Source organism: Oncorhynchus tshawytscha, linkage group LG09 (genome assembly GCF_018296145.1).
Source record: "Oncorhynchus tshawytscha isolate Ot180627B linkage group LG09, Otsh_v2.0, whole genome shotgun sequence".
Classification (NCBI taxonomy): Eukaryota; Metazoa; Chordata; class Actinopteri; order Salmoniformes; family Salmonidae; genus Oncorhynchus; species Oncorhynchus tshawytscha.
This window is the reverse complement of record NC_056437.1, coordinates 29,216,277-29,336,406: the sequence shown is the minus strand read 5'-3', so window position 1 is coordinate 29,336,406 and position 120,130 is coordinate 29,216,277. Positions and strand designations below refer to the sequence as shown.

Below are 120,130 nucleotides of genomic sequence, written 5' to 3'. Positions count from 1 at the left end.
AAAACCAGTCAAAATACAAGCATACACTTAAAATATATAGATTCTAGAGGACAAATCTATACCGCTTTGAAAAACCCATGTAGTTTGATAAGGCCTAGCTATATCTCTTACTTCCAAGTACTGTAATGGCATGTTGGAAATGTTTATGTCTTTATGCACTGACCTTGTATCAGGGATTTTATCTCTATAGAGATAGCCATGTGCATGTAACAGGATTGTGTACATCAGCTGGGAACATGCTGGTATGTGTGTCCTCACATACAGTGTACTCACAAGTTGCAGAGAGGGGCATCATAGCCCATTTTGATCTGTTCCAGTTTGTAGTTGTAGCCCAGTTTAAACAGAGTCCTCTGCACATAGCTCATCTCCTGCACCTTGTTCATCACATTCTTGTAGATGCGGTCCATTATTTCCTGACAGATAAGTTACAATAAACAGAAAAGATAAACGTCACGCATCAGTTTGTGGCGGTTTTTCCTTTGTACCTTATCCATACATGTCTGCCTCCACTTTCTCTACAGAGGAAATCAAAGCTGCAGGATACTTATCAAAGAACCTCAAAGAATCAACATCACCTGTTCGAGTATTTCGTCTAAACCTGACCTCTAATAATCTGGAAAGAAACCAGCCTTATAGTACGGATGTGGGTTTGAAATAATGTCACTATTCAAATAGCATCATACATTTTTGTCGGATATGCGGGTATTTGAAATACAGCCATTGAGGTTATATGGGGCGGTGTGTGTAGTGACCAGACAGAGAGATGCCAAGGCAACTCGGCGACAGTCAAGACTAGCTAACGTTTATTTGGAGCAGCCACAATGTTATTTACCATCCCATATAACAAGACAGTCCGTCTTGACTGGAGGTGCCTAGCACATCAAAAGGTGTGTATCAATTTCAACTGTCTGTTTCTTGAAAATGATTTCTTGCGGATATGAAATAAAGGTCCTTATGCTTCCAAAACCGTACCTCAAGCGATGTGTGTTAATGTTCAGAACGAACGTCAGGGCTCTTAACAAAACTCCCCCGTACAGAAGACGCCTTCGTCCAATGACTTATGTGTAATGTAATGGAGCAGAGTCATGATCAAGGGCTGGGAGAAGCTTAGAGAATGTAGCTAATCTAATGGAGTCCACATGCTGCACAACCCCATTCAGATAAAACAGCCTACCTGTTGGTTGCTCATTGTAGCCTACACCTTCTCATTTCACTAACTTGTAATTCATTCCATCTTGCATTGCATTATTGAACTTTCACAACACATTGAACCTCTTTGCCGCTTTGATTGGCCAACAAGCTACGTGAAGGCAATGGATGGTCTACAGGTCTTTTTATGGTGTGCACATCATAATAACTACACTGAAAGGTTTGTTTTATTAAATGAATAACTTGAAATAACAAAGTAACAAAGTCACATGGATATTTACATTTAATTTAGAAAAACCAGTGTTAGAGTCAGGTTAAAATTGGCCTATAACATTACACTCACACAAGTATTAGAATACTACGTCCGTTCAGATAACCATGCACATCCCTATTTTATAAAACACTATTTTATAAAACACTATTTTATAAAACACTAACAAATCAGTGATAAGCAAAAACATTAAAGGAAGGATGTTCGTTCTTACCGGAACAGCTGCCATCAGAGTAGGCCCCAACACAGAGCAGTCTCCCTTACTGCCTTTCTTGATTTTTGTTGACTGCAAAAGAGAAGCAATAAAACTAACATTAGATTGTTGCCCACTTTGCAGTATAATAAAACAAATCCATAAGAAAAGATATCGCTTTATATCAAACTGCTGAGTCTATTACCTGGTCAGAGAGTGTTTGTGGGGAAGAGTAGCCAATCCTGCAGCCATACGTCATACATGAGATCTCAGCAGTCATCTCCAGCACATGAGCTAGAGGCAGGTAGCCAATGTAGGTATCCTTCGGCCTGCACATGGGCACAAACACATCACACTACTGTAAGCAATATGAAGATGAGAGAACATCTTCAATGTCTGTAACCATGCACAACATTATACAAAAATAAGGAAGTGGTTAATCACTTTGACAATACTGTCCAATTATCAAATTAAGGAGGAATCGCATGATTAAATAAGTTTAGGCACGGTTATCAAGCATTACACGGTTTGTCTGCTGTCTTTAAAACATTGCGTCAAATCCCCATGTCAGATGCAGAGACCTGACCAGTCTAGTTAAATGGTGGTTAGATACTAGAAGCCCTGTGGTAGAGTGCTCTGCTCACCCCAGGCCTGGGATCCTCTCACACTGGCCCGTCATGCCAGCAATAAGATTGCTGTGGATGATCATGACTCCTTTGGGTTGTCCTGTGGAGCCGCTGGTGTACATGACCACAGCCAGGTCTGTGGGCTGGGGCCGCTGCACAGCTATACTCACTGCCAGCAGCACAGGGGGACACGTCACTTAATAATGCTTAGAAAATAAATGGTACAGTTCAGGACAGTACAAACATTCTTTACTACATTGTGGGACTAAACTAAACTGCCAGCATATGTGCATATTATACTTCACTAGCTGCTTAGACATTTTACCATCTCTACAATGCCATCTGAGCCATATGTAAACTCAAGTTCAGCGCAAACACTGTTTAACATAACAGGGTGACCTGTGTGTTTTGTACATGCATAGTTTTGTTGATGTTTCCACGTACAGTTGTCAGGTTTGGCTCCCAGCTCTTGTACTGCCTGCATGCTGTGGATCTGAATGCCCTCTGGGTAACCCGTCCTTCTGATGCTCTTGTTGTCCACATAGATAATGTGCTTCAGGTTATGCATTTCTGGCAAAATACTCTGTCAAAGACACAGGAAGACATCTTTGTCTAGACATGAATAATCTCAGCTCTCGTGTCCTAAATGCCTTTAGGGTTCATTCAAGTTTCAATGACATTAGTGTTTGTTTTTCCAATCAAACTTTATTTGTCACATGCACTGAATACAACAAATGTAGGTGCACTATAGGTTAAGGGCTTGTAAAGTAAGCATTTCACGGTAAGTGACATGCTTACATAGAAGCCCTTAAATCAATAGTGCGGTTCAAGAAGAGTTAATCAAATATTTACCAAATAAAATAAAGTTAAAAATAAAATAACGAGGCAATATACAGGGGGTAACGGTACCGAGTCAGTGTGCAGGGTTACAGGTCAGTCGAGGTCATTTGTACATGTGGGTAGGGGTACAGTCACTATATATAGATGTGAATGTTTTTTAGTTTTTTTAAATGTTACCTTTATTTAACTAGGCATGTCAGTTAAGAACAAATTCTTATTTACAATGACGGCCTACCCCGGCCAAACCCGGACGACGCTGGGCCAATTGTGCATCGCCCTATGGGACTCCCAATCACTGCCGGTTGTGATGCAGTCTGGATTCAAACCAGGGTGTCTGTAGTGATGCCGCTAACACTGAGATGCAGTGCCTTAGACCACTGCGCCACTCTGGAGCCCAAATAATAAGCCGCCGGTATTTATGCTGCAGTAGTTTCAGGGGGCTAGGGTCAGTCTTATTATCTGGAGTTTTTTTTCTCTCTCTCTCTCTCTGCCTCAAGACCATGCCTCAGGACCATGCCTCAGGACCATGCCTCAGGACCATGCCTCAGGACCATGCCTCAGGACCATGCCTCAGGACCATGCCGTTTTCAACTCTCTAGAGACAGCAGGAGCGGTAGAGATACTCTTAATGATCGGCTATGAAAAGCCAACTGACATTTACTCCTGAGGTGCTGACTTGTTGCACCCTCGACAACTACTGTGATCATTATTATTTGACCATGCTGGTCATTTATGAACATTTGAACATCTTGGCCATGTTCTGTTATAATCTCCACCCGGCACAGCCAGAAGAGGACTGGCCACCCCACATAGCCTGGTTCCTCTCTAGGTTTCTTCCTAGGTTTTGGCCTTTCTAGGGAGTTTTTCCTAGCCACCGTGCTTCTACACCTGCATTGCTTGCTGTTTGGGGTTTTAGACTGGGTTTCTGTACAGCACTTTGAGATATCAGCTAATGTACGAAGGGCTACATAAATAAATGTGATTTGAACTCTTGGTAGATAGTGTGGTCTACAGCTTATCATAAGGTACAAAACCTTGAGACTTCTTTAATATTAGACATCTTCTCCGGCACCATTTTCACCACTGACACACAAACACCCCATGGCTAATTTTAAAATCCTCCTTGATCTACAGAGGTGATTGCACACATCCTGTCTAAAAACATAGCTCTCTTTTCCACAGATAGAGGAGCTGAGAACAGCAGTGTGTAGTTAGGCTAGAATCTGAACCATGCATTTCCCCTAATGACTCCTACCTTGAGTTTAGTCTCCAGTAGCTCTGTGCTGGTGATCAGGTGAGTGGCCCCACACTCATTCAGGCCATAGGCCACTGCCTCCTCCCCCAGGGTGGCATACAGAGTGACCACTGCAACACAACCAAACATGTTGTTCACATGCACAAAAACACAATGTTTTCACAAATATTGCTGTCCTAACAGGAAATATCTTTATAATGTAAACTAGTGGAACTTTATGTGCCATTCTCAAACAGGGAATGTGTTGGGTCAATGCCTACATGGAAAGTTGCGTCTGAAGCAGGCCTGTGCAGTGATCATCCACTCTGCTCGTGTCTCACAGAAGATGGCGATGGTACTCTTGGGCTTCTGGCCCAGGGCTGCCAGTCCACTACCTAGATGACTGATGATCTGGTCCACCTCGTCATAGGACAGCCACCTGTACTCCCCCAGGATCAGCTGCAGCAGAGGAGAGAGCACAGAAACAGGCCAGGGTTGGTTCTACTAAGGGCCTTCAGTTCACAGGGGTAAATATCACACTGGAGAGTTAAGTCATATATTTATGACATTTGATTTAATAACTCTACAAGGGACTTAATCTAGGATTGTTATATGAAGTTACACCGACTTGCTTCAGGTTGCATAACTTTTAACTTATTTGGCAGAACCTTGACTGCAATAATTGGTTCCTGGTGAGATGTGTGTGTGATCACTCTACCTTCTTAAAGATTTTGCCGCTGGGTTGCGTCTCGTTCTCCTCATTTAGGAGCTCCCTGGTGCCCAGGCAGTCTGTGTTGCCGAAGCGCTGCACTGCATGCTCAAACAGCTTGTCTAGAGTGTCCTTTCCCTCAAAGTCCTCCCGGGCCAGGTTGTCAAAGTTCTCCACACAACGATAGGGGCCCTCTGCTTTGCCTGTGGTGGACTTGGCTTTCTCTCTTTTGCCATGGTTTTCTTCTTCCCAGCATCAGTGAGGAAATACCATGGGATAAACGTGATGAGCGTGTACAGCCACATCAACAGGTACACAGGCGAGAACACTATGTAATGCATGTCTACTTTGAACCTCATGGTTGAAGGTGAGGCAGAAGTGGAGAGAAAAAGAGACTTGAGGGAGAAGCGTCTGCTTCAGGGAGAGTTCAGACGGCTCAGCTCTCAGGTCATGGAAAGGTTGCCAAAGCAGGTGGCGGTAATTACAGATTGGACAGGTAGCAGCACATGCACCCAGACGGTTCAATGGAAAGGCTTGACACAAGAGGTCTGTGATGCTAGCTCTATAGCAGGGTGATTGGTCCAGAATTGTTGAGCACAGGGGAAGAAAATACATGGAGAAAGAGAAGTATGTTAGTCATATTGTAATCTCTTGTGGACAGAATCTGTCGTGGCGGGATGGAATGCGTAGGATAACGAGCAACAGTAGTTCCAGTGTTCGGGTTTTCTTCACTGACTATTTGGACATATCAGGATTGGGAGAAGCTGAACACAGGTGAACTACTCACTTCTAACACGTATAGACCCAGAACTTAACCAAGAGTAGTCATATTGAAGCAATAGCTAGGAGCTAGCCAGTAGCCACAAGCATAATACAACATCTAATTTATAGACTAGCCAAAAGTACTTTATTTATTTTCAAAAAGCCTTCTTGTATGCATTTCATGCCAATTCATACATTGCAACACACCAAACCCAGAAGTTTTATTATTGGGGGATGGGGGCGTCAAAGAAGAAGCAGCTATGGTATTTAACACATACCTTACCGCCGGTAAATATTGCTGCACAAAATAGCTGAGTTTCACTGGAGCACTGCACTGACCACTGTATCTGTACTCAAACATCTAGGCCCATGTCTGGTCAACATCACTTCAGATTTCACTACCTTTTATCTTATCTATAATTGATGCTTGCAGTGTGCAATCATTTCCCAGAACTGGAAGAATGTTAGGTCTGTGTTTTTAAAAATCTGAAAGAGTATCTGTATGTATTTATGCCAATTGATGGTGCCTTGGTTAAGACAGAAACTTTTATAAAGTAGAATAATCCGAATGAGCAACACAAGTTGTTAATAAATAGCTCAGTCGGTCTACCCTAGGAATGTTGTAAATGAAGAGACTGAAATACAAAGACGCAGAGCAGAGTTCAGCAGAGTGGTTAAGAAACCAAAGAGGTGAGGTTAGATGACAGAGACAGCATACATGAAATCTTACTTAACATTTTAAAACATTTAAGTTGTCATTTTCTGTCTTATTTTGATTCTTGGCTTTTACTTTCTTACTACTGCCACATTTCTGGTGCCACTTGGCAACTCTTTTGACATACGTCTACATTCTAACCTCGATCACTGTATGTGCATCACCCAGTCTTTTCCCATGAAAATGGGGCAAACCCAAATGACTTCCCCCGAAAACGACTTCCTTGTGCAAACCAGAGACATTTCCATGTAAGCCAAAGAACACTTTTCTTTGTGCAAGATTCTCCAAGGTGGCAACTGGCAAGAGGGCAATTCCACTGTAACAGAGTGATACAGACTGGGGTTTTCACACTTTAAAATGCATGTCAAACAAAAACCAATGATTAAAGTTCAACAAACCATTCAACTGGCTGCTCTCAGGCTTTTGGAGCTTCCGGCGCCGACAGAGATGGCCGCCTCGCTTCGCGTTCCTAGGAAACTATGCAGTTTTTAGTTTTTTACGTGTTATTTCTTACATTAGTACCCCAGGTCATCTTAGGTTTCATTACATACAGTCGAGAAGAACTACTGAATATAAGATCAGCGTCAACTCACCATCAGTACGATCAAGAATATGTTTTTCGCGACGCGGATCCTGTGTTCTGCCTTACAAACAGGACAACGGAGTGGATTCCATGCAGCGACCCAAAAAAACGACTCCGAAAAAGAAGGAAACGAGGCGGTCTTCTGGTCAGACTCCGGAGACGGGCACACCGTGCACCACTCCCTAGCATTCTTCTTGCCAATGTCCAGTCTCTTGACAACAAGGTTGATGAAATCCGAGCAAGCATAGCATTCCAGAGGGACATCAGAGACTGTAACGTTCTATGCTTCATGGAAACATGGCTCACTGGAGTGACGCTATCCGAGGCGGTGCAGCCAACGGGTTTCTCCAAACAGTGCAGCTATTCCCTCCGCAAGGCTATTAAACAAGCTAAGCGTCAGTACAGAGACAAAGTAGAATCTCAATTCAACGGCTCAGACACAAGAGGCATGTGGCAGGGTCTACAGTCAATCACGGACTACAGGAAGAAATCCAGCCCAGTCACGGACCAGGATGTCTTGCTCCCAGGCAGACTAAATAACTTTTTTGCCCGCTTTGAGGACAATACAGTGCCACTGACACGGCCTGCAATGAAAACATGCGGTCTCTCCTTCACTGCAGCCGAGGTGAGTAAGACATTTAAACGTGTTAACCCTCGCAAGGCTGCAGGCCCAGACGGCATCCCCAGCCGCGCCCTCAGAGCATGCGCAGACCAGCTGGCCGGTGTGTTTACGGACATATTCAATCAATCCCTATACCAGTCTGCTGTTCCCACATGCTTCAAGAGGGCCACCATTGTTCCTGTTCCCAAGAAAGCTAAGGTAACTGAGCTAAACGACTACCGCCCGTAGCACTCACATCCGTCATCATGAAGTGCTTTGAGAGACTAGTCAAGGACCATATCACCTCCACCCTACCTGACACCCTAGACCCACTCCAATTTGCTTACCGCCCAAATAGGTCCACAGACGATGCAATCTCAACCACACTGCACACTGCCCTAACCCATCTGGACAAGAGGAATACCTATGTGAGAATGCTGTTCATCGACTACAGCTCGGCATTCAACACCATAGTACCCTCCAAGCTCGTCATCAAGCTCGAGACCCTGGGTCTCGACCCCGCCCTGTGCAACTGGGTACTGGACTTCCTGACGGGCCGCCCCCAGGTGGTGAGGGTAGGCAACAACATCTCCTCCCCGCTGATCCTCAACACTGGGGCCCCACAAGGGTGCGTTCTGAGCCCTCTCCTGTACTCCCTGTTCACCCACGACTGCGTGGCCACGCACGCACGCCTCCAACTCAATCATCAAGTTTGCGGACGACACAACAGTGGTAGGCTTGATTACCAACAACGACGAGACGGCCTACAGGGAGGAGGTGAGGGCCCTCGGAGTGTGGTGTCAGGAAAACAACCTCACACTCAACGTCAACAAAACTAAGGAGATGATTGTGGACTTCAGGAAACAGCAGAGGGAACACCCCCTATCCACATCGATGGAACAGTAGTGGAGAGGGTAGCAAGTTAAGTTCCTCGGCATACACATCACAGACAAACTGAATTGGTCCACACAGACAGCATCGTGAAGAAGGCGCAGCAGCGCCTCTTCAACCTCAGGAGGCTGAAGAAATTCGGCTTGTCACCAAAAGCACTCACAAACTTCTACAGATGCACAATCGAGAGCATCCTGGCGGGCTGTATCACCGCCTGGTACGGCAACTGTTCCGCCCTCAACCGTAAGGCTCTCCAGAGGGTAGTGAGGTCTGCACAACGCATCACCGGGGGCAAACTACCTGCCCTCCAGGACACCTACACCACCCGATGTTACAGGAAGGCCATAAAGATCATCAAGGACATCAACCACCCGAGCCACTGCCTGTTCACCCCGCTATCATCCAGAAGGCGAGGTCAGTACAGATGCATCAAAGCTGGGACCGAGAGACTGAAAAACAGCTTCTATCTCAAGGCCATCAGACTGTTAAACAGCCACCACTAACATTGAGTGGCTGCTGCCAACACACTGACACTGACTCAACTCCAGCCACTTTAATAATGGGAATTGATGGGAAATGTAAATATATCACTAGCCACTTTAAACAATGCTACCTAATATAATGTTTACATACCCTACATTATTCATCTCATATGCATACGTATATACTGTACTCTATATCATCTACTGCATCCTTATGTAATACATGTATCACTAGCCACTTTAACTATGCCACTTTGTTTACATACTCATCTCATATGTATATACTGTACTCGATACCATCTACTGTATCTTGCCTAAGCTGCTCTGTACCATCACTCATTCATATATCTTTATGTACATATTCTTTATCCCCTTACACTGCGTATAAGACAGTAGTTTTTTTTTTGGAATTGTTAGTTAGATTACTTGTTGGATTATTACTGCATTGTCGGAACTAGAAGCACAAGCATTTCGCTACACTCGCATTAACATCTGCTAACCATGTGTATGTGACAAATAAAATTTGATTTGATTTGAAATCTATGACAAGACATGAAAATGTCTGTCTAGCAATGATCAACAACCAACTTGACAGAGCTTGACGAGTTTAAAAAGGAATAATGGCATTTATTATCAAAAACTCCAGTCAGCCAAATCATAGACAGTTCTATCTGGGTGTCGATCTCATGCTGCACCAGATGAGTCTGACCCACCTCTTCCTCACTCAGTGCAAAGCTGTCTCTGAATTCAAACAGCAACTGCCACAACTGTTCCTGTTGCTCGGGGTCAAGACTAACACAGTTCCTCCCCCATATCTCCCTCACTGCAGACAGTGTCCTCTTCTCCCATCTAGGGTAGCTGAGCTGGGGGGGGGCGCAGCCCAGGCTCACAGAGGGATGTGTCATGGAGGTAGCTGGGGGAATGTAACAAGGGGGTCTTGACAGATACGGACACAATCGGGAACTGGGCGCCGCCATGTTTGTTTACATCCTAAGCCCCAGATTCCATGTCCCGCAGCGTTGATGTGACCCCTTTGGATTGCAAGTATCCGTGCGAAGCACAGTCGACGAAGCACTCATGCCCGCTTCAGCCGCCAACATTCTTGCGGTCTCCCTCAAGCGGCATCTGTGCTCCGATGCCCTGGCCATCTCCTCAGCCAGATCCTCCGACGTCCATGCACACGCTCCTCCTTGGCCATAATCGTCCCCTACCTCCACCTTCACTTTCGGATTCCCTCGAAGCCTTTTCAACCCCCGTACTCAGGTACATTAGCTAGCCACTTCGTCAGCTACCTAACTGGCTAACTTGTACCTACGTTTTTACTTCTGACACCAATGTAAGGACCTGGCTAGGTCATAAATAAACAATTGTCCAGACAGAGGATAGAGTTTACGAATTTATGGTTTATTAACCCAACTCCACAAAGGCTACTGTTTGGCCGTAGCCCACTCCAAATAAATGAGATACCCTATAAAACAACCGTGACATTCTCTTGTGAAGACCAGACATAAGAGAGAGAACCATGGCTAATCATGGTCTTAACTTGCAATCAAATCAAAGTGTACTTGTCACGTGCGCCGAATACAACTGGTTTAAACCTTACAGTGAAATGTTACTTACAGGCTCTAACCAATGGTGCGGGGGAAAAAGGTGTGTGTGTGTAGGTATGTAAAGAAATTAAACAACAGTAAAAAGACGTTTGAAAAAATAGTAGCAAGGCTATATACAGACACCTGCTAGTCAGGCCTTATTGAGGTAGTAGGTACATGTAAGTATCGTTAAAGTGACTATGTATATGTGATAAACAGAGAGTAGCAGCAGTGTAAAAAGAGGGGTTGGAGGGTGGTGGGACACAATGCAGATAGCCCGGGTAGCCAATGTGCGGGAGAACTGGTTGATCGGCCCAATTGAGGTAATATGTACATGAATGTATAGTTAAAGTGACTATGCATATAAGATAAACAGAGAGTAGCAGCAGCGTAAAAGGGGGGGTGGGGGTACACAATGCAAATAGTCCAGGTAACCATCTGTTCAGGAGTCTTATGGCTTGGGGGTAAAAACTGTTGAGAAGCCTTTTTGTCCTAGACTTGGCACTCCGGTACCGCTTTCCATGCGGTAGTAGAGAGAACAGTCTATGACTGGGGTGAATGGGGTCTTTGACAATTTTTAGGGCCTTCCTCTGACACCGCCTGGTGTAGAGGTCCTGTATGGCAGGCAGCTTTGCCCCAGTGATGTACTAGGCCGTATGCACTACTCTCTGAAGTGCCTTGCGGTCGGAGGCCAAGCAATTGCCGGATGCTCTCGATGTTGCAGCTGTAGAACCTTGAGGATCTCAGGACCCATGCCAAATCTTTTTAGTTTCCTGAGGGGGAATAGGCTTTGTCGTCCCTCTTCACGACTGTCTTGGTGTGTTTGGGCCAATCTAGTTGGTTGTTGATGTGGACAACAAGAAATTTGAAGCTCTCAACCTGCACCACTACAGCCCCGTCGATGAGAATGGGGACGTGCTTGGTCCTCCTTTTCCTGTAGTCCACAATCATCCCCTTAGTCTTGGTTACGTTGAGGGATAGGTTGTTATTCTGGCACCACCCGGGCCAGGTCTCTGACCTCCTCCCTATAGGCTGTCTCGTCATTGTCGGTGATCAGGCCTACCACTGTTGTGTCGTCAGAAAACTTAATGATGGTGTTGGAGTCGTGCCTGGCCATGCAGTCGTGGGTGAACAGGGAGTACAGGAGGGGACTGAGCACGCACCCCTGGGGAGCTCCAGTGTTGAGGATCAGCGTGGCAGATGTGTTGCTACCTACCCTCACCACCTGGGGGCGGCCTGTCAGGAAGTCCAGGATCCAGTTGCAGAGGTAGTTGTTTAGTCCCAGGATCCTTAGCTTGGTGATGAGCTTTGAGGGTACTATGCTGTTGAACGCTGAGCTGCTTTCCCACCTGGACAAAAGGTGTTCCCTTTGTCCAGGTGGGAAAGGGCAGTGTGGAGTGCAATAGAGATTGCATCATCTGTGGATCTGTTTGGGCGGTATGCAAATTGGAGTGGGTCTAAGGTGTTGATGCGAGCCATTACTAGCCTTTCAAAGCACTTCATGGCTACGGACGTGAGTGCTACGGGTCTGTATTCATTTAGGCAGGTTGCCTTTGTGTTCTTGGGCACAGGGACTATGGTGGTCTGCTTGAAGCATGTTGGTATTACAGACTCAATCAGGGACATGTTGAAAATGTCAGTGAAGACACCTGCCCGTTGGTCAGCACATGCCCGGAGCACACGTCCTGGTAATCTGTCTGGCCCCGCAGCCTTGTGTATGTTGACCTGTTTAAAGGTCATACTCACGTCGGCTATGGAGAGCGTGATCACGCAGTTGTCCGGAACAGCTGATGCTCTCATGCATGCCTCAGTGTTGCTTGCCTCGAAGCGAGCATAGAAGTGATTTAGCTCGTCTTGTAGGCTCGTGTCACTGGGCAGCTCGCGGCTGTGCTTCCCATTGTAGTCTGTAATAGTTTGCAAGCCCTGCCACATCCGATGAGCGTCGGAACCGGTGTCGTATGATTCAATCTTAGCCCTGTATTGACGCTTTGCCTGTTTGATGGTTCGTCGCAGGGCATAGCGGGATTTCTTGTAAGCTTCCAGGTTAGAGTCCCGCACCTTGAAAGCGGCAGCTCTACCCTTTAGCTCAGTGCGAATGTTGCCTGTAATCCATGGCTTCTGGTTGGGGTATGTACGTATAGTCACTGTGGGGACGACGTCCTCAATGCACTTATTGATAAAGCCAGTGACTGATGTGGTGTATTCCTCAATGTCATCGGAAGAATTCCGGAACATGTTCCAGTCTGTGATAGCAAAGCAGTCCTGTAGTTTAGCATCTGCTTCATCTGACCTTTTTTATAGACCGAGTCACTGGTGCTTCCTGCTTTAATTTTTGCTTGTAAGCAGAAAGTTGTGGTCGGATTTACCAAATGGAGGGCGAGGGAGAGCTTTGTACGCGTCTCTGTGTGTGGAGTACAGGTGATCTAGAATTGTTTTCCCTCTGGTTGCACATTTAACATGTTGATAGAGATTTGGTAGAACTGAATTCAGTTTCCCTGCATTAAAGTCTCCGGCCACTTGGAGCGCCACCTCTGGGTGAGTGGTTTCCTGTTTGCTTATTTCCTTATACAGCTGACTGAGTGCTCTCTTAGTGCCAGCATCTGTCTGTGGTGGTAAATAAACAGCCACGAAAAGTATAGCTGAGAACTCTCTAGGCAAGTAGTGTGGCCTGCAGTTTATCACAATATTCTCTAGAGACTTCCTTAGATTTCGTGCACCAGCTGTTGTTTACAAATATGCACAGACCGCCCCCCCCTCCTCGTCTTACCGGAGTGTGCTGTTCTATCCTGCCGGTGCTGCGTGTATCCCGCTAGCTGAATATCCATGTCGTCATTCAGCCACGATTCCGTGAAGCATAGGATATTACAGTTTTTGATGTTCCGTTGGTAGGATATTCGTGATCTTACCACGTCTAGTTTATTGCCCAATGACTGCACATTGGCGAGTAATATTGACGGTAACGGCAGCTTTCCTAGTTGTCTTCTGCGGGTCTGGACGAGAAATCCGGCTTTTTGTCCTCTGCGTCGCTTCCTTTTGTGAATAATTGGGATGTCTGCCCTGTGGGGTGTTTGGAGAATATCGTGTGAGTCCTGCTTGCTGCTGTTGTTGTTGTTGAAGAAATCTTTGTCTAATCCGAGGTGAGTGATCGCTGCCCTTATATCCAGAAGCTCTTTTCTTATGTAAGATATGGTTGCAGAAACATTATGTACAAAATAATTTACAAATTTTGCACAAAAAAAACACATAATAGCACAATTGGTTAGGAGACCGTAAAATGGCAGCCATCTCCTCTGGCGCCATTTCGCAATGCTCCATCCCCCATGCCACTCCACCAACCACCAAGATGCCAGGCATCAGAACATTCCAGGAATTCCCATGATTGGCAGATAGCAGGTTGATTGGCATGCCGGACCCCACGAACACTGGGTACTGGTAAGTACAACACAACCAACTAATAACATAGCACACAGCTGTCTGTGCGGGTCGCTACAATACATTACAATACGTTACAATTGGTATGATTACATAAGACAGAAGGTTACTTATAGGGTGGTTGGTCGGGAACGTCTAGCAACCCGAAGGTTGCGTGTTCGAATCTCATCACAGAGGAGTATAGAGTGCAGGAATGTGTCCTGTAAGAATCATTAGTGGCAAATCTGATGGCTGAATGGTAAAGAACATCTAACTGCACGAGAGCACCCTTACCTGCCGATCTATAAATGATGTCTCCGTAATCTAGCATAGGTAGGATGGTCATCTGAATCAGGGTTAGTTTGGCAGCTGGGGTGAAAGAGGAGCGATTACGATAGAGGAAACCAAGTCTAGATTGAACTTTAGCCTGTAGCTTTGATATGTGCTGAGAGAAGGACAGTGCACTGTCTAGCCATACTCCCAAGTACTTGTATGAGGTGACTACCTCAAGTTGTAAACCCTCAGAGGTAGTAATAACACCTGTGGGAAGAAGGGCATTCTTACCAAACCACATTACCTTTGTTTTGGAGGTGTTCAGAACAAGGTTAAGGGTAGAGAAAGCTTGTTGGACACTAAGAAAGCTTTGTTGTAGAGCATTTACCACAAAATCCAGGGAGGGGCCAGCTGAGTATAAGACTGTATCATCTGCTTATAAATGGATGAGAGCGCTTCCTACTGCCTGAGCTATATTGTTGATGTCAATTGAGAAGAGTGTGGGGCCTAGGATTGAGCCTTGGGGTACTCCCTTGGTGACAGGCAGTGGCTGAGACAGCAGATTTTCTGACTTTATACACTGCACTCTTTGAGAGGTAGTTAGCAAACCAGGCCAAAGATCCCTCAGAGACACCAATACACAAGAATGGAATGGTCTACCGTATCAAAAGTTTTGGCCAAGTCAATAAAAATAGCAACACAATATTGCTTAGAATCAAGGGCAATGGTGACATTATTGAGGACCCTTGAGGTTGCAGTGACACATCCATAACCTGAGCGGAAACCAGATTGCATTCCCGAGAGAATACTATAGACATCAAGAAAGCTAGTCAGTTGATTATTGACCTGTTTTTCCAACACTTTTGATAAACAGGGCAAAATAGAAATAGGCCTATAACAGCTAGGATCAGCTTGATCTCCATGTCCCTCTGACATGTGAGAGAATCTGCAGTTGTTGCCAAACACACACTGGCCTGATGCAAAGGACAAAAATATAAGCATTACACAGATAAATCGTAAGGGTCTTTAATTCACACAACATGTTCCTTGTATCTTTAATTGTAGTCTTTCGAAACCTCCTGCGTGATTTCTTAGTCCGTTCATCATACAGGATAGTTGCTGTATCTGTGATGAGAGAAGTGGTGTCAATGTATACATTAAAATCTACAGCCTATTACCACAAGTATGTCAGATGATAAAAACAACTGCAGAGATAGGGTCACGGTCAATTCTTTTTAGAAAAGGACTTGAACTGAATTGCATTTGATAACATCCATCTGAATTTAACCCCTTTTGATAAACAGGGCAAAATAGAAATAGGCCTGTAACAGTTAGGATCAGCTTGATCTCCCCCTTTAAATGAAGGATGAACCGTGGCTGCATTCCAACCAATGGGAACCTCCCCAGAAAGGAGAGACCGGTTAAAAAGGTTGGAGATAGGCTTGGCGATGATAGGGGCAGCAACCTTAAAAGAAAGGGTCTACACCATCTGACCCACATGTTTTTGGGGGTCAAGTTTCAGGAGCTCCTCTAGCACCTCAGTCTCAGTGACTGCCTGCAAGGAGAAACTTTGTAGCGTGGCAGTGGAAAAAGAGGGAGAAGCATCGGGGATAGTCGCATTAGAAGGGGTGGGAGATGAGGAAATGTTGGACGGGCAGAGAGGCATGGCTGAGTCAAATAGGAATCCTGACTTAATGGAGTGGTGATTGAAGAGCTCAGCCATGTGCTTCTTGTCAGTAACAACCACATCATCAACTTTAAGCTACATGAGTGGGACAACATTCCACAGGCCACAATCAACAGCCTGATGATCAACTCTGTGAAGGAGGTGTCGAACTGCATGAGGCAAATGGTCACACCAGATACTGACTTAGCTTAAAAAAAAGGTATCTGTGACCAACAGATGCATATCTGTATTCCCAGTTATGAGGAATCCATAGATTAGGCCCTAATGAATTTATTTCTCATGCCGTCCCTGGAGGGGGTGCGTCACCTGAGTGGGTTGATTCACTGTTGTGGTCATCCTGTCTGGGTTGGCGCCCCCTTGGGTTGTGCCGTGGCGGAGATCTTTGTGGGCTATACTCAGCCTTGTCTCAGGATGGTAAGTTGGTGGTTGAAGATATCCCTCTAGTGGTGTGGGGGCTGTGCTTTGGCAAAGTGGGTGGGGTTATATCCTTCCTGTTTGGCCCTGTCCGGGGTGACCTCGGATGGGGCCACAGTGTCTCCTGACCCCTCCTGTCTCAGCCTCCAGTATTTATGCTGCAGTAGTTTATGTGTCGGGGGCTGGGGTCAGTTTGTTATATCTGGAGTACTTCTCCTGTCCTATTCGGTGTCCTGTGTGAATCTAAGTGTGCGTTCTCTAATTCTCTCCTTCTCTCTTTCTTTCTCTCTCTCGGAGGACCCGAGCCCTAGGACCTGAGCTCCAGGACTACCTGACATGATGACTCCTTGCTGTCCCCAGTCCACCTGGCCATGCTGCTGTTCCAGTTTCAACTGACCTGAGCCCTAGGACCATGCCCCAGGACTACCTGACATGATGACTCCTTGCTGTCCCCAGTCCACCTGGCCATGCTGCTGCTCCAGTTTCAACTTCCACCTGACTGTGCTGCTGCTCCAGTTTCAACTGTTCTGCCTTATTATTCGACCATGCTGGTCATTTATGAACATTTGAACATCTTGGCCATGTTCTGTTATAATCTCCACCCGGCACAGCCAGAAGAGGACTGGCCACCCCACATTGCCTGGTTCCTCTCTAGGTTTCTTCCTAGGTTTTGGCCTTTCTAGGGAGTTTTTCCTAGCCACTGTGCTTCTACACCTGCATTGCTTGCTGTTTGGGGTTTTAGGCTGGGTTTCTGTACAGCACTTTGAGATATCAGCTGATGTACGAAGGGCTATATAAATACATTTGATTTGATTTGATTTCAATTGACTGTTTTCCTCATATGAACTGTAACTCAGTAAAGTCTTTGAAATGGTTGCATGTTGTGTTTATTTTTGTTCAGTATAAATCTAAAAGGGATTCAATTGGATCTTTTTTTTTTTTTTTACCAATCTACTCTGCATTTTTGAAGTGCAAGATTATTTTTAAATTTTCAAAATCAATAAAAAATAAGGATGTATTGATTGCGTATTTCTTCACACCCCATGCCACCACCAAAATAGTGGAAAATACAAAGGGATCAACAACCATTGCATTCACTTCACATTACTGGCCTATTTGACAAAGTGAAAAGGAAGCCTGTGTTAAAAAAATCCACTCCAAATCATAAATTCTGTTTGCAACAAGACCATTAAAAAGATTGACTCTGCCATTTCCTGCTTGCTAAAATTCTAATAGTTCAACTATTTAAGTTCATGACAAAACAAGCAAGTATAGTGTAGAGAAATATTGTACCATCTAAACTGCTGTGAAATATATTTTCCATAACCAAAAAAAGATTGTGCTTGAAGCTGGTGTGCAAAAGAAAGCAGACGCAAAAACTAAACTTAAGAACGGGAAGCATAGAAATAGTGCACATAGAACAGATCTACCACTTCTTAGACTTGCTTTCAATTAAATATGTAACTTTTTGGGCGACCCAACCAAATTCCCATAAAAATATGAGTTATAGATATGGCAAAAGGTTCTACAACTTTCACTTTGTAAATGTGGAGTAGGTTGTAGGAAAAAAAAAAAAAATTAAATACATTTTTAGATTTCATTTGAAGGCAGAAAATGTTGAAGACTGTTCAAGCTGTGTAGACCTTCACTAGGCACCTGCCACGATGCACTTTAATAAACAGCCGTGTCTGAGTGGAGCAATGCCACATTTGAGTTTGCGTTTAGCCGTACTGAATTTATGAGAGGCATTAGAATCACCTCATACCTTGGGCTTGTTTGAAATTCTGTCATTCTCCTTGCTTGAAAGATTTGTAAAGCTTGCCCCAAGGATAGTTAGAATGCATCTTTCTTGACAGTGCTGTGAAAGAATGGGGTAGATTTAAACTAGTGAACCTAATTATAAATCATTGAATAATACTTTATATTGATATTTATGGCTGACAATTATTCAAGTAATAAACATTGTACAGTGGGCAGAAAGCTTTAATATGTTCATATAAAAAGAATGTACTTTCAAATAACATAACCAGAAGGTACACACTGCCCATCCCTATCACACATTGTTTCATTCACATATTAACAGATTTGAATAAATACAAATTAACAAAACATCACATCAATATAAATGGAGAGAGAAGGCTGCATTTACACAGGCAGCCCAATTCTGAACTTGTTTGAACTAATTGGTATTTTGATTAATCCAATCAGCTCTGAAAAAGCTCTGATGTGATTGGTCAAAATACCAATTAGTGGAAAAAATATCAGAATTGGGCTGCCATTGTAAACACAACCTAAGTGCTTCACAATTAACATAAGATTAAAGGTTGGTCTCAAAATAAATACTACCGCAGTTGCATTCTTGGTGGATGTAACCCTGAGTACAAGAATAATAAAACAGTCACAAAAAAAATGGTTTGACCTTTCTTACTCCTATTGGAACATATCCGTGATAGGACTCGATGGATTAGAGTGGTATCATGGCTAAGTTGAACAGTATGTCTCACCCCAATGTGTTGGCCATTGGGGATATTTGCAAAATCGTTAAATGGTATTATATATGTTATGAATGCAATGCATCCTGGAATATTATTTTTGGCATTGATTTGCACGTTTCAGTTGTCACAACCCCATCAATTCTCTTCTACTGCATTATATGCCACATTAAACAGCTTCCGAATGATAACGCAAACTTGCTGATACACAGCATTTTCATTAAGGTTCCACACAAAGTTTCAAGAAGCACAATTGTGACCTTTAAACAGTTCAACAGTACAAATTCATCCAAAAAATGTAAAATGGTTCAACGTTTAACTTGACCTTCATATACATACAAAATATTTTAAATAGAAGTTCTTTACACATGCAACTCAATTGGATTTTCAACATCATATAATTAAAATTGCATTGAATTATATTGAGTATTTCATATCTCGATAAACTTTGTCACAAAATGTCAAATTATTTAAGAGTATAGGCTATTAAGTTGGCATATCCATAGGTCAGAAATGTAGAACTATTACAGTACATTATAAAGATGACTTGAAACATTATCTAAGACTATAAATATTGTACAGTATACAGAGTTATAGGAAGAGATCAGCATGAAAAAGAAGGCTAAAGGACTATCTTCATTTTTGCTCAAATAAAAATGATAATCCATGCTGGAACATAGCAAGTATGACATTAACCATTTACCTAGTATCTGAAAAATCTAAAACATAACGTGACATACTTGGGTTGGGTCACTATAACAATGTCATGAGCAGGTTCAAAACATGAAAACATAAATTACACAAGCACAGGTGACAGAAATGGCCAAAGTTACACTCAGGTTTGATCTATGTGCAATAGCCTAAAGGATTGTGGGGGCTCGGCAGTTGCGTGGCAATAATGTGATCCTATGTACAGAACAAGCAAACAATTCATACAGCAGCACTGTGGGGGCTTGCTCACTAGGGGGCAGCAAAAATGTTTTCATCAATTATGTTGACCTTTCTCAAAAGGAGGCCAGCTGGGACAGAGAAGAGAGGACTCCAGAGTTGAGCAAATCTCATTGAGAAAGGCCATTATGACTCCTACCTCAATTAGACACAAAAATAGTAGTATTTACAGACAAGTCATAATAAATCCCAAAGGCAAATTACAATATGCAAATACAAGACTTGCATTCGAATGGCGTTTTACACAACGCTGTGCGATCTCCAACACAAATAGCCGTAACTAACCAGCTGATCCCTCTGTGCTGAACTTTATGGACTGACATTCATAATGTGACAAAAGAGACAACGTGGAAAGACAATTCTACAGTTCACAGACATAATGCTGTGAAGCAGGGTGTCAAACTCATTCCATAGAGGGCAAAGTGTCTGCAGGTTTTTGATTTTTCCATCCAATTAAGACAGACAGCCAGGTGAGGTGCGTTCCTTACTAATTAGTGACCTTATTTCATCAATCAAGTACAAGGGATGAGCGAAATCCCGCAGACACTCAGCCCGCCGTGGAGTTTCACACGTGCGTTGAAGCATATGCACACGCACGCAATCATACACACACATTCCACTGGTGAAAGTTGTCAGGAAACCGTTCTTAGGTTAGATCAGATAGTGGCTCTACTTCCCTCCGTACATTCTCTCGATATCAGTCTGGAAGTGGTTCTTCAGCTCCTTCCTTTTCAGTTTGAATGCGTCCGTCACCAGGCCAGTCTCAGGGGTCCAGGGCTCTGGGCTCAGACGCACTTTCACTGGGATCTCAAAACGCTGCAGTTTGACTGATGGGGGGAAAACACAATGGTTAATATAAAAGGGATAAACATAGCCTGAACAAAGCCCTCTATTGTCACACACTAAAATGATGTGTCTTATTATTCTAGGTTATTATCCATCTGGTTAATCAAGTTAACAGGATGTGTCATAGAGTAAGTGTCAGCCTTACTTGAGGTAGCCACCTCTTTGATGGCCTTCAAGACCTCTTTCTCCATGGCCGGATGGTTACAGATCTCCTCCCAGGCGACACTGATGCCGTTCTTATTGGCCAGAATTGTCAGCTGCTTCTGGTTCGGTACCACAAAGCTTATCACATAGTTCTGGTCACTAAAAGCAAGAGAACATTTTTAAAATGATACAGACTAGACCTGAGCATGCACATTAAATATGTTTTCAGGGTGATACATATAGAATAACCACAAATGCATGTGGTGTCAATGTAACAGTGTTCTGTCCTATGTAAAGAAGTGTATGGTATATAGTAAAGCAGACAGAAGAGATATACCTGTTTGCATATGCACAAATGTTTTCAATAAGGGGGCAGTTTTTCAGAGCAGACTCCACTTTCCCCAAGGACACGTATTCTCCAGCCTGCAGTTTGACCAGGTCCTTCTTACGGTCTACATGGAACAAACAGAGCAGAGAGGGTCAGTGAGAACACTAAAGTATGTCAGCATAGCGCTGTCTACATCTTCTCCTGAGAGGTTATGGCAGGTAGCACTGTTTACATCCATTTGAATTGTTTATGACAGTATTGCCTCATGGTCATAAAGTGTTGAAGAGGCAGCTGATCAGTGCTCAGTGCACATTGGTGTTATTATTCAGGCGTTCTCCAACTCTCAGCCACCTACCCACTATCTGCAGACAGCCATCAGGGTGAATCTCCCCCACGTCCCCGGTACAGAACCACCTCTGGCCCTGCTCATCCACCCAGAAGTCATTGTTCAGGTGCTCACTCTTATAGTAACCCATGGTAACGTTGGGCCCACCAATCATGATCTCTCCACGCGGGTGGGGCTGGTCCTGACTGGTATATCCACCTTGGGAACACAGTGGGAATATAAGAGTGAGGCATGGTGGGACTTAATAGCTGTATAGAGCATTGTTTGGACAAGAGAAAAACAAACCACATGGAAACTAAATTGGCCCATGAGAGCCACATGAAAATACAGCAACAACATGCAGAGGAGGCAAATTGGGCAGCTACAAAACGAGGATGTCCAAGCCATCTGTGATACACATACTATAGGTGTGTCATAATCCAAATGTATTTGTCATGTGCACAGGATACATGGTGTAACTGATACAGTGAAATGCTTACTTGCAAGCTCTTTCTCAACAGCGCAGTACACTTTATCACAAATAAGTTTGTATGTGTGTGTCCATAGGTTTTATTACATACCCTCAACCCAGTCTCGTAGTTTGACCTCACAGCAGATGAGGGGGGCTCCTACTCTCCCAGTGCTGTAGTCTGCCACTGGAGAGAGGAAACACACAATCACAAAATAGTCCCATGTAGAGTTTAATACCTGATGCCAGTAGTAGGCTGCAACCCGGCCTACCAAAAACCAGTCTGGGTTTTCTTATTAAAGAATAAGCGTCAGTGCTTACGCTCATGCACTTCTAAGGCATAGAGCAAGATACACACATTAGTGATGTGCGGGTTGACTCAAATATACAATTGTGTAATTCTACATATCTACAGAATAGGCTACATTAAGGTTTTTCTTTGGTTAGTTTTTTATCTGGCTTTAGACAAGGGTACAAAAAAGCCTAAGCTTTAGGGTCTAACATTAGCCTACGCACGCCAATAACTCTATATGCTTCAGGGAAAAATGTACGTCCATCCACGGAGGCAAAAGGACAATGTCAGAGTTTAATTAAAAACATTGAGGGCCAGAACTGTAATGTTTGGGAAAGATTTGGTGAAGTGGTAGAAGAGGTTGACAATAGCAGCTATGTTGTGGGATTGTGAAGCGCTATACAAATTAGACAGTCACAAGATGGGAACTGTAGTGTTCAGATGGGTTAAATGGAATAGTAACTGAAATCTCAACACTGACTGTAGGCTGAGTCTACAACCTCTCACATAGCTTAACATAATGCAGCGCAATTTCTATATTTACGGGATCGGGTCGGTCGGGAGCGGGCCACAGATTGTCACTTTATCACATAGAGTTGGGCGGTTGCGAATGTGTTATTAGCAACTGCAGGCAGGTGAACAAACAGCTGACCCACGCATCATGAACACACTTGTCCTTCAGATTGACCGGAGACAAAAACCAGTGTGGTGGGAGAATCACAATTATAACACTGTCATATTTAGTTCATTCACTGCTTTGAGCTATGAGGGAAATCAAATGTTTACCAACATTGATTTATTATAAAATAATGTTATTTGTTTTTAAACTAAGAACTTGTACATTGTCCTCTGCCTTGCCAGAGTGTTAAACGAAACTGAGAACCCTATCCTGAGGTCCTCTTAAATAATATGGCCTTATAAAATCTTCCCCGGTGGTTATTTGGCATCATTCGGCCAACTATTTCACACTCATATACTGCTGCGTAGCGTCACACAAGCATATCCTTCCACATTTACAATGCACTGAAAGGTGACTGATATCTGCGTGACCTATACAGCAAAGCCGATGGACACAAAACAGTTAAATTTAGTATAACTGTCATTCCTTTGTCATCCACGATCCCAGTACCACAGAACGTTTCACAGGTTGGGGCTTGAACAAAGGCATCTATCTCTGAGAGCATGTGTGTTTAAAGACATGAAACCCTCAGGGCACTTTAACATATATAAAAGCCCGAGCAGTAGCATTTTCTCAAAGACCTTGTCTTGGCTAAAGCCTAAATTTACCATGGCATGCATAGGTATAATTTCCCCAAAAAAACACAATGGTGAAAATTCTAAAATGATAGAGCTCCCACCATTCCCCTACACACTACTACTACTCTGCTAGTGAAGGAACCAAGGGTGCACTTGGTAATGATACCACTTCCAGGGTGAGTGTCATTAGCAAATGACCCCAGCAGTAGTAGTCCGTGGCTGTGCCTGCCATGACTCACCCTCTGTGATGGTACCTGCTCCGCAGGTCTCTGTGAGGCCGTAGCCCTGTCCCACAGGGCAGCAGAAGCAGATGTTCATGAATCGCTGTGTGGCGGAGGACAAGGGCGCCCCTCCTGACAGCATCATCCTGATGTTCCCTCCCAGCTGAGCCTTCACCTTCTTAAACAGCAGCCTGACAGAGCAGAGGAGAGAAATGTACTATTACTACTTACTAGTATCAAGATACCCATTGGTCCATGCTTACTGATACAGTTTCACTGTCTGATCCCTGATAAGCAGCTTGCTAGGTAGGGCACATTAGACTTGCAGTGGAAGTGACACATTTTTAGCCTATTTCTTAGAATCCGCAACAAAAACAAAAAAAAGTTGAGAGGGTGATCAGAGGCAAATGTCTCGGTCATGCTGATACCAAGAAATGGAGAAAGGAAACTTGTCTGGAAGACAAGAAAATATTGTTGCCACTGAGTAGGAACCAAAACCAGTCAAAATACAAGCATACACTTAAAATATATAGATTCTAGAGGACAAATCTATACCGCTTTGAAAAACCCATGTAGTTTGATAAGGCCTAGCTATATCTCTTACTTCCAAGTACTGTAATGGCATGTTGGAAATGTTTATGTCTTTATGCACTGACCTTGTATCAGGGATTTTATCTCTATAGAGATAGCCATGTGCATGTAACAGGATTGTGTACATCAGCTGGGAACATGCTGGTATGTGTGTGTCCTCACATACAGTGTACTCACAAGTTGCAGAGAGGGGCATCATAGCCCATTTTGATCTGTTCCAGTTTGTAGTTGTAGCCCAGTTTAAACAGAGTCCTCTGCACATAGCTCATCTCCTGCACCTTGTTCATCACATTCTTGTAGATGCGGTCCATTATTTCCTGACAGATAAGTTACAATAAACAGAAAAGATAAACGTCACGCATCAGTTTGTGGCGGTTTTTCCTTTGTACCTTATCCATACATGTCTGCCTCCACTTTCTCTACAGAGGAAATCAAAGCTGCAGGATACTTATCAAAGAACCTCAAAGAATCAACATCACCTGTTCGAGTATTTCGTCTAAACCTGACCTCTAATAATCTGGAAAGAAACCAGCCTTATAGTACGGATGTGGGTTTGAAATAATGTCACTATTCAAATAGCATCATACATTTTTGTCGGATATGCGGGTATTTGAAATACAGCCATTGAGGTTATATGGGGCGGTGTGTGTAGCGACCAGACAGAGAGATGCCAAGGCAACTCGGCGACAGTCAAGACTAGCTAACGTTTATTTGGAGCAGCCACAATGTTATTTACCATCCCATATAACAAGACAGTCCGTCTTGACTGGAGGTGCCTAGCACATCAAAAGGTGTGTATCAATTTCAACTGTCTGTTTCTTGAAAATGATTTCTTGCGGATATGAAATAAAGGTCCTTATGCTTCCAAAACCGTACCTCAAGCGATGTGTGTTAATGTTCAGAACGAACGTCAGGGCTCTTAACAAAACTCCCCCGTACAGAAGACGCCTTCGTCCAATGACTTATGTGTAATGTAATGGAGCAGAGTCATGATCAAGGGCTGGGAGAAGCTTAGAGAATGTAGCTAATCTAATGGAGTCCACATGCTGCACAACCCCATTCAGATAAAACAGCCTACCTGTTGGTTGCTCATTGTAGCCTACACCTTCTCATTTCACTAACTTGTAATTCATTCCATCTTGCATTGCATTATTGAACTTTCACAACACATTGAACCTCTTTGCCGCTTTGATTGGCCAACAAGCTACGTGAAGGCAATGGATGGTCTACAGGTCTTTTTATGGTGTGCACATCATAATAACTACACTGAAAGGTTTGTTTTATTAAATGAATAACTTGAAATAACAAAGTAACAAAGTCACATGGATATTTACATTTAATTTAGAAAAACCAGTGTTAGAGTCAGGTTAAAATTGGCCTATAACATTACACTCACACAAGTATTAGAATACTACGTCCGTTCAGATAACCATGCACATCCCTATTTTATAAAACACTATTTTATAAAACACTATTTTATAAAACACTAACAAATCAGTGATAAGCAAAAACATTAAAGGAAGGATGTTCGTTCTTACCGGAACAGCTGCCATCAGAGTAGGCCCCAACACAGAGCAGTCTCCCTTACTGCCTTTCTTGATTTTTGTTGACTGCAAAAGAGAAGCAATAAAACTAACATTAGATTGTTGCCCACTTTGCAGTATAATAAAACAAATCCATAAGAAAAGATATCGCTTTATATCAAACTGCTGAGTCTATTACCTGGTCAGAGAGTGTTTGTGGGGAAGAGTAGCCAATCCTGCAGCCATACGTCATACATGAGATCTCAGCAGTCATCTCCAGCACATGAGCTAGAGGCAGGTAGCCAATGTAGGTATCCTTCGGCCTGCACATGGGCACAAACACATCACACTACTGTAAGCAATATGAAGATGAGAGAACATCTTCAATGTCTGTAACCATGCACAACATTATACAAAAATAAGGAAGTGGTTAATCACTTTGACAATACTGTCCAATTATCAAATTAAGGAGGAATCGCATGATTAAATAAGTTTAGGCACGGTTATCAAGCATTACATGGTTTGTCTGCTGTCTTTAAAACATTGCGTCAAATCCCCATGTCAGATGCAGAGACCTGACCAGCCTAGTTAAATGGTGGTTAGATACTAGAAGCCCTGTGGTAGAGTGCTCTGCTCACCCCAGGCCTGGGATCCTCTCACACTGGCCCGTCATGCCAGCAATAAGATTGCTGTGGATGATCATGACTCCTTTGGGTTGTCCTGTGGAGCCGCTGGTGTACATGACCACAGCCAGGTCTGTGGGCTGGGGCCGCTGCACAGCTATACTCACTGCCAGCAGCACAGGGGGACACGTCACTTAATAATGCTTAGAAAATAAATGGTACAGTTCAGGACAGTACAAACATTCTTTACTACATTGTGGGACTAAACTAAACTGCCAGCATATGTGCATATTATACTTCACTAGCTGCTTAGACATTTTACCATCTCTACAATGCCATCTGAGCCATATGTAAACTCAAGTTCAGCGCAAACACTGTTTAACATAACAGGGTGACCTGTGTGTTTTGTACATGCATAGTTTTGTTGATGTTTCCACGTACAGTTGTCAGGTTTGGCTCCCAGCTCTTGTACTGCCTGCATGCTGTGGATCTGAATGCCCTCTGGGTAACCCGTCCTTCTGATGCTCTTGTTGTCCACATAGATAATGTGCTTCAGGTTATGCATTTCTGGCAAAATACTCTGTCAAAGACACAGGAAGACATCTTTGTCTAGACATGAATAATCTCAGCTCTCGTGTCCTAAATGCCTTTAGGGTTCATTCAAGTTTCAATGACATTAGTGTTTGTTTTTCCAATCAAACTTTATTTGTCACATGCACTGAATACAACAAATGTAGGTGCACTATAGGTTAAGGGCTTGTAAAGTAAGCATTTCACGGTAAGTGACATGCTTACATAGAAGCCCTTAAATCAATAGTGCGGTTCAAGAAGAGTTAATCAAATATTTACCAAATAAAATAAAGTTAAAAATAAAATAACGAGGCAATATACAGGGGTAACGGTACCGAGTCAGTGTGCAGGGTTACAGGTCAGTCGAGGTCATTTGTACATGTGGGTAGGGGTACAGTCACTATATATAGATGTGAATGTTTTTTAGTTTTTTTAAATGTTACCTTTATTTAACTAGGCATGTCAGTTAAGAACAAATTCTTATTTACAATGACGGCCTACCCCGGCCAAACCCGGACGACGCTGGGCCAATTGTGCATCGCCCTATGGGACTCCCAATCACTGCCGGTTGTGATGCAGTCTGGATTCAAACCAGGGTGTCTGTAGTGATGCCGCTAACACTGAGATGCAGTGCCTTAGACCACTGCGCCACTCTGGAGCCCAAATAATAAGCCGCCGGTATTTATGCTGCAGTAGTTTATGTTTCAGGGGGCTAGGGTCAGTCTTATTATCTGGAGTTTTTTTTTCTCTCTCTCTCTCTGCCTCAGGACCATGCCTCAGGACCATGCCTCAGGACCATGCCTCAGGACCATGCCTCAGGACCATGCCTCAGGACCATGCCTCAGGACCATGCCGTTTTCAACTCTCTAGAGACAGCAGGAGCGGTAGAGATACTCTTAATGATCGGCTATGAAAAGCCAACTGACATTTACTCCTGAGGTGCTGACTTGTTGCACCCTCGACAACTACTGTGATCATTATTATTTGACCATGCTGGTCATTTATGAACATTTGAACATCTTGGCCATGTTCTGTTATAATCTCCACCCGGCACAGCCAGAAGAGGACTGGCCACCCCACATAGCCTGGTTCCTCTCTAGGTTTCTTCCTAGGTTTTGGCCTTTCTAGGGAGTTTTTCCTAGCCACCGTGCTTCTACACCTGCATTGCTTGCTGTTTGGGGTTTTAGACTGGGTTTCTGTACAGCACTTTGAGATATCAGCTAATGTACGAAGGGCTACATAAATAAATGTGATTTGAACTCTTGGTAGATAGTGTGGTCTACAGCTTATCATAAGGTACAAAACCTTGAGACTTCTTTAATATTAGACATCTTCTCCGGCACCATTTTCACCACTGACACACAAACACCCCATGGCTAATTTTAAAATCCTCCTTGATCTACAGAGGTGATTGCACACATCCTGTCTAAAAACATAGCTCTCTTTTCCACAGATAGAGGAGCTGAGAACAGCAGTGTGTAGTTAGGCTAGAATCTGAACCATGCATTTCCCCTAATGACTCCTACCTTGAGTTTAGTCTCCAGTAGCTCTGTGCTGGTGATCAGGTGAGTGGCCCCACACTCATTCAGGCCATAGGCCACTGCCTCCTCCCCCAGGGTGGCATACAGAGTGACCACTGCAACACAACCAAACATGTTGTTCACATGCACAAAAACACAATGTTTTCACAAATATTGCTGTCCTAACAGGAAATATCTTTATAATGTAAACTAGTGGAACTTTATGTGCCATTCTCAAACAGGGAATGTGTTGGGTCAATGCCTACATGGAAAGTTGCGTCTGAAGCAGGCCTGTGCAGTGATCATCCACTCTGCTCGTGTCTCACAGAAGATGGCGATGGTACTCTTGGGCTTCTGGCCCAGGGCTGCCAGTCCACTACCTAGATGACTGATGATCTGGTCCACCTCGTCATAGGACAGCCACCTGTACTCCCCCAGGATCAGCTGCAGCAGAGGAGAGAGCACAGAAACAGGCCAGGGTTGGTTCTACTAAGGGCCTTCAGTTCACAGGGGTAAATATCACACTGGAGAGTTAAGTCATATATTTATGACATTTGATTTAATAACTCTACAAGGGACTTAATCTAGGATTGTTATATGAAGTTACACCGACTTGCTTCAGGTTGCATAACTTTTAACTTATTTGGCAGAACCTTGACTGCAATAATTGGTTCCTGGTGAGATGTGTGTGTGATCACTCTACCTTCTTAAAGATTTTGCCGCTGGGTTGCGTCTCGTTCTCCTCATTTAGGAGCTCCCTGGTGCCCAGGCAGTCTGTGTTGCCGAAGCGCTGCACTGCATGCTCAAACAGCTTGTCTAGAGTGTCCTTTCCCTCAAAGTCCTCCCGGGCCAGGTTGTCAAAGTTCTCCACACAACGATAGGGGCCCTCTGCTTTGCCTGTGGTGGACTTGGCTTTCTCTCTCTTTGCCATGGTTTTCTTCTTCCCAGCATCAGTGAGGAAATACCATGGGATAAACGTGATGAGCGTGTACAGCCACATCAACAGGTACACAGGCGAGAACACTATGTAATGCATGTCTACTTTGAACCTCATGGTTGAAGGTGAGGCAGAAGTGGAGAGAAAAAGAGACTTGAGGGAGAAGCGTCTGCTTCAGGGAGAGTTCAGACGGCTCAGCTCTCAGGTCATGGAAAGGTTGCCAAAGCAGGTGGCGGTAATTACAGATTGGACAGGTAGCAGCACATGCACCCAGACGGTTCAATGGAAAGGCTTGACACAAGAGGTCTGTGATGCTAGCTCTATAGCAGGGTGATTGGTCCAGAATTGTTGAGCACAGGGGAAGAAAATACATGGAGAAAGAGAAGTATGTTAGTCATATTGTAATCTCTTGTGGACAGAATCTGTCGTGGCGGGATGGAATGCGTAGGATAACGAGCAACAGTAGTTCCAGTGTTCGGGTTTTCTTCACTGACTATTTGGACATATCAGGATTGGGAGAAGCTGAACACAGGTGAACTACTCACTTCTAACACGTATAGACCCAGAACTTAACCAAGAGTAGTCATATTGAAGCAATAGCTAGGAGCTAGCCAGTAGCCACAAGCATAATACAACATCTAATTTATAGACTAGCCAAAAGTACTTTATTTATTTTCAAAAGCCTTCTTGTATGCATTTCATGCCAATTCATACATTGCAACACACCAAACCCAGAAGTTTTATTATTGGGGGATGGGGGCGTCAAAGAAGAAGCAGCTATGGTATTTAACACATACCTTACCGCCGGTAAATATTGCTGCACAAAATAGCTGAGTTTCACTGGAGCACTGCACTGACCACTGTATCTGTACTCAAACATCTAGGCCCATGTCTGGTCAACATCACTTCAGATTTCACTACCTTTTATCTTATCTATAATTGATGCTTGCAGTGTGCAATCATTTCCCAGAACTGGAAGAATGTTAGGTCTGTGTTTTTAAAAATCTGAAAGAGTATCTGTATGTATTTATGCCAATTGATGGTGCCTTGGTTAAGACAGAAACTTTTATAAAGTAGAATAATCCGAATGAGCAACACAAGTTGTTAATAAATAGCTCAGTCGGTCTACCCTAGGAATGTTGTAAATGAAGAGACTGAAATACAAAGACGCAGAGCAGAGTTCAGCAGAGTGGTTAAGAAACCAAAGAGGTGAGGTTAGATGACAGAGACAGCATACATGAAATCTTACTTAACATTTTAAAACATTTAAGTTGTCATTTTCTGTCTTATTTTGATTCTTGGCTTTTACTTTCTTACTACTGCCACATTTCTGGTGCCACTTGGCAACTCTTTTGACATACGTCTACATTCTAACCTCGATCACTGTATGTGCATCACCCAGTCTTTTCCCATGAAAATGGGGCAAACCCAAATGACTTCCCCCGAAAACGACTTCCTTGTGCAAACCAGAGACATTTCCATGTAAGCCAAAGAACACTTTTCTTTGTGCAAGATTCTCCAAGGTGGCAACTGGCAAGAGGGCAATTCCACTGTAACAGAGTGATACAGACTGGGGTTTTCACACTTTAAAATGCATGTCAAACAAAAACCAATGATTAAAGTTCAACAAACCATTCAACTGGCTGCTCTCAGGCTTTTGGAGCTTCCGGCGCCGACAGAGATGGCCGCCTCGCTTCGCGTTCCTAGGAAACTATGCAGTTTTTAGTTTTTTTACGTGTTATTTCTTACATTAGTACCCCAGGTCATCTTAGGTTTCATTACATACAGTCGAGAAGAACTACTGAATATAAGATCAGCGTCAACTCACCATCAGTACGATCAAGAATATGTTTTTCGCGACGCGGATCCTGTGTTCTGCCTTACAAACAGGACAACGGAGTGGATTCCATGCAGCGACCCAAAAAAACGACTCCGAAAAAGAAGGAAACGAGGCGGTCTTCTGGTCAGACTCCGGAGACGGGCACACCGTGCACCACTCCCTAGCATTCTTCTTGCCAATGTCCAGTCTCTTGACAACAAGGTTGATGAAATCCGAGCAAGCATAGCATTCCAGAGGGACATCAGAGACTGTAACGTTCTATGCTTCATGGAAACATGGCTCACTGGAGTGACGCTATCCGAGGCGGTGCAGCCAACGGGTTTCTCCAAACAGTGCAGCTATTCCCTCCGCAAGGCTATTAAACAAGCTAAGCGTCAGTACAGAGACAAAGTAGAATCTCAATTCAACGGCTCAGACACAAGAGGCATGTGGCAGGGTCTACAGTCAATCACGGACTACAGGAAGAAATCCAGCCCAGTCACGGACCAGGATGTCTTGCTCCCAGGCAGACTAAATAACTTTTTGCCCGCTTTGAGGACAATACAGTGCCACTGACACGGCCTGCAATGAAAACATGCGGTCTCTCCTTCACTGCAGCCGAGGTGAGTAAGACATTTAAACGTGTTAACCCTCGCAAGGCTGCAGGCCCAGACGGCATCCCCAGCCGCGCCCTCAGAGCATGCGCAGACCAGCTGGCCGGTGTGTTTACGGACATATTCAATCAATCCCTATACCAGTCTGCTGTTCCCACATGCTTCAAGAGGGCCACCATTGTTCCTGTTCCCAAGAAAGCTAAGGTAACTGAGCTAAACGACTACCGCCCGTAGCACTCACATCCGTCATCATGAAGTGCTTTGAGAGACTAGTCAAGGACCATATCACCTCCACCCTACCTGACACCCTAGACCCACTCCAATTTGCTTACCGCCCAAATAGGTCCACAGACGATGCAATCTCAACCACACTGCACACTGCCCTAACCCATCTGGACAAGAGGAATACCTATGTGAGAATGCTGTTCATCGACTACAGCTCGGCATTCAACACCATAGTACCCTCCAAGCTCGTCATCAAGCTCGAGACCCTGGGTCTCGACCCCGCCCTGTGCAACTGGGTACTGGACTTCCTGACGGGCCGCCCCCAGGTGGTGAGGGTAGGCAACAACATCTCCTCCCCGCTGATCCTCAACACTGGGGCCCCACAAGGGTGCGTTCTGAGCCCTCTCCTGTACTCCCTGTTCACCCACGACTGCGTGGCCACGCACGCACGCCTCCAACTCAATCATCAAGTTTGCGGACGACACAACAGTGGTAGGCTTGATTACCAACAACGACGAGACGGCCTACAGGGAGGAGGTGAGGGCCCTCGGAGTGTGGTGTCAGGAAAACAACCTCACACTCAAAGTCAACAAAACTAAGGAGATGATTGTGGACTTCAGGAAACAGCAGAGGGAACACCCCCCTATCCACATCGATGGAACAGTAGTGGAGAGGGTAGCAAGTTTTAAGTTCCTCGGCATACACATCACAGACAAACTGAATTGGTCCACACAGACAGCATCGTGAAGAAGGCGCAGCAGCGCCTCTTCAACCTCAGGAGGCTGAAGAAATTTGGCTTGTCACCAAAAGCACACAAACTTCTACAGATGCACAATCGAGAGCATCCTGGCGGGCTGTATCACCGCCTGGTACGGCAACTGTTCCGCCCTCAACCGTAAGGCTCTCCAGAGGGTAGTGAGGTCTGCACAACGCATCACCGGGGGCAAACTACCTGCCCTCCAGGACACCTACACCACCCGATGTTACAGGAAGGCCATAAAGATCATCAAGGACATCAACCACCCGAGCCACTGCCTGTTCACCCCGCTATCATCCAGAAGGCGAGGTCAGTACAGATGCATCAAAGCTGGGACCGAGAGACTGAAAAACAGCTTCTATCTCAAGGCCATCAGACTGTTAAACAGCCACCACTAACATTGAGTGGCTGCTGCCAACACACACTGACTCAACTCCAGCCACTTTAATAATGGGAATTGATGGGAAATGTAAATATATCACTAGCCACTTTAAACAATGCTACCTAATATAATGTTTACATACCCTACATTATTCATCTCATATGCATACGTATATACTGTACTCTATATCATCTACTGCATCCTTATGTAATACATGTATCACTAGCCACTTTAACTATGCCACTTTGTTTACATACTCATCTCATATGTATATACTGTATCTTGCCTATGCTGCTCTGTACCATCACTCATTCATATATCCTTATGTACATATTCTTTATCCCCTTACACTGTGTATAAAACAGTAGTTTTGGAATTGTTAGTTAGATTACTTGTTGGTTATTACTGCACTGTCGGAACTAGAAGCACAAGCATTTCGCTACACTCGCATTAACATCTGCTAACCATGTGTATGTGACAAATAAAATTTGATTTGATTTGAACTGTATGCACACATTTACTTGAAGAACAGTGCAGATGTGGTAGGTAGCCTAGTGGTTAGAGTATTGGACTAGTAACCGAAAGGTTGCAAGATCGAATCCCCGAGCTGACATGGTAAAAATCTATGGTTCTGCCCCTGTTCCTAGGCCGTCATTGAAAATAAGAATTTGTTATTAACTGACTTGCCTAGTAAAATAAAATATGCAAAGTTTGGTAACTAACACTAACCAGCACACTGGAAAGGGCAAAAAGGGCACCAAAGGTTAATCTGGACTTCAACCAAGCCTAAACAAAAATCCCATTCCACTATCCAGTAAAACATTTTGATCAAATCACTTATAATACAATGTAGTCTAATGGAGGGCAGCTTGACATCAAAGATAAGGGGAACATTTCAGGTCAACTCAAACTGTAATAAAAGTGCCCAAAACATCAGACCTACATTCCATTAAAAATGTTATCTAATTGATCTTGCTGCAGATACTATAACTAGCAGCTGAGCATGTCTAGACAGGATCATAACTTCAAATGATAGAAAGGCCACGTCATGCTTGAATCATGATCTGCTACGTTACCCTGATGGTGAATGCTTGTGTGACTTGACATCCCTCCAGACAGTAATGAAGGCTCAAGTGCTTTAGCACACAGGATGCTGCCTGTGAGTGGCTTATACTGCTCATGTGCCACTGATCTGGCCTAATCCCATTTACTACATAGGCACACGAGGCCCAGGCATCACAACCCCAGAAGGAATCAGCCAGGACAAATTCCTCCTTCAATCAGTATATCTTCTTCAGTGAGAAGAAATTATCTACATTCTAAATATATTATATTTCTACATTTGATATGATCCCCCCCAAAAAAAATCTTCCAACCACTTTGTAGCTCTTAATTGAAATGATATCTGTTATCAGGTGTATCAGCTCTTTAAACAGAATCATAATTTTCAGAGAGCCTAAAACAGTCAGAGGAAAGACCATTTACCCCTGAAAAGAGGGGTAATTCAGAGATGGTCTGAATGGCTTTAGAAAATTAACACATCCACACACTTCTGAAAAACACTACACCAGTGATGAGCAGATCGAAACAGTGTAAACCTTTCGGTAGAATGAACGAGAGAAGAAATTGGTTACCTTACCTACTGTTCTGAAGTACGCTAACAACACCTCTTCCTCTTTCCTTAAACTAAAAGCCTGGTCGAGATATTGTTTATTCGACACAAGATGTTTATTCTTCACTCCCTGTCTCAGGTTTTTCGTTAACTCAGCTGCACTCACAAAGAGCTAACATACAGTCTCCTGCTTCCACCCACAACTGCTCTCATCCAATAGGAGAGTGTATTGGACAGGAAGTGATACGGTTCCTCTCTACAGTAGTCATCTCAACGTACTCAGGGCTGACTGTGACTAACCCTTTTTTCATTATATTTCCAGAGAACACATCTATTAAAACTGTTACGCAAACACAGCTGGTTGCTCATAGTGATACACATTACATAGACTGACACTGACTGACACAACATTGTGTTCACAGATTCAGTTTATTCTATTCCAAGAAATTAGGAGACAGACATGTTTTTCCAAGCCACATGATTATTTTTCTTGATGTGCTCTAACGCTTTCAAATCAGCAACAGTGAAATCCTTTCAGCTGTTTCAAGAAAAACATGTCCACTGCCTCATCATCAGACAGGATACTACTACCCACGTAGAAGCATGTCATAGCATGAGGTTAATGACCTTTAACACACTGAAGAATACTGTGTGATGCATGAAACGTAGGACCAAGGCTATTGGCAAGGTTGTATTGTTAGATAGAATATTCAATGCTACTGCTATGCCTATAAAACAGATGGCAGAAAAAGAAAAGACACAAACCTGTACTGTACCTCAAGCCTTGAAACAAACCTACACTGTACATCAAACTCCTCATCTGTACAAATTGTAGCAAGCATTTCGCTACACTCGCATTAACATCTGCTAACCATGTGTATGTGACAAATAAAATTTGATTTGAATACAAAACAGGCATTAGTTTTCTATCCTGTTATTAGGACTGATATTGAACATTCTTGGTAAATAAACCATTTTTTGATGCATAACCCATATATAATATAAACCATAACATGTACATACACACACACACACACACACACACACACACACACACACACATATATATATATATATAATCCACAAAATGTATGTTTCATGGCAACGTAAGGGATAATCTCTGACATTACCTTGAAAATAATGGACAACGCGCCACTTTGCGGAATTAATTTTTCCAAGGTAATGTTTTTTTTATTTTAAATTTAACTAGTCAAGTCAGTGAATAAGAACAAATTCTTATCTGCAATGACGGCTTAGGAACAGTGAACTATTTTGTTCAGGGGCAGAACGACAGATTTTTACCTTGTCAGCTCAGGGATTCGATATAGCAACCTTTCGGTTACTGGCCCAATGCTCTATTCACTAGGCTACCTGCCACCCCATGTACAGAATGGAGGTGTTTATCCCACTTATACCACAGTTGCCAAAGAAAATAATACTAAAGCAGACATTTACCAAAAGTGTTCGTTGATATTTTCATTTTTCGAAGCAAATTCATACTCTCTCATATTTTTGATTGCTAGAGACGCGACAGTCGTTAGTTCGATATTTATGGACGTGACTGCAGTCGTTCGTTCTTTATATTTCATGGCAACGTGCTTATGCCTTGCGAGCTAGCTAGCCAACGTCTCCAACTGACCTAATACCTTTTCTAACTGTCCCATTATCTGGTTTTAGAAACTGAGTGGTTCGAGCCCTGAATGCTGATCAGCTGACAGCTGTGGAATTTCAGACCGTATTACCACAGGGATGACAAAAACATGTATTTCTACTGTACTAATTATGTTGGTAACCCGTTTATAATAGCAATAAGGCACCTCAGGGGTTTGTGGTATTCACCAATATGCTCCACGTTGCGTCGTGCATAAGAACAGCGCTTAGCCGTGGTTTATTAGCCATATACCACACCTCCTCAGGCCCTTTTGCTTAATCATACCATATCATTGTTGAATACTCATTTCCGATTGGCTTGAAGGGCATTCTAGAGCATGCATTATTTCCCTATAGCCCACAGTATATTTGCACGGTAAACTTCAATGGATATAGTTCTTCCATGTTCTATGTTTGAGCTGCTTCTGAAACAAAAGTCGAATTGAAAACCTTATTGGCATTGTTGAATTGGATTTTCATAATAGAAGCTAGGACCGATGGTTTGGTTAGCTAAAACTAGCAACTCTGTTTGGTTAAGGCGATTATTGCCAAGGCGATTATTGTCACTGTCTAGTAAACTTGCTAGCTACTTCAGTGGATGTTGAACACATTACTAGCAAATTAACCCATTTCTAGCGGTAAGTGTTCCATTATAGCAATAGTATAAAAGTGATAATCAATTCGGGGCTCTATGCTTTCTCTGGAAAAATAATTAATGTTAGAATGTTAGTTCTACTCTGCTAGCGTAATATGGAACACATATTCTACGTCGTTCATTCTTTTCCAGAGAACGCATAGCCCCTCGATTATCCCTTAAGGTCTATTCTAGAATGCCATTCTAGCCAATCAGAACCGAGTATTCACCAACGCTTTAGTATAAACCTGTAATATAACCCACATAGCTATCAAATCATTTGCTCAAACATTCATTCGTTTTTTACAATTAGGCAATGTTACATGCCTTTTAGTTTACGAACATCAAATTAATAAATCAAATAAAGGTCCAGTGAGCGAGGCCATGTCGTTGTCTGACCAAAAGTAACCTCTGCACCTGTCACCTCCGTTGACATAGCTTAAAGAAAAAACATAATAGTCGTGCTATTTATCCCAACAAATGTAAGACTGTTCACATATCTAAAAATAATCCGGCATATCAAAATTAAGACGTTTTGTAGCTAGCTTCGTGGTATCATTATGAAAATGAGAGGGGCAACGAGGAATATAATTGTGACTGGCGTTCCGCAAATGTTCTGTAATGTGATGTTTGAAAACAGAGACCCACCGTGGAATACAACCATTATGCGCTTTAAGTATTTGATATTAATAGGCGCTGTTGGTTATTAAAATTAAAAACGACTTGTAGGCTTGTAGCCTGGCCAGATCATAAACAAAGACAGTAATGAAGTTGGCATTGCTAACGTTAGCTCTATCTTACTACTTCAGTACACTGGATATTAAGAATATTCAATATTAACACATTTTTGTAAATAAGATAGCTATGATGATAACATATATTATCTGACAGTTTACTTAGCCATTTCCCTAGCTAGCTTGTATGCTAGCTATAGTCAATCTAATCTTACCTCAAAAACCGAGAAGTGAGAGGGACATTCCCAGAAGGATGAATGACCGAAAGTAACCTCCAACAGAGAGGCGACAACCCGGAAACTTTACGTCATATGAGTCCATCTCTCATAGCCAATGAGAATGGGTCTGAAGACCATGTTTATTTGATGCTTCAGTTTCATTGAAAAAAATATATTGTCACACTTTATACGAATATCAACCAGTTATAAGTAATTAATCTCATCTGACTGTAGGTTACCCTTGTTAATTATGTGGGTCATAAGTAAATACATGATCCCTATAGACTAGGCAACACATCATTGTACTCTTTGAAATATAGATCAGAGTTAAGTCCCCAACCAGTGAAAACACTGGTAATGGAGGCTATTTCTCTCCTTTAAATGTTCAACATAGCAAAAATAACAAAACGCTGCTTGTATGATTCATCTCCCACATCATTTGAAAACAGTCAAATTGTGTGTCTAAATTGCTTTAAGAAATATGAAATACAGTCAGAAGATTGGAGTTGCACCAGTATAGTAACATTAATTCACTTAAGGCTATATGAATGTTATGAAAGACTTATCTGAAGACACCTTTGTACCGTTCTGTTGAAGAGTTTGGAGACTAAACATGCTGCTTTATGGTTTGATATTGTCATCATTATACAATCTATGGGTCAGATAAGAGCTCAAGTTATAATCAGAATACTCAGCTTCATAAAACATATACACCAAACCAAAGTAGCAAGCACTAAATGCATTGCCACAGTTTTTTTTTGACTCGTTAATAGCTGAGAAATGATTTAAACTTGCATAGATACTAATTGCCACACCTTTTTGCATGACCTGCAGAATTTGGGTGAGAAATGGTGATAGGAACATTACATGTGGTGCTAAGATAATGGTCAAAATAAATTGCATACATTCTGGGCAACTACAGTGCCTTCAGCGCCTTGACTTTTTCCACCTTTTGTTGTGTACAAATTAGGATTACATCATTTTATTTTTTGATCTACACCAAAATACTCTAATATCAAAGTGGAAGAACGATTAAATAAAAAATAGATTAATGAAAAATAAAACACTAATATATGTTGATTAGATAAGTATTCAACCCCCTGAGTCAATACATGTTAGAATCACCTTTGGCAGCGATTACAGCTGTGAGTCTTTTTGGACAAGTCTCTAAGAGCTTTGCACACCTCGATTGTACAAATTCAAATCAAATCAAATGTTATTTGTCACATTTGCCGAATACAACAGGTCCTTACTGTGAAATGCTTACTTACAAGCCCTTAACCAACAATGCAGTTCAAGAAATAGAGTTAAGAAAACATTTACTAAATAAACTAAAGTAAAAAATAAACTAAAATGCAACAATAACGAGGCTATATACAGGGGGTACCGGTAATGAGTCGATGTGCGGTGGTACAGGTTAGTCGAGGTAATATGTACATGTAGGTAGGGGTAAAGTGACAACAGTGTAAAAACAAAGGGGTGGGGGGTCAATGTAAATAGTCCGGGTGGCCATTTGATTAATTGTTCAGCAGTCGTATGGCTTGGGGGTAGAAGCTGTTTAGGAGACTTTTGGACCTACTGTAGACTTGGCGCTCCGGTAACGCTTGCGGTGTGGTAGCAGATAGAACTGTCTATGATTTGGTTGACTGGAGTTTTTGATAATAAATGCCATTATTCCTTTTTAAACTCGTCAAGCTCTGTCAAGTTGGTTGTTGATCATTGCTAGACAGACATTTTCATGTCTTGTCATAGATTTCAAATCAAATCAAATTTTATTTGTCACATACACATGGTTAGCAGATGTTAATGCGAGTGTAGCGAAATGCTTGTGCTTCTAGTTCCGACAATGCAGTAATAATCCAACAAGTAATCTAACTAACAATTCCAAAAAAAAAAAAAACTACTGTCTTATACGCAGTGTAAGGGGATAAAGAATATGTACATAAAGATATATGAATGAGTGATGGTACAGAGCAGCTTAGGCAAGATACAGTAGATGGTATCGAGTACAGTATATACATATGAGATGAGTATGTAAACAAAGTGGCATAGTTACAGTGGCTAGTGATACATGTATTACATAAGGATGCAGTAGATGATATAGAGTACAGTATATACGTATACATATGAGATGAATAATGTAGGGTATGTAAACATTATATTAGGTAGCATTGTTTAAAGTGGCTAGTAATATATTTTACATCATTTCCCATCAATTCCCATTATTAAAGTTGCTGGAGTTGAGTCAGTGTGTTGGCAGCAACCACTCAATGTTAGTGGTGGCTGTTTAACAGTCTGATGGCCTTGAGATAGAAGCTGTTTTTCAGTCTCTCGGTCCCAGCTTTGATGCACCTGTACTGACCTCGCCTTCTGTATGATAGCGGGGTGAACAGGCAGTGGCTCGGGTGGTTGTTGTCCTTGATGATCTTTATGGCCTTCCTGTAACATCGGGTGGTGTAGGTGTCCTGGAGGGCAGGTAGTTTGCCCCCGGTGATGCGTTGTGCAGACCTCACTACCCTCTGGAGAGCCTTACGGTTATGGGCGGAGCAGTTGCCGTACCAACAGTATCTCGGACCTGCCTGGTGTGTTCCTTGTTCTTCATGATGCTCTCTGCGCTTTTAACGGACCTCTGAGACTATCACAGTGCAGGTGCATTTATACGGAGACTTGATTACACACAGGTGGATTGTATTTATCATCATTAGTCATTTAGGTCAACATTGGATCATTCAGAGATCCTCACTGAACTTCTGGAGAGAGTTTGCTGCACTGAAAGTAAAGGGGCTGAATAATTTTGCACGGCCAATTTTTCAGTTTTTGATTTGTTAAAAAAATTTGAAATATCCAATAAATGTCGTTCCACTTCATGATTGTGTCCCACTTGTTGTTGATTCTTCACAAAAAAATACAGTTTTATATCATTATGTTTGAAGCCTGAAATGTGGCAAAAGGTCGCAAAGTTCAAGGGGGCCGAATACTTTCGCAAGGCACTGTAGCTCTTGGTTCACTCCAGACCTGACTGCCCTCGACCAGCACAAAAACTTCCTGTGGTGGACTGCACTAGCATCGAATAGTCCCCGCGATATGCAACTTTTCATGGAAGTCAGGAACCAATGCACGCAGTCAGTTAGGAAAGCAAAGACTAGCTTTTTCAAACAGAAATTTGCATCCTTAAGCTCTAACTCCAAAAGGCTTTGGGACACTGTAAAGTCCATGGAGAACAAGAGCACCTCCTACCAGCTGCTCACTGCACTGAGGCTAGGAAACACTGTCACCACCAATAAATCTACGATAATCGAGAATTTCAATAAGCATTTTTCTATGGCTGGCCATGCTTTCCTCCTGGCTACCCCAAACCCGGCCAACAGCTCCTGCATCCCCCCGCAGCTACTTGCCCAAGCCTCCCCAGCTTTTCCTTCACTCACCCAAATCCAGATAGCAGATGTTCTGAAAGAACTGCAAATCCTGGACCCATACAAATCAGCTTGGCTAGACAATCTGGGCCCTCTCTTTAAAAAATTATCTGCCGCCATTGTTGCAACCCCTATTACCAGTCTGTTTGACCTCTCATTTGTATCATCTGAGATCCCTAAAGATTGAAAAGCTGCCACGGTCATCTCCCTCTTCAAAGGGGGTGACACTCTAGACCCAACCTGTTACAGACCTATATCCATCCTGCCCTGCCTTTCTAAAGTCTTCAAAAGCCAGTTAATAAACAGATCACTGACGATTTCGAATCCCACCGTACCTTCTCCGCTGTGCAATCCAGTTTCCAAGCTGGTCACGGGTGCCTCAGCCACGCTCAAGGTACTAAACAATATCATAACCACCATCGATAAAAGACAGTACTGTGCAGCTGTCTTCATTGACCTGGCCAAGGATTTAGACTCTGTCAATCACCATATTCTTATCGGCAGACTCAACAGCCTTGGTTTCTCAAATGACTGCCTCGCCTGGTTCACCAACTACTTCTCAGACAGAGTTCAGTGTGTTAAATCGGAGGGCCTGTTGTCCGGACCTCTGGCAGTCTCTATGAGGGTACCACAGGGTTCAATTCTCGGGACGACTCTTTTCTCTGTACATATCAACAATGTCGCTCCTGCTGCAGGTGATTCCCTAATCCACCTCTATGCAGACGACACCATTCTGTATACATCTGGCCCTTCTTTGGACACTGTGTTAACAAACCTCCAAATGAGATTCAATGCCATACAACACTCCTTCTGTGTCTTCCAACTGCTCTTAAACGCTAGTAAAACTAAATGCATGCTTTTCAACCGATAGCTGCCCGCACCCACCCTCCCGGCTAGCATCACTACTCTGGACGGTTCCGACGGTTCCGACTTAGAATATGTGGACAACTACAAATGGGTGTCTGGCTAGACTGTAAACTCTCATATTAAACATCTCCAATCCAAAATTAAATCTAGAATTAGCTTCCTATTTTGCAACAAAGCCTCCTTCCCTCACGCCGCCAAACATACCCTCGTAAAACTGACTATCCTAATGATCCTCGACTTCGGCGATGTCATTTACAAAATAGCTTCCAATACTCTACTCAGCAAACTGGATGCAGTCTATCACAGTGCCATCCATTTTGTCACCAAAGTCCCATATAGCACCCACCACTGCGACCTGTATGCTCTCGTCGGCTGGCCCTCGCTATATATTCGTTGCCAGACCCACTGGCTCCAGGTCATCTATAAGACTTTGCTAGGTAAAGCTCCGCCTTATCTCAGCTCACTGGTCATGATAACAACACCCACTCGTAGCACGCGCTCCAGCAGGTATATCTCATTGGTCATCCCCAAAGCCAACACCTCTTTGGTCGCCTTTCCTTCCAGTTCGCTGCTGCCAATGACTTGAATGAATTGCAAAAATCGCTGAAGTTGGAGACTTATATCTCCCTCACTAACTTTAAACATCAGCTATCTGAGCAGCTAACAGACCACTGCAGCTGTACACAGCCCATCTGTAAATAGCCCATCCAATCTACCTACCTCATCCCCATATTGTTTTTATTTACTTTTTTGCTCTTTTGCACACCAGTATTTCGACTTGCACATCATCATCTGCTCATCTATCACTCCAGTATTAATTTGCTAAATTGTATTACCTCCTCACGCCATTTGCACACACTGTATATGGACCTTTTTTTCATATATATTTTTTTATATTGTGTTATTGACTGTATGTTTGTTTATTCCATGTGTAACTCTGTGTTGTTGTTTGTGTCACACTGCTTTGCTTTATCTTGGCCAGGTCGCAGTTATAAATGAGAACTTGTTCTCAACTAGCCTACCTGGTTAAATAAAGGTGAAATAAGTCAATAAAAAATACACTCCAGACACAAACCATTCACATGCATGCCAACCAGATGTAATGACGAGTTCAATGTACAATGTCCTAAGCACATTCGAGCAAACACCTTCCTAATCTGACCTTTGAATCTTGGTCTACCAACCTTTTTTTGGAGGGCATTTAAATGCCCATCTCTTCTGAGTCCCATCTCTTCTGCCATACATCTATCAAAATGGCTCTGATCTTACAATTGGCCTCACCTCTACCCAGTGGAACATTAATATCAATTATATCTCGTTTCAAAGCTCTTTTGGCTAACTGGTCTACAATTTCCTTCCCTTCCACGCCCGAATGTGCTGGAATCTGGCAGAATCGCAAAATTTCACCCATTCTCTCAATTGTTCACAATAACATTGTTACGTGTGCTCCCTCTCCGGCCTTTAGGTCACCAGGCTGCTCGTCATGGCGCACACCTGTCACCATCGTTACACGCACCTGCGTGTCATCACTCACCTGGACTTGGACTCCATCACTTCCTTGATTACCTGCCCTATACTGTATATGTCACTCCCTTTGGTTCCTTCTCTAGGTGTCATTTTTTATGTTTCCTGTCTGTGCGTTGTTCAGGTTTTTTGTTTTGTACTATGTTTCATTTATTCATTTAAACTCTCACTCACTCCCTGAACTTGCTTCCCGACTCTCAGCGCACATCGCTACAAGCATTAATACCTCCAATAGTATGTCACCCCTATTAGATTTACCAGATGATAAACTATTTAATACAGACAGAGAATCTGAGCATACTATAATTCTAACAGGTTGTATGTCCTCCACCCAGTGGAGGGCAACTACTATCGCCAACAGTTCAACTGAGTGTACTGATAGTTTATCTGTTAGTTTTCTACATATCTGCACATCAAATTCAGGAATGTAAACGCCTGCTCCTGTGCGCCCACTCTCTGGGTCCTTGGATCCATCTGTGAAAAAGAGTTAAAAAGAATAACAACTTCTACCAATGTAATTGTAAACCAGTTTCCCTATATCATTGAATTCTGACCAATCTTTCCTTTTCTCTACCAAAGCTAGATCAACAACAGGATCTGGAAGTAACCACGGAGGAGCATCCCATATCAAATCAAATCAAATCAAATTTTATTTGTCACATACACATGGTTAGCAGATGTTAATGCGAGTGTAGCGAAATGCTTGTGCTTCTAGTTCCGACAATGCAGTAATAACGAGCAAGTAGTCTAACTAACAATTCCAAAAAAAAAAAAAAAAAAAAAAAAAACTACTGTCATACACAGTGTAAGGGGATAAAGAATATGTACATAAGGATATATGAATGAGTGATGGTACAGAGCAGCATAGGCAAGATACAGTAGATGATATCGAGTACAGTATATACATATGAGATAAGTATGTAAACCAAGTGGCATAGTTAAAGTGGCTAGTGATACATGTATTACATAAGGATGCAGTCGATGATATAGAGTACAGTATCAACGTATGCATATGAGATGAACAATGTAGGGTAAGTAACATTATATAAGGTAGCATTGTTTAAAGTGGCTAGTGATATATTTACATCATTTCCCATCAATTCCCATGATTAAAGTGGCTGGAGTAGAGTCAGTGTCATTGACAGTGTGTTGGCAGTAGCCACTCAATGTTAGTGGTGGCTGTTTAACAGTCTGATGGCCTTGAGATAGAAGCTGTTTTTCAGTCTCTCGGTCCCAGCTTTGATGCACCTGTACTGACCTCGCCTTCTGGATGGCAGCGGGGTGAACAGGCAGTGGCTCGGGTGGTTGATGTCCTTGATGATCTTTATGGCCTTCCTGTAGCATCGGGTGGTGTAGGTGTCCTGGAGGGCAGGTAGTTTGCCCCCGGTGATGTGTTGTGCAGACCTCACTACCCTCTGGAGAGCCTTACGGTTGAGGGCGGTGCAGTTGCCATACCAGGCGGTGATACAGCCCGCCAGGATGCTCTCGATTGTGCATCTGTAGAAGTTTGTGAGTGCTTTTGGTGACAAGCCGAATTTCTTCAGCCTCCTGAGGTTGAAGAGGCGCTGCTGCGCCTTCCTCACGATGCTGTCTGTGTGAGTGGACCAATTCAGTTTGTCTGTGATGTGTATGCCGAGGAACTTAAAACTTGCTACCCTCTCCACTACTGTTCCATCGATGTGGATGGGGGTGTTCCCTCTGCTGTTTCCTGAAGTCCACAATCATCTCCTTAGTTTTGTTGACGTTGAGTGTGAGGTTATTTTCCTGACACCACACTCCGAGGGCCCTCACCTCCTCCCTGTAGGCCGTCTCGTCGTTGTTGGTAATCAAGCCTACCACTGTTGTGTCGTCCGCAAACTTGATGATTGAGTTGGAGGCGTGCATGGCCACGCAGTCGTGGGTGAACAGGGAGTACAGGAGAGGGCTCAGAACGCACCCTTGTGGGGCCCCAGTGTTGAGGATCAGCGGGGAGGAGATGTTGTTGCCTACCCTCACCACCTGGGGGCGGCCCGTCAGGAAGTCCAGTACCCAGTTGCACAGGGCGGGGTCGAGACCCAGGGTCTCGAGCTTGATGACGAGCTTGGAGGGTACTATGGTGTTGAATGCCGAGCTGTAGTCGATGAACAGCATTCTCACATAGGTATTCCTCTTGTCCAGATGGGTTAGGGCAGTGTGCAGTGTGGTTGAGATTGCATCGTCTGTGGACCTATTTGGGCGGTAAGCAAATTGGAGTGGGTCAAGGGTGTCAGGTAGGGTGGAGGTGATATGGTCCTTGACTAGTCTCTCAAAGCACTTCATGATGACGGATGTGAGTGCTACGGGGCGGTAGTCGTTTAGCTCAGTTACCTTAGCTTTCTTGGGAACAGGAACAATGGTGGCCCTCTTGAAGCATGTGGGAACAGCAGACTGGTATAGGGATTGATTGAATATGTCCGTAAACACACCGGCCAGCTGGTCTGCGCATGCTCTGAGGGCGCGGCTGGGGATGCCGTCTGGGCCTGCAGCCTTGCGAGGGTTAACACGTTTAAATGTCTTACTCACTTCGGCTGCAGTGAAGGAGAGACCGCATGTTTCCGTTGCAGGCCGTGTCAGTGGCACTGTATTGTCCTCAAAGCGGGCAAAAAGTTATTTAGTCTGCCTGGGAGCAAGACATCCTGGTCCGTGACTGGGCTGGGTTTCTTCCTGTAGTCCGTGATTGACTGTAGACCCTGCCACATACCTCTTGTGTCTGAGCCGTTGAATTGAGATTCTACTTTGTCTCTGTACTGGCGCTTAGCTTGTTTGATAGCCTTGCGGAGGGAATAGCTGCACTGTTTGTATTCAGTCATGTTACCAGACACCTTGCCCTGATTAAAAGCAGTGGTTCGTGCCTTCAGTTTCACACGAATGCTGCCATCAATCCACGGTTTCTGGTTAGGGAATGTTTTAATCGTTGCTATGGGAACGACATCTTCAACGCACGTTCTAATGAACTCGCACACCGTATCAGCGTATTCGTCAATGTTGTTGTCTGACGCAATACGAAACATCTCCCAGTCCACGTGATGGAAGCAGTCTTGGAGTGTGGAGTCAGCTTGGTCGGACCAGCGTTGGACAGACCTCAGCGTGGGAGTATCACCACAGAAGGGACAACCTCTAACTCCCCCAAACCACTCTCATCAGCAAGCTTTCCAACTGACCAACCAAAACCACTGCGTTTTCTAGTAGTATATTCCCAACAGTCATCTTGAAAAGTAGCAGTGGGATGCTCAACCCCACAGCCTTTCAACCTAACCCAATAAGCTAATGACAATTTTTTATGCCGTATATCCAAAGGCATCTCACCTGCCTCCACTTGTAAAGCACATACAGATGCTGGTTTAAATGCACCAATACATATCCTTAAAGCTATATACTGGATTCTGTCCAGCTTCTGAAGCCAAGTGTTCGTCACTGTTCCATAAACTACGCATCCGTAATCAATCGTTGTCCTGATCAAAGCTCTATAAATATCCATCAACGATTGTCAACATCCCATAACCAGAGACAGAGCACATAAGATTTGCCTTCTTACACATTGTTTCAACATTTCTGACATGATCTTTCCATGTATATCGCTCATAGAACCATATACCCCATTATTTGTACTTAGAAACCTTCCCCATAGGCTGACCATACAGAAACAACTGTATATTATCAGCAACTTTCTTCATCGAGAAGAACATACAACAAGACTTCGCCATTGACAATTTAAAACCCCAGTCAATCAACCATCTTTCAACATCCACTATAGCTTGTTGAATAGATTTGATCAGGAGAGACATTCCTTCCCATCTTCCAGAACTCCATCATCAGTATATAGGGAAGCCCCAATACTCATACCTACATTCAAAAACACATTGCAAATCATAATATTAAACAAAATAGCACTGCCTTGAGGAATACCATTGTCAACTCCATAGGCATCAGATAAAATGGATCCTATTTTAACTCGAAAAGAGGGATTAAATAAAAGGGCCAAAACCCAGTTATATAATCTCCCACCAATACCACGCCGTTCCATCTTAATCAGTAGGCCTTCTCTCCACATAGTGTCATAAGCCTTTTCAATGTTGAAAAAGACACTAGCCATAACGTCTTTCATGACCAGAGTTTTTTCAACTTCATTGCTCACCTTTACTAATGGAACCAAAGTAGATCTACCTTTCCAGGAAATATGACAATCTATTGACTATCAACTTTTCCAACAGTTTACACAAGTTAGAGGTCAGTCCTATTGGTCTACAACTATCAGCACATGAAGGGTGTTTACCAGGCTTTACAAAAGGTAATATTACTGCATGTTTCCTACCAGAAGGTATAACCCCATCACTCCAAATCATATTAAATAATCCCAGGAGAACATGTCTGACCTCATCTGGTAGATGCTTAAAACATTACAAAGCCTACTAAGGCTGAACACATCTCATGTATGGTAAAAACAGCATCCAAAGAAGAGTCAAGAGTATCCCTTTTCTTATACACATTAACATGAACATTTAAAATCTGAGTTGCTTATATACTTAATCCAAAGTAACCACACTATACATCCCACTATATACCCTAGCAAATGTCTTCCCAACAAGTAATCTTTTTCTTTATCAGTTACGGACATTTTTTGCTCCACAACCAAATCAAATCAAATCAAAATGTATTTGTCACATGCGCCGATTACAACAGGTGTAGATCTTACCGTGGAATGCTTCCTTACAAGCCCTTAACCAACAATGCAGTGTTAAATAAGATAAGAGTTAAGAAAACAAAAGAGTAACAATAAAATAACAATAACGAGACTATATACAGGGGGTACCGGTACCTACAGGTTAGTCGAGGAAAAACTGGAATTCGAGGGGACCTGCTTCTTCCAGTCATCTTCTTCAACATAGACCACACAGTACAACCCCCAGCTCAGTAACCCTGCCTATTGTAGAGCAGAACTGTCTCAATGCATTTCTCTTGACAGCCTTAATGACTCTACATATTAAAGCTCTGTTCCTTTGGAAATCAAGTAGATTCTCAGGAGTCATGTTCCTACGCCCTATTTCTTTCTCGCATAGCCGCAGTGCACTCTTCAGTCCACCAAGTAACCCCCTTCCTTTTCTCACCCACTTCACTCACTGGTACATATAAATTCGCAGCACTCAAAATCAGAGATCACAGAGGCAGCACATACATCAACCGGCCTCTCTATAGACAACTGTCCAACAGACTTTGAGCAATGATCACCAGCCTTTTCCCAGTCTGCTTTATGAAAGCCCCATCTTCTGAATGGTGCCCTGTCTGGAACAGTAACATCAAAGTTCATTGTACACGAAATCAGGAAATGATCACTTCCAACAGTAGAATCATTCATTACATTACATTCACAGATATATGCAATAGAGTTAGAAGCCTTTGTGAGGTCCAAGCAGGATGTAACCCCTCTAACAACATCAACTCTTGTACCACATTGTCACATCTTCCGCCAAAGTCAGTCCCTCTCCTTGTACGGGTGGCGTTCGGCGGTCGACGTCACAGGTCTTCTAGCCACCGCCGATCCACCTTTCACTTTCCATTTGTTTTGTCTTGTCTTCCCACACACCTGGTTTCAATTCCATCATTACATGTTGTGTATTTAACCCTCTGTTCCCCGTGCTTGTGCACGTTATGCTGGTGTGTAAACAGGTTTTGTTTAACCATTGATTTATTTTTCTGTTTACGGTGGTTTTGTTTATTAAACTGCGCCATTGTAAATCAGTTTTTGCTCTTCTGCGCCTGACTTCTCTGCCGACAGTATGCACCCCCTACACACATCCATCGTTAAGACATGCTAATGCTCTTGTTTCCATCATATCTTCCACAATAGTACCATTAGCATCTGTATGTCTACTTCCACATAAACTACTATGTGCATTAATGTCTCCGCACCATATCCCTAGAGCCCAATTCTCCTGATATTTCATCAAACATCGCTACAGATAGTTGACAACAAGGGTTGTAAAAATGTTGTAATTTAATATTCAACACCCTAAAATTGCCACTTTTTATACCTTGCAGAAATTACACAAGAATGTTACAAACCTCCAGGGTGCCCTATTGTAGCGGGCATTGATGCAGTAACGGCCCATCTATTGACTTTTGTTGACTTTTTTATTATACCACTGGTAGAACAGCTCCCCTCCTTGTTAAAGGACACCAGCAGTATGATCTCTATTATTGAATCTCTTGATCCTCTCCCAGAGAATACTTTGTTAGTTACTTTTGATGTTGAGTCGTTATACACAATTATTCCACACTAGGTCGGTATTGAAGCTATGGAACATTTTCTTCTGCAACGTGACCCTAATGAACTACGCATGCATTATAACATTGGCTGAAATAGTACTCACACACAACTACTTCATGTTTCTAAATTATTTCTTTATTCAGACGAAGGGTACTGCTATGTGATCCCCCATGGCTGCTAACTATGCTAATTTGTATGTGGGTTACATGGAGAAACAGTCTATTTTCAAATCCTCTCAAAAATGTTTTCTTGCCTAACATCATTATTTGGAAAAGGTATATTGATGAAATATTTGTTCTGTGGAGGGGTGATCCAAAACAGCTCCAGGGGGCCAACCATTCTTTTCTTAACTCCTGTTCTGAGCATCTGATATTTACCATGCAATCTGATACACGTCAAATCAGTTTTCTTGATCTTCTGATCTTGTGTAAAGATAATGTTTTATATACTGATCTTTACAGGAAACCTACTGATCGTAACAGTTTGTTGATCGTTGATCTTGTGTAAAGATAATGTTTTATATACTGACCTTTACAGGAAACCTACTGATCGTAACAGTTTGTTGATCGTTGATAGTCACCCACTTCCCTTGAAAAAAAGTTTGCCTTACAGCCAATTCTGTCTAATCAAAATCATTTGTAAAAAACAATCAGACAGAAATATAGCTGAGACACAAAGTAAATTCAAGGAGAGGGGGTACAATAATGGTCAGATTAATACTGCCGTTGAGAAATATCTAAACAAGGTGAGATATGACCTTTTTCAAGGTCAGACTCGCAAAAATAAGTATTCTTGCGTTCTAACTATCCGCTAGTCAAAGTGCTCTGAACATTAAGGGAATCGGTCAAACACTGGTACATTCTAAGATCCGATGATGGTATCGGTAATGTGTTTTCGGACCTTCCCTTGGTCGTATTCTCGTGGGGCAGAAACCTCAGAGAAACTGAAACTCTGATTTACCACCCCAAGATATCCCTGCACAATGTGTGTTTGCGCCCCTACTGGATGGAAACTACAAGTGTAATGGCTATGCTCAATGCAATGGCACTTATAAATGTAGATCCTTCAAACACCCCCAAACAGGGAAACAGATCCCAATCAAAGGTGTTATTACGTGCTCCACTAAGGCAGTTATTTATCTTATAACTTGTCCTTGTGGTAAAAATGATGTGGGTAAAACAAAGCGCAAATTAAAAGTACGTATCTTGGAGCATTGTAGCACCATTAAGGTGCAAAAACTCGACTTACCCAGATGTGGCCCACTTTTTGGAAGAAAACGACTCTATTTCGTCTCTTCATTATATTGGCATCGAACATGTCACCCTCCCTAGGAGAGGGGGTGACCTTGACAATTTATTGCTAAAACGAGAGGCTGCCTGGATCTTTAATTTAAAGACCCTTGCTCCCTTCGGTCTCAAAGTAGACTTTGATCTGAAGCCATTCTTGTGATTATTGTGATTTTGCTATTGTAAATGTTTGTAGGCTTATGTAGCCAAATTGTATCTATGATCGTACGCTATCCATTTATGTTTTTGTATGTTATTTTAATATATGAGAATTAACCAATGATATCAGGCCACACCCGGCCTGATTACAGACACCTGTGTGTCTTTTGACACTATATAAATGAGTCATCCCACAGTGTTTGTCATTATACCCTGATGAAGACAGCTTGTCTGTCGAAACTTTGGACATAAATATTTTTGCATCAGAGCTCCAAGTGTTTGCGGCTCTCCTTTATTTTTTTAAGCGTTCCACTCCGCTAGCCAGCACCTCGCTATATGGGTGTGCGTTTCTTTCGCCTCTAACTTAATATTACTACCTGCACTGTAGATTTCCACCGTCATATTGAGATGGGACAGGTATATTACGATATACAAGACCTTCCCTTATGAACGTAGCACACCCAACACCCTGTCCAATTGATCTATCAGATCTGATTGAGCAATAACCAGGAATAATACAATCCAGATGTGGTCGAAGCCATGTTTCTTGAACAAGTATCACATCAGGTTTGATCTCTAAATCTATTACACATTTCTTAAACACCTGACTGTTAGCAATAAGCCTCAGCCATTCCACTGAACGATAACAACAAAAAAACTCATTATCATCATACTGAGACATTCCATCATTAGTATTATTAGGAGTCAACATATCAACGATCATGGTGACAGTAACATATGTTACTCCTAAAAACTTCTACAATGATCTTCAATCTGGCAGTTGTTCTTTCCACAAACACAGTCAGGTTGATCATCTTTTCAATGAAGGCTATAAAGTCAATCTGATTAACTATTAAGGTGTCCTTTGAAATGACACATTTGTGAGAGCAAGATTTCTGAACAGGTCTCGTATCTGTGTCTAGACATTTTCTACAGTAGGTTCAGCTATTCCAGGAGTAACCCTCTTATCTCCATCATTCTGCCTAATAGTTTCACCAATCTGCCTTGCAGTCTCTGCATAAGAGACATTATGAGTGATTCTATATCTTTGGGCCTCTCTAGCTTCTTTCTGCACCTGGCATCCACCAAATGCTGCACTGTGTCCCCCCACAATTACAACATTTAACCTTGACATTGTTTCCACAGTCATATTCATGTGTGACTCTATTTGTTTTTATAGCTTACAGTTAGTCAGCACCTCTACACTAAATAATTTTCTCTGGGTGTGCGCCAGCTCATGCTTTTTATTAGACTATTGCCCCTCCACACGTTTTCTTTCCTTTGCAAGAAAACCTGAGTTGAATAAAAGACCGTGTTGCCCAGCAACAGCCCCAAAACATCACTGCTCTAGAGGAGATCTGCATGCAGGAATGGGCCAAAATACCAGTAACAGTGTGTGAAAACCTTGTGACGACTTACAGAAAATGTTTGACCTCTGTCATTGCCAACAAAGGGTATATAACAAAGTATTGAGATAAACTTTTGTTATTGACCAAATACTTATTTTCCACCATAATTTGCAAATAAATTAGAAATCCTACAATGTGATTTTCTGGATTTTTTCCCCTCATTTTGTCTGTCATAGTTGAAGTGTACCTATGATGAAAATTACAGGCCTCTCATCTTTTTAAGTGGGATTTCTTGCACAATTGGTGGCTGTCTAAATACTTTTTTGCCCCACTGTATGTGCCCTCTGTACCCCATTGTCCTTGTCGATTGTTGTCCTATGTCCATTGGTCTTGTGAGTACCTGTGCTCTGTTGTATCGGCTTTCGTGCTACATGTTATTGTGCATTTGTTATTACGGGTCTCGTCCCGTATTTTTTCCCTTTCCTTCTCGCCATTAAATCAAGTTAAGGAGAAAATCGAAAAGAAAAAAAAATTGCAGCCTGAATGAAGAATGTTTTAAGTACAAACCGGTTTCCGGGGGACATGAGTGTATTACCGGCTGGGCATATTAATCCCAGACAATAGTGGAGATCCATAGCGCCCACTAGTGGCTGCCCAGGCTAACGTGTTTTCATAAAAATGGGGCTCTTTTGAGTAACCAACTGTAGACGAAAGTCGGGGAGGTGCATCTGCGACAGCCGAACGTTGGACACTGATGTGGTTTTCCAACAGCAAGGTTTAGTGCAGTGCAACATGGCAGTGTTGCCATTGTTTCACGTTTTGCTTTATAATGTCGGAATAAACATGTCTCCAACCCCCATATTACACAATCACAAATAGGAAATATATGTGTGTACATTGTACAATCAATTGTTGAGAGAGAGCACCTCAAATATCACATTCATTCATTTGTACATTTCCACTGTGTACATGAATTGCAGCACAATTGGTTTCTGTTTCAGTCACATTTTGTGGGTCAAACAAAAACACAATAATGATTGGTTGACAATAGAGCCTCCCACAATGCAGGCGATGGCTGCTGGATGAAGTTGGTGAAGAGCAACTGCAGAAACTTGCAGTCGACTGCATTCCAAACTTCAGTGTCCTTTGATGACATGATCTTTGTAAAGTTCATGCAGTCGACATGTAAACACAAGTCGGAACATTTTATCCCCATAATGCAACATACTTTGAAAGGCGGTGACTAACGAGGTTAAGGTTAGGAAAAAGGTTAGGGTTAGCAAAAATGCTATTCTTACCTGTTACGAAAATCACTTTGTATCGAATCTGTTGCCAAATAAACTGCATGTTTTCCCGAGTCTTTGTGGGAATACCACACAACATACCATGTGACTCCCAAATTCACTTCGCTATGATCGGTTATTTTATAAATATTTGCGAATTAAGGCGTTCCCACTGCCATTTATCAAATAGTTAATTTTACAGACACACTCTAAAAAGAAAAGGTTCCTGGTGCATCCTTTAGGGGTTCTTCAAATTGAAACTGTGGGGGAATCTCTATAAATTATTCGAAGAACCCTTTGAAATGGTTCTTCAAATAACCCCTTTTAATGGATCATTGAAGAACCTTTTGAGTTCAGTTTTGAACAACCCCCTCTTCCCTATTATTATTATAATGAATAATGCACATATCAATAACAATAACAATAACACAATATCTAAATACAATCTAAATGAGGTCAATCCCAGCAGAGCCCCAAGTCCAATGGATATATCCTCTGGCCTGTTGATGTTAATGTGATGATGTTCTCCATATCCATAGCCACAATGATTTTGCAGTGCATGGTGATCAAACAGGTTTCCTGTTATATTCATCAGAGGTGTAGGGAGGGTGAAGTCTGGGAATCCCCCAAAAATGGGAGGCCTGATCACCGACAACGATGAGACAGCTTATAGGGAGGAAGTCAGAGACCTGGCCGGGTGGTGCCAGAATAACAACCTATCCCTCAACGTAACCAAGACTAAGGAGATGATTGTGGACTACAGAAAAAGGAGGACCAAGCACGCCCCCATTCTCATCGACGAGGCTGTAGTGGAGCAGGTTGAGAGCTTCAAGTTCCTTGGTGTCCACATCAACAACAAACTAGAATGATCCAAACACACAAAGACAGTCGTGAACAGGGCACGACAAAGACTATTCCCCCTCAGGAGACTAAAAAGATTTGGCATGGGTCCTGAGATCCTCAATAGGTTCTACAGCTGCAACATCGAGAGCATCACTGCCTGGTACGACAATTGCACGGCCTCTGACTGCAAGGCACTACAGAGGGTAGTACGTATGGCCCAGTACATCACTGGGGCTAAGCTGCCTGCCATCCAGGACCTCTACACCAGGCGGTATCAGAGAAAGACCCCAGCCACCCCTGTCATAGACTGTTCTCTCTACTACCACATGGCAACCCTAACCCTAACCGGAGCGCCAAGTCTAGGACAAAAAGGCTTCTCAACAGTTTTTACCCCCAAGCCATAAGACTCCTAAACAGGTAATCAAATGGCTACCTGGACAATTTGCATTGTGTGCCCACTCCCAATCCCTATTTTTACGCTGCTGCTACTCTCTGTTTATCATATATGCATAGTCACTTTAACTATACATTCATGTGCATACTACCTCAATTGGGCCGACCAACCAGTGCTCCCGCACATTGGCTAACCGGGCTGTATGCATTGTGTCCCACCCACCACCTGCCATCCCCTCTTTTACGCTACTGCTACTCTCTGCATGGTCACTTTAAACATATCTACATGTATATACTACCTCAATCAGCCTGACTTACCGGTGTCTGTATGTAGCCTCGCTACTTTTAAAGCCTCGCTACTGTATATAGCCTGTCTTTTTACTGTTGTTTTATTTCTTTACTTGCCTATTGTTCACCTAATACCTTTTTTTGCACTATTGGTTAGAGCCTGTAAGCAAGCATTTCGCTGTAAGGTCTACTACACCTGTTGTATTCAGCGCACGTGACAAATACACTTTGATTTGATTTGATTTGAAATATAATTATACAGATGATTAACAAAACATGCACATGACAGAATTCATACCTTGGTATTTGAGGTGAATGTGAATGGAAAAAAATGGTGTTGATAATGGTTTTCATACACATACCTTGTCCATAATGTAGAGGCCTATGGGGTATTCATTAAGGAGGTAAGGGAGGAGGATGGTACATGTGATCAGCATAACATACCAATGCATATTGACATACCATTTTGTATTCCTCCAGTTCAGTCATCTGCACCCAACACAGCTAGCCTTCAACATACTCTTATAGCCTACACATTCTTACCTCTTTGTTGATTCATATCCATTGAATTGTGTCCATTTTCTGTTTTAGAAAGATTTGCACAAAAGATAAACAGTATCATCATAAAACAATATCAATGTAGATCATACAAGGGACAAACAGTAATTTAAATTGAGGAGATCTTAACATTTTTCAGTTAAGTGGCTAAACCTGCTGCCCTTTCAAATTCAAATGTTTCAGTTGGGCAGTTAGGTTCCTGCAAGAACCCCCACCGACTAAGAAGGTTTCTCGATGAACCCCACCTCCTATGGGGTTCTTAGAATAGCTTTTAGGGGCCATTTTCAGTGCCAAGAACCATAAGGTTCTTTGAAGAACTTTGAGGATCTTAGAAGAATTCTTGTTGAACCCCCTCATTTTTAGAGCGCAGGAAAAAATCCCACCTTTTCTAGCGGATTTTGTTTAGTCGACGTTTGGAAATGTACTGACAAATCAGGCCTGTTGTAACATGTACTTTACAGGCCAAACACGTTTGGATGGTAACCTGGTTACTGTCCGCCTCTCAGGTAACATCAGTGTACTTCCCATATATGCACTATATGGTTTGTTTACTTCCACTATTAGCTGGCTAATCCAGCCAAATGTTTACCGGTAAACACGATGATTTGACTTTTGAACATCTGGTCAGCCTTTCCTAGTGTTACATACTACAACATAACTTTGTTGTGTGACAGGGCACAGAATAATCTTATTTATGATATTTATTTGTGATACCATCAATATTTATTTTCAAGCATTCTGATCACAAAGGCTGCCATCTGTGAGTCTGGCCATAGAGTCTATGCTCTATGCTCATATTATATTTTGTGGGACCTTGTTCCCTCTATTGGGCAATGATTTCTCTCTCTCTCTCTCTCTCTCTCTCTCTCTCTCTCTTCTCTCTCTCTCTCTCTCTCTCTCTCTCTCTCTCACTCTCTCATACCTTACTCATATGCCTGTGGCCTTGTGCCATTAGAGAAGCTGCTGTAAATGTCAGACAGAGGCTGTTTGTTCAGGGTGATTGCAGTTTCATGAGGAACATCAGTCTCTCTGACAGCAGTTTACTAAGCCCACATCCTGTATATACCTGCTGTGATAAGAGGAACATTGTCAGACGGATGGGGCTCGCAATCCCAAGCAGGTTGCCAGATGACAGTGCCCATTTCTTACTCGAACCCCGTCAGTTTACCAATGTGAACTAATCTCAGACTCTGAGAAAACATGAATACTGTAGGTACTGTAGGAAGTTACTGTATTAATTTACTTCCTTACCATCAGTTGTGAGGTCTGACTCTCTGTTGGATGGTGTGGTTTTTCATTGGAACGTGACGCAGCTGTACATTTCCCGACATAACCGAGCAACTATTTATTTACTGTAATCCTTTGGCTTCAGTTATTCATCTCAGATGTCATGGCAGACCAGGTACGTTATGCATCTGTGTGGATGTTTAGGTACTACATTTGTCTCTTATTTTGTGGGATTACAGATGTTTAGAGTGACTGACTGATGGGTGTTTATGTTAGTGATCGTACACATGCCAGAGTTATTTTTGTACACAGTAATTTGAAGTATAAAAGATGACATTTTGATACATTGTTAGCATTTTGTATTCTGGACCATAGGAGGATTCATTGCGAGCTATGCAGAACAGCTTCCGCAGTCAGTTTAGTATGGAGGAGGTTGAGTGTGAAGACATTGAAGCGAGCAGGTGTGTTTCTTTTGAACTGTTTTGCATGTGAGTTGTGTGTGATTCCTTCGATTGCATGTTTTGGTTATATTATCCTTGACTAGAAACTGGAGAAAACGTGATGAGATAAGGTGATGTCCTTGCTACTTTTGTGTGTATCTCTGTTCTCAGGAGAACATCATCGGTTGATGAAGACAGTATCTATCTTGCCTGCACACTGTCACGATCATACAACCTCGGAGACTCTGATCTTCACCACACTCCTGTTATCAAGATGGGCTGGCTGGACAAGACCCCACCTCAGGGGTAAGAGAGAGAGGTGCATGCGTGCGTGCGTGCGTGTTTGTTCATGCATGTGTGTGTGTGCATGCATTAGAGTGTAAGTAATCTCTGTTTTATCTGCAGGAGCCTTATTTTCCAGAAGCGTTGGGTGATGTTGGATGCACAGTACCTGCGATACTTTCAAAATGAGAAGGTTCAGACGTCTTCCATAGACCCACACATAGTGTCACAGATCAGAGTGTATACTGTGAAATACCTTACTTATTAGACCCTCCCCTTCTCACTCCTTCTCTCCTTATTCCTCAGGAGGTCTACTCAAAGCGGATCATAGCCATACTGTTTGTCACTGAAGTGCTTAACGTTGGAGAGCAGAAGTTTGAGGTGGTGACAAGGAACAGGACTTTCTTGTTCCGTGCTGAAAACAACAGTAAGTGTTCATCCTAAAATAACAATGATCACAATGAGGAAATATGAATACTTTGTGTGTGCAATCTATGTGCAATCTGTGTGTGTGTGTGTGTGTGTGTGTGTGTGTGTGTGTGTGTGTGTGTGTGTGTGTGTGTGTGTGTGTGTGTGTGTGTTTTCAGCTGTCAGGGAGGAATGGGTGTCAGTACTGAAAGAAACTATTCAGCAGCGTCGTAGCAGCATGGAGATGTCCCTTGTGAACTTCAGTTTTACTAGTGGACAGCGTGATAGTGGAGTCTCTCTCATTAGTAAACAAGGATACCTGGAGATGAATGGACTGCGCTCCAAGGTCTATGTAGTCATCTGTGCTGACAGGGTCTTCCTCTACGGGAACGCTGAGGTGTGTATCCATGGTGCATGCATTTGTCCTGAAATAAATCAAATAAAATGTTCATGAGGGTCCTTTGGAGTCAGTTATCCTTAAAAACCTGTGATGTTCTCTGTCATCAGGAGCACAGCCAGGGTGTTGGCATCACCTACATTGAGATGAATGTGGGTACTGTGAAGAGCACAGACAAACGGTCCTTCAATCTCACCACCTTCTACAGAACATTCAGGTGAGACTGACCTCTGACCTATGACCCTTTAATGTCATCCCACAGTGAACCCTCTGTGACCCCTGTTCTGTTTGGTTAGTTTCCTGGCCGAGTCGGCGCAGCAGAGGGATCAGTGGGTGGAGGCCCTGCAGGACTGTGTCAGTCGCTCTCTGTCCAGCGATGTGGTGGCCCAGAAGATCTGGGCTGTGGAGGCCAACCAGCGCTGTGCAGACTGTGGCGCCCCCCATCCAGACTGGGCCTCTGTCAACCTCTGTGTGGTCCTTTGCAAGTGCTGTGCAGGTACAGAAGAACCTTGCCTAGATGGCAGTCCAAACTCAGAGAGTGAATGGTCAAGAGCATTGATCAGTTTCTATAGTGATCAGATTACACACTCAGTCACACACACTACACTGACACTCTCACACAAAAACACACACACATCCACATCCACTACATTCACACACACACACACACACACACACACACACACACACACACACACACACACACACACACACACACACACACACACACACACACACACACACACACACACACACACACACACACGCATGCAGACATAACACAAACACACATACACGCTCGCACACACACACACATACACACACTTCTACGCTAATTATATCCTGCTGCTACTCTGTTCTCTATTTTACTCTTATTATTATCTATCCTGATGTTTAGTCCCTTTACCCTGCCTTCATGTACATATCTACCTAAAATACCTTGTACTTCTGCACATTGATCTGGTACTGGTACTCCCTGTATATAGCTCCATCCTTGTGCATTTTATTCCTCTTGTGTTACAATTTTTTTTTAAAACTGCATCGTTGAGAAGATATCGTAAGCAAGCCTATCACAGTGAAGTCTGCACCCGTTCTATTCAGCCCATGTGACAGATAAAATAGAATTTGATAAACAAATATTTCAGGTCAATAAGTTGTACCACATTGGTACAGTGCACATACATTTCCATTGGATAACAGTGCCTGGGAGAGGACATTGACATCAATTCTGACATTTCTCTGTGGTTTAGGCGTGCACAGGGGTCTGGGCCAGAGTGTGTCCAAAGTTCGCAGTCTGAGAATGGATGAAAAGGTGTGGACTGATAACCTTATTCAGGTAGGTTTCTAATGAGTATTCTATTAGGAACCTCATCCTCACCACCCATATGTGGTCTTCCTCTGTTTATGTTCCTCACACTATGGTTCCTCTTTTTGTATATTTGCATTAATTTACCTGTTTTCCTTTGAAAAGAAGAACTCTCTCATAGCTCACCCTGTCAATAAAGGGATACATCTTTCAGATCAAGGTTCTAATGTCACTCCCTGTTCACCAGGTGTTTCTGTTAGGTAACAACAGGGTAAACCTGTTCTGGGCAGCTAACACGCCACCAAGCGAGGCGCTCCAACCATCAAGTGATAGTGAGAAGCGCCAGCGCTTTGTCTCTGCTAAGTACTGTCAGGGGAAATATCGCCGCTACCATGCTCTGTTTGGCCAACAGGAGGCCCTCAACAAAGTGAGACACACACATACTGTCAAATATCACTTTTCTCCCCCACTCCCTATATACAGTTGAAGTTGGAAGTTTACGTACAACTTAGTCAAATACATTTAAACTTTTTCACAATTCCTGACATTTAATCCTAGTAAAAATTCCCTGTTTTAGGTCAGTTAGGATCAAATCAAATCAAAGTTCAATTGTCACGTGCGCCGAATACAACAAGTTTAGACCTTACAGTGAAATGCTTACTTACAGGCTCTAACCAATAGTGCAAAAAAGGTATTAGGTGAACAATAGGTATGTAAAGAAATAAACAACAGTAAAAAGACAGGCTATATACAGTAGCAGGGCTATAAAAGTAGCGAGGCTACATACAGACACCGGTAAGTCAGGCTGATTTGAGGTAGTATGTACATGTAGATATGGTTAAATTGACCATGCATATATGATGAACAGAGAGTAGCAGTAGCGTAAAAGAGGGGTTGGAGGATGGTGGGACACAATGCAGATAGCCTGGTTAGCCAATGTGCGGGAGCACTTGTTGGTTGGGCCAATTGAGGTTGTATGTACATGAATGTATAGTTAAAGTGACTATGCATATATAATAAACAGAGAGTAGCAGCAGCGTAAAAGAGGGGTTGGGAGGGCACAATGCAGATAGTCTGGGTAGCCATTTGATTACCTGTTCAGGAGTCTTATGGCTTGGGGGTAAAAACTGTTGAGAAGCATTTTTGTCCTAGACTTGGCACTCCGGTACCGTTTGCCATGTGGTAGTAGAGAGAACAGTCTGTGGCTGGGGTCTTTGACAATTTTTAGGGTCTTCCTCTGACACTGCCTGGGGTAGAGGTCCTGGATGGCAGGCAGCTTAGCCCCAATGATGTACTGGGCCGTTCGCAGTACCCTCTGTAGTGCCTTGCGGTCGGAAGCCGAGCAATTGCCGTACCAGGCAGTGATGCAACCAGTCAGGATGCTCTCGATATTGCAGCTGTAGAACCTTTTGAGGATTCCCCTGAGGGGGAAAAGGCTTTGTTGTGCCCAGTTCACGACTGTCTTTGTGTGTTTGGAACCTTTTAGTGTGTGTTTGATGTGGACACCAAGGAACTTGAAGCTCTCAACCTGCTCCACTACAGCCCTGTTAATGAGAGTCCACAATCATCTCCTTAGTCTTGGTTACGTTGAGGGATAGGTTGTTATTCTGGCACCACCCGGCCATGTCTCTGACCACTACCTTATTTTAAGAATGTGAAATGTCAGAATAATAATTTATTTCAGCTTTTATTTAGTCCATGTCAGGACTACCCGACATGATGACTCCTTGCTGTCCCCAGTCCACCTGGCCGTGCTGCTGCTCCAGATTCAACTGTTCTGCCTGTGATTATTATTATTTGACCATGCTGGTCATTTATGAACATTTGAACATCTTGGCCATGTTCTGTTATAATCTCCACCCAGCACAGCCAGAAGAGGACTGGCCACCCCACATAGCCTGGTTCCTCTCTAGGTTTCTTTCTAGGTTTTGGCCTTTCTAGGGAGTTTTTTCTAGCCACCGTGCTTCTACACCTGCATTGCTTGCTGTTTGGGGTTTTAGGCTGGGTTTCTGTACAGCACTTTGAGATATCAGCTGATGTACGAAGGGCTATATAAATAAATTTGATTTTGATTTGATTTCTTTCATCACATTCCCAGTGGGTCCGAAGTTTATATACACTCAATTAGTATTTGGTAGCATTGCCTTTAAATTGTTTAAATTGGGTCAAACGTTTCGGGTAGCCTTCCACAAGCTTCCCACAATAAGTTGGGTGAATTTTGGCCCATTCCTCTCGACAGAGCTGGTGTAACTGAGTCAGGTTTTTAGGCCTCCTTGCTCGCACAAGCTTTTTTAGTTCTGCCCACAATTTTTCTATGAGATTGAGATCAGGGCTTTGTGATGGCCACTCCAATACCTTGACTTTATTGTCCTTAAGCCATTTTGACACAACTTTGGAAGTATGCTTGGGGTCATTGTTAATTTGGAAGACCCATTTGCTACCAAGCTTTAACTGATGTCTTGAGATGTTGCTTCAATATATCCACATAATTTTCCTTCCTCATGAAGCCATCTATTTTGTGAAGTGCACCGGTCCCTCCTGGAGCAAAGCACCCCCATAACATGATGCTGCCACCCCTGTGCTTCACGGTTGGGATGGTGTTCTTCGGCTTGCAAGCCTCTCCCTTTTTTCTCCAAACATAACGATGGTCATTATGGCCAAACAGTTCTATTTTTGTTTCATCAGACCAGAGGACATTTCTCCAAAAAGTACGATCTTTGTTCCCACGTGCAGTTGCAAACCGTAGTCTGGCGGTTTTGGAGCAGTGGCTTCTTCCTTGCTGAGCGGCCTTTCAGGTTATGTCGATATAAGACTCCTTTTACTGTGGATATAGATACTTTTGTACCTGTTTGCTCCAGCATCTTCACAAGGTCCATTGCTGTTGTCCTGGGATTGATTTGCACTTTTCTCACCAAAGTACGTTCATCTCTAGGAGACAGAACGCGTCTCCTTCCACTGCTGCATGGTCCCATGGTGTTTATACTACCTTCAGGCGTTTGGAAATTGCTCCCAAGGATGAAGCAGACTTGTGGAGGTCTACAAATATTTTTTGTGGTTTTGGCTGATTTCTTTTGATTTTGTCATGATGTCAAGCAAAGAGACACTGAGTTTGAAGGTAGGCCTTGAAATACATTCACAGGTACACCCCCAATTGACGCAAATTATGTCAATTAGCCTATCACAAGCTTCTAAAGCCATGACATAATTTTTGTGAATTTTCCAAGCTGTTTAAAGGCACAGTCAATTTAGTGTATGTAAACTTCTGACCCACTGGATTTGTGATACAGTGAAATATAAGTGAAACAATATGTCTGTAAACAATTACTTGTGTCATGAACAAAGTAGATGTCCTAACCAACTTCCCAAAACTATAGTTTGTTGACAAGAAATTTATGAAGTGGTTGAAAAACGAGTTTGAATTACTCTAACCTAAGTGTATGTAAACTTCCGACTTCAACTGTATATATTTCTCTCTCTCTTTCTCTCTCTCTTCATCCCATACTCTCAAAAGTCCAGACGTGTTTGCTGCTCTCTGATTCTCTCTGTTCTCTTTCTCTCCCTCCTCCTTGCCTACCTCTCAGGCTCTGTGCAGTACCGTTCAGACGGATGATGTATTGGAGACTCTGTCTCTGGTGTTCTGTGGAGCAGATGTGAACTGTTATACAGGTGATCCAGAGCTGCCCAGCCCTGTGTCCGTGGCCCAACACTATGGACAGATATTACAGGTGGAGTTCTTAACTCACAACCACAACACAGGTAGGAGTCTCATCTCTCTTCTCCATTTATATATATTTTTTCTGGGTGCATTTACAGGTCTGGAACAATGCAGCTATTTTTCGCCACCCCTCATCTTGGCCATGTTCTGTTATAATCTCCACCCGGCATAGCCAGAAGAGGACTGGCCACCCCTCATAGCCTGCTTCCCATCTAGGTTTTTTCCTAGGTTCTGGCCTTTCTAGGGAGTTTTTCCTAGCCACCGTGCTTCTACACCTGCATTGCTTGCTTTTTTGGAGGTTTTAGGCTGGGTTTCTGTACAGCACTTTGTGACATCAGCTGATGTAAGAAGGGCTTTATAAATACATTTGATTTATAAATAAATTGGATTGATTTTATTTAGTTTTCGCAACCGAAGCTCTTGACCACAACGTAGCTGGTGTCGTAAAGGTCCTGAATCAACTCTATCATTATTATTGCTCCATGCTTTTGTTGTCAATTGTTTGTGGGTGTTGTTTTGACTCCTATTGTATGAATTTGTTGTTTATGGATGCTGTGTGGCTTTTCTACCACCAGGTGGCATGTTTTGTGTTGTCTTGCGCTTAAAAAAAGAAAAACTCCAATAAAATCTATGAAAGGGAACCCTCGTCTCCAACTTTACATTCAACTTGTACTGTGTTTTGTTCAGTATAGGAGCCATCAGTAGTTATATTTATTTCCTCTCTAGATCTGCCAGGGTCTAGGGCTGGAAATCACACACTCCTAGAGGCTGCTCTCCCCGTCTCACACACTGGTTATCTCTTCAAGACCGCTTCTTCAATACGGCCAGTAACAGAGTGCAAAGCAAAAGGAGGTGGGTGATTCATGACACTATGTATAAACTCGAATCTCTGAGATTTGTTTGGACATGCTTTAAATCCAGGGTTGGGTAGGTTACTTTCTAAATGTAATCTGTTACAGTTACTAGTTATCGGTCCAATATTGTAATCAGTAACATAACTTTTGGGTTACCCAAACTCAGTAACGTAATCTGATTACTTTTTCCTTAAGAGGCATTAGAAGAAGACACAAAGGATCAATCAAACACTTTTGGTGTGTCACAATAGTGGTCTGACTATTAGTGGAACAAACTTAAACTTCCGCCTTTTTCATTGAGAAAATAGAAAGGTGTCATAATTTTATTTAGCAAACATCCATTCTGAATTTTAAAGTAATCCAATAAGTAATCATCTAGTTTTTCAAAAGTATCTGTAATCTGAATACAATATTTTTGCTGGTAATATAACTGATTACAGCTACAGTTTTTTTGTAAACAGATTCCAGTTACTCCCCAACCCTGTTTAGATCTGAATGTCTATTGGTCAGGTGAAATAATGACCAACTTGGACAGTCCTCCTAGGAAAGTGTTATTAATGCCAATACAGTTACCATCAGCTCAATGTATATATTTTCTCTAGATTTTAGCCGTCGATGGTGCTCTCTGAACCAAGGTAACTTCAGCTACTATGAGAGTGAGAAGAGCTCCAGTCAGAGCGGCGGGATGAAGATGAGTGATGTCCTGTGTCTGTTGGTCAATCCCCCAGGGAAACATGGGTAAGACAGGCAACACATTCACTTCCATCAGTAATGACATGAGCAGATCACATGTACTTTTCCAGGGTGTAGCAAATGCTGTTATTTATACCATTTAGGCATAATTGGGAATTTATAAAACCCTATCACTGTAGGCTTTAATACTAATGTTGATATATATATTTCTTACCACACTGTACCTTTCCTGGCTCAGTTATGCCCATTCCTTTGAGCTGTACCATGACTCTGGGAGAGTCTATCTATTTGGAGAAGACTCCTCTGACAAAGTGAAAGGGTGGATCAAGGCCATCGCCAAGGTAACCACCTCTTTAAAACTAGATTTAATTGAGTATCATGATAGACTGGTAATTAGTAGTTTTGCTAGTGTATATAGTACTGCCTTATCTTATTGCATGTCAGGCGCTGGTCCCCTCTGCAGCAGAGGACCTGGTGTGCTGGCCCTTTGCGAGGGTGGGTCGGTTGAGCTACACTGAGGGCCAGAGCCACCATAGCCCCCTCCTGGGCTGGTTCTCCCTGGGGGGCTCCAGACTGCTCCTACTCCTCCACGGAGCAGATCGAGTGGAGAACATCGACCTGCGCAAAATAAAGGAGCTCTGTGAGTCACTCCTGAAACTGCCACAGTGGAGGTATTAGGATGTACTGTAGAGGGAGAAGTTTCGTGAAGTTTAAGTTTTTAGTGTGTGTTGTGGTACTAATGATGTAAGAGTGCTATATTTTTTGGGTTGCAACAGAATAAAACAGCTACTACGTTGATGTACATGCTGATGTAGATAGTGTTTGATTGTGTGAGTCATGACACTGTATGTTGTTTTGTGTCCCTGTTTTAGCCATGGAGCAGGGGGCTGGTGCTGGTGCTGTGGTGCTGGTGGACGGAGGCAGGAGCCTGCGTGTGGAGGGGGACAGGAGGCCTGACTTCCAGGGCTGGCTGAGTGGGCTCCAACAGGGCTCAGGGAGAGGAGATGGCCCCCTGGACCAGCAGCAGCTCACTGACACAGACGTCCCTGTCATCGTGGACCGCTGCATGAGCTACATCACACAGCATGGTGGGTGGACCTAGCATGGCATCGGTCGGGACAGATACCTAACAAAAGATAAGCTCTTACTAGCTTCACTCATTTCATTATCAGTGTATTTGTAAGTCTGTGTTAATGGTTCAGTGTTGATGTGTTTCTTTATGGGAGATTTCCTTTCCAGGTTTGAAGTCAGAGGGCATCTATCGGAGGTGTGGTGTGAACTCCAAGATCGCCGCCCTGCTGTTCTTTCTCCGCCATGATGCCCGGCAGGTCCGTCTGAATGAAGGGGAGCGCCAGGTGGATGACGTGGCAAACGTCCTGAAGAGGTTCCTCAGGGAAGTGGGAGAGGGGGTTTTCAATGGCCATCAGGCCTCTCTGCCATGGCTCCACACCACTAGTGAGTCTGGCCTACCCTCATTCTAATACTGGTGGACCACAATGACCACACCACTGCTTTTCACTGCTTGTCTTGGTAGTCGTATCATTGAGCACGGTTACATGCACACAATAATGTCATTATTGTGGAAAGTCAGGTTAATATAATAGTTTGTTTAAAACGTTCCTGTTTACATCTGAAATCCAGCTTCTGATGGGACTTTTGATAAATGCAGAAAATCATCAATTCAAATGAATATTCTACCACAGTGACCATGGTATTTTTGCAAAGGCTATTTGATTCTGAGTTCAGACATATAAAGTTTGTAAGTAAAAACAATTTATACGTTTTTCTGAACTTCACTCGTGCATAAGAGGAGGTTTGCACTACCAGGTGCTTGCATATACGCAGATCAAATAAACCACTGGAACGCCAATTAAGCTGTTTACATGTCCTAATAATTCTACAGATTTCTCAGAAAACAAGGTGTTTTAATCGCCTTATGCTTACTTTGATTATGACCTTACAAAGATTAAGATAAGCAGAGTAAGGTGTTTACATGACAAATTTCATACTCGGCCTTCTGCCATAATCAGTTTAATGTAGAATTATGTGTGTGCATGTAAACATATTCAGTGGTAGCCCCATGATAGGGAGTTGTGTGCTGTGCTGTAATTTGTAGGTGTTCTTCTTCTATGTCCACCAGCTGTCAGTGAGATGAGTGAGAGAGTGTCCCAGTACCAGGCCCTCCTCCACAGCCTCCCCCGAGTCAACAGAGCCACTCTGGGGGCTGTCATCAACCACCTCTACTGGTGAGCCTCAATCTCTACCTCTGTCTGTCTGTCCTCCCCTCTCTTTTTATTTCTTTACCTCCATTCTGGAATAATGGACCTCTTTCCCACAGGACATTTGTCCTTTATTCACATATAAGTAGAATAAAAACAGTTTCTATACAGTTTCTATGTAAGGAATTGACTCATTTGTCTTTGAAAGTTCAAGACATGCATCGCTGTTGTACAAATCTGGCGATTTTGTTCCCAAAGCGTCCAGTGCTTTGCAGATGAGAATCAGATGAACATGCACAACCTGGCCATTGTGTTTGGTCCCACGCTCTTCCAGATGGACGGCACTGATAACAGCGCAGGACAGGTGGTAGAGGATCTCATCCAGAACTACCAGGACATCTTCAATGTGAGTGTGTCTGTCTCACACTGATGACCACTGATTTATAGAAGACAAAGAGAGAGAAATGTACTGTGTTGTCACAAGAAGACAAATGAATTGGCCTGATCAGATGGATGGAATACATTTGTCTGTCTGTGTGGCAGGTGGATGAGGAGCAGTTTCAGAGACAGTTGGACATGATCTCGCATGTCATCAAAGCACAGAAGGAACACACAGAGGAGGTGAGCACACACCCATGGCATGATGACATTTTCAGAACCCTTGCAGCAGCTGTTTGCCACCCAAATGAAATGATTAAGGCCTGACTTCCTTGACCTATACTATCTATCTCTTACTATTTGCTGGACTAAGGATGGCTGTTGGCCTGCTGCGTCTCTCTCTTCATACTGTTCTGTAGGGAAGCCCCTCACCTCTCACCATCTGCGGTGTTTACCTGGAGAGGAAGGAGGAGGGCTCTGAGCTGCTGGTTCAGGTCAGCTCCATGTGCACTCTCACCTTTCACCTTTGACTCTAGAATCCATAGGCTACAGTACAGGATGTTCTTCTGCAATTTTTTTGTGCATAATCATAAGCTCCCCTGCCTGCTCCTCTCTCTCAGATCTCCCAGGAAGTGAGTGCTGAAGAGCTGGTATGTAAGGTCCTGAGACGCAGGAACATCCCTCCACAGCAGGGGGACTACTGGAGCTGCTTCCTGGTCGACAACAACCAGGAGATAGGTAATGGTTTAGAACACCTCAGTTATAGTTGCAAAGTCTCTTCTTAAATGTTTGAGGAGTTGGACAGCTGTTGGTAATGTGTGAAATATCTTACATTGTTATAATGAAAGCTGGTGCTCAACTGTAAACTAGTGGTAAAATACATGGTGTCTTCTCTGGTTCCCCCAACAGAGCGTCCATTGCACTATCAGCAGCAAGCGCTGACTATCTATTTCTCTCTGGGTAAAGACTGCCATCTGGTGGTCAAGAAGAACTGCTACATGGAGGCCATTCTTACCTACATAGGTACAGTATTTTGAATGAGTTGTGAATGACTACATAGTCAGTTTTGGATTGACGACAAAGTTCAACTGTACTACATAGAGTTTTGATGACCAGTACATACCATAAATATACTTAGACAATTGCATATATTCTGTAAAAAAATAAAAAAGCTATGAAAACTGAAGAGAAAGTCCAATGAAAAGGGGGAAGGAGATGTGTTAATGATATGGTAGAAAATGTGTACAAAGTAAATGAGAGTTGGATGTACCCTTTCACAGCAGGCAGGGTAGATGTCTCCCGAAACGGCCTGATCAAGTTCTGTGAAGAGAAAGGTCAAAGGGGAAAGGGAACCTTCAGCAGACGCCTCTGTGTGCTCAGTGGCTTGTCTCTAAGGCTGTACAAAGATGTGAAGGTAAGAGAGGATGGAAGGAGATGTGTGTTGTTTCTGTGACAGTGTGAGACTCCTGTAATGTATATGCAGTATTTGTGTAACAACAGCCTTGTTTGCCCATCTTGTAGAGTTCTCAGCCTGAGAGGGAGTGTCAAATCCACGCTCTGAAGGTCTACTGTGGTATCAAGAGGAAGTTACAGCCACCGTCATGGTGAGAATCTTTGAATGTCCCACTTGGGGCTTTAACCAGCAACCCCCCCCCATTTCAAATCATTTGAGTCCATATCAGCTGTCCATATCATGTCCTTGCTCTCCTTTCTTATGATCTCTATGATCTTGTGTTCTAGCTGGGGGATGACTGTAGTGTGTGAGAAGGCAGTACGAGACATACAGCAATGGTGAGTATCTTGGGTAGCAACTGAAGATCGTTAAACAGTAGTAATTAGAGCACTTAGCTCTGCTGAGGATCATGGTAAAGATCTAGCCCTTCTCTAACTCACCCTCGCCCACTACCAATCTTTTCAGGTACCTGTGCTGTGAATCAAAGAACGAGCTGATCGAGTGGCTGGCCACTTTTATGAGCCTCCAGGTAATTATCTTTTTGTGAAATAAAATGTCCTGCATTTTTTTCTACTTTGGCTTTTCTCATCACTTTTTTTTGTATTTATTCATTTTCATAGCATGATGGTGATCTGTGGCCAGCAGCTTCCAGGCTAGATTCTTGATCTGAGGCTGAAGGGGAAATAACCTGATCCTGCTTTCCCATCCCATCTACTACTAGAGATGTTTTCAAGTCTTCAGGTCTTTCCTGGAAAGAAATGTGCTTTCACTGTATATCAAATCAATAACCTCAAAGTATATATTTTCTCTGTCAATATTTGGTTGAACCTATTTATAACCCACAGCTATGGTAATAACAGGGGAGGCAGTATAGAACTACACTATAACAACAAACTCCCATTCTAAAAATGAGTAACAATAATATTAGAGGCACATGAGAAATATAATCTAAACGCTATGTTGACTTTGAGGTTCCCTTTTATGGGGACATAATGACCATGTTGGAGAGCTGCAGTCGTAAAGCCATCTAAGATGAGACACAGTGCTTTCTGTTCATGTCATTATGGTAACAGTGGTGGTCAGTAATGATTGGAGAGCAGGATTTCTACGCTGTCACTACTCAAGACCACAGCTTGTTGCATTACAGAGATGTGCAGTTTATATTACTTTCATTAATTTCATTAGCTCATCCTTTAACAGAACCTTAACATGAAAAGGAATCTGAGTTGTAAGGCTAGCTAGACAGCACCCTTAGAGCAGCCAGGGCAGGGAAAGGAGACCGATCCGGTTGCTATTGCAGATTCAGCATCGATCCAGTGCCGGGCTGGTCGAAGCCCCAGAGGTTTCTTTCTCTCTCTCTGTATCTAAATCTGGGTCGTTCCACCAAGTCGGTGGCTTTTGAGAAGTGTAACTTTAAAAACATTTTTATCTTCATAAAAAAACACGTTTTAAATAACGTTTCAAATAAAGTAACAGAGTTGATGATTTAATTTTTTTAAAGCCAGAAATCCCCTTGTGACAGGGGGAATGGAAGCTTGTTGTCACAACAGGGAGTGGCAGTTGAATGCAATCTTCACAACATCAACAAAAATATTTTTGGGATGTTGTTGTTAAATTGGTTAAAATCCTCCTAGATGTCAGAGAGGGACCTGTCAAAAAGCTGACTTTTAGAACTTTAGTAAATCTTTATTCATATACAAAAAATCTGATTGATTGAATTCTTCATGTTGTCTATATTAAAGATGCACTACAGGGATCTTAAGCATAACACATTTGTTGCATAATGCACAAATTATTGTACCATATCACACAAAATTGCAAAATACATATGATTTCATGCAAATTGCATGATTGCATTGCAAAATGTGTAACATATCACACGAAATGAACGACGTAGTAACACAAAATAATAGAGAGCACTTTCCAAACTACTGGCTGAAATTATACAAAAGTCAGAGAGAACATCTTTAAAAGGCCTTTCATTTCATATATACCAAGCAATAAACACTACATATTGGTGCACAATTTCTACTTCAAATATCAAAGGGATGCAAATGCCACTCTTTTTGTGGAACGACCCATCTCCTCTTCACGAGCTGCAGAGATGCTGCTGCTCAGATAGACACCATAACAGCATTCCGCTGTACTGAGAGGGTGGACTGGGGTTAGAGCTGTGAAGACGGGGCCCTGTTCCAGCTGTTTGGGACTGTGACTGACAGGTGACAGCGATGGGCCAGGCATGTGGAAACTCCTTCTTGTGCCGTAGTCAGCAGTTCCAGCCATCGACAACAGCAGAGATGTAAGTGTATACATGTTGATGCGCTGGGTGGTTGTGGCTGAAGTACAACAGAATATGCTGATTATACATCATTATCTGAGTACCTGATTGTGATAACGAAATGTTGATATCAATGTATATCATTCAAAGTTGAATTTGTCTTTGAAATACAAGGTGTATGGTTTTTGTGTTTCTTAAAATCATTATCCCATCGTTCCTTTTATGTCTGAGGTCAGGATGCTGTGGCCATTAAAAATCCTCTTTGACTTGGTTGGTTGATCAAAGCAAAACATTACCGATTTAATACATCCACTTCTACTTTAGAAGAAGCATAGAAATAAAAGGCCTGTCAGTTTTTGATCATTTCTCCTTCAAAATAAAAAAAAAAGTCTGAAGAGGTAGAGAAGTAGATTATTTCTACACCCTAGATCTCTGATGGTAAATTGTTTATTGTAGCCTCTGATATGGATGTGTTTGCAAAAATGGCTCACCTAAAACACTGTAGTAGGTAGTCTCTTCACACTGCCGCTGTATCTAGAGTCTGGACTATTTGAATGGCAATCCCAGTCCATTTTTGTCATAAATAAAAACATTTCAAGACTTTGATTGTTTATTAAAGCAAATTAAGTGCCTGTGGTAAATGAGAACATGCACCAACATGAATCATCCACACAACGTTGTTTCCATTCACCATCATGCTAGCCCATTGCCTACCTCTGCCTTTCATTAAAAAAAACCAGGTTAACACACCAGATCACACACACCTGCTGTTCCCAATTTCAATGTTTTCCCACATTCTATTATTATTTTTAAATTTAACTAGTCAAGTCAGTTAAGAACAAATTCTTATTTACAATGACGGCCTAGGAACAGTGGGTTAACTGCCTTGTTCAGGGGCAGAACGACAGATTTTTACCTTGTCAGCTCGGGGATTCGATCCAGCAACCTTTCGGTTACTGGCCCAACTCTCTAACCACTAGGTTACCTGCCACCCCATTATAATTCTCTCAGGTTTATATCGTCATTTTGATGTAACAAAGGGTTTAAGGACTGGGTTTCTGGCATGTTGTGTGTAGCTACAGCACATTAGACCCCCCACCACTCTCAATCTCCCATAAAGTTTTATTGGTGCTCTTGTGGGGCTAAGTGCCTCTCGCTCAATAAAAGGGCTTTCTAATATCCTTTTATTTTTCAGCTGTCTGTCATTAGCCGTGAGGCTGTGTGGGTAATTGCTTTACATTAGGAACTCAGGGCTGTTGAAGAGGCTCAGTCACCCTAGTAACAACCATGCACTCCATTCACCCCCAGTTCTTAAATCACTACCCCCATTAAGCTTCACACATTACCATAACCTGCTCATATTTGATGCAGATTGGCATTAAGATGACTCATGTACCGCAGGCAACTCTGCAGAGTGATCACTAGCTGGCACAGCCACAAAGTCATACAATCGGTTTTTAACCCTAACTCTAACCTTAACCACACGGCTGACTGTCATTTTTTTATTTTTTTTATTTCACCTTTATTTAACCAGGTAGGACAGTTGAGAACAAGTTCTCATTTACAACTGTGACCTGGCCAAGATACAGTAAAGCAGTGCGACAAAAACAACAACACAGAGTTACACATGGGATAACAAACATACAGTCAATAACACAATAGACAAATATATGTACAGTGTGTGCAAATGTAGGGTTAGGGAGGTAATACCTAACCCTAACCTTAAATTAAGACCAAAAATATATTTGGGTTTTCATACATTTTTACAATAAAGCCAATTTTGACTTTGCAGCTGTGGTCCATCGAGCGGAAACCGCTCAGTTCTGCCTCCAGGGAAATGACAACAAATGTCAACCTGCATATTTGACACAAAAATTCTACATTCATTATGGAATCTCACATTTTAGTGCAGCTTTTTTCACTTCCCATCTTGCAGACCTTTAGATGTTGCTGACTGGTCTGTCATTTAATTACCTTCTGACATAGAGTGAATCATTTTTCTACGTTTAATGGAAGTGGTTCTCTTGCAATGAGAAGACTTGCATGCCAATTACTGGTACAACATGTTTTAGAAAAACCTTTTCAGTGGTCCATCATGGAACTAGATTAGAAACCAAAGAGGGAATATCTTCCCGGTGGTGTCATGAATCTTTAAAGGCTTTATGAAGGAAAAAATAGACTGAGGTCTTAACATTTGTTAAAAAATGTTAATGTTCATGTTTGGTCATGTCAATAAATTGCCTATTACATGCTGAAGTGAATCTTTTTATTAACTTTCTGCCAGTCAGCTCTCATTCAGGGGTAATTGATTCAGTATAATTATGTACACGATAAAAAAAAGCATTCAGATATAATTAGGTTTTTCTGCTTGAAGAGAGATTATGTTTATTTTATTCACAACTAATAGAATCACAGAAGCCTATGAAGTTTCCTTTGTGTTATTATCTGTGTCTTATTTCACAATTATGCTAAATGCACATGCTGATGTATTTCTGGGTGTTTTCTTTGCTGTGCTTTTCAGTAGGTGCAGCAGCTTTGAACTCTTGACAGGGGACAGGCCTGTTCTGATGTCAGGGTCTTGGTTCTTTGCTCTCATTATCATACAAAGGAGATTGCGTTGCATATGATTCCCCCGATGTTCTGTGTTCAGCTTTAGCCTATCAATAACAAAAGCTTTTAACTGGAAAGTCATATGCTATCACTTCTTGGCTGTTTAGTTGCTAAATATGACTCAGAGTCAAATGGATCTTGTGTCAATGGAGATGACTCTTCAACGGGATGTTTACACAGGACCATTATTCATGTCACATTAATGTCACAACAACCTCCTGGATTATTAGAATGTAATAGAAATAGAAATCCCTTAATTGAATTGAAACTTAAACAGAAAAAAATAAATATGAACCAAATAAATATGACCATAGGCTATGTACGGTACACTACAGACCAACCTGACAGTGCTATTATATGTTGATAGGCTTGTGCATGTGATAGAATGTTGCTCCATGAAGCCTTGTGTTACCGGAGCTTGCAAAAAGGGAACCCCCACCCCCACGGAGCCAGCCTCTCTGACCCTGGGCTGAAACAATATCTCTCACTCGTTGGCACTTAGATCGATATCCCTGTGAGTGTGAGAGTGAGAGTGAGAGACTAGGCATTTCGTGTTTGCTTCTCTATCTGTTTTTGGAGCCCTGCAGTTTTTCTGGAGCAGGTGGAGATGGCATTGGAGATATTCACAGACACTCACACAAAAATGCAGTTTCCATACCAGTGTGCAGATACTGGATTGCCCAAACCACACATGCAGACACACACACACATGTACACACAGGCACACACAACATAATGACCACACAGTACTGTAATATATATTCCATTTACCAGTTGCTTTTATCCAAAGCAAATTACAGACATGAATGCCAACATTTTTACTTGTGGGTGGTCCCGGGAATCATACCCACTGTACTGGCCTTGCAAGATCCATAATTTACTAATTGAGTTACAGAGGACCAGAGAGAAGGAGGGCAGGGCAGAGTAGAGAGAGAGTTAGGGAGGAGGAGATTTGAAGAGAGACTTGAAAGAGAGAGGGAAAAGGAGAGAGTGAGAAGCCTGGAGCATGTGTAGATATGGGTAGGCTTGTTTATGTACTGAGACTCGTACGGAGAGTGTTAGAGGAAGAGAGCCAAGGAGACTGATAGAGACGTAGGGTTAGTGGCTGAAAGACAGAGAGAGACAAATAGAAAACGAAACATAGAGATAAAGAAAGTGATAAAGAGGGAGAGGAGGGCGCTATAGAAACACAGGTATGCTGCAGGGGGTTCTTATTGCCCTCTTTCGCTTCTTCAGGGGAGGGGGACGGCAGGTGTTCCCGCCGGTGGAGGAGAGAGGGCCATATTCAAACTCCGTACAGGTAAGACTCTGCTCTCCTTTCCCTTATCTTCCTTCTTCTAGCCCCAGGACATACAGTAGTAAAAAGTGTTCCAGCCTCCTGCCACGTGTCCAGTAGCTGAAAAAGTATCCATTGTCAAACTTGACACTTTAATAGAAAATGACTCAAGTAAAAGTGAAAGTCACCCAGTAAAATACCACTTGAGTAAAAGTCTAAAAGTATTTGGTTTGAAATATACTTAAGTATCAAAAGTACATGCAATTGCTAAAATATACGTAAGTATCAAAAGTAAAAGTAAAAATTATTTCCCTATATTAAGCAAACCTGACAGAAAGATTTTCGTGCTTTTTGAATTTACGGATAGCCAGGGGAGCACTCCAACACTCCAACATAATTTACAAACGAAGCATTTGTGTTTAGTGTGTCTGCCAGATCAGAGGTTGTACAGATGATCAGGGAAGTTCTCTTGATAAGTGCGTGGATTGGACCATTGTCCCATCCTGCTAAGCATTCAAAATGTAACAAGTACTTTTGGGTGTCATAGAAAATGTATGGAGTAAAACATATATTCATTTATTTAGGAATGTAGTGGAGTAAAACTAAAAGTTGTCAAAAATATAAATAGTAAAGTACAGATACCACAAAAAAACTACTTAAGTAGTTCTTTCAAGTATTTGTACTTAAGTACTTTACCACCACTGCATGTGTCTGCACTCTAAGAACTATAGGACTGGCTTGTGTGTCTGTGTGTCTGTCAGTCACATTTCAGCTGAAATCATTTGACATGCAGTAGTGAGCCAATCCCTGTGAGAGAGAGATGGTTCCCTCATGTTCAGAGTTAGAGGTATTTACATGTTCAATGCTCAGCTGATTTGTAGATGCTTCTGGATTGGCTGTGCTGTTTAGTTGGCTGTGCCGGTTGGTCAAATGGTTCATGCTTTACTGATGGCAACGTGGAGTGTATATGTGTGTATCTGTGTCTTTGTCTGTGTATTTATGTGATGAAAGGAGGGAGATAGAGCACGCTGAACACCCGTTAACGTAGTCACCTGTTAACAGTCACCTGTGATGGAAGCCAGACAGAAGGGGAACATTAATTATTTTGGAATCCCCTGCCAAGTCACCTTCTTTGGCCCTCTGATGCTATTTTCGTTGTAGGAGGATTCACAAAAAAGTCTTGTTGGACCCTCACACAAATCACAGGCTCCAAAGCTGCAGGAGGATAGGTCCTTGTCTATATATAGGCATGTTCAAGGTTTTTACGTATTTGGCTACGGTGTATGTAAACTTCCGACTTCAACTGTAAATATAAGACAAAACACATCACAACAAGAGAGACAACACAATACTACATAAAGAGAGACCTAAGACAAACACATAGCAAGGCAGCAATACATGACAACACAGCATGGTGGCAACAAAACATAACAACAACATGGTAGCAGCACAAAACATGGTACAAACATTATTGGGCACAAGCAACAGCACAAACAGTCAAGAAGGTAGAGACAGCAATACATCACACAAAGCAGCCACAACTGTCAGTAAGAGTGTCCATGATTGAGTCTTTGAATGAAGAGATTGAGATTAAACTGTCCAGTTTGGGTGTTTGATGCAGCTCATCCAATTGCACAGGGTGGGGTTCAGACCCAGGGCCTCAAGCTTAATGATGAGCTTGGAGGGTACTATGGTGTTGAATGCTGAGCTGTAGTCAATGAACTGCATTCTTACATAGGTATTCCTCTTGTCCAGATGGGACAAGGCAGTGTGCAGTGTGATGGAAATTGCATCGTCTGTGGACCTTTTGGGGCGGTAAGCAAATTGAAACGAGTCTAGGGTGACAGGTAAGGTGGAGGTGATATGATCCTTGACTAGCCTCTCAAAGCACTTTATGATGACAGAAGTAAGTGCTACGGGGCGATAGTCATTTAATTCAGTTACCGTTGCATTCTTGGGTACAGGAACAATGGTTGACATTTTGAAGCATGTGGGGTATCAGACTGCGATAGGGAGAGATTGAATATGTCCGTAAACACACCAGCCAGGACGCGGCTAGGGATGCCGTCTGGGCCGGCAGCCCTGCAAGGGTTAACAAGTTTAAATGTCTTACTCAACTTGGCCACGGAGAAGGAGAGCCCACAGTCCTTGGTAGCGGGCTGCGTCAGTGGCACTGTGTTATCCTCAAAGGGGCAAAGAAGGTGTTTAGCTTGTCCGGAAGCAAGATGTCGGTGTCCGCGACGTGGCTGGTTTTCCTTTTGTAGTCTGTGATTGTCTGTAGACCCTGCCACGTACGTCTTGTGTCTGAGCCGTTGAATTGTGACTCCACTTTGTCTCTATACTGACGTGTTACCTGTTTGATTGCCTTGCAGAGGGAATGATTACTCTATTTGCATTCTGCCATATTCCTAGTCACCTTGCCATGGTTAAAAGTGGTTTTGCGCAAATGCTGCTATCTGTCCACAGTTTCTGGTTAGGCTAGGTTTTAATAGTCACAGTGGTTACAACATCTCCTATACACTTCCTGATAAACTCAGTCACCGTCTCAGTGTATTCGTGAATATTATTCTCGGAAGCTACCCGGAACATATCCCAGTCCTCGTGATCAAAACAATCTTGAAGCGTGGATTCCGATTGGTCAGACCAGCGTTGAACAGTCATTAGCACGGGTACTTCCTGTTTGAGTGTCTGCCTATAGGTAGGGAGGAGCAAAATGGAGTGGTGGTCAGATTTTCCAAAAGAAGGGCGAGGGAGGGCCTCGCATCCCGTAAGTTTGAATAACTGTGGTTGAGTGTTTTAGCAGCGCGAGTACTACAGTCGAAATGCTGATACAATTTAGGCATCCCTTTTCTCAAATTTGCTTTGCTAAAATCCTCAGCTACAATAAATGCAGCCTCAGGATATAATGTTTCCAGTTTGCATAAAGCCCAGTGAAGTTCCTTGAGGGCCGTCGTGGTATTGGCTTGAGGGGGGATATACACGGCTGTGACTATAATCTAAGAGAATTCTCTTGGGCGATAATACGGTCGGCATTTGATTGTGAGGTATTCTAGGTCAGGTGAACAAAAGTACTTGAGTTCCTGTATGTTATCACAATTACACCATGAGTCGTTAATCATGAAACATACACCCCCAGAGAGGCGTTTATTCCTGTCTGCGCGATGAACTGAGACTCCAAATGGCTGGACAGGCTCTGACAGTATATCCTGAGAGAGCCATGTTTCTGTAAAACATTTTGTTACGTTACAGCCATATTCTAAAATGGATTTAAAATATAATAATATTCTTCAAACGACACACAATACCCCATAATGAAAGCAAATGATGTTTTTAATTTAATTTTAGCAAATTCTTATAAAAAACAATAACTGAAATATCACATTTACATAAGTATTCAGACCCTTTACCCAGTACTTTGTTGAAGCACCTTTGGCAGTGATTACAGCCTAGATTCTTCTTGGGTATGACCCTACAAGCTTGACACACCTGTATTTGGGGAGTTTCTCCCATTCTTCTCTGCAGATCCTCTCAAGCTCTGTCGGGTTGGATGGGGTGTGTCACTGCACAGCCATTTTCAGGTCTCTCCAGAGATGTTTGATCGGGTTCAAGTCTGGGCTCTGGCTGGACCACTCAATGACATTCAGAGACTTGTCCTGAAGCCACTCCTGTGTTGACTTGGCTGTGTGCTTAGGGTCGTTGTCCTGTTGGAAGGTGAACCATCGCACCAGTCTGAGGTCCTCAGCACTCTGGAGCAGGTTTTCATCAAGTATCTCTCTCTACATTCCTACTTTCAACTTTCCCTCATTCCTGACTAGTCTCCTAGTCCTTGCCGCTGAAAAACATCCCTGCAGCATGATGCTGCCCTCACCATGCTTCACAGTAGGGATGGTGCCAGGTTTCCTCCAGATGTGACACTTGGCATTCAGGCCAAAGAGTTCAATCTTGGTTTCATCAGACCAAAGAATCTTGTTTATGGGCTGAGAGTCCTTTAGGCACCTTTTGGTAAACTCTAAGCAGGCTGTCGTGCCTTTTACTGAGGAGTGGCTTCCATCTGGCCACTCTACCATAAAGGCCTGGTAGGTGGAGTGCTGCAGAGATGGTTGTCCTTCTGGAGGAACCCTGGAGCTTTGTCAGAGTGACCATCGGGTTCTTGGTCACCTCCCTGACCAAGGCCCTTCTCCCCCGATTGCTCTGTTTGGCCGGGCGGCCAGCTCTAGGAAGAGTCTTGGTGGTTCCAAACTTCTTCCATTTCCATTCTTCCAGAATGATGGAGGCCACTGTGTTCTTGGGGACCTTCAATGCTGCAGGAATGTTTTGGTACCCTTCGCCAGATCTGTGCCTCGACATAATCCTGTCTCGGAGCTCTATGGACAATTCCATCGACCTCATGGCTTGGTTTTTGCTCTGATATGCACAGTCAACTGTTGGACCTTATATATAGACAGGTGTGTGCCTTTCCAAGTCTTGTCCAATCTACTGAATTTACAGGTAGACTCCAATCAATTTGTAGAAACATCTCAATGATGATCAATGGAAACAGGATGCCCCTGAGTTCAATTTCGAGTCTCATAGCAAAGGGTATGAATACTTATCTATATAAGATTTTTCTGTTTTTTTATACTTAATACATTTGCCCAAATTTCAAAAAACCTGTTTTCACTTTGTCATTATGGGGTATTGTGTGTAGATTGATGTGGAACATTTTTTATTGGATACATTTTAGAATAAGGCTGTAAAGTAATTTTGGGGGGGAAAAGTCAAGGTGTCTGAATACTTTCCGAATGCACCGTACATTTCTATATGAACCCCTCAGATTGCTCAGTCACAGTGTTTTCAGGCAGTCCTCCAATGGCTTAATGCTGAACCAAAATGTGTGTATGTAATAAAAACAGATGAAAATAGTAGATTGTGAGTGAGCTACCTGTCATACATAAAGGTTAAAAGACAGATGTTTGACTCCAGAGATAAGTGTATCTGCCAAGCAAATGAATACAGGTTAGAGTAATAGTGTTGACACTCCTGTGAGGATGGTGTGGATGTTTTGGCATGTCTGTGTGCCACTGTCATTATCTTGATGTGATGAAAGAGGTCTCTGTATTAAACTAAACATGGAGTTTACAGAAACTTCCCAGGAGATTAAGAAGCTAGTAGCTTACGTAGGCAGACGGTGGTACTGTGAATTGTCCCCTATTTATCCTCCTTATGACGTGTTCAGATATGGGTTTAATGCACTGAAATGACTGTGAAATTATGTTATCATAGCTATGTACGTAATGCTCTCTCTCACTCTTTTTCTCTCTGATCTCTCTGTGTCTCTCACATGCGCTTTCCTTCCCCCCACTTTGTCAATTTTAACAAGCAGGGCCCTTCTTTGTCACTCCCAGGCCAATCTGCTTTAGAATACAGTGCTGCTTTAACTGCTGAGCTGCCTCTTAACATTTGACCTTTGACCTGGGGTTATGGCAGGCCAGCCTGAAGGTGACATCTGTCTTTGTCTGAGTTTGAGCAGAATTGAAAAGTCTCTCCTCTGTCATTTCATAAGCAATACTAACAGTATCATTGCTGGCAAACACACTTCAAACCCTTTAAGAAAAAGATGGGGGAATGGAAATCTCAACACAAGCCTGATCATATTTCTTGACTGCTGCAGCTAGAGTCAGAGTTGGCTGGTAAAGGTGTTGGATGAGAAAATTACTGAACAAGACCATACAGGCAAGACCTACTGCAACAAATGAGTGAGCATTACCTTCCTGATTTTATATATACACACACACACACACACCCACGCACACACACACACACACACACACACACACACAGGCACGCACACACCCATGCACACACACACACACACACATACAGGCACGCACACACCCACGCACACACACACACACACACACATACAGGCACGCACACACCCACACACACACACACACACACACACACACACATACAGGCACGCACACACCCACGCACACAAGGTAAATGAGTCCACCTTAGTGTTTATCTTTAGACAGTGTTCAGACTTTGTCCTATAAACAGTAGCGAGGTGTCTTGTAAGTTTGCTCCCATTAGTCTCCACTCTGGTGGAGAAATAGGATTATATTGTATATAATAGGATTCATACACGTCTTCCTGCTTTGGCGTCATTGGGCCTTTGTTCGCTGTATCTGCTTTATGTTTGGTACTATGTGTATAGAAATGTACTGAAAATAGGTCACATGTCAGGAAGTTGTTCGTGTGAGATGTGTGAAGTAGGCTATAGATAAATGAGACACACTGAAACAAGACTGGGACACAGAAAACTAGGGCAGACTTAGGGAGGGCGTATTGTAAAGCAGATTGGCCTGCCATATAGTGTAGGAGGAATCCTATTGATTCCAGGTGATGTGATTACTTGGTGCTTATATTCTCCATAAGGTTACTGTGAACTTTAGCATAGATCAATTCAACCAGCAGACACATGACTCCACACGCAATGGGTTCTGGGGGTGGTTCAGATGACCTTTGTCTGACTCACCCTGGGTGTGTGCATGTGCATCTGTGTGCGTGTGTTTTCCTCCCTTATTCACAATGTTTAGGAGTGCACAGGTACGTGTTGCTGCCTGTAAAATAACTCCAACGTCAGTAGCAGTTGCATCAGAAATTCCTCACACTTGTAAGATAAAGAGGGTAAACACCAGATGCTGCTATGGAAGCACAAACACTATTACTTCCTGTGCTGTTATTTACCTGAGACACCCCTATATGACGTACATTCCACAGACACTAGAGGGAGAGGTCATGTTTGCTCTGCTCCTCCGAAGGGCTCTTGAGAAAAGTGATAGTGTTGAAAGACGTTGCCAAGCAAGACACTACTGAATCAGGTTCAGCCACATAGCTCATTCAGCATAGCACATTTTACAAAAGGGATGCCGTTTTTGTATTTGTATTTGTATTTATTAAGGATCCCCATTACAGTAGATGCTGCCAAGGCACCTCCTGGGGTCCAGCAACATTAAGGCAGTTATATATACAATTTAAAATATGACATTTCTTAACACTTTTCACAACGCATTAAGTGTGTTCCCTCAGGCCACTGTTCTACTACCACATATCTACAATACAAAATCCATGTGTACGTGTGTGTAGAGTGCATGTCTTATCATGTGTATGTGTGTCTGAACCTGTGTATGTCTCTTCACAGTCCCCACTGTTCCATACGGTGTATTTTTATCTGCTTGCATCAGTTACCTGATGTGAAATAGAGTTCCATGTAGCCATGGCTCTATGTAGTACTGTGCGCCTTCCGTAGTCTGTTCTTGACTTGGGGACTGTGAAGGGATCTGGTGGCATGTCTTGTGGGGTATGCATGGGTGTCTGACCTGTGTGCTAGTAGTTTAAACAGACACCTCGGTGCTTTCAACATGTCAACACTTCTTACACAAACAAGTAGTGATGAAGTCAATCTCTCCTCCACTTTGAGCCATGAGAGATTGACATGCATATTATTAATGTTAGCTCCATAATGTACATTTAAGGGCCGGCCATGCTGCCCTGTTCTGAGCTAATTGTAATTTTCCAAGGGTCCTTCTTTGTGGCCCCTGACCATATGACTGAACAGTAGTCCAGCTGCAACAAAACTAGGGCCTGTAGGACCTGTCTTGTTAAAAAGGCAGGACAGCTCTTTATTATGGAGAAACCTTTCCCATTGCTACCTACTGTTGTATCAACATGTTTTGACCATGACAGTTTACAATACAGGGTTCTCCAAGCAGTTTAGTCACCTCAACTTGCTTCATTTCCACATGATTTATTATAAGATGTAGTTGAGGTTTAGGGTTTAGTGAATTATTTGTCCCACATACAAATGCTTTAAGTTTATTATAATTTTCTATTATTTAAAAATGTTTTACTCCCTTTTCTCCCCAATTTCGTGGTATCCAATTGTTAGTAGCTACTATCTTGTCTCATCGCTACAACTCCCATACGGGCTCGGGAGAGACGAAGGTCGAAAGCCATGCGTCCTCCGAAACACAACCCAACCAAGCCGCACTGCTTCTTAACACAGCGCGCATCCAACCCGGAGGCTTGGTTGGCGCGCACTGTGCCCGGCCTGCCACAGGAGTCGCTGGTGCACGATGAGACAAGGATATCCCTACCGGCCAAACCCTCCCTAACCCGGACGACGCTAGGTCAATTGTGCGTTGCCCCACGGACCACCTGGTCGCGGCCGGATGCAACAGAGCCTGTCTCTGGTGCTAGCTGGTGGCACAGCTAGCGCTGCGATGCAGTGCCCTGGACCACTGCGCCACCCGGGAGGCTTATGCTTTTAGTTTTTTTATGTTTAACTGAGCACACGCTGGTTTCTGGGATTAAGGAGTATCACTGTGTATGATGAAGTTGTTTCACCAGACCTGTTTGTAATTTACTCTAAGGCAAGTGAAGGTTGCCTGTGTGACAAGTGTGTGTGTAAGCATGTGTACATGTGTGCGCGAGCTGATACAAAGCACTATAAAACAGGCACCCTCTCCACGGCATTCACTGTGCATGTAAACATTAAACTGTTGTCATTGCAAAAAATACAGCTATCAAACAATATTAAAACCAGTTTACATAATTTAGATAAATTATAAAGGAACACAGAATGTCCTTTGGCAATGCAATGAATATAACATAGTCTACTTTAATTTACTTAATATTCTGTCTTACAATTGGAGGCGGAGTGTTGGGTTGTCAGTCACAGTTTGACAGTTAGAGAATTGACCCAGCTACACCCTTTAGATAAGGCCTAATATACTGCATTGATTGATGTAATGATGAGTGTGTTGTAAGTGTCACTGGTCGGTCTGGCTGTACTCTACAGTGCATGTGTCTCCAGTGAATATGAGCTACTGGAGAGGCAGCTCTGTGTGAGTAACATCCAGAGCCCATTCCTCCACCTCCTTCTTCTCTGTGTATCTGTGCATCAAAGTCACTACAGTATTAATTATTCTTTCCCCTTATTTTATTTCCCAGTATGCATTGCTCCAACTGGCCTCAGTCACAGACTCCTCTTCCCTGCAGGATGCCATCAGAGAGGCTCTCCAGACTGTCTTTTATGAAGTGGTGTGTATCTACTGTCTCCATCATGATTTAAATATATGGTCTGTCTCCATCCTATTCAGCACCATACTGTATTCTCCCTGGGGGAGGGTTGACCATCCACTTGAACATGTTTGACCAAATAATGTTACAAAACATGTTTTACAACCATATTTTCTCCCCCCTCTAACAGGCTGCCCTCCCCCTCTCTCTATTATAGGACAGTGTATACGTCTATCTATTGGATGCAGAGACAGGACGCTTGTGGTGTGAAGAACCACCCCATGAGCTACCGAAGGAGGGGAGACTCAGGTAATCGGCAGGGCTGATCTGGTGCCCAGTTGACCTGTACTTCAGACCGTACTAATTCAGTCTTCATTTTCACTCTAGTGACATTGTTTGTGATGTTCCTAAATCAATAAAATCTATGTCTTTCTAAGGGATGTGGTTGTCCAGCAGAGGAGAGTACAGTGTGAAGGACTTCCTTCCTCAGAGCTGCAGGAGCAACAGAGAGAGAGACTAACAGAGCCACTGCAGCAGGACAAAAGAGGTGTGTGTTTGTGTATCTGGCTGTGTTGCAGGATGAGCAACAGCAACTATACTCTAAAAGATTTGAGAGAGTTCAAAACAGTCCACAGTCCTCCTCCTGGCTAATACTTTCCTCCTCTCTACCCAATCCTTTTCCCATCTATCTTCTGCACGTCCACCACAGTGTTGATCATTCCAATCCTGGACCAGGGTGTAACTACCGCCCTCCTCTTGGTGAGCATGCTCCTCATCATTTACATTTAGCGACTAGGGTTAAGTGCCTTGCTCAAGGGCACATCGATAGATTTTCACCTAGTCGACTCAGGGATTCAAACCAGCAACCTTTCTGTTACTGGCCTAACGCTATTAACTGCAACCTGCCGCCCTCATAACCCTCTCACCTCTCTGCCTTACATTATCAAAGATATCACTTTAATATGACTGCCTGTTACACGGTGTCTTCTCTATTCTGAAAGGTTTGCTGTACACAGCCCACTAAAGCTCAGGAACAAAGCCTTGATGTACTGGAGAGACATGTGAGTCTGAAGTGTCCTTCTCCAGACCCACCAGTCCTTTAATACGATCACATTCTGAGACAGCAGGCCTACTGCTGGTACAACTCTGATTTTCCTCACAGGTCACCATAGCCTGTAAGAGAGTCCAGGCCCTGCAGGGTCAAAGGCTCACCCAGGGGTTAGAGGTCAACAGGAAATCATATCTATCCCTGACCAGGAGGACCACACCTGATGTGGACTACAGTGCACTGGACCATCAGATCCTGAGGCTTTGTGGTATGATAGTGCGATGGGGCCCAGCACGTGTGTTCTGCCGTCTATAGACTCGTCATTGTCGAGTATAATGGATAATAGTAGTTAATAATATATTACTATGTGTAATGACTTTGTCGATTCTTTCACTGTCTACTATAGGAGAGCTGTATGACCTGGACGCTGCCACCCTCCAACTAAAAGTAATCCGTTATGTGAGTCCAGAACCAGAAATAAACTGATTTATAGAAGCTGGTTGATCGTTTGATTGATACACAGAGTGACTGTTTGACTGAATCGGTTGTATTGTTGTTTTCACAGCTGGAGGCGCAGACTCATTCATTGTGCTGCTGTTTACTTCTGGTATCAGAGGATAACCAACAGCTGTTCTGTCAGGTACACATGCACACACACAATATTCAATATTCTAAAATGACGCAAAAGTGCAAAAATTCAAACAAAAACAAGTTTGTTAGATGTCTTTGTTATTCCTCAGGTAGTTGGAGACAAGGTTCTGAAGGCGGAGATCAGTTTCCCTGTAAGTTATACAACACAACCCTTCTTTCCCTCTGACATTACCACCTGTGCCCCTGACCCTCACTCTGTCTGCCTGACCCTCACTCTGTCTGTCTGTCTGTCTGTCTGTCTGTCTGTCTGTCTGTCTGTCTGTCTGTCTGTCTGTCTGTCTGTCTGTCTGTCTGTCTGTCTGTCTGTCTGTCTGTCTGTCTGTCTGTCTGTCTGTCTGTCTGTCTGTCTGTCTGTCTGTCCTCACTCACTCTGTCTGTCTGTCTGTCTGTCTGTCTGTCTGTCTGTCTGTCTGTCTGTCTGTCTGTCTGTCTGTCTGTCTGTCTGTCTGTCTGTCTGTCTGTCTGTCTGTCTGTCTGTCTGTCTGTCTGTCTGTCTGTCTGTCTGGTCTGTCTGTCTGTCTGTCTGTCTGTCCTCACTCTGTCTGTCTGTCTGTCTCAGTCTGTCTGTCTGTCTGTCTGTCTGTCTGTCTGTCTGTCTGTCTGTCTGTCTGTCTGTCTGTCTGTCTGTCTGTCTGTCTGTCTGTCTGTCTGTCTGTCTGTGATCCAGCTGTCATTTGGCAACCTTGGTCAGGCTGTGGAGAAGAGGAAGAGCATCTCTCTGCAAGACGTCACTCAAGTAAGAACACTGAAATGTCCCCTGATCAGTATTGTAGTGTTAACAGTAGTACGTTAGGATATGTTTGATGGTCGTGTCCTCTACATCTCTGCCCCTTTTCCCTCTTCTCTGGGCTGATACTGTAGAAGGAACACCAGCAGCTGAACAGCACTCTGGGATTTGAAGTTCTCTCCATGCTGTGTGTTCCTGTTGAGTGTCGGGCCACCACCAAGGTTGTGGCCCTTGCCTGTGCCTTCAACAAAAAAGGAGCAGACAGGTATAGAGCTGTGTGTGTTAGCATAAGCATGCAAACTTCTGTCTGAGTGTATGCGTGCGTGCTTGCATAGTTTGTGTCTTGCTGTAAAATGTGTGTGTGCTTGTCATTCTTCAGACACACAGAAGTGGATGAACACATAGTGCAGCACTGTTTCTGCTACACTTCCTCAGTACTGACCAGCACATTGGCATTCCAAAAGGAACAGAGACTCAAGTATGAATGCCAGGTAAGGAGACGCTACCTGACTGCACCCCTCATGAAAAAGTACTACTGAATTACTACTCATCACTACTACACAAGATCTGCACAAAATGTACTGTTTTACTACTTGATTGCTATTGAGATGTATAGTAAACCAGTAGTGATTTATGTAGTAAATTGGGACATTTCACTACCGGAGAACACTACATTATTCCTTCCCAAATCACTACATAGTTCCCCATTAATAACTATGTAACTACTGAGCTTTTGTGTATTTGGTATTTTATTGGGATCCCCATTAGCTGTTGTGAAAGCAGCAGCTACTTTTCCTGGGGTCCACACAAAACATGGAACTTGACATAATACAGAACATTAATAAACAAGATGTCACACCCTGACCATAGAGAGCCCTCTGTTCTCTATGGTGTTTATGTCAGAGCGTGACTGGGGGGGTTATCTAGTTTATAGATTTCTAGGTTGGTGGTTTGTGTGGTTCCCAATTAGAGGCAGCTGGTAATCGTTACCTCTAATTGGGGATCAAATTTAGGTAGGCTTTTTCCCCACCTGCATTTGTGGGATATTGATTGTTTGTTAGTGTGTTTGGGCACTACGTCCTCACGGTCTTTGTACGTTTTTTTATTTTGTTTTGTTAGATTTACTTAAATAAATATGTGGAACTATACTCACACTGCGCCTTGGTCAGCTCATTTCCAAGATCGTAACAGAATATCCCACCAACAAAGGACCAAGCAGCGTGAAAATGAGGTAAGGACGTTTTGGACTTGGGAGGACATGAGAGGAGACGAGACCCTTCCTTGGCGGGAGTTGCCAAGGGGCATGGAAGGACAGCGACGACACCGGGGACCACGGCCACAGAAACCCCATGGAGCTGGTGGTCGAGCAGCAGAGAGTGCCAGAGCCTGTTTTGGAGTTGGAGGAGGAATTTGATGAAAGATTCCGGAGAGAGGTGGTAGGATGAGAATGCTGCCGTACAGGTGTGCTGAAGAGCGTGACACCAGTCCGGTGCCATCTGCACCGGTTTTACGCATCAGGCCTCCAGTGCGTCTCCCCAGTCCGGTACATCCTGTGCCCGTTCCCTGCACTCTCCCTGAAGTGCGTGTCACCAGTCCGGTACCACCAATGCCGGCTCCACGCACTAGGCATCCAGTGCGCATTCACAGTCCAGAGCTTCAGGCGACGGTTCACAGTCCAGAGCTTCAGGCGACGGTTCACAGTCCAGAGCTTCAGGCGACGGTTCACAGTCCAGAGCTTCAGGCGACGGTTCACAGTCCAGAGCTTCAGGCGACGGTTCACAGTCCAGAGCTTCAGGCGACGGTTCACAGTCCAGAGCTTCAGGCGACGGTTCCCAGTCCAGAGCTTCAGGCGACGGTTCACAGTCCAGAGATTCTGGTGACGGTTCCCAGTCCAGAGCTTCAGGCGACGGTTCACAGTCCAGAGCTTCAGGCGACGGTTCACAGTCCAGAGCTTCCGGCGACGGTTCACGGTCCAGAGATTCTGGCGGTGGTTCATGGTCCAGAGGTTCCTACGGCGGTTCCCGGTCCAGAGCTTCCGGCGACGTTTCACTGTCCGGAACCTCCGGTGACGTTTCACGGTCCTGAACCTCCCGCGACGGTCCACGGTACGGAACCTCCAGCGGGGCCCAGTCCGGGGCCCAGTCCGGGCACGGCGTCCAGGGGCCCAGTCAGGGCACGGCGTCCAGTCCAGCTCCAAGGCCGGAGCCTTCCTCTGCACCGATGCCCAGTCCAGGCACGGCGGCCAACTCAGCTCCATGACCGGAGCCTTCCTCGGCGCCGGTGCCCAACCCAGCTCCATGGCCGGGGTTCTCCTCTGCGCAGATGCCCACGGCATTCTACCTGGCTCCATGGCCGGACCCGTGGTTTGGGCGGGGGCAAAGAGCCGCCACCGACACTAGTCACCCCCCCCCCTACCCTCCCCATTTGGTTTCAGGTTTTGCGGCCGGAGTCCGCACCTTTGGGTGGGGGGTTGGGTACTGTCATGCCCTGACCATAGAGAGCCATCGGTCAGAGCGTGACTGGGGGGGTTATCTAGTTCATAGATTTCTAGGTTGGTGGTTTGTGTGGTTCCCAATTAGAGGCAGCTGGTAATCGTTGCCTCTAATTGGGGATCATATTTAGGTAGGCTTTTTCCCCACCTGCATTTGTGGGATATTGATTGTTTGTGTTAGTGTGTTTGGGCACTACGTCCTCACGGTCTTTGTACGTTTTGTTTTGTTAGTTTCACTTAAATAAATATGTGGAACTATACTCACACTGCGCCTTGGTCCGCTCATTTCCAAGATCGTGACACAAGAGCAGCTCAAGGACAGAACTACATGAATTTAAAAACGGTACACATAGCCTACATATCAGTACATACACAAAACATATCTAGGTCAAATAAGGGAGAGGCATTGTGTTGTGAGATGTTGCTTCATCAGTTTAAAATCAGGTTTGCTGTTCATTTTGAGCAATATGAGATAGAAGGAAGTTCCATGCAATAATGGTACTCTTTCTTGAATGTGTTCTGGATTTGGAGACTGTGAAAATACCCCTGGTGGCATGTCTGGTGGGGTAAGGGTGTGTCAGAGCTGTGTGTAAGTTAACTATGCAAACAATTTGGACTTTAACACGTTGATTATAAAAAGAAGTGATGCAGTCAGTCTCACCTAAACTCTTAGCCAAGAGAGACTGGCATGCATAGTATTTACAGTACCAGTCAAAAGTTCAGACACACCTACTCATTCAAGGGTTTTCCTTTATTTAAAAAAAACTATTTTCTACATTGTAGATTAATAGTGGAGATTTCAAAACTATGAAATAACACATAGTAGTAACCAAAAAAGTGCTAAACATAATCAAAATATATTTTCTATTTGAGGTTCTTCAAAGTAGCCACCCTTTGCCCCGATGACAGCTTTGAAAACACTTGGCATTCTCTCAACCAGCTTCATGAAGTAGTCACCTGGAATGCATTTCAATTAACAGGTGTGCCTTGTTAAAAGTTAATTTGTGGAATTTCTTTCCTTCTTAATGCATTTGAGACAATCAGTTATGTTGTGACAAGGTAGGGGTGGTATACAGAAGATGGCCCTATTACGGTCCATATTATGGCAAGAACAGCACAAATAAGCAAAGATAAATGACAGTTCATTACTTTAAGACATGAAGGTCAGTCAATCCAGAAATTTCAAGAACTTTGATAAGTTTATTCAAGTACAGTAGCAAAAAAACATCAAGCGCTATGATGAAACTGGCTCTCATGAGGACTGCCACAGCAAAGGAAGATCCAGAGTTACCTCTGCTGCAGAGGATACGTTCATCAGAGTTACCAGCCTCAGACATTGCAGCCCAAATAAATGCTTCACAGAGTTCAAGTAACAGACATCTCAAGATCAACTTTTCAGAGGAGACTGCATGAATCAGGCCTTCATGGTCGAATTGCTGCAAAGAAACCACGACTAAAGGACACCAATAAGAAGAAGAGACTTGCTTAGGCCAAGAAACATGAGCAATGGACATTAGACTGATGGAAATCTGTCCTTTGGTCTGATGAGTCCAAATTTGAGATTTTTGTTTCCAACCGCAGTGTCTTTGTGAGACGTAGAATAGGTGAACGGATGATCTCCGCATGTGTAGTTTCCACCGTGAAGCATGGAGGTGGTGTGATGGTGTGGGGGTGCTTTGCTGGTGACACTGTCAGTGATTTATTTAGAATTCAAGGCAGACTTAACCAGCATGGCTACCACAACATTCTGCAGCGATACGCCATCCCATCTGGTTTGTGCTTAGTGGGACTATCATTTGTTTGTCAACAGGCCAATGACTCAACACACCTCCAGGCTGTGTAAGGGCTATTTGACCAATAAGGAGAGTGATGGAGTGCTGCATCAGATGACAATCACAATCACTTGACCTCAACAGCATTTGAGATGGTTTGGGATGATGGCTAATGGCTAAGTGGTCTTTTTTGTCTAGCAATCTTTTTGATGTGGTAAAAATGTATATAAATGGCTAAACAACTACATGAAAGTATTCATAAAACATAAAGGAAAGTTAAACGTACAGATGGTGACAGCACAAGGGCAATGAAAGACAGGATGACGAAGAATGAAAGATGATTACATTCAGGATTGTCAAAAAGTAGCTAGATAACAACAATCAACTACTTCGTGTTTTGTGTACTTCTGTGGTCGCAAAAAGCCGGCGTAGTCTGGCTGTAGTGTTGGAATACTTATTTACTACTAACATCAATTCGTAAAAATCTACCTGATTACTACTGGAAACACTACTGTTTCCTACTGAAAAGTACACAACTCTACTTGTGTAGCTTGAGTAGTGCGTAAACTACACATTCACTTCACAATCCCTACAGGTCTCTACATAGTCACTACTGCGCGACAAGGTTTTATGTAGTAATTCAGTAGTACTTTGAGGGACTGACCACCCAATGTACTGAGCCTTGCTCGGAGTGACTGCCTTTTGTCCATCACGATCCCTAACTTGGTGAGAATATTTAGCTAGCCCACAAATACGCTTCTAGTCTTCTCAACTGTTTCCTGTGTCTGTCTGTGTTCATATAGGCACTGCTTCAGGTCGCCAAAAACCTTTTCACACACCTGGGTAAGTATCATACTTGACCTATTATCCTTGTGTTACTGGCACAGTGGGGCATCATTTTTTGCTGTTATAACAACATTTATATATCTCGGTCTCCAGATGATGTATCAGTCCTGCTAAAAGAGATCATTGCAGAAGCACGGAGTCTCACCAGTGCAGAAATGTAAGTACTGTATTACCATAAGGCTATCACAAGCATTGTAACAAAAGCCTAAAGCTGTGTTTGAATACTCATATTAACCGCACTATTTGTGACGTGAATTGAGTATATAGTATGCTTATAGGTCATAGTATGGATATAGTTAGTATGCCAAAGTTCCCGGATGTCGTACTAAATTCGCCAAAATACGAAGTATACATGCACTGGACACTATTTCTGTGCTTTAGGGTCCACAATACAATACTTCAGAAAATGGGCGTGGCTTCACAACATTTTCAGATTCGAAGAAAATGGCGGAAAATATGCAGTTGAAGCAAAGAAGTCGGACGAGAGCGGATACAAATTCATTGCTTTAACTAATTATGAAAAATGTTAAGAAAATGTTGAGCAATGTAATAAAGTAATGATTTTTCAAATAAGTTACATTACACATTATGTTGGCTGACAATTTGTTAGCTACGCTATCCTTACCAACCACATAGCATTACAGCAGAATGTACCGGTATGTTAGCTAGTTACCTAACATTAGTTGGCTACTAATACATCGAACTTGCCAGGCAGTATATTAACTATATGCTATCTAACTAACCACCCAATGTTTATTGACTTGATTATTTACATAATTTTTAGCCAAGTGGAAGAGTCATTGTGAGTTTCAATGGACATTGTTAATTCTGGCTATCTACTCAGATTTCAGAGCACTCTCCTGCAGAATAACGGATTAATTTACGAACGCTCAACACCCGTTGAAACAAAAAATATATATGTATTGTTGCCAGCAGTACAGTTACAGTCACCAACGCTCTGGATAACATGAAAACAGCTTAACCAGCTGTGCTAGGGTGGGTAAAATGGTGAGAGTGAGGTGTTTTTTGTGTCTGGAAGTAATTAGCCAACGTTAAACAGTTAGCTTGGGTGCTTGACTGCCATTGAATGCTACAAAAGCGAAACGCTCTGAATTTACGAATGGACAATCTGACAACACTCTAGAGACTTACGAACGCCCAGAACGCACTTTGGCACTCCAGATTGAATTTACACACACAACCAAAATCATAAAATGTTTAGTTAGTAATTTGTTATACTAACAAGCTAGCAACAGGTTGCATAGCAACAGCATCAATTTCCAGAAGACAAGCGAAGTTCTAGTACGCTCAACTGAAATGATACCATTCGCTTACAGTATACTAAAATGATCTAATAGTATATAGTACAGTTGTGGCCAAAAGTTTTGAGAATGACACAAATATACATTTTCATAAAGTCTGCTGCCTCAGTTTGTATGATGGCAATTTGCATATACTCCAGAATGTTATGAAGAGTGATCAGATGAATTGCAATTAATTGCAAAGTCCCTCTTTGTCATGCAAACGAATGCATTCCCAAAAAACATTTCCACTGCATTTCAGCCCTGCCACAAAAGGACCAGCTGACATCATGTCACTGATTCTCTCGTTAACACAGGTGTGAGTGTTGACGAGGACAAGCCTGGAGATCACTCTGTCATGCTGATTGAGTTTGAATAACAGACTGGAAGCTTCAAAAGGAGGGTGGTGCTTGGAATCATTGTTTTTCCTCTGTCAGCCATGGTTACCTGCAAGCAAACACATGCTGTCGTCATTGCTTTGCACAAAAAGGGATTCACAGGCAAGGATATTGCTGCCAGTAAGATTGCACCTAAATCAACCATTTCTCGGATCATCAAGAACTTCAAGGCGAGGGGTTCAATTGTTGTGTAGAAGGCTTAAGGGCACTCAAGAAAGTCCAGCAATCGCCATGACCGTCTCCTAAAAACATCAGGGACAGACTGATATTCTGCAAAAGGTACAGGGATTGCTGAGGACTGGGGTAAAGTCATTTCTCTGATGAATCCCCTTTCCGATTGTTTGGGGCATCCGGAAAAAAGCTTGCCCGGAGAAGACAAGGTGAGCGCTACCATCAGTCCTGTGTCATGCCAACAGTAAAGCATCCTGAGACCATTCATGTGTGGGTTGCTTCGCAGCCAAGGGAGTGGGTTCACTCACAATTTTGCCTAAGAACACAGCCATGAATAAAGAATGGTACCAACACATCCTCCGAGAGAAACTTCTCCCAACCATCCAGGAACAGTTTGGTGACGAACAATGCCTTTTCCAGCATGATGGAGCACCTTGCCATTAGGCAAAAGTGATAACTAAGTGGCTCGAGGAACAAAACATTGATATTTTGGGTCCATGGCCACGAAACTCCCCAGACCTTAATCCCATTGAGAACTTGTGGTCATTCCTCAAGAGGCGGGTGGACAAACAAAAACCCACAAATTCTGATAAACTCCAAGCATTGATTATGCAAGAATGGGCTGCCATCAGTCAGGATGTGGCCCAGAAGTTAAGTTAAGCATGCCAGGGCAGATTGCAGAGGTCTTGAAAAAGAAGGGTCAGCACTGCAAATATTGACTCTTTGCATCAATTTCATGTAATTGTCAATAAAAGCCTTTGACACTTATGAATTGCTTGTAATTATACTTCAGTATTCCATAGTAACATGTGACAAAAATATCTAAAGACACTGAAGCAGCAAACTTTGTGGAAATTAATATTTGTGTCATTCTCAAAACATTTGGCCACAACTGTATCACGACTGACGCATTAAGTATGTAGTATACAGGATGTTAGTGTGGGTATTCGAGCACAGCCTTAGTATCACTGATTAATATGACCCATCTTTCTCTCCTCCAGTTGTTCTGTGTTCCTGTTGGACAGTGTCAGTCATGAGCTGGTTGCCAAGGTGTTTGATGGAGGAGTGGTTATCAATGAGGAAGTGGGTCTTTATCCTAAACTTACTCACATCAAAGCCCTAAGTTTAGTATAAGATAACATTTCATTGTAAATGGATGTTATTTCCATAGTATAATTGCCTTTTTCTTCTCATCTCAGACAGAGCTGCGTATCCCTGCTGACCAGGGCATAGCAGGCCATGTCGCCACCACAGGGAAGATCCTCAACATCACAGATGCCTACTCCCACCCTCTCTTCTACCGCGCCGTGGACGACAGCACAGGCTTCAGGACACGCAACATCCTCTGCTTCCCCATAAAGGATGAACACGGAGGTCTGTCTCTGTCTCTCTTTGTCTTTCTCTCTCCATTTCCCCCTCTCCCTATTTTTTTAATTTAAATTTGTATTATTTTACCCCTTTTTCTCCTCAATTTCGTGGTATCCAATTGGTAGTAGTTACTGTCTTGTCTCGTCACTGCAACTCCCGTACGGACTCGGGAGAGGCGAAGGTTGAGAGCCATGCGTCCTCCGAAACACAGCCCAACCAAGCAGCACTGCTTCTTGACACAACGCACATCCAACCCGGAAGCCAGCCACACCAATGTGTCGGAGGAAACACCATACACCTAGCGACCTGGTCAGTGTGCACTGCGTCCGGCCCGCCACAGGAGTTGCTAGTGCACCATGAGACAAGGATATCCCTGCAGGCCAAACCCTTCCTAACCCGGACGACGCTGGGCCAATGGTGCGTCGCCCCATGAGCCTCCCGGTCGCGGCCCCTGTCCCTATTTCTGATCTATATCTATACACATACATCTATCATCTTTCTCTTTCTCCCTCTCTTTCTCTGCGGGTTCAGAAGTGATTGGCGTGGCTGAGCTGGTCAACAAGACTAATGGACCATGGTTCACCCGCCTTGATGAGGACTTGGCCACAGCCTTCTCCATATACTGTGGCATCAGCATCGCTCATGTGAGTGCACAGACATCCCCTTTGCGTATCCTTTAGACCTTATAACTGATTATTACCTGATATATATTTTTCTATAGAGTAAGGATATTGATAGATTGTTGATGACATGTTAGTGTTAATCAATGTTGTCATCATGATGAATGACTCCTGTGCTCTCTGTTCCTCCCCAGTCCCTCCTGTATAAGAGAGTCGACGAAGCCCAGTTTAGGAGTCAGCTGGCTAATGAGATGATGAAGTACCACATGATGGTAAAGCATCCAATCAGGGTTCTTCTTCAACCTATTCAACTAATCTCTTCAACCTATGAATGCAGATCCAGTCAGTTTGTAATATTTGGCAGTTAATGTCCTGACCTTTGACCCTGTCTCTCAGGTGTCAGAGGAGGAAGTGACCCGGCTACTGACTGTGGGAATCCAGCCTGTAGGGGAAATCTACCCCAGCTTCTCCAGCTTCACCTACACACCTCGCTCCCTGTCAGACGACAGCACACCCACGGTGAGACAATCAACACACATTCTTGGAGAAATACACTGGTAGTATAATTTCTTTTTTCTCATGTATCTTGATCATGCCTCCTGTTTTCAGGCCATTATCAGCATGTTTGAGGACATGGGCTTCATAAACACCTACAAGATCAACATGCACACGCTGGCCAGGTTCTGTCTGATGGTGAAGAGAGGCTACAGGGATCCTCCATATCACAACTGGATGCACGCATTCTCAGTCTCTCATTTTTGCTACCTCCTCTGCAAGAACCTGGAGCTCTCCAACTACCTAGAGTATGAACACACAGAGATAAGCATTTACAAACGTTGCTACAGCAAAGTGAAACACACTCATGAACACCTCAACTCACACCGCAGCGTTCTTTTGTTTCAGGGACATCGAGATGTTTGCTCTTTTTGTGTCCTGCATGTGTCATGACTTGGACCACAGAGGGACCAACAACTCCTTCCAGGTGGCATCTGTAAGATCCCACATACCACAAACACACAGACTCCTATGCTGTATGTATATCTACAGTGCATTTGGAAAGAATTCAGACCCTGTCCCCTTTTCCACATTTTGTTATGTTACAGCCTTATTCTAAAATTTATTAAAACATTTTTTCCCCCTGAATTTACCCACAATACCCCATAATGACAAAGCGAAAACAGGTTTAGAAATGTTTGCAAATAGTGTATACTCTAAATAAAAAACAGGAATACCTTATTTACAGTATTCCAACCTTTTGCTATGCAACTCGAAATTGAGCTCAGGTGCATCCGGTTTCCATTGATCATTATTGAGATGTTTCTACAACTTGATTGGAGTCCATCTGTGGTAAATTCAATTGATTGGACATTATTTGGAAATCTATATAAGGCCCTACAGTTGACAGTGCATGTCAGAGCAAAAACCAAGCCATGAGGTCAAAGGAATTGTCCGTAGAGATCCGAGACAGGATTGTGTCAAGGCACAACATTCTGCAGCATTGAAGGTCCCCAAGAACACAGTGGCCATCATTCTTAAATGGAAGAAGTGTGGAACCACCAAGACTCTTCCTAGAGCTGGCCGCATGGCCAAACTGAGCAATCGGGGGAGAAGGGCCTTGGTCAGGGAGGTGACCAAGTACCCGATGGTCACTGACAGAGCTCCAGAGTTCCTCTGTGGAGATGGGAGAACCTTCCAGAAGGACAACCATCGCTGCAGCACTCCACCAATCAGGCCTTTATGGTAGAACGGCCAAACAGAAGCTACTCCTCAGGAAAAGGTGCGACAGGTCGCTTGGAGTTTGCCAAAAGGCACCTAAACAACTCTCAGACCATGAGAAACAAGATTCTCTTGTCTGATGAAACCAAGATTGAGTGCCAAGCGTCACATCTGGAGGAAACCTGGCACCATCCCTACAGTGAAGCATGGTCGTGGCAGCAGCATCATGCTGTGGGGATGTTTTTCAGAGGCAGAGGAGACTAGTTAGGAACGAGGGAAAGATGAACAGTGAAGTATAGAGATCCTTAATAAAAACCTGCTCCAGAGCACTCAGGACCTCATACTGAGGCATATGTTCACCTTCCAACAGGACAACGACCCTTAGCACAAAGCCAAGACAATGCAGGAGTGGCTTCGGGACCCGTCTCTGAATGTCCTTGAGTGGCCCAGCCAGAGCCCGAATTTGATCCCGATCAAACATCTCTTGCGAGACCTGAAAATGGCTGTGCAGCAAACCTCCCCATCCAACCTGACAGAGCTTGAGGATCTGCAGAGAAGAAATGGGAGAAACTCCCTAAATACAGGTGTGCCAAGCTTGTAGTGTCATACACAAGAAAAGTTGAGGCTGTAATCCCTGCCAAAGGTGCTTTTTAATACATTTGCAAACATTTCTAAAAAACTGTTTTTGCTTTGTCATTATGGGGTATTGTTTGTAGATTGAGGGATACTTGTTTTTGTTCATCCATTTTAGAGTAAGGCTGTAACGTAACAAAATATGGGAAAAGTCAAGGAGTCTGAATACTTTCCGAATACACTGTATATCATACCAACTGCCACAGAAAAGTGTATTACCCAAACAAGCTCTTCTGTCTTCTTTTTTCCAGAAATCTGTGTTGGCTGGCCTGTACAGTTCTGAGGGATCTGTGCTGGAGGTAAACACAAATACTTCATGAATCAGAATGGTATTATGCATGTCCCTCATCCTTAGGAGCCGATGACATGGATGTCAATTAAGGCAGCCACCCACACCTCTCTGATTCAGCGGTTTTGTTTTATATGTGGACGACAAATTTCCATTGAATGCATTCAGTTGTGCAACTGACTAGGTTTTCCCCAGGCAAAACCATGGCTCGATGGTGCGCTGGGTCGTTTCTGCCCTCGAGTGGATATGAAATATAATTGCAACCTCACCACTGACATTGAATTGGCTCTCATTTCCAGAGGCATCACTTTGCTCAGACGATTGCCATACTCAACACCCAGGGCTGCAACATCTATGAAAAGTTATCTAGAAAGGTAAAACAAAAGGCAATGTAAGGACTGTACTCTTTTCTCAAGCTTTTTTAGTTGGTGTTGTACTATTTTGACTCTGTTTCCACATTGTTTTTTTGATTGCCAGGACTACCAGAGGATGCTTGACCTGATGAGGGACATCATCCTAGCCACAGACTTGGCTCATCACCTACGGATCCTGAAGGATCTGCAGAAAATGGCAGATGGTAAATTATCCCCCTACATCCTGTCTCAGAGTCTTATGTAAGGTAGCACTTCACTTCTCTTCTATTTCTTATTATAATCATACTATCTGTTGTGTCTTCCAGTGGGCTACAACACCAAAGACCCTCAGCACCATAACCTGCTACTGTGCCTGATCATGACCTCATGTGACCTCTCTGACCAGACCAAGGACTGGAAGACCACCTGGAAGATCGCAGTAAGAACCCACTCAGATCTTACGCCTTTAATAACCAACTGTGTTCTCACCTTCTTTCACATTTAGATCACTTTTATTGGTCTTAGTAAGATGGTGTAGGCCTCCATGCAGTATGTTCACATGAAACGCATGTCTGTTTTTGTTTCAGGGACTTATTTACAAGGAATTCTTTTCTCAAGGAGATCTGGTATGTATGGAATTGTTTATTGAATGCCCAACATGGTATGCCTCATATTGTATTCTGTCTCCATGTGGTACAGGGTCTTTTACATTTTCCTCTGTGTGAGAGTGTGTCCCTGTGCTTGTGGCTGCAGGAGAAGGCTATGGGGAACCGTCCCAGTGAGATGATGGACAGGGAGAAGGCCTACATCCCAGAGCTGCAGACAAGCTTCATGGAGCACATAGCCATGCCCATCTATAAGTGAGCCTCTGACTGATCCCTAACCCCCAAATCTGGGAGAGGATGGGTGTAATTGTTCTCAGACAATGAGAACTGTTTTTGTTGTAATGCATATTAGTGGACTCTCCTTAGCTTGTCTCACTATATCCCCCCCCATTCCTCTACTTCCTCCTACAGACTCCTCCAGGACTTGTTCCCCAGGTCGGCAGAGCTGTATGAAACCGTGGCTAGCAACAGAGAACAGTGGGGTAGGGTCTCTCACAAGCTCAACATTAAGCGGTGGCCTGGCAACGATTCTCTGGACTACCTAGATGCAGAGTTTGAGCAGCTACAGGTTGAGCAGAATGGACAGATGGAACAGGAAGGACAGGACAGACAGATAGGGCAGGAAATGGACGATGAGACCAATGGTAGCCCTCCAGCCCAGCCCTAGGCCACAGCAGACAACCAAGAGTCATGAAGAACTAACACCTACATCAAAGTGATTTTGATTTTATATTCTGTCATACCCAAAATGGATTGTGGCTCAATCATTATTTTATTACCTCCCCCTGCAAAGACACCTATTTTACAGGATGTAGTGCACAACAATCTAAATGATAATTCTCTCACATTGCAGCTGGTGTGGAACACAATGCAGACAGCAAAGGGGACACAGAAAATGATTGATTACATAGATTTGGAGAGAGGAATATTACAATGGCTATAAACTCATTTTACAAAATTATATATTTTATTTTGCCTTGAGTTTCTCACAATGAAACTTGAAGTTTGTGTGAATCTTTAAAGGCAGATATGGAAAGTTATCAGGTAGAACCATGTACATTGTAAACGGGGGTGAACATAGATTAACATTTTTACCTACCGGTATGGGACACCCAGGTGCGAGCAGGCATTTAAAAAAAAATCATACATAAAGTACAGGGTAGCCTACTCTGCTAACACTGACAAACAGATCAATAAAAACTAAAAGTGGCACTGGCCATTGACAAATACAGTGAATATGCTCACACCGGGGATATGGCCGATGTTCTCCACTGGTGCCAATAAGGTAACTTAATTGAGCGAACAGTAGCATAATAATTTTGTGATAATTAAAAGACAGATATTTTCATCCTCATCTCTTTACAGCAATAGCCATTTGCTTTCCAAACAGTTTTTCCGCGATTGTATTTTTAAATATAGCGATATGCCTGGCTGGGTCTCTGCTTTTCACTGACAGTAGTAACTCAATCATGTATTTGCAGCCTGCACTGTCCAAATGTCGGACCCTTCCGACTGTAGGCGATGCGATTGAAAACAATCCACAAGTTTCTTTTTTTAAAACTAATAATCCTCTGTGGCCAAATCATGCTTTCTGGTGTAATAGCCTATTTTCAATGATTTTATTTATGTATTGACAGGAGTATGCTAATTAGGCCATATACTTTCGGCAATTTAATTCAATTTACTCCAGAGAAAGCTTCCCCTAGCCTTATGGCACGGCCGCCTATGCCGTTTAATGTGGCATGAACACAACCAGTCATGATGTTTTCATCTGATTGTCAAACAATCGCTTAACAAATACGCTTCTTGTAGGCTACCCACGCATATACGTCCACTCACAAAATAATTTCGGCATCCAAACCCCAACAATTTGATGTGGCTGACATGCAGTAATGATAAATACTTCTCTAGTAGCCAATTGTTTTTTGGGCATGTTGTATTAATTGTGATAGGCTCACGTTTTACCGGTAAGCACACCCCCACTATTTATTTTGCCGGGATGCCATAACGGACCATATTTTCAATCCATTTGTAAACAGAATGTAACACGCTTGCCTTACCTTGTTGGGTTGCCTTCAACATGAGACACTGCTCGATTGTTAATATATATACTTTGTGGTATTGTGTGTATATATATAACAATGTTGGTGATTGGAATGTATAATGTAGGCCTACTGTATATTTTTTTAAAGTTATCAATTCACTAGTTTATAGCACACATTTTTCATAACATGTTTATTCTCCCCTGTATCCCCTCCAAACACTGTTTTCAGAGTTTGTGTAAATCTGGTCTGATTTGGACATTGCTTTTTGAATGTGTGACATGTAGAAATGGCATGGGGTCGATATGCATTTTTGTTTTTGTAACATCCAACTATATTAAGTTCTTATGTTGATGTGTCTGTTTGCCTTTTTCAATTTCCAAATACCAAAAATATAGATAATTCTGTGAATTCTTGAATCTACATGTTAACATGATGCACTGGATATTTATATTAGTTCCTAATATCTGTGCACAAATAAAATGTTTTGCACACAATGTGTTGAGTACGTGTCCATTCTCAATCCTCATCTTCACCTTCTCTACTCATATTTGTCTTTAAAAAAAATCTCTGATGATGGAGCATTTAGCTCTTGATAGTGTTGAGGGGGTGGGCTACATGTAATAAGCTGTAATGGCTGCGGGGGGCGCAACCCCAACCATAGATGGACTGTTAAAAAATAGCTCCATACAAACGAGAAGTAAAACAAACCACTCCCGTTATTATGGACAGGGTCAGGGAACTCTGGGAAAAGATGTCAGCTTCCTGTCTGTACCTTGGATTTACTTTTCACCAAGGACGGAATCAAAACAGTTGCATGTAGATATCTGCCCTCTCGCCTCAACCTGATAATTAATATACTTACATTTGACCAAGATTTTACCATGGAGAACACCGGGAGCATCGACAGTCTAGGCTCGAAGCGTTCCTCATCAAGGCAGCCGAGTGTCGATTCACTGTCCAGGTGGGGCTCGCTCAACTTGCTCCCTGTGTAGTCGATTGACAGGCGCTTGTATATCTGACTATGCTGCCTATCGCTATCTAAAATGCGTCGAAACATTCTCGATAGTGAATATACTGTATGTCATTATACGACTGTAATTCAATGGAAGATGTTGAAGTATTCGCTGAACCTTACTGGGATTAGGGTTACAAAAGTCGCTATGGGAGACAGCTCAAAAAGGTAATTTAACAGTTTGCCCCAAAAAAGCAGCAGTGGTGGGGGAGAGCGAGGTATGTAAAGTAGGGGAGAGCGAGGTATGTAAAGTAGGGGAGGGCGAAGTATGTTGTCACACTTTCTAACATTTACTGGGCACAATGCATCACAATGGTATAAATGTCATACGAAATGAAAGGAGAAAGTATTGGGCACATATTTTGTATTCATTACATCTTCATATCTTATTTCAGTACGGAGTTGTAGACCGTTAAATAGAAAGTGTGCACTTGTGACAATTTGCCCCATCAGCGGGTAAATTGTCACTACGTCGGGTAAATCGTCATATTGGATTATCAACAAATAAGAACACAACTCATTATTTGTGAATATTGATTTTAATTTCAAATTCAAAACCAAATTCAACTTCATTAAAAGAATTCAAAATAAAAACAATCATGCCTTGAGAATCAAAACAATGCTGGCAGAACACAGATTAAGTGGCACGACCACTTTACAAATCGAAAGTTCTCTGGCATGCACATAGATCCACGGTAATTGTTGGAATGGAATGCTGCAGATAACTTGCTTAAATGTCCAAAGTCTTAACAAAAGTGGTGCCACTAATACACAGTTTTGTAACAGTCTTTTTATTTATATATATATATATATTATATATATTTTTTAACCTTTATTTAACCAGGCAAGTCAGTTAAGAACAAATTCTTATTTTCAATGATGGCCTAGGAACAGTGGGTTAACTGCCTGTTCAGGGGCAGAATGACAGATTTGTACCTTGTCAGCTCTGGAATTTGAACATGAAACCTTTCGGTTACTAGTCCAACGCTCTAACCACTAGGCTACCCTGCCACCTACTGTATGAACAGTGACAATTTACCTTGATCTCCCCTACTTAAGTAGTAGTTTTACTTAAGTTGTTTTTGGGGGTATCTGTACTTTACTATTTATATTTGACAACTTTTACTTTACTACATTCCTAAAGAAAACAATATACTTTTTATTCCATACATTTTCTCTGACACCCAAAAGTACTTGTTACATTTTGAATGGCTAGCAGGACAGAAATCACGCATTATCAAGAACATCCCTGGTCATCCCTATTGCATCTGATCTGGCGGACTCACTAAACACAAATGCTAAGTTTGTAAATTGTTGGAGTGTGCTCCTGGCGATCTGTAAAAAAAATAAAATGGTGCCATCTTTTTTTTAATATAGGGGAATTTGAAGTGATTTACTTTTTACATACAATACTTAAGTATATTTGAGCAATTATTTACTTTTGATACTTTAAGTATGTTTAAAACCAAATACTTTGACTTACTCAAGTAGTATTTTACTGGGTGACTCACTTTTACTTGAGTAATTTTCTATTAAAAAAAGGTATCTTTACTTTTTCTCAAGTATAACAATTCTGTACTTTTTCCACCACTGGAAAGTAGACTTTTCTACTAGTAGTACTAACTATTCTGAACAAAAATATAAAATGCAACAATTTCAAAGATTTTATAGTTCATATAAAGAAATCAGTCAATTGAAATAAATTCATTAGGCCCTAATCTATGGATTTCACATGCCTGGGAATACAGATATGCATCTGTTGTTCACAGATACCTTAAAAGGTAGGGGCGTGGATCAGAAAACCAGTCAGTATCTGGTGTGACCATGTGCCTCATGCAGCGTGACATCTCCTTCGCAGAATTGATCAGGCTGTTGATTATGGCCTGTGGAATGTTGTCCCACTCTTCAATGGCTGTGCAAAGTTGCTGGAACTGGAACATTCTGTCGTGGGCGTTGATCCAGAGCATCCCAAACAAGCTCAATGGGTGAAATGTCTGGTGAGTATGCAGGCCATGGAAGAACTGGGACATTTTCAGCTTCCAGGAATTGTATTCAGATCCTTGCGACATGGGGCAGTGCGTTATCATGCTAAAACATGAGGTGAAGGTGGCGGATTAATGGCACGACAATGGGCCTCAGGATCTCGTCACGGTATCTCTGCATTCAAATTGCCATCGATAAAATGCACTTGTGTTTGTTGTCCGTAGCTTATGCCTGCCCATACCAAAACTCCACTGCCACCATGGGGCACTCTGTTCACAATGTTGACATCAGCAAACTGCTCGGTACAGTTGAAACCGGGATTCATCCATGAAGAGCGCACCTCTCCTCCAACGTGCCAGTGGCCATTGAAGGTGAGCATTTGCCAACTGAAGTCGGTTACGATGCCGAACTGCATGTGGTGGTCCTGTGCTGGTGTGGTTACGCGTGATCTGCGGTTGAGGCCGGTTGGACATACTGCCAAATTCTCTAAAATTACATTCGAGGTGGCTTATGGTAGAGCAATGAACATTCAATTCTCACAACAGCTCTGGTGGACATTCCTGCAGTCAGCATGCCAATTGAGACATCTGTGGTGTTGAGTTGTGATAACTACACATTTGAGTGGCTTTTTATTGTTCGCAGCATACGGTGCACCTATGTAATGATCATGCTGTTTAATCAACTTCTTGCTTTGCCACACCTTTTCAGGTGAATGGATTATCTTGGCAAAGGAGAAATGCTCACTAACAGGGATGTAAACAAATTTGTGCTAAATAAGTTGTGCATATGGAACATTTCTGGGATCTTTTATGTCAGCTCATGAAACATGGGACCACCATTTTATATGTTGCGTTTATATTTTTGTTCAGTGTAGTTAGCTAGACATGATGGAAGATTCCACAGCCATCTAGTATGGGGGCAAACGTAAGTAGCCCAGGGGACTGAAAAACAGGGTCTAACAGACAGTGATATATTATCCAGTCCCCTGGGCTAGGTATGATATTTTTGCTCAGTATCCTAAGATATAGAACATGTATTCTGCTATTCTCATCACAGTACCTCCACCTCTCGTTCTGACCGGTCCACTCACGCTGCCAAGCCCACCTTTGCAATGTCTTCTGACAATGTGTCCATCTCAACAGACTTTTCCCCAGAGCTACGGGTTGGTACATGGCTCTTCACCTACACTTTACGTAGATTTAGGTCTACTAATGTAGCAGTAACATCTAAAACATGTCTGCCTTTGTCCCTCTTGCTTTTCTTCTATTGATTTCAGGGTAGACCTAAAGCGGTTGCCAAGGTATATTCTTCAATCCCACTTCCCTTAAAGATTTGTGTTGCCATTTTAATTAATATAATCTACTTCTACTCTGTATGTTTTACCTATCAATGGAATCTTGTTGTATATACAGGTGCTCAGGGATTCAAAAGAAGAACCACAGTTACTACCAAAGGAAAGCGTGCAAGACATGGGTATGTCACCCCCCTTTTGTGGCCATCTATCGGTTATTTTGAGTTTAATGTAATGACCTGCTTAAACCTTCTAACAGCCAAAGATGTCACCTACATCTGTCCTTACATCGGTGCACTGAGGGGGACATTGACTGTCACCAACTACAGGTTGTTTTTCAAATGCATGGACAGGGTATGTAGGCTTTTGTTATACTGATATAACAGTCATAATAGCTTTCCATCTGTCTCCATTCCACCCTTCAGGATATCAAATCATTGTTTTTATTATTTCCTTTATGTCTCCTAGGAACCAGCGTTTGTGCTGGACTTGCCCCTGGGGGTAGTGAGCCGGGTGGAGAAGATAGGAGGGGCATCTAGCCGTGGTGAGGTCTCCTACGGGCTTGCCTGCAAGGTGAGCAGTGACCACCACAAAAATGCCTGGAACATCCCTTACCTGATGTTTGTCCTAATATATCATCTATGACGCTCTCAAAGAGAACAAGCATTTTTCTTATACTCTTGTGCCCTGATGAAATTACCATGATTGATTCAGATAAATCTGTTTAAATGTGACTCCAATCACTGCACTAGTGTACTTTTTTCTCTGAGTGTAAATGAGTGGTTACAGTTACCGGTCTCCTCAGGATATCCGTAATCTGCGGTTTGCACACAAGCAGATGGAGGATTCACTCAGGAAGTCCATTTTCGAAATCCTGATGAAATGTGCCTTTCCTGTTTCTAATGGTCTGGTGAGTGAGTCACTAGGTTTCTGCTACCCCTGGTCTGTTACCTGTGTGCTGTATGTACAGACCCAACTGACTTGACTATTTTTTTGTCTATCATCCACAGACAATCTTTGCCTTTGAGTATGGGCAGGTCTATCCTGAAAATGGCTGGAAAGTGTATGATGCTCAAGCGGAATACAAAAGACAGGTATTTGAAAGATTCTGAGAATCTGGGCTCTGGTTATAAGCTGTTTATACACTTGTGGTGGGGTGTGTGTAGGGCTTACCCAACGAGAGCTGGAGGATAACTAAAGTGAATGATCACTACGAGCTGTGTGACACTTACCCATCAACCCTGGTGGTGCCTGTTAACATCCCAGATGAGGAGTTGAAGAGAGTGGCTGCCTTCAGAGCCAAGGGCAGGATACCTGTGAGTTAATATTTACACTTTACACTGTCTGCAGTACCTCCGTAGTAGTACCTTGATGTAGTACTTGTGGTCCAGTGTTGTGGTCCTGTCCATGCCAATGCCTCTGCTGTGTGCGGTGCAGGTGCTGTCATGGATTCACCCAGAGAGCCAGGCCACAGTGATCCGCTGTAGTCAGCCCATGGTCGGGGTCAACGGCAAGCGCAGCAAAGATGATGAGAAGTACCTCCAGACCATCATGGATGCCAACGCTCAGTCCCACAAGCTCTTCATCTTCGATGCCAGGCCTAGCGTCAATGCTGCTGCCAACAAGGTATGTTATTGGTAATAATAATATTTGAGTGCAAAGTGCGTTTCACATACTCAATGCCAATACAGTTCAATGCTCAACCGATAGCGTTATTTGCTGTGGGATTGATGTTGATCTCCTCTCACAGATCTTCTGTAAGTATGAAAACTATTCACTATCGTTCAGGGTATATGGGAACGTTCTCCAGCAAGAAAATAATAAAATAAAATAATTAAAATAATTAAATAGTCACTGAAAACAACCAAAACAAAACAGGTGGTGTTTTAAGAGGGGATCTGAAAGACACTCATGGCGTTGTCCACTGAAAGTTGACGAGCAACAACAACTGGAACTAAAGACACCCACAATGAGCGCCCACTAAATTTGCCCAAGAACAGGGAAACTAAATTAAAACCCACACCAAACTTAGACAGGAAGCAAAGCAAAAATATGAAACGAGAAGAGGGAAGATCAGACAAAGGAATGTTTTTTTTCTATAAATCAAATAGGGCGCACCAACTAAAGGTGTTGATCCTCCACATCTCTCAAGACAACTGGAACACTGGGCCAGCCACTTAAATAGCATCTGGGCCAGCCACTTAAATAGCATCTGGGCCAGCACAGGTGAAACACCTTCCCACTAACAAGATGGCAACCAGCACATGTGTAACACATACTGACTAAATAGATGACGCCAATCGGCGCACCCTACGTACTAACATACATGGCAAAAAGTCCAACCTCAAAACATAAATGGAAAAACCAAACACCTTCTTTCTTATGACAACAAATATATCCTATATTTTTGTTGGACAAGTTTGTTCACCACCAAAAGAAAACAACTTTAATTTCACTTAAATGCGTTGCTACTTATGCATCGCCTTTTCCAATATGAACATGGCGTCTACTGTCAACAATTAAATACAAGACAACCCCCCACCTGATTGTTATTATTTTTTATATAGTTGACTAAAACACAGAAGTTTTGAGAAACATGTAAAATAAAGTATGTTTCTTATACTCTCATCGCACTGGAATGAACGCAACCAAAACAATACTCATCTCCAAAACAGCAAAACGTGCAGTCAAACAAATTGTGAGCCAGGGCAACACACTGGCTAAATACAAAACTTATTGACTGCCCACCCTTGAAAGACAAACGGCAACCAAGTTGTCCTTACCACCGACATGTCTGATTTTCAATTGGAAACTCCTGTAATATCCATAGTAACTTTCCTCTGGTGATTTTTCTCAGTGGAAGGGCATCAGGGAAACGAGTGGCAGCACACGTGATGGTTAAGAGAAACTGGTTACCACTCTTTGCCTTGGGCAAAGGACCAACACAATCCACCAGAACCTTGCTGAAAGGTTTGTCAAAAGCAGGAATAGGCTGCAAAGGTGCAACCACCACAGCTTGGTTCGGTATACTCATCTGCTGGAAAACATAACAGGATTTACTGTAAGACATGGCATCCTGTTTCAGACCAGGCCAGAAGAAGTTACGCAAGATACAGTCATACTTCTTGTTGACTCCAAGATGACCTGCCATACTACCATCGTTAGCCAACCTCAGTATCTCTTATCGAAGTGTAACTGGAATGACAATTTGAGATGCACTGGGCCAATCGTCCTGCACAGAAGTAGAGCGAGAATGACAGAGATGGGATTCTAATAAGGAAATGGCAAAGTAACTCACACAAACTTTATCAAACTCCTCCTCTGGATGTATCTCAGCAAAAATACGAGGGAGACATCTTTACAGATCGACCATGGTGGGATTGCAGGCATCTTCCTCAACACTAGACTTGCTCGCAGTGACTTTCTTAGACATAGCACGTGTAACGGCACACGCTGGGAACACGCTACTTTTCTGATAACCCATCAGGTTCCTCTACTCTGGGTTCCTTAAAAATTACAGGATTTAGCACAACCTTCTCCAGCCAAATCGTTTCCCAAAATGAATGAGACCCCCTTCACCGGTAGTCTAGACCTCACACCGACAGCGGATCCATAAATAAGATCAGACTCGAGTTCCACATTATACAAAGGAGCTTCCATGCAACCCATCTCCATGCCTTGTGCTACACACTATAGGCAGTAGCTGAAGTGTCAGACAAAGGCAAGACAAAATGAAGGACTGGGCTGCCCCAGTGTCTCGCAGTATCTTCACCAGCTGCTTAACAGCATCGCCACTCTGAAGCATAAATTTAAAAAAATCTGTAACATGATTAAATTACAAGAGATGACTACATACTCTGTGTTGTCCTCAGATGAAAGGGGGTGGCTATGAGAGTGAGGATGCCTATCAGAATGCAGAATTGGTGTTCTTGGACATCCACAACATCCACGTGATGAGGGAGTCACTGCGCAAGCTGAAGGAGGTAGTCTATCCCAACATCGAGGAGTCCCATTGGTTCTCCAACCTCGAGTCCACTCATTGGCTGGAACACATCAAGGTGAGGGGAGAGAAAATAAATCAAGGTTGAGATTATTTGTTTTGTACATAAAGAGTTAAAGAGAGTAGAAGCAGAAAATGAGGAGAAGGTGTGTCTTGGATGCTGTTCCAGCCCATGTTAACCTGTCTGTCTGTGCCCTGCGTAGCTGATCCTGGCTGGGGCGCTGCGTATTGCAGACAAGGTGGAGTCAGGGAAGACGTCAGTGGTGGTTCACTGCAGTGATGGGTGGGACCGTACTGCCCAGCTCGCCTCCCTGGCCATGGTGATGCTGGACGGACACTACCGCACCATCCGCGGCTTCCAGGTGCTGCTGGAGAAAGAGTGGCTGAGTTTCGGCCACCGCTTCCAGCTGGTAAATAAGCCTTTACTTCCTCTAACAGTGTTGTGTTCCTTATACCAAGCCTCAATACTTGGGCCACATTTTGGAAATGCTTTGGACATTCTAATGTGGTAAGAGAAGTTGAAATCGTTTAAAACTCTGGATGGCTACATCATTTCCTGACTTGGGACATGGTTGACTCAACTTCACCCTTTCCTGTTTTTGTGTTTTGTTCAGCCATTATGGTCACATGACTCCCTGTTCTTCTCCTTCCAGAGGATCGGTCATGGGGATAAGAACCACACAGACGCAGACCGCTCGCCTGTCTTCCTGCAGTTCATAGACTGCGTGTGGCAGATGACCCGCCAGGTGAGTGACATCACTGAGTTTTTCCTAACCATATGACCTGACCAGGAAAAGCTCTGGGCCCTAGTAAAAAGTACACGGGTCATGTTTAACAAACATCCCCTTGGATTGTAAATTAACTGTTGTTGTCGTCTTAAGTTTCCTGCAGCCTTTGAGTTCAACGAATACTTCCTGATCACCATCCTGGACCACCTGTACAGCTGCCTGTTTGGGACGTTCATGTGTAATAGTGAACAGCAGAGGGTGAAGGAGGTGAGTGCCAACAATGGCGTTAGATTGACGACAAACGCATGGAGTGCAATGCAGAAATGTGAAACTAAATTATTATGGTCTGTCATGGATAACATTTCATACATAGTTGTTTAACAGTGCTAATAGGAATATGCTAAGGGATATATTTGATTTGCTTATGTTAACACCCACATGTCATACATTGTATTGTTCTGCAGGAGCTGCCCAAGAAGACAGTTTCCCTGTGGGCCTACATCAACAGCCAGCCAGAGGAGTTCACCAACCCTCTGTATGTCAACTATTCCAACCATGTGCTGTTCCCAGTGGTCAGCATGCGCCACCTGGAGCTCTGGGTGGGATACTACATCCGCTGGAACCCTCGCATGAGGCCACAGGTCTGGGAAAACTATCTCACTTTCATAGCAGGAGTAATGAAGTTAATGGTAGTAATATTTATGCTTTCTGGTATAATTAGTATGAGTAAACGTCACAGGAGGTTGGTGGCACCTTAATTGGGGAGGACGGGCTCGTGGTAATGGCTCGAGCGGAATGGTATCAAATACATCAAACACTTGGTTTCCTTGTGTTTGATGCAATTTGTTCCATTCCAGCCATTATTATGATCCTTCCTCCCCTCAGCAGCCTCCACTGGTAAATGTACATTTCCATTCATATAAATGGCTGTTTGTATGCTTGTTATAGCATAGTTATGTTCTAGTGTTGACCATTACCGTTTGTCTACCTTATTCCCAGGAGCCTGTTCACCAGCGCTACAAGGAGCTGCTGGCAAAGCGGGCGGAGCTTCAGAAGAGGGTGGAGGAGCTGCAGCGAGAGGTGACCAATCGCTCTGCCTCCTCATCCTCTGAGAGGGCGGGCTCTCCCACCCGCTCCATCACTCCAGTTCAGACCTTTGTCTGACAAGCAGACAGACAAAACCCAGGGGGATGGTGTCCGGAAGCTTATAGTGGACGGCTGAGGACCGAGGCCCAACTCCTATAGGAAGCAAAACAACCAACAAGTGTCTGTAGAAACCGCATATTGGCCTTTGGCTGCTCCACCTCAACAGCTGAGGTCATATAGAGTCAGAACTGTAGAATGAGAATAAGAAGATTAATTTATATCTCTATGGTCAGAACCTTCTGCTGCACCAAACAGAGCTGCCTTTGTTTCCAACCACCTTGCTACAGCCATACTACACTCTACTGACCTCTGCTGCCAGGGTCAAGAGTACTGTAACATATTATCATCAAATAAGTATGAAATATATTAGCTTACTGTATGTAGGTATTACATGTATTCTAAGTGATAAGTACACTAATTGATTAATAGGATAAAACAAGCAACACACTAAAAGTAATAGCTCAATTAATTCCTCCATTGTTAAAGCAGGGTGGAGATTTATTCCAGAAAGGCAGGCTATTTAAACAAATGTATGTTTATTTCTACTTGACATAATCCAAATAGGGTTTGAGGTCAGAATTGTCTCGGAGTTGAGAAAATAGTTACTGAATGGACACATTTTGACCAAATAGGTGTGAATGAATCAATGTGGGCATGGGTGGGTGTATTGTTAGTTATGTATGACATTCCATCTGATCAGTATGTTGTGTTTTTAAGCTGTCAAGTTCCTTTTATTAGCAAGTTAACTGAATACTATTTTCTGTCTCGTAGGTTGTGTGTATAGTTTACAGTATACCATATACTTATAGGCTTACAGTTCTGTCTCATTCCTAATTGATTAGGTTATAGCTTGAGGGCTTTTTGACTGCAAAGACCAGTTAATCATCTAATACATTGAATTGTTGCAATGAGTGGTCATCTTGACTTAGTTAAATATTGTTAACCATAAGCATGAAGACTGATCTGTGTACTGTATACCATCCCTCACTCCTACAGCAAAGATGAGGGAGTAGTGGTGGAAATCTTTATGATATGGACTAGTCTAGACAAGTCTAGCTAGAGTTATGCTGTGCATCATATATAGGGAGGAGGGATAGTGTTAGAGGGTAGCTATATGAATGTATGTTAGAATTTTGGCCCTGTTATCTGCTTATGTGTATATTGTGGTGATTTCTGCGATAACATCACGTTGCAGACTGCTCACTCAGAAAATGGATAATCAGGATTGACAATGTGCATTTAATGGTTTAGTTAGGGTTTTAAAATGAAAGCTGTAACTAAGTGCTTCTTGAAAGGTCATACTCACAGGTTCTTAATAAATGCTGTATATGTATTGTTGGATTCTAGCTTGAAATACTTGCTATACTAGAAGTTAATGATTACATGTATATGGTGGGGTCAATGGAGGGTGGATTAAAACTAGGGGTCTGGAAAGTTAATGAGTGAGGGAAAAGGCAATCACCTGGTTGGATAGCTGTGGATTAGTGAGGAATTTGGGCCCAGGTCAGATGAAGTGAGTTTTTATTACACACACCACCTAAGTTCCTGCCTAGCAACAAAGATGTATTGGCTGTCTAGATGTGCAAAGAGGAGACAACGCCTAATAGACGGATATAAATATATAGTTTAAGGTAGGTTCCGTTAGGATAAGTCCCTAGATCAATAGCTAACTTACAGTGTAGGGTAGGTTCTGTGTAGGATAGGTCTATAGTGGGGGTGTTCCCCTGCGAAATCTGTAAGTGTAGCCATGGTGGCCAAGAGGCAGTGGAGTGTGTGTATGGATCAAATCAAATCAAATTTTATTTGTCACATACACATGATTTGAGTGTATTAGCAGTATCAATAAGGAGAGAGGTTGGTTTATGCCCTACTGGGGCGGGGAACCGTGACAGATTATGTGGAAATAGGAAGACAACTGAATCATTTTGGTTGTGTGTCGTTAACAATGATATTTATACCGTATTGTCCAGTAGTAAGTTGGCAGACGCTTCAGTGTTGGTTTTAATACAGGGTATCAGTTGCCGTGACCAATTAATAGGTATAAATACCATACCTACTCTCAGGGAAAGTGGGTATCACTACCTTGGAAAATTGTTAGAGTAGTGAATTAGGAAATCTAAACACCATCGAGAGAGGCGCAGAAGTAGCCACTATTGAGATGGCACCCGTGTTTATTGAAACTCTTGTAAAAGGGGGAATAGAAGAGGAAAACTATAGTAAAGCCATAGAGGCGCTAAAAAAGCGCACAAGCATTGTACCAATTATGTTCGAATATGGGAATAATTTAGCAAACTGGATAAAATTGGTCCGCATCTCTGCTGACAGAAAATTCCAATCTAATAAAGAATTCAGAGATGCTATTGTGAGTTGGCACAGTGACAAAAGAAATCAATCTCAATACACTAGCGTTTTGATTTCAGCATTCTATCAACAGAAAAGCAAAACCGATGGAACAAAAAAAATTGAAGATGTACTCAGCATCGAAAGGGCTGGGTATATGAGTACCTTTTATATCATTATTTGTATCTCTGCTTAGATGGCAGGTTTGAAACCGGCTATTGCGGGGGTAGTGGACCAATATTCTCATTGGGATGAAATAGTACAGCCAGCCTTGAGAGTAGAATCTAATTCCGCTCACTTCGCAGCTGTGCGAGTAGTTAATACGGCTACAGTGAAAGTCACTAACAGTGGTTTTAACGGCCCAAGTAAGACGACGAAACAGGGAAGGAAAAGTAGCGAAAAAATACAGAAGCGTGGGGCGATAAATCCCTGTTTTAAATGTGGGACCGTCGGTCATTGGTAGAATGAGTGTACTGGAGCCTACTGCACTCTGTTACGTTTTAATTTTTCAGAGTAAATAACTCACGGACACTAGAGAAGCTTAACCAAGTTTAATTATTCCCAAAGGGTTGTTACAGTTGTAATTCAGACAAAAACATGTTCTCACCATCACAAGTATATACAGTGCCTTGCGAAAGTATTCGGCCCCCTTGAACTTTGCGACCTTTTGCCACATTTCAGGCTTCAAACATAAAGATATAAAACTATTTTTTTGTGAAGAATCAACAACAAGTGGGACACAATCATGAAGTGGAACGACATTTATTGGATATTTCAAACTTTTTTAACAAATCAAAAATTGAAAAATTGGGCGTGCAAAATTATTCAGCCCCCTTAAGTTAATACTTTGTAGCGCCACCTTTTGCTGCGATTACAGCTGTAAGTCGCTTGGGGTATGTCTCTATCAGTTTTGCACATCGAGAGACTGACATTTTTTCCCATTCCTCCTTGCAAAACAGCTCGAGCTCAGTGAGGTTGGATGGAGAGCATTTGTGAACAGCAGTTTTCAGTTCTTTCCACAGATTCTCGATTGGATTCAGGTCTGGACTTTGACTTGGTCATTCTAACACCTGGATATGTTTATTTTTGAACCATTCCATTGTAGATTTTGCTTTATGTTTTGGATCATTGTCTTGTTGGAAGACAAATCTCCGTCCCAGTCTCAGGTCTTTTGCAGACTCCATCAGGTTTTCTTCCAGAATGGTCCTGTATGTGGCTCCATCCATCTTCCCATCAATTTTAACCATCTTCCCTGTCCCTGCTGAAGAAAAGCAGGCCCAAACCATGATGCTGCCACCACCATGTTTGACAGTGGGGATGGTGTGTTCAGGGTGATGAGCTGTGTTGCTTTTACGCCAAACATAACATTTTGCATTGTTGCCAAAAAGTTCAATTTTGGTTTCATCTGACCAGAGCACCATCTTCCACATGTTTGGTGTGTCTCCCAGGTGGCTTGTGGCAAACTTTAAACAACACTTTTTATGGATATCTTTAAGAAATGGCTTTCTTCTTGCCACTCTTCCATAAAGGCCAGATTTGTGCGATATACGACTGATTGTTGTCCTATGGACAGAGTCTCCCACCTCAGCTGTAGATCTCTGCAGTTCATCCAGAGTGATCATGGGCCTCTTGGCTGCATCTCTGATCAGTCTTCTCCTTGTATGAGCTGAAAGTTTAGAGGGACGGCCAGGTCTTGGTAGATTTGCAGTGGTCTGATACTCCTTCCATTTCAATATTATCGCTTGCACAGTGCTCAATGGGATGTTTAAAGCTTGGGAAATCTTTTCGTATCCAAATCCGGCTTTAAACTTCTTCACAACAGTATCTCGGACCTGCCTGGTGTGTTCCTTGTTCTTCATGATGCTCTCTGCGCTTTTAACGGACCTCTGAGACTATCACAGTGCAGGTGCATTTATACAGAGACTTGATTACACACAGGTGGATTGTATTTATCATCATTAGTCATTTAGGTCAACATTGGATCATTCAGAGATCCTCACTGAACTTCTGGAGAGAGTTTGCTGCACTGAAAGTAAAGGGGCTGAATAATTATGCACGCGCAATTTTTCAGTTTTTGATTTGTTAAAAAAGTTTGAAATATCCAATAAATGTCGTTCCACTTCATGATTGTGTCCCACTTGTTGTTGATTCTTCACAAAAAATACAGTTTTATATCTTTATGTTTGAAGCCTGAAATGTGGCAAAAGGTCGCAAAGTTCAAGGGAGCCGACTACTTTCGCAAGGCACTGTATACTCCACTTTGAACACTCCTTCTCTCCAATCCTAACATCTTATGGTTCCACAGGAAGAGGGTACTAGGATAATAAACCCTTATTACTCCCTTCAGGGGATCTGACCTGACCTCAACCCCTCCGTTGCCTAATCTACAGATGTCCATCCGCTTCCCCTATAGCAATCCTGTGATCTCCCGTTTGCCCAACACATTCCAAAGCCATCTGTCTTTCGACAGAGACCCATTACCTCCTGACATAAAACCCAGTCTCTTTCACTCCTTATACACAATGAGTCTGATCTATCATGTCTTTAATATCTTAATGTTCAAAGTTTACCCTGAATCCAACAACCCGCTTCTTCTGGAGGGAACGCTGCAATGCAGACATTTGGCGCACTAGACAGCAGCAGCAAATTCTCTTGAAAGCAGTGGGGCCGGAAAACTTCACATTGGGCTGGCTGGCCTCTATGGTCGATTGTGGTTAGGCGAGAGGACGGTTTCTATGTGGAGGGGGATGTACGAGGCCATAGGAGGCCACGTATCACAACTTTGTAATAGATATCGGCGCTCAGATATCACTGATTCCTTATGATGAGAAATTTGCCAAGGGAAAATTATAGTCTTTGCGAAATGACTGGGGAATGGATTCTAAAAGGTAACAAGTTCAAATTGGCACGGCTAAAAACCATGGTTTTTGTTTAATCTTGTGAGACACTTTATTCTGAAATAGAATTGACTAAAGGAAGGAGGGGTCCTCACAAGAAATTAGAGTGTAGTTAATATTGTGAGTAATTGTGGAGTTTTGATAAAGCAATTCTGTCAAGCGACAGCATTGGGGTTACCAAACCTAAACCTAGCAATTTTGTAATGAGGTGGTGACACAAAATCATGGGGAAAAGAGAGACCAGTCATGTACGGAAGGAAATCGTTAGACTCGATGGCGAGAGGAATGTCTCCATGTCTAAGTGTAGTACAGGCTACATAAAGGGTACGTAAACGTTGGGATGAGTGGAAGGAGGACAGTGGGCTCCCAGAAGTTATGTTTTGTTTTGTCTGTAATTAAAACTTTTGTTTTGCTGATTAAGATTTAGCATAGTGAATACTAACAAAATGTACACACTCTCTTCCAGGAGAGGATGGGGTGTCCCTATCTCTCTCTTTGAAATGTTTCCCGAGGCTGTTGTCTTGGGAGAGCAGTTAGTGAAATTATGCAGTTTTATAAAGTATAAAAGGTACCTGGATCCGGCTGTAAAGGAAGCTCCCAATTAAGTAAGGACTGGCCATTTGTTTGTTTTTGCACTACGTTTTACCACACACACCAGCACACGCAACACACCATTTATGAATATTTGTTAGTGGTGGTTACCCATGTAAATTCTCCTGATAAGAAGGGTACTGAAAACCCCAATGTAAACCAGGTAAGCAGAATGATGGAAATGTAGCCTGAAGTACAGGGAAAGAAAAGGGAAAGAAAATACTTAATGGTGTTGAATGACAGTTCTGACTTTCTGGTGGGGCCTGATCACCCTCACTAGAAAGGCTAGAGACATCAAATCACATGCCTGTCACACCCTGATCTGTTTCACCTGTCTTTGTGCTTGTCTCCACCCCCCTCCAGGTGTCGTCCATCTTCCCCATTATCCCTGGTGCATTTATACCTGTGTTCTCTGTTTCTGTTGCCAGTTTGTCTTGTCAAACCTACTAGCGTGTTTTCCCACACTCCTGTTTCTTGTTAGTTCTATTTTCTAGTTCTCTAGTACCACAACGGTAACCTCCCAGCCCCTCAGTAATCTGGCTGTCAGCAACGCGTCTCTCCCTGCCACCCCGGCTTCCCAAGAATCCTGCTTACCTCCAACGGAACGCTTCGCTGGAGAGTCGGGAACCTGTCTGCTGTTTCTCGCTCAGGGTTCCCTCATCTTCGAGCTGCAGCCCTCCTCCTTCCCCTTGGACTGCTCGATGATGGCGTGCCGACTAAAAGACCAGGCTCACCAGCATGGGCGAGTACTCTGGTGGGCCATACGGAGAACTTTCCCTCTCCCTTTACTCGCACGCCCTCTCCATGACATCCTGCTGTAGGGGAGCCAGTCGAAATCTCTCTGGGTACTCAATGGCTCTGGGCCTGATGAGAGTTTTTTTTATTTATGCTGGGCATTCCCACTCAGCCCCTCTCCATTCCCATGGATGTTAGAGAGCTGGACGGGTGCTCTATAGGCAGGGTCACCCACAACACCACTCCCATCAACCTACAAGTGTCAGGCAATCACAGCGAGGGTATCCAATATATTCTTATTGTCTCCTCAGGTTCCCGTGGTGTTGGGATTCTTTTGGCTTCAGCGACACAGATGAGTGGTGGTGGATTGGCCCCAACCTACGTCCGGAGTGCAGCTGCAACTCTTCCTGGGTTTAAAAATAAATAAATGCCGCTTAATCCGGGGTTACAGCACCCTGGCTTCCCCCCTGTCTGTACTCACCTCTCCCAAGGTTCGTTCACGTGGTCCCCAGCTGCTGACCGAGCGTTCTGGGACCTCAAGCACCATTTCACCACAGATCCCATATTAGTTCATCCTGACCCATCCTATCAGTTCGTGGTGGAGGCCGACTCTTCAGATGTCGGAGTGGGGGCTGTTCTGTTCCAGCGTTATGCCCTGGACCTCAAGCTGCATCCCTGCGCTGACTTCTCCCATCTTTTTAACGCCACAGAGAGGAATTACGATGTGGGGAATTGTCAGATTCTCACGGTGAAGATGGCAATGGAGGAGTGGAGGCACTGGTTGGAGGGGGCGGAATATCCTTTTATTGTGTGGACTGATCACCATAACCTGGAATATCTCCGCACCGCCAAGCGTCTCAATTCCAGGCAAGCTAGGTGGGTTTAACTTCTCCCTTTCCTACCACCCGGGATCCAAGAATGTCAAACCGGATGCACTTTCATGCCGCTATAGCCCCGTGGCTACTGCCTTGGACCCCGAGACTATCCTGGCGGCACTCAGCTGGGGAATAGAGAATCAGGTCTGTGAGGTGCAGCATTCCCAACCAGACCCCGGGGGGAGGGGGCAGATAACCGGATGTTTGTTCCTGACGCTTTTCCGCCCCTCGGTCCTGGAGTGGGCACACTCCTTCAGGCTTGTGTGCCACCCGGGCTCTCGTTGGACCTGGCCTGTTGTGCACCAACTCTTTTGGTGGCCTACCATGGTCCTTGACGTCTTCGCGTTTGTTGCCGCCTGCATGAATAAAACTCCTCTGCAAGCTCTGGCTGGTCTCCTTCCATCGATTCCTGTTCCTTGTCGTCCCTGGTCATACATATCCCTGGACTTTGTCACTGGTCTTCCCACATCTGATGGAAACACCGTCATC

The 120,130-nt window shown here is 43.1% G+C and overlaps 4 protein-coding genes and 1 pseudogene across 17 annotated transcripts; 3 read left to right on the top strand and 2 right to left on the bottom strand.

Moving 5' to 3' along the window:
* The window catches only part of LOC121847157, a 12,811-nt pseudogene extending 5,849 nt beyond the window's left edge, over positions 1 to 6,962 (bottom strand).
* An 11,433-nt stretch (positions 6,963 to 18,395) lies between these two features.
* On the bottom strand, positions 18,396 to 38,265 carry LOC112257740 (long-chain-fatty-acid--CoA ligase 4). 6 transcript variants are annotated; one of them, XM_024431540.2, is made up of 15 exons: positions 38,159 to 38,265; positions 29,283 to 29,836; positions 28,846 to 29,023; positions 28,586 to 28,695; positions 26,931 to 27,069; positions 26,505 to 26,655; positions 26,066 to 26,189; positions 25,882 to 25,953; positions 24,521 to 24,660; positions 23,771 to 23,943; positions 22,095 to 22,169; positions 21,544 to 21,732; positions 21,198 to 21,312; positions 20,862 to 21,019; positions 18,396 to 20,697 (listed from the first exon to the last, which is right to left on the bottom strand). In XM_024431540.2, the coding sequence occupies exons 2-15, from the start codon at positions 29,631 to 29,633 to the stop codon at positions 20,540 to 20,542; spliced, it is 2,133 nt and encodes a 710-aa protein (XP_024287308.1). In that variant the 5' UTR covers positions 29,634 to 29,836; positions 38,159 to 38,265; the 3' UTR covers positions 18,396 to 20,539. The 6 variants fall into 6 exon arrangements, with proteins under 6 accessions (XP_024287308.1, XP_024287310.1, XP_024287312.1 ...); XM_024431542.2 differs by having other exon boundaries at positions 29,283 to 29,519; positions 38,159 to 38,258; XM_024431544.2 differs by having other exon boundaries at positions 29,283 to 29,516; positions 38,159 to 38,249.
* Positions 38,266 to 57,433: 19,168 nt separating this feature from the next.
* LOC112259103 (arf-GAP with Rho-GAP domain, ANK repeat and PH domain-containing protein 1) lies at positions 57,434 to 72,663 on the top strand. 5 transcript variants are annotated; one of them, XM_042326755.1, is made up of 28 exons: positions 57,444 to 57,809; positions 58,010 to 58,095; positions 58,246 to 58,380; positions 58,480 to 58,549; positions 58,663 to 58,783; positions 58,944 to 59,161; positions 59,272 to 59,378; positions 59,458 to 59,657; positions 60,412 to 60,497; positions 60,715 to 60,894; positions 64,049 to 64,223; positions 64,909 to 65,034; positions 65,639 to 65,774; positions 65,968 to 66,070; positions 66,174 to 66,369; positions 66,602 to 66,817; positions 66,969 to 67,184; positions 67,870 to 67,975; positions 68,207 to 68,354; positions 68,492 to 68,569; positions 68,746 to 68,820; positions 68,947 to 69,064; positions 69,236 to 69,349; positions 69,610 to 69,740; positions 69,848 to 69,930; positions 70,067 to 70,117; positions 70,245 to 70,308; positions 70,400 to 72,663. In XM_042326755.1, exons 1-28 carry the CDS (start codon positions 57,798 to 57,800, stop codon positions 70,442 to 70,444), a joined length of 3,396 nt encoding a protein of 1,131 aa, XP_042182689.1. In that variant the 5' UTR covers positions 57,444 to 57,797; the 3' UTR covers positions 70,445 to 72,663. The 5 variants fall into 5 exon arrangements, with proteins under 5 accessions (XP_042182692.1, XP_042182689.1, XP_042182690.1 ...); XM_042326753.1 differs by having other exon boundaries at positions 57,453 to 57,809; positions 69,607 to 69,740; XM_042326756.1 differs by lacking the exon at positions 58,010 to 58,095 and having other exon boundaries at positions 57,451 to 57,809; positions 69,607 to 69,740.
* Positions 72,664 to 75,631: 2,968 nt separating this feature from the next.
* Positions 75,632 to 102,537, top strand: LOC112257739 (cGMP-dependent 3',5'-cyclic phosphodiesterase-like). Its single transcript, XM_024431539.2, has 29 exons — positions 75,632 to 75,967; positions 84,941 to 85,030; positions 85,227 to 85,318; positions 85,447 to 85,556; positions 85,719 to 85,768; positions 86,011 to 86,070; positions 86,172 to 86,325; positions 86,464 to 86,516; positions 86,623 to 86,697; positions 86,798 to 86,839; positions 87,376 to 87,444; positions 87,570 to 87,700; positions 87,815 to 87,926; positions 92,502 to 92,541; positions 92,638 to 92,701; positions 95,416 to 95,497; positions 95,614 to 95,788; positions 96,314 to 96,426; positions 96,597 to 96,674; positions 96,799 to 96,921; positions 97,012 to 97,205; positions 97,306 to 97,393; positions 99,003 to 99,050; positions 99,340 to 99,414; positions 99,518 to 99,617; positions 99,720 to 99,832; positions 99,981 to 100,019; positions 100,147 to 100,253; positions 100,410 to 102,537. The coding sequence occupies exons 1-29, from the start codon at positions 75,863 to 75,865 to the stop codon at positions 100,663 to 100,665; spliced, it is 2,838 nt and encodes a 945-aa protein (XP_024287307.1). The 5' UTR covers positions 75,632 to 75,862; the 3' UTR covers positions 100,666 to 102,537.
* Positions 102,538 to 102,752: 215 nt separating this feature from the next.
* mtmr2 (myotubularin related protein 2) lies at positions 102,753 to 113,536 on the top strand. Of its 5 annotated transcripts, none has more exons than XM_024431535.2 (16): positions 102,753 to 103,004; positions 106,095 to 106,200; positions 106,315 to 106,338; positions 106,451 to 106,511; positions 106,589 to 106,683; positions 106,798 to 106,902; positions 107,135 to 107,239; positions 107,340 to 107,423; positions 107,496 to 107,645; positions 107,767 to 107,955; positions 110,202 to 110,387; positions 110,533 to 110,739; positions 110,983 to 111,075; positions 111,211 to 111,324; positions 111,522 to 111,698; positions 112,057 to 113,536. In XM_024431535.2, the coding sequence occupies exons 1-16, from the start codon at positions 102,925 to 102,927 to the stop codon at positions 112,219 to 112,221; spliced, it is 1,941 nt and encodes a 646-aa protein (XP_024287303.1). In that variant the 5' UTR covers positions 102,753 to 102,924; the 3' UTR covers positions 112,222 to 113,536. The 5 variants fall into 5 exon arrangements, with proteins under 5 accessions (XP_024287303.1, XP_024287301.1, XP_024287304.1 ...); XM_024431533.2 differs by having other exon boundaries at positions 102,753 to 103,223; XM_024431537.2 differs by lacking the exon at positions 102,753 to 103,004 and adding an exon at positions 105,352 to 105,409.
* The last annotated feature ends 6,594 nt before the right edge of the window (positions 113,537 to 120,130 follow it).

Coding starts and splice junctions, on each gene's coding strand:
- mtmr2 (XM_024431533.2), top strand. CDS start 103,087: ATGCGTCGAAACATTCTCGATAGTGAATATACTGTATGTCATTATACG. Junction 106,903..107,134: donor CCTACGGGCTTGCCTGCAAG/GTGAGCAGTGAC, acceptor CGGTCTCCTCAG/GATATCCGTAATCTGCGGTT. Junction 110,388..110,532: donor ATTGGCTGGAACACATCAAG/GTGAGGGGAGAG, acceptor TGCCCTGCGTAG/CTGATCCTGGCTGGGGCGCT.
- LOC112259103 (XM_042326753.1), top strand. Junction 59,379..59,457: donor ACCTTCTACAGAACATTCAG/GTGAGACTGACC, acceptor CTGTTTGGTTAG/TTTCCTGGCCGAGTCGGCGC. Junction 59,658..60,411: donor CCTTTGCAAGTGCTGTGCAG/GTACAGAAGAAC, acceptor TCTGTGGTTTAG/GCGTGCACAGGGGTCTGGGC.
- LOC112257739 (XM_024431539.2), top strand. CDS start 75,863: ATGCTGCAGGGGGTTCTTATTGCCCTCTTTCGCTTCTTCAGGGGAGGG. Junction 95,498..95,613: donor GAGTGGTTATCAATGAGGAA/GTGGGTCTTTAT, acceptor TTCTCATCTCAG/ACAGAGCTGCGTATCCCTGC. Junction 100,254..100,409: donor ATAGCCATGCCCATCTATAA/GTGAGCCTCTGA, acceptor TTCCTCCTACAG/ACTCCTCCAGGACTTGTTCC.
- LOC112257740 (XM_024431540.2), bottom strand. CDS start 29,633: ATGAGGTTCAAAGTAGACATGCATTACATAGTGTTCTCGCCTGTGTAC. Junction 26,190..26,504: donor GAGAGGATCCCAGGCCTGGG/GTGAGCAGAGCA, acceptor GCCCATGTGCAG/GCCGAAGGATACCTACATTG. Junction 21,020..21,197: donor ATTTGTGCATATGCAAACAG/GTATATCTCTTC, acceptor TCTTGCTTTTAG/TGACCAGAACTATGTGATAA.